Genomic DNA, 130,680 nt, shown 5'->3' with positions numbered 1-130,680 from the left:
GGCAGTATTGCTTTATGCTTGGTTAATGAAAGAAAAGATTCGTTAGCTGACGCATTAAATGTTTTTGCTGAGCTCCAATTTTGGAGCTTACTTGGAAAGACAAAAGAGAAAGATGATTAAAGACAAAAACAAAGTGTGTTCTTTGCGTTTACACTTTGAAGCGTAAGTAAAAAAGAATGAAGTCAAAAAAGAAGCAAGAAAAAGAGAAAGGAAGTCAAATGGAACTTGCCTTAATAGTGCCTAGACTTTTATATTTATAAATAAGACATAAGAGATCATCAGAAAATAATAAAGATAATGTCGAATTGATGTGACATTAAATATGTCAGATTGATTTTACATGTTAAATCAATATAAATAATAAAAATACTTCTATTTGTTTATTGAAGGCTTCTCAGAGAAAAAAACTATTACTATATCTTTTTTATTATCAAATGTCTCAAATAGAAAAGTAATTAGATAAGTGTATGACGACGACCAGACTCTGAAAACTTCCCCATGAAGCATCCTTATTTGCCAAAGGGATTTCAGTATTCTCTTGATTAACGCCCTTTCTGCTTTAATCATGGCTTTCCTTTATGTCTTGAATCTATGCCTTCCGGCTGTCTTGGGGAAGATTGCGGCAGTGGTATTAGTTCCGTGCTGGGTTGGTTGAAGATCCCTTTCGCTAATTGCTATTTAGCGGTAGAAAGATTCAGGGCAAGATATGGGTCTAAAATAAATAAGCATTCAGAGAGAGCACCTTGATAGAGCCCAACAGGAAAACAATGTAACTCGCAGATCGAATTGCCATGCATGTACCATCAAACCATGGCTGGTGACGGTGGATAGCTTTGGTTCCATAAATAATACTGGCGATATGGGTTTAAAATAAATAAGCATTCTCCCTGAGTTTTTTCTCATCTTACTCTTAGCAGTGACAATAATTTGAACAAGAGAGAGAATAAGTGGGAATGATAAAAATGTTTGTGGATTTGGAAAATGCTAGCAATATGAATAGTATGCAACACCTTTTATGTAATCACTTTAATAAACAAAGTGTATTGATATCTCACGAAAATATTTTCTCATCTGTTGTGTTGCTCATTTATTAAATTTTTTGGTTAAAATAGTTGTCAGTGATTGATGGAACTTTTGAAAAAAAGTAGAAAATGTGTAAAATGTGTACGGTTTTGAAACAAGAAAGATTGATGGAACTCTTTGTTTAACGAGGAACAATATGTGTACGATTTTGGAAAGAAGTAGAAAAAGTGTAAAACATAGAATAAGTGGGAACGATTAAAATGTATGTGGATTTAAAACAAAATAGAAAATTTACATTGTTAGAAGAAGGCCATTGAAGTAATCTTATCATGAAATTTAATGATAAAAAATATAAGTGAATATCCAAATTTAAAAAAAAAAACAAAAAAAAGGGATGAATATACACTTATACAGTGCTTACAACTGAGTAACTCAAAGAAATTTGCTAAACAACAAAATAAGTGGATAAGTAAACACAATGACAGATCTTGATATTTGATTTTGAAAGAATTAAATGATATTATATTGAATTTTATATTTTTAAGAATACATTTTATTATATTATTTATATATAAATATATATATGCAAGTAATATATTAACAAAATATATATTTTTTCAAAATTATAAATTTTATTGATTTTATAAATCAATTTATAAAGAAATATAATACATTAAATAAATAACTTCATTTAAAAACTATGACTCTTTCTTACAATTGTGAGTGATTTTCTTTTAAAAAAAGTTTAAGTAAATTAATTGTTAAATAATTTTTTTTATCAAAACAAGAAAAATAAATTATATAATTAACAGAATAAGTTTGAAACTTTAAGATTAGAAGTTAAGATTTTTTTTAACCTTATAAATAAAATGGTTTCAGTCTGACTGTTGTGTTAAAAATTACACGATAGGAAAAAAAAATCTAAAATAGAGTTAAAAGTGAAGAATGATATGGAAAAGTGGTCTGTAATCAATTAAAAAGCATTAAATTATGTTTTTTTTTTTTGTTACATCAAGAACAAAATTTTAATACAAGTAAGAAAGAGATACAGATTTAACTTGAAATTAAATCTTTAATATCTCTTCAAACACCTTTAATTATTAAGTTAAAAATTTGAAAACATAAAATTATGTTTAATATTTTATTGGAGACCTTTAATCTTATTTAAGAAATTAAAAAGTTAATTTGATTTTTATTAAATTTATTTTATTATAATTTAATTAATTTTAAAATTTTATTGATAATGATTTGTTGATAAATAAATAAATAATATGATTTTAATACATCTTAATTTCAATGAATAAAATTAAATTATAAAATCACATAAAATTAAATAAAATTAATGATTTTAATTTGAGGGGCCATTTAATTTTATCATACCATAAGTACAACTACTGCTGTCCGCCTATGAGCAGACAGCTTTGAAAGTTTCGGACCTTTCGGTTTCGGTTGGTTTAAAAAAAAAAAAAAGTTAAAGTTTTGCTATAGGAATCAGGTAGCCGATTTCTATATACATACATATATATATATATATATATATATATTCATCTCTCAAGATTCAGTCAATTATAATAATTATAATTTTTTTAACTTTAGCAAAAAACAATTTCAAACCTGCTTTTTTTTTTTTAAATACATGTATTTATAATCATTAAACTATATACCTGAATACTAATATTTATAAATTTGAAATTACGAATACTGATGCAAAACATTGAACCTCTAGTCATTTCATTAAATTTTTTGCACCACTTACTGTTTTGAAAAGAGAAAACAGAAACAAGAAAATTGAGGCAGGACTTAGATAAAATTAATGTGAAATTTTTTATTAAAAATAATTTTATAAAATTTTTAATAAAAATTTTAAATAGATAAATTTATAGAGTTTAATAAATAATTAATAATATTAAAAATATTATTAAATTTTAAATTTAATTAATATATACTTAACGATAAAAATTTTATTTAAAATACTTAGATAAAAGTCTATTCGCTTGTAGTGAAATTAAAAACTTAATCAATATTAAAATTTGTCAAGAGGGAAAGAGTGATGGAAGAAAAAAAGGAAGCATGTCACGAATAAGGATAACGACTTTTCATCCGCGCATAAAAAAATAAAAATCCGTGTTTGTGTCCTATTCTGTTATGTCCATAAATTATTCGTATGAAATTTAAAGATTATCATATCATGATTATAATAGCACTTATTGATGAAATTTCTGAAAAAAGTATAAAAAGTGTAAAATATGTCCCAATTCTTCGGACTCATTGAAGATAATCCAAAACTGAGCAAAACAAAGGTCATCTCTACTGTTTATGCCAGCCCCACGGACCTCCTCAACCTCTGCATGTGCCTGGGCCCGCTCTTCCACTCGTAACTCCAATTTCCCCATTCCAATTAATTCATTAGATCAAGGAGTGACATCTATTCCTAGCCAGTATCCTTTGTGACAGCACTCTGTCCTATATAAATCTTCCAATCTTTAATTATGTGGCCCCCATGTTTTGTCAGCCGCACTTATACTCATCCCCTCTAAATTCTCTGTAGCCGGCACACGTGTCTACCGAATAATAATTTATAACACCTAGTTGATGGCCCGGCTTCGTTGAAGAATTTTATTTTTATAAATATTTATATTAAATTAATTCTTAGATATAATTTTAAACTATATTATATTAAATAATAATTATTTAAATTTTATTTTTTATTTATTTTAATATATGTATTGATATTAATATAACAATATTTTTTATTTAAAATAGTAAATCACTATAACTAAAATTGCATAATACAATAAAGTTTTTTAAAATTCTCATTTTTTATTTTCGTTTCACCAAAACAGAGCAATAATCTCTTCTTCATTTTCTTCTCAAACCCAAATCCATATACATTTTCAATAAAAAATATATTTTTTCAAACCAAACAGCAAAGATAATTTCTTAAACTAATTACACAATTGTTGCAACAAAAAACATTTAAAAGGAGCAATTCAAATCCTCAATTAAATTGAAAAACTTTCAACTTCTTTTTACTCATACTCTTATCTAGCTTTACTGTCAAAATAGAGCTCTTACCGACGGTAAAAACATCCACCAACATATAAAAATTTTTGGATTTTTACATGAGATAGTTATTGGAACCGTCTTTTAGATATGTATGTAAAATGCGAGAGTTTATCATATGCTTAAAAAGTGGTCGATGAAATGAGTGAAAATGATTTGTTTTTTTGGAATACTTTGAACATTGGGTATGCAAAAATGAGAATACTTAAAGAAACAAAAAAGTTGTTTGATGAAATGCCTGAAAGAAATAATTTATCAGATTGTAATGATTTCAAGTTATGTTCGTTTTGATAAGCCCAAAAAAGCTTTAAAGCTTTACAGAATGAAGGAAATGAGCTTGTTTTCAAAATTGAATAAATTTATTGTGTCTAGCATTTTAACTGCTTCGGCTTTAATGGATGTTTAATTATAAAAATGCAGATTCATGGCAGTATAATTTGAGTTGGGTTGGATTTGACCATTTCATAAAAAAAAATGTTAGTCAAGGTTAATATAGTTATTTCAGTGGAAAGGACAGCTGTCTATCTCTAAGACTTTGAGATACTTTTTGTATATTGTTTATAGATTCATGAGTTATATTGTTTATAGATTCGTGAGTTATTTGATTCCTTCGAGTTTCTCGTTGTCGCAATTCTTCTCCTTTCTCTTCCTATAAAAACCCTACAAGGAGTCCCCCACCTCCTGGCCTAGTTGTTAAGGAGAACCTACAGTGGGTTTCGTTTCGAGCCTCTCTTTCCCCCCACCCCCTGTACTTGAAAAAAAAAAAATGAAAAACCTCTCATGCACGTAGAACCAATACAGAAAGAAAACGAAAAAAATTAAAAGGAGAAGAATTTAAAGAAGAGAAGATGGATATGTTCTCGAAGCGTTTGTCTCAGACTGACATATCCAAAAGATTCGCTATTCCAACAGAGAGCCTGTCCATGTTTCCACCTTTCGAAGACGGAGGCAATGAAATTGAGTTGGTAGCTTGGGATGATGATGATTGGAACATATGGAAATTGGTTTGCTCAATCCGCAAGACCCGTAAGTACCCAAAGCCAGTGTTTTCCAAGGGTTGGCTAGATTTTGTTAGAGCTAAAGGTGTCAGTGTAGATGATGAAGTTACGGTTTACAGGACAGAAAACCGAACCAAACTGTTTGGTAATGTTGTTTGTGAGTTGCGTTATAGCATTAAGGTCGTGAAAGGAGCGAAAGCATCTGGGGCTGGGACTACTTCAGCTGCTGCTGGCGGCTGGCGCTAATTCTGAAACTAACCCTTGAACATGTAGCAGATACGAGTGATGATGATGGCGTTAGTGAAATTGCAATGAAATCCAGCATTTTTAGCACGTTAAGGTTAATATGTTGTAATTTTCATTTGCCCTCATCCTATTCTTCCTCTCTCTCTCACACTGTGGCTTCCGCTGGAATTTCTCTCTCTAAAATTCTATGTGGCACACATTAAATTTTAGCTTAGGATATATCGTCACTTTAATAAATAGAGTGCAAGTAATTCTCATTTAGGAAATTTTGGGTTACTTTGACATTCACTATGCTTCTATACTTAAATGTTTTATATTTGTTCACGACGTTAAAAATAGAAGAGTTGAGTGATTGACAATTTGGATTTTAAAATTAGGTATTTTTTGTCCTATAATTAAATGTTTTATATTTCTTCACACCGTTAATAATAGAAGAGTTGAGTGATTGAAAATTAGGTATTGTTTGTCTTAGCATTATAGTGTAAGATTATATGCATTGTTGTTTCATTCCTCCTTTTAATTTTTTCAAGCCTTGTGTGCTTTTTCTTTTGTTCTCTTTTGACTAAAACAAAGGGTCCGATAATGATTTTCAGAAAATATTTTTCCCATTTTCTTGTGTTTGGAAAGCAGAAAATAATATAGTCGACTGAACACAAATTTTAGTGAAGGGAGGCGGAAATTGTCTTCCAGAAATTGTCTTTCCATTTCTATGGGTGGAAGACAATTTCCATACAAACCACTTGCTTCTATCTTTCTCAGCTAACTTGCAAACATCTTCAACTCCATCCTTTCTTCCATAACATTTTCATCTACCTTCAAATCATTTCTTTTTTCACAACCCACCATGAAACCCATGAATCTCCTACAATAATTCATCCTGTTTTTTATTCTTTAGTCTTTATTTAAATTTTCACAAAATTTTTGTACCCAAAAACCACACCATAACCACCATAACCAAAAAATCTGCATCCACCATCGTTATTCTCCGTCATCTCCTTTTTTACTTTCAATCTACATCATCTTGTATCACCATTAACTATGAAAATATCTTACTTTTACTTTCATTTGTTGTCACCATAACAACACATTGAAGCACAGGGGTTTTGATGAAATTTTGGTGAAAGTCCTCACGTCAAGCCTTACTCATGCTTGTCTTTAAAGATTTTGATTGGGTTTTTACAATTATAAATAGGTATGATGAATTTTTATGAATTTGTTTAGATTTTGGTTTGAATTTTGATAAATATGAATGGGTTTGAGTTTTGAGTGGATGAATTTTTATGGGTATTACAAATATTAATGAATTTTTGTTAATAAAATAATAAAAACTTTTAATGAAAGATTTTTGTTAAAATATGTAATATTCGTGAAAATTGTATGAAAAAATGGTTAAAAACATTAAAAATTATTGATGACTGTTGATAGAAAATGCGTTTTTGCTATTGTTATCCAAATATAAGAAATTTTTTTCTGTAAAACGCTGCGAACAATCGAAAATATTTTCTTTTTTGGAAATAGATTGTTATGAAAAGTATCTTCCGTTTGAAAGTTATTTTCAACTTATCAAACAGAGCCTAAAAGAAAAATATCAACTAAATAAAAATAAAGTTTAGTAGTAATAAAAATAGAACTTGATCCATCTCGAACCAATTACTCAATCCATATATCGTTAATTTTGGTACCGTTATACTAGCCAACCCACTCAATTAATGTATTTGTATGACTTTTTTATAAATAAAAAATCACACCATTTAAAAATAGACAAGTTAATACAATTAATTTATTTGAATGATTTTTTTTATTATATATAATACTGTAACATTTGTATTCTTTCTTGAGACATGTTTGATTGGATTGACTCATCTTAATTTTCTTCATTGCTTTTTCTTTTTACAAATACAAATATGGAATCCCACTTTAATGGTGACAGTGATTTTTTTTATAAGAAAAATTCAGAGGTAAATAGGCTCTTCAATCCTTTAGATTATGACAAGATATGTTATACTTGACAACTTAAGACAAGTGATTATAAGTTGTGCATTTGAGATAATCCCAATAAATGATCTTCGATAGAACTCGAACCCAAAATTTTTTCATCGAGTAAGACGGATCTTAAATGATCAAAAATTATGTTTAGACTTTTTGTTACATTTGATCCAAAATAATAACATATATATCGAGCGAAACACAACAATACCAAAGAAAACGTCAAATGCAAGTTTTGTGAGATAGTTATGATTGGTGATTCTTATTTAGATACGTTTTACTATGATTGAGAATAAAGATAAAAATAAAAAATAAAAAACTTATTTATTATTGGGTGAAATGATAGTTGAAAGTGTTATTACGATCATGAATATCCATTTAAAATTGTCATAGGATGCTAAACTTAGAGCCCTTCATTTCTATCCAAATAGTTATTTTAAATCCACTTTTAAAAAATATCTGCAAGGCTAATTGCTTGAAACTACAAATGAGAATGAAAAAGTTAAATATATTATATAAAAAAAAACTTTCAAATAGAATTTGTTTGATTGCTGATATGTGAACATCATGAGCTACTGATTAATATCCTCGTTTAACTATGCATTTTATTACTGATTATTGAAAGTTACGCAATTTAATTTTGAATTTTCGACATGTACCACCACTACATGCTGCATTTCTTTTGTATAACAAGATTTATAATTTATTAAAAAAATAAAAATTTGAAAGAAATTTTCTTAGCATTATTTGGATATTGCTAGTGATATAAATAGTATGCAACACATTTTCTCTAATCATTTTACTCAACAAGGTGTATTATTATGTCATGAAAATATTTTCTTATCAGTTGTGCTGCTCATGTGTTAAATCTTGTTGTTTAAAATAGTTTATCATTGACTAACAAAACTTTTGAAAAGAAAAAAAGTAAGAACAAATGTGTAAGGTTTTGAAATAAAGATCAAGATCAAGTTTCATGAAAATATAATTCAATCAAATTTGAATTATTCAAGGAAATTATTATTCGATTTGATAACCAAGTGAAACTCTACGTATTTTATGTTAAAAAAATTCATCTATTTTCATAAAGCTTTTGAGATTTTGAAAAATTGAACTTTACAAATGAAAATTTTTTGAACATAATTCCTCAACCACTTTGATCAATATCACCAACCGATCAAAAAATTCAATTTCTTGATAACTTTAAGAAAATAAACAAATTTCTTCAACATCAAATATGTAAAATTTCACTTGATTATCACATCCAACAACAATCTCCTTGTAAACTGTGATAGGGCCTTTAAAGAAAATCCATTATCTGCTGGAATTGGTGTTGTAATAAGGGATCAAGGCGGAAAATTGATAGGAGGAACTGGCAGAGTAATTTGTGTGATATCCAGCATATAAGCTGAAGCTATAGCAGTAAAGGAAGGTGTGTGGTTAGCACAGAAGCAAAAGTACCCAAAAGTGGTATAGGAAATGGATTCTGAGATTCTCTATAATTATATTAGTTTGACAAGCACAGAACGTGAATGGAGAATCAAGCCAGTGGTTCAAGACATATTAGCAGGTATTAGGAGAATGAAGGAAGTACAGGCTGTATGTGTAGACAGAAAAGCTAATAAAATGGCGGATTGGATTGCTGTCCAATTTAGAAAGAAGATATGCCTAAGTCACTGGGTAAATGCACCCCCTGTTGGAAATATTGACTCAAATCTTATAAGAGATTTGTTTGGGATTTGTCAGATATTACTTGATAGACAAGAAGACTTGCAAAAGAAGAATTCCAAGAGAAAGAGGATTCGTAATAGGTAAGTTTGACTTGCAAGAGAAGAATTCTAAAAGGAGAGGGATTCTTAATGGGCAAGTTTGTATGGTTATAAATAGGTGAAGTCTCTACAGGGTTAGGTATGAGAAAAAATGTAAGAGAGTTGTAGGGTTTTGTGGGATAGACACCTCATAGGAGTATTGGGGCTCTACGTCTTATGGGTGTGTATGTTTGTTTGTGAGTGGACTAGAGGAGACTGAGAGAGTCCACATAGGTATGATGTATGGGAACATATGGGTATGTGTTTGGTTGTGTTGAAAATGTGCACAAGGGTTTGGGTTTGTGTTTGTTTGGGTAGAGAATACTTCATAGGACTAGAGGAGATTGAGAGTGTCTTATGAGTATTGATTATTGAGTGAGATTGATGATATGATGTATGTTTGTAATTCTCTACAACTAATGGATCTTTTTTCTCATCCGTGGATGTAGGTTAGTTGGACCGAACCACGTTAAATTGTTGTCTCTTGTGTGTTTGATTTATTGTTTGATTTCGCTTCCGCTGGTGTGATTGGATTGGAGGCTTTTAGCCCAACACCCCCTTCTTCTTTGGTGTTCATACTTGATAAAGATGGATTACCTGCCCCTCCATAGTTGAGCTGTAAAAGTATAAAGATATGCAGGGAGGTTCGGTTACAGATCTCAGTAGCTATCTGTGAGTTGTAATAGATGAGTTCATAAGTGTGTTGGATTAGTTTTAATGAATATGAAGTTTTGAATTGGCCAAAAAAAAAAAAAAACAACAATCTCCTTGAATGATTCAAATTTGATTGAATTATATATTCACAAAACTTGTCCTTTCTTATTTCAAAACCTTCTACATATTTTACAATTTCTGTTACTTTGTTCTTATTTCAGAACCTTCCACGTATTTTACATTTTATACTACGTTAAGGTTAATAAATGTTCTTCATTTAATCTACGTTGTCATTGTAATATTTTGTTGCTGTTGGTTTAAACTTTAACCACTTCAGTTTTTGTGTTCTTTTAAGGTTAATTATAGGATTTATATTTAATACATTATTAGTGTATAAAACCTATATATTATCAATAAATATATAATGATAATTTATTAATGAGATAAATCATATGATAATATTTCGATAATAAGTAAGTTTTAAAAATATTTTAATTTATATATATTTATTTTAAGTGTTAATATTTACTCAGTAATAAAATATTATAATCTAATTTACTATAATATATAAAATTTATACACTAGTAATATATCAAATATAAATTAAGCCTTAATTTTTATTTGCCTTCATCCTATTCTCTCTCTAAAATTCTCCGTGGCTCCCACTAGAAATATTGGGTTACTTTGACATTCACTGTGTTCCTATAATTTATTTTTCTTATTTGTTCATATCGTTTAAAATAGAAGAGTTGAGTGATTGAAAACTGGGATTTGAAATATAAGGCATTATTTGTCTTAGCATTATCGTGTAAGATTATTATTATTATTATTATTATTATTATTATTATTATTTCATTTTTCTTTTTAATTTTTTCAAGCCTTATGTGTTTTTTCTTTTTGTAATATCCAAGCCCCAGTTATTATAACCTAATAAGTGATCCAGCCTATAAATGTCATTGGTAAAAAAAAAAAAAAACTAAAGGAGAAGAAAATAAAAAGAAAACTTATGGACAGTTTTTGCCAATAATTTTCTGTAACAAAAAAAAAAAGGAAAAAACTTTAAGAAATGCTCAAGAAGAAAAAGAAAAAAAGAGATAGGGCAAATAAATAATAGAAATCACCAATTAAGGTAAGATTTTGCTTATAACTTTTGGAATTTTCATGTTTTTATGCAATTTTTTATAAACCTCCACTTATATTTTTATATCTTTTAAATTTCAAAATATTCCAATGACAATCCAGTGAAATTGTGGGTACTTTCTTCAAGATCTTTGTAATTATAAGTGCGACACTTCATTTAGTTGAGTAATTTAGGATAATTTAATGTTTCAATTTTATGATTTTTTGGTTTATAATAATTACAGACATTCAACTTTAAACTGTCAAAACTCCTTACTCCGGTGGCTAATTTAATTGAACTTTAGGTGCTTTTGATAGTACAAAATATGAAATTTCTAGTGGTATAATTTGCTTGTTCAGATGATATATACGCTAAGAGAATCGAAACCTCAAAGTAGGCTTCATGAATCTAAAACCTAGAAAATCTGGGCTGTTGTGATAATTTGTCAAGTTTTAGCCTTCAAAACTTAAGCTTTTGAAAATTATTTTTGTCAAAACAAAATTCTAGGTTGTAGCATTACTTCTCTACTTTAAATTCTTGCTTCCTTTTGTCATTAAGAAGTGTAAGATGTTTGAGCTTTTATGGCTCAAAATGTGACAAATGATCACAGAATATGAAATTTTCATAATTTAAAAATTCTTGTTTTTAATTATTTTAAAAATTATTTTTAGCCAATATTTGATGTATTTAGTTATAAATTGCTTGAATTTTAGTTATATTATTTTTAATGAATTTTTACTTATTTTAATATATTTTTATTGTGTTAATTTTATATTATTAGTATTGTTAAAAGGCTATTAAATTATATTCAAATTCATAAAAAATTATTATTATTAAATGTTAAAAATTAAATATTTGTAAAAATTTATACTGCTACTGATTTTTATGTTTTAATCATTAATTTCATATTTATACTCAATTCTAGGCATTTTGCTATATTAAAAGAAAATTTGTTTTATAAACTAAAAGAAAATATTTTCAAATAATTTCAAATTATTGAAAAAGTTACCACAGAACCCAATTTGCTATGGATAACTTGCGAAAGGTTTACCTTGTTAAATTTATGTTTTTGGGTTAAATTTTGATTTTTGAATATTTCTTAAATTATTAAGATATTAAGAGAATTGAGTGATTAGCTGCTTGAGTTTTAGTTTAATATATCAAGTAAGTAACTTGATATCCCTTCGATTTTTATGTCCCTAAAAATCAGCCTCAGTATATTTATAGTCAAAATATATAATATATATTATTTTGTCTATTTGTTTTGTAAATTGAGTTGAGCATGCAAAATATATATATGATTTCTTTGTTATAAGTTTGGAATATGATTTGATATTATTTTGATTTCCAAATATGATTTCCTAATAATATATTTATATATCCATCGTTTATCGAAATATGAAATTTTGCTTTGGAATGATTACGAAATTTTACTTTCTATGGATTATGTTTTGAGAAAATTTATAAATATTGAATTTGTATATGTTGTGTAATCTAAAAATATATTTTGGCTTTTGTTTCCTAGTATGACTATGTTCTAACCCTGTCAATAGAGATTAATTGTTGGCCATGTCGACATGTATTTTGTGATATCGATATCGGTTTCAAATCGTACCACTTGTTAAGAGTAGTGATTTTTGTTTATCGTGCCATCGGTTATATACTTTTATCCCATTACACTAAAAGAGTTACTGTGATTTTTGTTTTGTCCCATTGCATTAACAAGTTAATTATGATTGTTCATGCAATGATCTTATTGTTTCTGATATATTTCTTTCCCATTGCACTAGAGGAAAATTTTTTATTTTGACTTATGCCACAATGGTTAAATGTGATTGTAGTATATTATAAGAAACTAAATAAATTTATAATTTTGTGATATTTGATTCTTTTTTGTGATCTAAAAATTTGGTTTTGAGAATATATTTGTGAATACAATATTACCCAAAATATTTCTAAATCATTTAGTTAATATTTTAGCCTAAATATTTTGTGACATGCTTAATTCAACTGAGAGGATGTCTGTTACTTGTTGAGTCATCGTACTTATTCCTTTATTTTTCTTTACTTTTTAGATTTTGGTATTTGTGTTTTTGGAGACTTAATCTTGATAACTACTTGGATTATCAAGATTAGTATTTGTTTTTAGTTTGTATTGTTTTCGAAGTGAGTATTTTATTATCGATTCTAAAAGATTTGTTAGTAAAAATTTTAGTATATTCGACTAATTTGCAAAGAGTATAATTTTATAGACCTGAGATTCTATAAACACTATAAGAAAATTTTCATATACTAATAATTGGTTATACTGACAATCAAATTACATTAGTAAAAGATTTATACTAATGATTTTTTAATACCGTCTGAATACATGATACCTTTACCAATACTTTATATAATCGTTGGTATGGATAAACTTTTTTTGACAATATATAATTATCCGTCAGTATAAATATGCTATATACTGACACTTATCTATACTGACGGTCAAATATGTAAGTAAAAAGTATTTATACTAACAAATTTTTGTTACTATCAATATAGACAATGCCTATACTAACATTTTGTATAACCGTCGGTATAGGTAAACTTTTTTTTGATGGTATATAAATATCCATCAGTATAAATATGTAATATACTAATTGTTATAATTACCATTAGTGTAAGGTCAAAAAAATATTTATTCATAATTTTTTTTAAAAATATTAATTCATAATATTTCACTCTAATAAAAATTTTCAAAAATTATAATTTGATGAAAACTATAATTATTAATAAATAAAATTTGTAACCTAATTAATTTTAAATGATAATAAGTTTTAAATAAAATTTGTAAGCATTATATTAATTAATAAATTTATAACTAAATATTAGACTAAAAAATTTTTAAATTAAATATTATATTAATTTAGTTTCAATTAATATTTCAGTTTTAATATGATTTCATAAAATTTTAAAATCATTCTAGATCGAAAGTCAAATTATAAATAATCTACATAGTTGTATTTATATTCATATAAATATTTTTCTATGTTATTTGTAAAAGTTTTTTTTATAAAATAACATTTATTGTTCACAATATTAGTAGTTTGGGATTTGAAAGTTAAAAAAAAAAAAAGGGAATGAATTTTAAAAATGTTCACAAGATATTTTACAAAAAAAAAAAATGCATTTAATTTTTTGTAAGGGAATATTTAAGGCGTTTTCTAGGCAAAAACGTCTTGAATAATAAAAAAAATGTTGAAATTATTGAATGTATTTTTGACAAAAAATATCTTGAATTATCCCATCTAAATAAATAATTTATGGATTATTGAAGACGTTTTTGGTTAAAAATACCTTGAATAATCCACTACTTATTCAAGGCATTTTTAATGATAAATACCTTCAATAACTCCATTCAATATTTTATAAGAAATTATTCAAGGTATTTTCTAGCTAAAAATGCTTTCAATAATCCTCTAATTAAAATTGAAAGGGATTATTCAAGATATTTTTTGCTATAAACGCATTGACTAACCCAATTCAATTTTTTTTAAGAGATTATTCAATGCGTTTTCTCACCAAAAAAAATGAGAAGGGATTATTGAAGGTGTTTTTAGCTAAAAACACCTTCAATAATCTAATCTAAAACATTATAAGAGATTATTTAAGGTATTTTTTTTGTCAAAAATGCCTTTAATAATTCAATTATAAAAATTTAAGAGGATTATTTAAAGCGTTTTTGACGAAAAACGCATTTAATAACTCCATTCAATTTTTTGTAAGGAATTATTCAAGGCATTTTTTTCGTAAAAACACCTTGAATAATTACCTTATAAAAATTAAAAAGGATTATTCAATACGTTTTTGACCAAAAATACCTTGAATAATCCCCATGAAAATGGGATAAGATTATTAAAGGCGTTTTTGATCAAAAATACCTTGAATAATCTCCTCATAAAATTTTAAAGGGAGATTATTCAAGATATTTTTGGCCAAAAATGCCTTGAATAATTCCCTCATAAAAATTTAAAGAGAGACTATTTAAGGTATTTTTTATTTAAAACGCCTTTAATAACTCTATTCAATTTTTTGTAAAGAATTATTAAAGGCATTTTCTAGGTTAAAACACCTTTAATAATCTCTCCATAAAAAAAATAAAGGATTATTAAAGGCATTTTTTACAAAAAAAAATACCTTAAATAATCTCCTATAAAAATTTTTTAAGGATTATTGAAGGCGTTTTTTACCACAAATACTTAAATAACTATATGCCAAGATTTTCTAAAGATTATTCAAGACATTTTTTGACCAAAAATGTCTTGAATAATCCACATTACTTAAAAATTGAATTATTTAAGTTACCATCATATATGCCAAGGAAATTATACTAATTATTCAAGATTTAATATATGTGAATTTTTTTAACCAAACGAGTGAATCTAACCACTAGATGCCCTAAAAATGAAAGAAAACACCGGGTATCGTATTTTTTCGGGGATCACATTTTTTTTCAGAATCTACGATTTCGCGAACCAAACGCCTCCACGTCTTGGGTATAAATATTTTTCTATATTATTTGTAAAATTTTTTTTATAAAATAATATTTTTATATAAAATATTCTCTTTGAAAGAATGATAAATATGTAAGAGCTCTATGCAAAACCAATCCAATTAATGCTAAAAAAAAAAACCTGAAAAAGATTGGTCCTTATGCTCCCACAACTAGGGCATGAAAACCTTTAAAAAATATATAAACTTGTTAAAACAAAAGTAGTGAAAATTTTGTTCCCACCGTCCTTACCTTGCCTTTCAGTCCTTACCTCGCCTAAAACTTATCTCATCTCACTCTCCCTCGCCTTTGATTTTTTTAACTTTGTAGCTAAAATCCTCGTTTAAATTTTCAAGCTTTAAAATTTTGTTTTCCTTGCAAAAATCCCTCATTTCTACACAATTTTTATAATCTACCTAGATTTTATCCTTTTGCAATTGTGAGTTATTTCAAATATTCCCTATTTCCCTAAAATCTAAACCCAAACAACCTTACATTGGTAACCCTATTTCACATCTGTAGCTTTCTTGTTTTTGTTTTGAGCTACTTTCCTTCTATCCTTTGCCTCTTTCTTGCTTATTCAACCGAAATTGATCTTGTGATGGTAACAAGTTTGTCTTTTTTTTTTTCCATTTACAAACCCCTGTCCAAAGCAACATTGCCTTAGTTACATGTAGTTCTATGATAGTATCTTTGATTCTCATTCTATCACCAGGGATAATGTTTTTATGTTTTTGTTGATGGTTTCTTAAAGAGTCAAGTGAGAAAGAAAAATATGCAATTTTGATTGAATGTAGAATCTATTATTTATTGACAAATATATATCAACATTTGTAAGTAAGTTAATTAATTGTTTATAATAAAAATGTGATTTAATGTGGTGGCATTTGTAATCAAATACTATATATATGGTGGCTTTTTCAATTAAATATATATAATAAAGCATTTGGCAGCATAATAGGGTTTATATCATTGTTTAGATTATATATAATTGTTTACATACTATTTAGATCATATATAATTGTTTATTGTTTATATATTGTTTAGATTATATATAATTGCTTATTGTTTGGCTTTTTCAATTAAATATATATAATAAAAATATATAATTGTTTATATGGTGTCGGTATTTGTAATCAAATACTATATATATGGTGCCTTTTTTAATTAAATATATAATACAAGCATTTGGCACATTATAAGATTTGTATAATTGTTTAGATTATATATAATTGTTTATTGTTTATATATTATTTATATTATATATAATTGTTCATTGTTTGGCTTTTTCAATTAAATATATATAATAAAAATATATAATTGTTTGCATGGTGGTGGCATTTGTAATCAAATATTGTATATATGGTGGTTGGATAATTTTTGGTAGTTGGCTTTTTCAATTAAATATATGGTGCTAGCATTTGGCAGCATAATGAGATTCTTTTTTTTTTTTTTTGTGTACAATATTCTAGAGTTTGTGCAATATGCAAAACAACCTTTAGTCACATTACATATTTCATTGGTTGTGCTTCTCCTGAAAATATATAAGTTTAATTATAAAGGTACATCTGACATATTATTTTTAATGAAAATGTGACATTATGCTTACATAGTCAAATTTTATTTAGTGCTTAAATTAAATGTTATTGTTTTAATTTAAATTTTTAAGTTAGTGCTTAAATTAAATGCTATTGTTTTAATTTAAAATTTTAAGTTAATGACATAATATGATCGATCCTTTAAGTTTTAAATGCTATTTGTTTTTAAATTTGCTATTGATTATTATGAAATTGGTTTTTTAAGTCTACATTCACATAGTATTTTGAGTTCAACATTTGCTTTTTTTTAGAATTTTTATTGGTAATGGATGATACATTCAATTGTGAATATTTATTATTATTATTACATTAACTATTTTTCGTCATTTAGATGTATGGTGCTATACTTTCCTTTCATCCCAGTTTTTTACTTTATTATTATTATTATTATTATTATTATTATTATTATTATTATTATTATTATTATTATTATTATTATTGTTATTGTTGTTGTTGTTGTTATTATTATAACTTTTCTTTGAAATCCATTTGCTTTTATGGTTATTTTTTCTATTAGGACATAAAGGTGGACTTATAAAACAAATAACTTTGATATTTAGATAACTTTAATTGATTGTATGTGTAAAATAAATTACTTATTAATAATTAAGTTTATTTATGGAAAGATGATGTTTATTCAAAAGTTAAAGGATCGAAAAGAAAAAAGCATGTTCGTTGCATGGATACAGTATCTACTTCATCTAAACAATATGGTCTTTCATATTTTGAATTGGTTCAACATAAAAAAGAGGTACAAGAATTGAAAGCTGAAATTAAAGACTTGAAATAAACTTTAAGTACTGTCTTATCGGTACTTAAAATATAATTTCCTAATAAGAATACAGATATCTTGAATACTATTACTCACATAGTGAATAGAGAGGTATATATAACATCTATAGTTTATATATATGTAAATTGCTCATGAATCTTGAATCTTATTAAATTTTTTTTTGAATTATTTTTAGGTTCATATGCTAGTAATGCTCTAAAAATCACACATGAAAACTATCATTCTTCAAATTCAAGTCATCAACCTAATCAAAATGAAAATGGTAAACTTGTCATTACGTGATATATATATATATGTTAAAATGCTTTGCTTAATACTTGTTTCTTAGATAGAATGTCAAAATCAATTTTGAATCTAAGTTTTGAATCATGTAATTGTGTTCTTGAAACATTACCCATTGTCTTTGCCATAATCGTTAAATTACACTATGATTTAAAGCCTGCTCTTTTTCCCTTTAGAAGGCTTTCTTGCCTTTTTTTTTTTCTTTAAAAAAGATTCCTTATGATGTAAGCATGTTTTATAGTTGTAAACTTGAATGCTATAGTGAAAATATTTGTTTAATGATAGTTCTGTTGACTAAAATAATCTTAAGTTGATTTCATTAAGTTATTATTCAAAATTAAACTAAAAGAATAAGGACATTACACATGCAAAATAGGTTATTTCTTGTTCATTCATACATTATACTACTGGATAGGATGTTTATAAAATTATTTTTGTTGGTATATAAATGGATGATTACCTTTTCTATATATGAATGAATAAGATGTTTATAAAATTATTACTATTGGTATATGAATTGATGATTACCTTCTTACCTTCTATATATAAGATAATTTCTAAAAATTCTAATTGAATTTTTTTATGCTATGTAGATGCTTCTTTGTAGAAATTTATGATGGGATCATTTATTTTAGGAAATTATTTATTTACTCTGAGCATTATGTTTGTAGGGGGATTTGGTTTTATTTTGGATGTTATACATTTTGTTGAAATAAGGCTGTTATATTTTGTGATGCTTGATTAGTATATTGAATATTGTCAGTGAGTTAGGTTCATTGAGCTTGTTAGTTACATGATGTGACTACACTTGTTAACTTTTTCAAGACTTGTAATATTTTGTATGAATTAAAATATTTTAGTTTTGAAAAGGGTTTGTAATAGGTGCATGTATGTTTTTTCTTATTAAGGTGGTTTTGCAATTGTTTGTTCGTTTATAGATTTTTTAAGATTATCTTGTTCAAAGTTCTATTGAAGTTTTAAGGTGATCAAAAGGTATTTAGATGTCCGGTGGTGCAAACTTATGATTATGTTTTTTAGGGTAAAGTAGTGTAACTCTTTATTTATATTTGTTTTATCGAAGTTTGTTTTATCAAACTTTGTACAATGACCTTAGTTTTTCACTTATACTAAATTTGTGGATTATAAATAATTTACTTGTAGTTTTAATATTATTAAATATATTTTACTTTATTGTGTTTTTTTTTTTTGTTTATATGAAAACATATCATATTATAATTATAAATAAATTAATATTAATAATTAAAAATATAATTTTTTAAAAAATTTACCGACGTCTTAACATTTATGCTAATGCACTTGATCGTTGAATATTTCAGGCGATACTAACAGTCATCAATTGTCAATAAAATATAATAAAAAAATTAAAACATATAAATCTATATTGACAATCTCTAACAGTCGGTATAGGTAAGAAAATTAAAGCATACAATTTTATACTGACAGTCTCTAACTATTGGTATAGGTAAAAAATTTTAAAAATACAAGTCTATACTAACGGATACTAAGCATTGGTACAAATAAAAAAAATTACAAGTTTATACTGACAGGCATTAACTATCGGTATAGGTAAGAAAAATTAAAATATATAAGTCTATACTGACGAGCTTTAAGCATCAATATATGTAAAAAAATTTATAAGTTTATATTAACGGGCGTTAACCATAGGTATAGGCAAAAAAAATTAAAACATATAAGTATATATTAACAAGTGTTAACCATCAATAAAAAGTATAATAGTGAAACATATAATAGTTGCTATACCAACAAATATACATTTACTGATGGTTTTGAATCATAGGTATATATTTGCGAGCTATTCCGACACCTTAAAAACTGTCAGTATAGGTCTATACTGATAAATGATATATTAATAGTAAATATTTATTAGAATACATATTTTGACCTTCAGTATAGGATTTATTGTGCTATATTGACATTTTTTTTTATTTTATAAATGATTTTTTGAGTGTCAGTATATGTTAGATTTCTTATAATAAAAGTATTATTTTAGAAATTATTGAAGATTTTAATTTAATTTGATATTTGTTATCTTGCATGTTTGTGAGATTCGTCCTGTGAGTATGCGGTATTGTTACATTCTAAATTTTCAAGTTTAAGGCATGACACTTTTATTTTCTTTCAAGTAGAACCAATAAAAAAATATATATGTAACGAAATAAACAAATAAACAAGTATACTATCACCAACCATCCAAAAAAATTCAACTTCTTAAAAATTTGGTTGAAAATCCAACAACAATTACCTCTTGAATCATTCAAATTTGATTGAATTAAACATTCACGAAATTTGATCTTTTATACTTCGAAACCTTCCACATATTTTTTCTCATTTTTTCAAAAGCTTCATTAATTACAAATAAATCCTTTTGAACAAGATTTGGAGCAGCTGCACAAAATTTTTTTTTCATGACATTACAATACCTTGTCAATCAAAATGATCACATAAAAAATGTTGCAAACTATCCATATTGCTGGCGTTATTCAAAAGTAATGCTAAAATTTTTAAAAGCATTTAAAAAAAATGCCAAGTTCCACTTCTAAACAAATAAACAAATATACTATCACCAACCATCTAAAAAAATTCAACTTCTTAAAAGCATCACGAAAATAAACAATTTTCTTTGACATTAACTATGCCAAGTTCCACTTAATTATCACATCCAACAACAATCCCCTTGAATAATTCAAATTTGACTGAATTATTTCTTACTTCAAAACCTTCCACATATTTTACACTTTCTCACTTTTTCAACAGCTTCTTTAATTACTAATAAACCCTTTTGAACAAGATTTTGAGCAGCACAACGAATATGAAACATTTTTTCATGACATTACAATACCTTGTCGATCGAAATGATCACATAAAAATTGTTGCATATTGTCCATATTGCTGACGTTATTCAAAGTAATGCTAAATTTTTTTCTCTCAATTTCTTATTATATCATAAATCTTATTATACAAATGAAATGAAGTACATAATGATAGCAAATGTCAATAATTCAAAATTAAGCCGGGCAACTTCCAATCATATCAATGAAGTATGTGTTTGGTATATAAGATTATGATAAGATAAAATGATATTATGAATAAGATTAAATTAAATAATATCATCATATTTTATGTTTGATGTGTGCAAAAATTATGATAAGATAATTTTTTTATAGATCAAAATTATCCTTCTTCAAAGTTTATATATTTAAATGATTGATATAATTTTTAACAATATAATAGGACATGTAATTCAATTCTATAGATTAAAAAATAATCATCTTCATTTTAAGATGATTGAATTATTCTATACCAAGAGGATAATTAATTTTTCTTATAATTTAAATATAAATCAAACATAATATAAAATGATTATTATTTTATCTATCATCTTATACATTAAACATGAATGAAATGCTTAGTGTATGATGTTCATATTTCAGCAGCCAAACAAATTCTATTTGAAAGTTTTTCCTACTAGATTTAACTTTCTCTTTTATTTTCTTTTTTAATTTCAAACTATATTCAAACTTACAAGCATTGTTATAAATGAATTTAAAATAAATATTTAGATAGGGATGAAAAATTTTAAATTTAACATCCTTGATAATTTTAATTGAATATTCATGAGCAATAACACCTTCAGTTATCATTTTACTAGCAACAAATAAGTCTATTTTCTTATTTCAACCCTCATCCTCAATAGCAGGATTTATTTTTGTTCATTTTTCTATACAAAGACACATGATGGACGTACCTGACTAAGACCCACCAATCATAACAGTCCAACAAAACTGGAATTTAGCTCTTTCTTTGATATCATTGTGTTTCGCTTGACATACCAGTTGTTAGTCATGATCAAGTGTAACAAAAACAGTCCAAACATTTGAGAATTTTCTCTTTGAAAATTTGAAGCAAGAGAAGTAGGCAATAGGGAACATTCTACAGTGTTGAAGTCATCATCACAATTTGATACAATTGATCATTCAACCTTCGGCTTTGGCTTCATTCACTTTGCTTTCAAATACAAGAAGACTCCAACAAGAGGCACGGCAGTACGTGTGGTCGAAACCATCACAGTTATATATAAATAGAATAACAAGAGAAATTTTATGTTCATTTGATTAGTGTATGTAAAAGCTAATGATCAAGAAAGAATTTCCCATGTTTTAACAATAGGTACGAACAATTTATCAAGGGAGTTAATGGGTGAAACAAGTACGTCTGCAGTTCAAGTAAGAAACCTGCCAAACCAAAAACGTAGCTTTTTGACATTGATTAGAGGACCAGAAATAAGGCACTCCCTACTGCTGTAAAAACTCTGAAAACTAAGGAACTCCATAATTTTAGGATACAGAATCAAATTACGACACAAACAGGTTCTACATTTGCTCTGACTCTTCATTTTTCTTGAAACAAACGTGTTGGACATATATCCGATAGACATGGATACGAGGTCCAACACTCCAAATATATGAAAAAAACATAGAAAAAAATAAACATACTTATGTTGGACATACAGCCAGATCCGAAGATTCACCATCAAGTCCGAGTATCATAGAATAGGATTACCTGTTGATAACTGTGGAAGCAGAATCCAGCCACAATAGATCTTATGCATAGCTCTTTAATATTCAAATCTTGGGTTACCTTAATTAAATAGAAAAGAAAACAGCATCATGTTTATGACATAACAAGCTCTAATTGCTTTAATCCAACATCAACATTTGCTTTCTAGATATGTTAGCTACTTACAGCAGATTGTAGATATGAAGAAGTGGACTTGACACCTTCCAATAAAATGGCAGCATGAACCAATAGGATAATCGAAATAATGGTTATTATAGAGAAGAGATTGATGTTGTCCAAAGTGTCCTGTTTAAAAATTTCAGGATTAAAGCCCAATTAAACAATGATATAAATATAGATTCAGAGACAGTCAATCGGATAAAATTAAAATCACTCTGAAAAATCAGGGGGAGAAATATCATAGCTTCGTCATAAACAATGCTGATTGATTCAGGGACATTTGAAATGTAAAAACATTGTACATTTATACCTGAGTTATGTGCTTTTAATCTCCTTTCTAACCATGAACTTTTTAGTAAGCACATTACTCATCGGTTAGTCACATTGGAAGCCATTGCGATACAGAAACCAATCCTGTTTCAGAACACCAAGACCATAGTCAAGTTTAAGAAACAATATCAACCAAGTTCAAGAAGGATATTTGTTTTTTAAATAGAACATAATCGAAGATGTAGAAACATGTATTTTCCAGTTCTTTCAAATAAGTTGATTCAGATAATGTTTCTTACCGATTAAAAGATTTCTCTGTGAATGATGCTAATGCCACCCTACCTACAATTGGAATGAGGGAGGACACTATCCAGAAAGCAGGCCACTGTAAACATAAAATTGTGAAAAATGAGTCAAAGGACTACAAGATAAAAAAGCACTTAATTCTAAAATATGATATGATTCGCAAATGTGCCTATAACTTTGTCCAGTCGGTCAACTTAGGTCTTGATGAAAGAACATTAATCAGAGAAATTTCCGGAATGGCTGACTATTTGTCCATCCTGTCACAAGCAAATTATTCTAAATATTATCACCAGTAGAATTAGTCCATAGGAGGAAAAAGACCTATGAAGTACAAAATAATGGGAGCTGAGTTAGCTTAAATTAAATACTTTAACCAAAGACAAATTAAGAGCAGGTTTTGGATTCTTTAGCTACCCCTAGCCTAGATTGCTGTTTAAGTATTTTTATAGATTAACTTTTCTGTTCTTACATTTTTGGCAAATAAGCTTTGCTTGACAAGTCGATCTCCTCGCTTCTGCGAAAGCTTATGCTAGAGGGCAGAACAGAATTGAAAGGTCAAGCATTCAGCAGAAGCATCTTCTTGGACTAATTTCAAGCAGTATTTATATCAATAAGTACATAAACTCGTATCTACAAAAAATAGAACTGAGAATAAGACTGAAGAAGTGTTCCATTGCTTTAGTTGTGTGAGTGAATGAGGCATTAACTTTCCCAAGACCACAGCCAATGGAATGATTGCTGCAAACTGAAAACTGCTTTGTAAAAAATACTTATTGCAGAATGGAAACAAAATATATGATTAAAATTCCAAAGTACCTGTGAAAGAGTACGCTTTGGTCGATGGTAGAGATTAGATGCCCATATTACAAGTATCATCAATGTCCCACAGTCAAAACGGAGGGCTGTGACTGTTGATGGAAATGTATGGACCTTCAGAACCTTCAGGAGAAAGAGAATGCATAATTGTGAAGCTAATAGCGGCTACATACAGAATCTGACTCCAACATTGGAGACAATAGGTAAACAAATCCACCCTTGTAGCTAAACACTTCGGAACCAAATGGCTTTCCAATCCAATATGAATGTTTAAACACACCAAAACGATTTTGAAGAACTGAACTCTCACACACTTTAACAGCCTTCATAGTGTCTTGCCTCTTATAGACAATAACCAAGCATCCTTCTCCAAAGCACGGATTAAAGTAAATCTTCTTTCATGAGCTTTCATATATCGTCTCGACTATGATAGAGGGTCCATCAACATCTAGCATTAGGCCCATCTGGATTTGGACCTTGGTCTAGTTTTGTGGTGGGTTTATTCATTGGATAGAGGCTCCATCACCATTTACCCATCAGGCTCAATCTCCAAATTTGAATATATGATTTGTTTTTGGTACATATTATTCCTAAAGCATGAAAGTTTTCTTTCTTTTCGTTCTTTTTTTCTTTGGTTTAAACTTAAGTGAGAGGCTTTTTCTCTTATACAGATAGTTCCACACCAAGGATGGCTACTTTCAGAAGCAGAAGAAGAAAGCATCGGGGCTGATTCACTGAGCAAAAAGATCATGAAAAGCAATAAGGAACTCGAGAGACGTCTGCTGCAGCCTCTATAGTGCAAAATATGCGTATAATTTACTGGTTTCTTTCTGATTTTAGACCCTGATATAGATTGTAAGTGATAAGGCATAGTCAGATTTGCATTTGTCAAAAGCTGGATGGAGAAATTTTGGGGCTTTGGCTTTGCTTTACAGATTCAACCAATTGTAAGTAGATGTATTTACCTATCATTACGGCCTTCAAAGTTTGTACCGAAAGATTCTAGTAACAACCCAGGTGTAATATTCATAATATCAAATTCATTTAAATATTCGTTTAAATTTAATAATATTTTCCAAATCCAAATTCATTAAATAAATACTATTCATTTAAATATTCAAATCTTGTTAAAATATTCATTTATTTAAATTTTATCAAAATATAAAATAAATAAATATTTAATTTAAAATTCAAATTCAATCTCAATAACAAATAAAGGTTATTTGCTAAAGTTTAAAATCTTCCTCAAATATAAAATTTTATATATTTTATATATATAAACAAATAACTCGATAATATATATGAATTCAAACATCCATTATAATTTCTTAAAATTTAAATAGATTTAGATATTAAATATTTAGAAGATATCATTCATATCTTTTTCAAATTTGTCACAGATAATAAATCTCTAAATTAAATTCATTAATTATCCGTTTATAATTATCTAAATATGACATAAACAGATTTCATAATGACAAATATTTATTTATTTATTTACTATCTATTGTCATCCAAACTCAGTTCCTTTTTTTAAATTTTAGTTTTTGTTCTCTGATATTTGATTCAGAAAAACACTTCAGCCAAGTTTCATCCATGCTGAAACTCTAAATTTCCATAAATTTGGTAAAAACTCAAAAGAAGAAACCATATCTCAAATCCAATATTATTACGATATATTAAGGATTTAGCATTTAGCTGAAAGGACAGAATCAACATAAACCATGGTCGGTATTTATTTACTAGTATTAGACTAGACAACAGGAAGCATAACTCTTTTCTAAGCAGAAGAATTAGCAACAGCTCCAGCTTCGGTTAGCAGAGGAATCAGCTTTCCATCCTTGTGCATAGCTGTTGTAGCTGCAAGATATAAGAACTCGGTAATTAGTAAAGGAGCAGCTGGTATTAAGAATATCGATCCTACATAAATGAAAGATGGTAGCACGAGAGTTTAAAAGGGCATACCGTCACAGCCTCCAATGTGTTTCCCGCCAATGAAAACATTTGGCACAGTCCGCTGACCAGTCCACTGGGCCAGAGCTGCTTGAATTTCAACTCCGTCACCTTGAAAATGCAAAGATCAAAGCCATACGTCATTGATCCCTAACTAATGTGGATATATTCTCCCTATTTCTTCTGAAGAGAAAGATGTTAACGTCCAACAGAACAGAGTTAAAAATCGGATCCTCAAATCGTATAGAGGTAGAAATTTACGAAGGAAGCATCTACAGCTCCAATCCCATAAGAAGCAAACTATTTTAACGTATTATGGTTTTGTTTAATAGATTGAGCTAGGGTATACAATTCTTAGAATCAAGATAATGTACTCACACATTCACAACACAACCAAAAGACATTCAATCACTTTTACAGGCATTCGTTAACAGCCTATATTAAAGGTAACAAACTTGCATCCTATTATCAAATACACCAAATCATATAATTGCATCTTCCAAAATCAGTTTCCAAAACATTGGAACCATAGAAACCCAAATAAAACCAACCATGCCTTACAGAATCATAGCACCTTCCAAAGCCAGACTCAAAAGTCAAAACCCATTTGTTAAACACAATGGGGCCATGGAATTTGATAACTGTTCTACAAATTTCCTTACTACCCTTCAAACTGCTCCTCAAACTCAACATTACTTCCCACATAAGTTTCCAAAAACCCGATTTCTTGTAAAGCTCAAGAAACCAATTACTAATGGCAGCCTTGTTTAATCAACTTGATCCTTAAAATCAATTTGATAAATTTTTAATATGAAAATAAATCTAATCGTTAAGTTTCCCACATAAGTTTCCCTATAATCCATCCCAAACAAAGCCTTGAAAACACTGATTAATTTTGAAGAAGAGATTAATATCAAAATACCAAACAGAATGCAATCAAATCAACACTAAAGAAAATTTAAGCATTTAAATTAAATTTCAAGCCTGGAATTACAAATTTGTACCGGAATGAAAATATTCTTTTTTTTTCCCCTCAAAATGAGAAAAAATTAAAAGAGAATGCGAAAAAAAAAAACTAACTTTCATTGTCGAGCTCAATGGCCTTGAAAGAGGCTCCAAGTTGTTGAAGCAACTGCTTCACCTTAACACAGAACGGACAGTGTGTCTTGCTGCATCAAAGGATTACGTATAAAAATACAAATCTGTATACGAAAGATTAGTAACGTACGTATACGTATACTATACCTGAAAACGACGACGGGATTCGCAGAAACGATCTCCTTAGACTTCGGCAAAGCCATTTCTCTCTTTCCTTTTTTTTCACAGCCCAAAAATTTTGTTTTTTCGTTAGAAGAAATTGCGTCGTGGTATTTGAAGAGGAGGGATTAGGTGGGAAAGGGAATCGCGGGAAGTGATGGAGATGATTTTGGAAATGATCTAGGCCGTTGACTTGATTCCTATTGGTGGGACATTAATCGGGTTCTGGTTTTCAAAGATTCTTGAAACACAAAGATAAGAAGAAAAGATTAGGCTTACCTTCTGAGAAAATGTCAATTAGTATTTTAAAAATCAAAACAGTATTTAGTTCAATGTCTAATATATGTTTCTCTTCGATTAAGTTCGAATCTTCCGATTTTTTAATTAAAAATTTAATAAACAAATATTATTTTTATATTATTCCATTTAGTTGATTTTTTATTTTTTTATAAAAATGAATAAAAAGAAAATTTAAAATTTAAAATGACTAGAAAATTAAAAAAAATTGACAAAAATTAACCAAATGACTAAAATACACATAAAAATAAATAGAGTATTTGAAATATACATTAAAAAAATAAATTTTGTTTTCTCTAAATTTTTTATATAAAAAAATCGTAATCCAAAAATACTATATTTATAGTAAACGGTACTATTCATTACTTAAATTTCACGACTTTATCTATAAATAAATAATGTGCATCTAAATTTATGAATGATTTTGTTCAATTTTTTTACCTTGTTAATTAATTTTTATTAAATTTCAAATTATTAAATATCATCCATAAATTTTTTTATATTTAGATAAAAGTTTATTACTTATCTTTAAATAAAGTAATAAAAATTTCACCATTTTTTAAGTAATAAAAAAGATCTCCTCCCCCATAATTATTTGATGTTAAATTTTAAATATAATTATATGATTCAATTAAATTAAAATTTATATCCACCTCTCTAAATATCTCACCTTTATTAATAAAAAGATTCAAAATCTTTTTTTCTTCACCTCCCAAGTTTTAACATAAAGGCAAACCTACTACAAAACCTTTTAAATTTTGTTGAAAGCAACCTTTAAACTTTGTTGAAATCTTCCTAAGCATTTAGCTTAGCCACATAAAGATGTTTAGGCACCAAAAATTTGCCCAAATTCGAGATGTAATCTTCTTTTTTGTTAAGATAAGTTTTTGTAACGAATGGAATTGGACGGAGTTTGGAATAAATTAGAGTAAAATAAAAACTTTTAGAAAAAATCTTACTGATGATTTGTTCAAGTTTTAGCATTTGTAGCGTCATTGCTTAGGTGGGTTGATGGGCTTAAGTCGGTGGTCAAATATTGAAATCAGATGAAATGTCCAACCAATTGTCTGTTAAATAAACATTAGTCAATGCATTTACTATTTATTTAAAGAAAAAGTAAATAACAAAAACTTCGACTAAATAGAATCCTAAATTTCTAAAGCCAGGTGAATTTATTTTATTGGGTCCATGAAATGGACACCAATATGCTGACGAAAGATGAAAGGCATGGTCGAATTTATTATGGGTTTAATCAAATGGTTGGGCCATCATGGGCCAGCTAGTTCAACTTTCACCACTCCACAATCCAGATGGTAGCCTCGCCGGATTTATATGCAAACCACCGATGGCAAAAGACGAGTAAAGAGTAAATGATTTTCGGCTCAAAAGCAAGGTTCGAATTCTTTTCGCAAATACTAATAAATGGTTTACTCAATTAAGATTTATCTTTTTTAATAAAAAATTTTAAATTCGAGTCATGTCGATAGTTATTTGTTAAGATCATCTCGAATGCACGATCCGCAACTATCTATCTTAAACTGTTAAGAATAACATATCTTACTCTAACATGAAAGACTGAGCAACCTATTTACTTTTAATTTTTTCTTACAAAAAAATTTTTTTTTTCAAATAAAATAAAAAAGGTTAGTTGAAGATAGAGGTGAGAAAAAATTTAAAAATTAAAAATCAATTAAAATTTATAATGTTCAATTCAATTTGAATCTTTTTTTTTATTTGATTTGAATTAAATTTGAATATTAAATATATCTATTAAATTCAGATTGAATTCAGATTAGGATATGAAAAACAAAAAAAAAAACCCAAATTATATATTTTTATTAATTTATATATATATTTTAGATTTTTATAAAATAAAAATAATTATTTTCTATATAAATCTATTTAAAATTTTATTAAAATAATATAAAAAAATAAATCTTAAAAATTGATGAACCAAATCATTAGAATTCGATTAAAATCAAATTTTTTTAAAAAAAGATCAGTTCAAATTTGGATTAGATTTTAAAAATTTATAATATTTATATTATCTTAAAAAATTAAATCGAATCCGATCTGATTCAAACTATTATGACCCGAACAGGATCATAACACAAATTGGGTACAACTTTGGCAAATCGCCTGCAAAAGGCTTACGGGGAAGGAAGAAAGATGTGAACGAGTTCATTTGGAATAACTACTGATCAAATAAAATTCCAAATGGAAGATGGTGAACCACTTTACTTGGATGCAGAGACCTCTTGTCCATGCAAACATGTAGGCAATGCAGAAGAATAAGCCTTAAACAGTACCTTGAGCAAGTAGATCATTTTGGGCATCTCCATCTTAAATTTTGCGTGGCCAAACATATCCCCCTTGTACTTTTTATACACATGCCACCATGTCATCAATTAGCCTACGTTCATACCTAAACATAGAATCAACCAAATATTTTCAAAGATCTAAACAACTGGTTCAAATAGGCCTTCTAGACCATTATAATTTCATAAATATGCTCAAAATTAACCCTGATTAATCATATAATTCATTTCTCCATTGTAGATGTTATAACATCCTCATATGCACATTGGCAATTGCAGTTCTTTGTGTTTGGGAAAAACGGCTGATAGACAGATGAATTCTTGAAGCAAACTGAAAGATGATGTTAAAAGCTGAAAAGAACTGTGCCGGTTTTCTTCCCTTTCTTCTCTCTCTCTCTCTCTCTCTCTCTCTCTCTCTCTCTCTTTTCTTCTGTTAGAGATTGGTTTCTTATATTTGGTATTGTACGTTATAACACAGGAAAAGAGCTGGACATGGCTGCAATGGACCAGACCATGCAATTCTTGCAGTTCAAGTTTTCTATTTTAGAGAGAGCAATTGATCACTCTAATGAAGCTCAGAAGCTTGGTTCTGGATGATATGGTGAAGTATTTAAGGTGTAAACTATGACTTTATAAAATGAAAAAAATCCAACTTATCCCCTTTCGTGTGCAAAACTGTTTTGGAGGCCCTGGAAGAAAGATCCGGAGAAGAAGAAAGAGCTAGATTGGGGGAAAAGGCATAGAATAATCATAGGAACAGCTCAAGGCTTGGAATACCTACATCATTCATCAGGACATCAAGGCAAGTAACATCTTATTAGACCGAAATTCAGACCAAATATTGCTGATTTTGGCCTGTCAAGGTTATGTTATGGAAAGTGTAACAGGAATTCCCTTTAACAATTCTGTCGCCAGCTCATTGTAAGTACTACTCCATTGTTCCATAATCTCATACGCTTCTTTGTGACATTTCAGGCCTTTAACACTTTCATGTTCTAGTTAGAAACTGCGGTATTAAGTACCATTCATGTCTTCTTTTCTAGTGACTGTCTTGATAGTTGAATAATCTCTTGAATTTCCTGCTCAGACAAGATTTCTAAAGAGAATTAAGGTTGTCTTTCAAGTCTGTTCTCTTCTAAGAATTAGCCTTTCATCTAATGATTCCAGAGTTGCACCAACACATTTGATTTAGATTCAGTTTAGGCTACTTAGCAAATGGCTGTCGTCTTCCCTTCCCTTTTTTGTGTTGCACAAAAAAAAAAATGTCTAGTAATGATCTCTTTGGCTTGAAGAACTAAAAAATGCTTGAAAATTCAGTGTTATATTAGCTTTCTTTGTGTTCCATCTCCAATATCACATGTTACTCAAACTTAACGGTGTGTGTCAAGTATGTATCCAACACGGATATATTCATTTTTTTTTCGAGTTTTTCATATATTTGGAGAGTTGGACCAACATAACTAGTGTTTGTATTCTCTTTGATTCTATCATAAATTAGATATCAAAACAGTATTTAGCACAACTAATTAAAATTTTCTGCGTGATTTATTGCCTTCGTAGTGGATAACATGGCTCCGAAATACATTACCAAGGGAAAGAGAAAAGTAGATGTTCATAGCTTTGGGGTTGTGGTGCTTGAAACAATCAGTGGAGTGAACAACACAAAAATAGAATCAGATAATTATTTCGAAACATTGGTGACTGATGTAAAAATCCCACAAATTTGCTTACAAATTTATTCATCTGTTTCCTGGTATATTTCCTTTATCAGGCATGGAAGCACTTCTAATAAAACACAAAATAAAAAATTATAGGTGAAAGCTTGGGTTCTGAAGATGTTGAAGAAGAAATAAAGACAGAAATTCAACTTGGTCTAGCATGACAAAAGTACTGCAAATGCCATCACATAAAGATATGGAATTGCCTGCACCAACAAAACCTCCATTTTTTGATGAAAAATATGTAGATTTATCATCTTCATTTAGCTTTAATATTCCACGAAAATCTCAAATTTATAATTTTTTTCGTACTTGAGATTTTCAGAATTTGAATTTATAAAATTAAGTAACTGCTTAGTAGATGAAAAAAGATGAGAATAAAAAAATTTATTAATCTAACTATTAAAATTTATAATATTTTTTATTTTATAACTTAATAATTAGATTAATAAATTTTTTCATTTTTTAAATTTTTTATAAAAAATTTAAAAATTTAATATTTTATCGAACAAATTGCACAACTATTGGCTCTCATATCTATGATTCACATAGATGTGATCAGAATTATAAATTGTTTATATGTAGTTATTGGATTACTTGCTGACGTTTCTTCCAATATTATTCAAAGAAGAAAATCATGACACAAACAGACGTAATTTTGGAATAGGAAATTGAGACAGAGAATAATATAAGGAAAAAGGTTTAATGATCATCCGTGACTTATGAGCATTGAAAAGTCAAAAATTGAAAGATGGAGTAAAATAAACGGAATGGTCGCTGTTGATTTTGGTAGATGTGGACAGACCATTTTCGATGGCGGGCCGAGGAAGAAGTCAGATTTGGACCGTCAAAAGTCTCTTTTCTACGTGTTTCGACCGCCAATTCAATAAGAAAAAAATACAACAAAAAAACAAAAATTAAAAAATAATTGATTCAATAGATAAAAAATTATCATTCTTGATATAAAGATTTTATATTTAAATTTAATTAATAATTATTTGTTTGAAATCATATTAAATATATTATTTATAATTATTTTTTTAATATTATTAAATATAATATATTTTATTTTGATTTAAAAAATTAAATAATATATTTATCTTAAAATTAAAGAAAATGAAACAAAACAAATATCTATATGTGAATCGAAAATGAATATAGATTATAAATAATTGTGATAATTAATACTACGAGTGTCGGTTCATTATTATATTCGTCCAACTATTTTTTTTAATTTCACAATACATAGAGTTAGGTTTTATTTGAGTTTATTTTTTAAAACAATTTTAAAAAGTGTATTTTTTATATAAATTTGATGTATTTAAAATTTTAATTTTAAAATAATTTTCACAAAAATTATATCAAATTAATAAAATTTTTTTCTCCTTTACGAACTAATTCCTTGTAGTTAATTATACCTTATATTTTGGTTTTTGACTTATTGTATCATCGATAATGAACCAAATTAAATTAATTTCGTTATTTATTGAATTATTTCAGCATTTTAGATTTGATTTCTCTTCAAATAGTTTAAATTTATCATTTGTTATTATATTTTTAAATATAATTTATCATTTATTATTAAAATTATAAAAAAGTATAATAAAAATGAAATCTAAATCGTTTTAATCTTGTTAATTTGGACCTATGAAGACTTGATTTTTTTTTTATCAATTAAATGTTTTTTGATTTGGCAATTGGCATTTTCAATAAAACCCTTTTATTAAAAAAATTTTACTGTCTCATTTTATTTGAGATATTTTAAAATTATTATTTTTTATATTTTAAAATTATTTCTTAGGATTTTTTTTTTCACATTAAAAACTACGAAATTTTAATTTTATAAAAATTTTAATTCTAATATTAAATATATTAAAATAAAAAAATTTTCTTAAATAAAGCCAATTTCATTTAAATAATTTAGACCGGAGACAGTAAATGGATAAAACTATTAGTCTAAATCTGGATGATTAATTATATTATTTTGTAGGCATTGGCTGAACAAATCAAATAGACCCAGCTGCCACATCGAACTGTTTACGTGATTTTCTAGAAGAGAATAATTAATGAACCATTGGAATCGATCAACGACAACAACAAAAAAAGAAAAAATCAAACTGACGTGGTGAAGAAAAGATGTAAAGGGGTTCTCACAGAGTAAAATGAACCGTTTTCTTTTTAATTATTATCTTTATTTTTTTTAGCTATTAATTATTATCTTGATTTTTTAAATTAAAAATATATTTAGAGTCATTTAAAAATTTCAGTTGTTTAGATGGCAAAATTTTTTATTTTTATAATTTTTTTATATACAATAAATTTGTATGCATTTTTAATTCTAACAAAATGATATTATTCTGTGTCGAATAAATCAATTAAATATATAATATATATTTTAAATATAATATGTTCATTGTTTTTATTTATGTCAGGATTTATTTTGTTAATAATTTTATAATGGTTAGTTTAAATTCAAGTTTGTGACGTTTTTTGGGAAGACATATTGCTCTATTGACTAAATTATCTTTATAACACAGGAATTATTAATTTTTTTTCCACAAACAGGTTTTTAGTTAAATGATTAAGAAAAATTTTACACAAATGAATGATCTGAAATATTAATTTGAAGCAAGATGTTACGAGGATTAACAAATATTTTTTATAATTTGTTTGATGATTAATAAGCTTAATTTATTTGATGAGTAATAATCAATTAATTCATGGACCAAATTAATAATCCTAATCTATACATCATAGATTTAAGTTTTTTAAAATATTATAATGTATATATTTACTACTCATATTATTAAAATTAAAATTTTAAAAACAAAATTATCATAAAAATATAGATTTTTTAATAAAAATATAATTTTTTAAAATAAAATATATTAATTTTTTTATAAATAATAATATATATAATAAAAATATAATAAAATAGCTTGTCCCGAACCAATTTTTTGAAAAGTCTGTTGGGGAGAATTGATAATTATAATAAAAATAAGATAAAAACGAAATCTAAATCATTTTAATCTTGTTAATTTGGACCCATGAAGACTTGATTTATTCCATTTGTCGATTAAATGTTTTTTGATTTGGCAATTGGCATTATCAATAAAACCATTTTATTGAAAAAAAAATTCTAACTGTTTTTAAATGTCTCAAAATTATATCTATTTTTAACATCTAAAATTTTTACTTTTTTATATTTTAAAATTATTTTTTATGATTATTTTTTTACTTTTTTATATTAAAAATAATAAATTTTTAATTTTAATGTTAAATACATTAAAATCAGATATATATATTTTTTAATTTCATGAAAGTAATATAATCCAAACAATTTGAAATGAAGAATGTAAAAAGATAAGATTGTTAGTCTAAACCTAGATAATTAATTATAGTATTTTGTAGGCCTTGACAGAACAATAAATCAAATCGACCCAGATGTCAAACCGACCAGTTTACATGATTTTTAAGAATAAAATAATTATAGTATATTGGTTTCAAATTTTATTATTAATTATTTATTGGAGTTATTTTAAATACATAATTTATAATTATTTATATTAAATTATTAGATATTATCTTAATTTAAAAGATTAAATAATTTATCTATTTTAAATTTTTTTTACAAAAAAAAAATAATTAATGAAAAAAATTTCCATTAAAATGCCCATTATTTGGATCACACGTTTCCAACAAAAAATATTTTTTAAAATGAAGTGGTGAAGACAAGTATAATAAATCATATGAACAGGTATTTATTTAAGTTAAAAAAACTTTATAAAATTTTAAAAAATGAAAAGGTTTATTAATTATTATTAATTAAATTTAAATATTAATTTTAATAAGATTCATTCGAATCAAATTGACCTATATTTCAAACGGAACTGTTTACATGATTTTCTAGAAGAAAATAATTAATGAAAAAATTTCCATTGATATGCTCACTATTTAGATCAGCACGTTTCTAACAAAAAAAATATCAAAATGACGTGGTGAAGGAAAAGATGAAAAGGCATTTCCACCGACTATTCAAAGTATATTAAATCACCGTGGAGAACAGGACGGTGGATTTGTCGTGAAAAATGTTTCGTTAAAATTTGGAAATTTATGAAATTCTAAAAACAGGATTTGACTTTGTATACAAACGTAGGGATGACAACTAAATTTATTTTCGACAAATTTTGATTTGAATTTTTAACAATAATTTGTTTTAGAAATTAGTTTTGAATTAAATCAATAGATAATAGTATAATAAAATCGAAATTGGATTAAAGTTAAATTTTAGATAAATTCAATATGATTCAATTGGTGTATATATATATATATTATTTAATTTTATATTTATATATTTTTTATATTTATTTAATTTTATATTTATATTAAAAATAATATTTTATATTTTAAAAATAATATTTTATTAATTTAATATTAAATCGGATTGAATATAATTTTATACAATATCAAATTAATTCAAATTTAAATATAAAAAATTAAAAAATAAATCAAATTCGAAATGAATAAAATCTATCTCGAGCCATTACCATCCTTATATCCCATACATACGATGAATGTGTTTGCTTCTCTTTTTCTGTACCTAAAACATTGTCTTTTTCACTTAGGGGTCTTGTTTTGTGAGGACAATATTTAATTTTTTGAAATTGATTACATATTATATAATGGATAAGAAAATTTATAAAAAAAAAAATTAAGAAAGAAGAAGCTTTTGATAAATAAATTAGTTGGTTTAAAGTTTTTATTGGTTAAGTACGTTTGAATGAACTAAAAGAAAATAAAAAGCTTTATGTAGGTATGATAAACTATATTGATATGTATTTATTTAAATTAAGAATATTTTATAAGGTAAAAAATTTTTTATAGATATTAATTATGAGTAAATATTGATTATTTTTATTTGTTTATAATTTTTTATAATTAACGAATTTTTTTATTTGTAAACGTAAATATATTAAATTGAATTATATTAAATTATTTATAAATATTTAATTAATTAAAACTTTTTACCTAATACCTAAAAACAGAAATGTTGGGATCCTTCTAAATTTGGATAGTCTTCTTCCTCTTTCATTCTTTCCGACTTCCAAGTCCTTCCACCAATAGCAGCAAAGGAAACATAAAATGTAAAATCAACATTACCCTTTGTCTTAATGGACTATCGTTTATTCTGCCTAAAGATAAGAAAACGTGAAGGAAACTTCATTGTCCATCATTGGTCGAATATTTTATTTTAAAATTTAGATCTGCCTTAATATTAGAATGAAAAAAAAAATCATTTAATGGTGCAAATTTTCGTATATCATTTCATTCTATATAAGTTCCAATTAAGTTATATTTTAATTCTTAATCCAACAGTTGTTACGTGCATTTTCAATGAAAAGAACTGGATTTGAATCATCGCTCCAAAGATTGTAGTGTGGACAGGGTTTGGCCATGGCGGACTTTGTTAATCAGAATAATATAAGTCAATTTATCAACACACTAACCCCAACCACAAATGATGATACCGATGGAACAGCAACAGCCTAATTTGTCAATATTCTTTTCATATTCCTGAACAATTAAGTTAAACACCCATAAAAGAAGAACAGAAAAATCAGAAAGAGTGAGAGGTAAAGATGAATTCTATGCAGTTTTCAGCCTTTAAACAATCATGCTGGAGATGGGTTTTGTTGTTAGTTTTTTCTTTGTTTTTCTCTATCTCGTTCTGTGATCCAAGAATCACAAACGCTGGCCTTTTCTGTGGCACTTCCTCGTCACCAACCAACTTTGTTCCAATCTTTGCTACACTGATGCAAGGCTTGTCAGAAGCGATCAACAATAACCATTTTGCTTCTTACCAACTCAACTCTACACCTCCAATGTATGCGTTAGTTCAGTGCCATGAAGACCTCTCACAAAATGATTGCCTTTCTTGTTATGCTGCCGCAAGGACTAGAATCCCACGTTGCCTTTCTTTTGTCTCAGCTCGAATCTTTCTCGATGGCTGCTTCATGCGTTATGATGATTACAACTTTTTTCAAGAGTCTGTTTCATCTAGTGTGGATAATGTTAATTGCAGCTCTAATAACGTAACAGTGTCTGGTGAAGATCATAACAATAGGCTGAGTTTGTTTGGCAGGAACGTTGATTATGCAGTTGGGAATGTGACTAGGATTGCTTTGAGAAATGGAGGATTTGGATTGGTGGAGGTGGATGGAGTGTATGCATTGGCACAGTGTTGGAAGAGTGTTCCGGCTCAAGGGTGCAGTGAGTGCCTGCAGAAGGCGGCAAAGGAGGTGAGAGGCTGCGTGCCAAAGGAGGAAGGGAGAGGGTTGAACACTGGGTGTTATTTGAGGTACTCGACCCAGAAGTTTTATAATGATGGGGCACAGACAGATCATGGTCAAGGTAAGTCTTGTCACTCTGAAGATTCTGAGGTTGTCATAATTTGTTTCTATGCTTGTTCTTAATGTGAACATGGATTGAATTTATGTTGAAATGTAGTGTGCTTAATGTGATTGTTTTGATTTTTTTTCCGTATTTTCAAAAATATTCTGCTAGTTTGATGATCTTGAATTTAAAATCTATAAAGGAAAATTAAGGGTTTGTTTGATTTAGTAAAAAGATTGATAAATTTCAACATGAATTGAGTGATAATCTTCTTCAATCTTGTGCGATTCATATCAAGATTCAAAAGTCTAAATTATTTTCCAACAAGTTTCAGATTTGAAAAAGGTTTCATTGTTCCCTCTTTGGCTGCTCCAGAGTAGATTCTGCAATTCATTTTTTTTAATGAATTTTAAATTTCATTTTCCCTTTGTCTTCTCTGTCCTCTCTCCTGGTTGAATTGAATGTCTTTTCTATTTTCCAGGGTTTTCTGGAACTGCAGTCATTATAACAATTGTCTCAGCAACATTTGCATTCCTGATGCTCTCTCTTTTAGCAGCTTATGCTACATATGCAAGATTATCAAAGAGGAAAAAAGGTACAATCTCTGAGTAATCTTCACAATGTGCACTGAAAATTATATTAATGCTTTTCATTGATCTCAAATAACCATCAATTGCATTTCCTAGAGCTCAAAAATCTCGGCCATATTTCGGAAAGGTTCCAAAATTCACATTTGAAGTTCAAGTATGAAACTCTTGAGAAGGCAACAGATTATTTTAGTCTTTCAAGGAAACTAGGCCAAGGAGGAGCTGGCTCAGTATTCATGGGGATTCTTCCAAATGGAAAGACTGTAGCAGTAAAGAGATTGGTATATAATACCAGGCAATGGGTAGATGAGTTTTTTAATGAGGTAAATTTGATCAGCAGAATTCAACACAAGAATATGGTGCAGCTTCTTGGTTGTAGCATTGAGGGCCCTGAGAGTCTCCTGGTTTACGAGTATGTACCTAACAAGAGCCTCGATCAGTTCATTTTTGGTAATTCTTTGCTCTTTACATGATTCAATATGCCTTTGTCCATTATTGAACGTAATTAGATAGATCTCTCCCTTCTAAGGGTTGAGGGATTTAAAGCACTGTCAAATTAACATAAACAAAGTTTTGCAACTCAAGTGATCCTACTTTGCATCAAGATTTCAAGACATACCTGATACCTGCCAGCCTAAGAGATAGTTTCAATAGCTTAAAATTTTTTATTGGCTTTCATTCTGCTCTCTGCAGCCAATACAAATATGAAAGCATGTTGAAAATGGCGGGGAACAACTAAATTCTTGTGCCTACTTCAAAGGTGTTGATGATTTTACTGTCAATGCAGATGAGGAGAAAGCAAAACTTTTAAAGTGGAAGCAGCGGTTTGACATCATTGTTGGAACAGCTGAGGGTCTAGCACATCTCCATGGAGGAGGGTCTGAAATAAGGATAATCCACAGGGACATTAAAAGCAGCAATGTTCTTTTAGATGAGAATCTCAATCCAAAGATTGCTGATTTTGGACTCGTTCGATGTTTAGCTGCTGATAAGAGTCATCTTAGCACTGGGATTGCCGGAACACTGTAAGTTTACAAAAGATTATCTGATATAATCAAATATATTTCATCAGTATCACATTGGTTCAAAGCATGAGCATTTAGTACATGAAAGACAATATGCATTTAGTGAAGGATCCAATAGATTGCAACACATTAGGATTTCTATTAAAGTTTCCTAAGAATTTCATATGAAATTTTCGTGCAGCGGATACATGGCGCCTGAGTACCTTGTTCGAGGACAACTTACTGAAAAAGCAGATGTTTACAGCTTTGGGGTACTAGTTATTGAGATTGTATGTGGTAAAAAGAGTAACACCTTCACAAAGGACTCTGGTTCCCTTTTACAAACAGTAAGCTCCCAAATCTTTGTTCAAAAAAATTTCAGATTTTGAAACATGAATGAGCATATCACAACTGCTCTTGCTCTTAAAATCACTTGGAAATGAAATGAGAATTCTAAATTTGAGATTTTCAACCTCAGGTTTGGAGACATCACAGATCAAATACATTGGCTGAAGCTGTTGACCTTCGCATAAGAGATGAAATTTCAGAAAGAGAGGCCCCCAATGTGCTTCAAATTGCGCTATTGTGCACACAAGCTTCAGTTCCCTTAAGGCCATCAATGGAACAAGTAGTTCAGATGCTAACTGATAAAGATTGTGAAATTCCTATACCTAACCAGCCTCCTTTCTTAAATGCTAGTGTGCTAGATTCAGCAGGTTCCTCAAGGTCTTGCAGCACAGACAGTTTTATAGCAAATGCTGTGAGAAAAATTCAGGATGCCCGTACTCCATCGGAGTCTTCTAAGACTCGCAGTTCTGATGGGATTCAAGAATCCAACAACATTACAGAAGTGAGCGCAAACCAAGTTTTTCAGTAATTCAAAGGCATATGCTGTTTCTGTAAACTAAAATTAACAAAAAAAATTAGTATAAAAAGTTATAGACAATAGGAATGTTAATTGATTGCAATTATGATACGAAGAATTAGACTGAGGCACAGATATCTCACATGATATCAACCAATGCAGCAGGCTTTCAAAGCCTGTCTTCTTCAGGATACAACAGGTTAGCTATTTTTTGTAATTCACCCTACAATTCTGAACCAACAGTAGAGTTAAAAGGCTCAAAACGAAACACTTTTCTCTGCCCAAGAATTAGAGAGTATGTGTCATGTATACAAATAGTGAATAGAAAAGATTATATGTATTATCGGACATTATTTCCCCTACTTATAAGGTTGAAGAATCTGTAACAGATTCTACAATTAATAACCATGATATTTTGAGAAAAATCATCTTTGTAGCAAAGATTTTGAATCCCTAGGATTCATCTTGCAAAGATTTTGGAAGGTCAGGTGGCATAATTTTAATTCTTTTTGGGGTATAAAACAGCAATGTAACAGTTGATTTCTCATAGTAGCATTGAAATTGCAATCAGCTGAGAGTTCACAAATAAAATAATAAAGTACTAGAGTCTAAAGAAGGTTCAGTTAGAGGTTAAACATAATTTCTAGTTGCAGATTGGATGGCAAAAACAGTAAATCTTCAGCTTTATCCGTTTAATGGCAAAGCTTTTTCCAAATTGGATTCTTGATTTTTGGTTTTTTTTTTTTATTTTTCATGTTGTTTGTAAGAAAATCATAGTAAGAGAAAAACATGGAGAAATCAGTGAAAATATCTATGCTACAACAATGTCTCGGAAAATTTGCAGCTTGCGAGACCATAACTTTGCCTTCTAGCTTTCATTTTTTTATATAATTTTTTGGATTGCCTGTCACATTCACATTTTTTTATACAATTTTTTGGGATTTCTTGTCACACTCAACAAAATACTTTGACAATTCCAAAAGCTAAGAGTAAGTTGGGGTGGTGGGTCCCATATGTTTGACAATTCCAAAAGCTAAGAGTAAGTGCGGGGGCGTTGCTTGGGGACCCATTTGCTTAATGATTTTTTTTTTTCTGTTTTGGTCAATTTTTTTATTATATTTTCAATGCCAAAACATCAGTTTCCATATATAGTTCCAATTCATCTTACTTTTAGTCAATTGATTGTATCGCGTGAAAGATTGGGCTATATTTGATGCTCATCCTTTGGATTTTTAGAGCAAATCAAACAGATGGTGGTTCAAAATTAAATAATTAATGTGACATGGTCATGTACTTGCCACGTGGCATTTTGTTGTCTCCATTTCACATCCAGCAACATATAATGTACATAAAAACATTCATTTCCTACTTATTTACTTATTATCTATGTTTAGGATTAACGAAAATGCTAAACTTAATAAATGTTTGACCATGCTAATGAGTGTGGTTTTCTTGAGGAATGCTAGGGGCAGTCACATCATCTCATGTTTTAAACTTTAAACTTATCATACATTCTCAGGAACTGGAGGGACGCTGGGGCTTTTGTTCTCAGGGGATAAATTTTCGACTCAAACAAGCATTTCTCTCATGGGGCTTATATGATTGTTTCCATTCTTTCAGTCTCCTTAAGCTACTTTCCTCAATGGGAAGGCATTTTTGCGATCCTTATACGTTCAATGAAAGTTCAGCTGATGAAAATCATCACCTGCTGGTATAAGATCTGTTGAGGAAGAACAGAAGCAAGACATGAAAATGATAGTTACAAGAAAATGAATACCGGTTTCAGACACATGAGACCAAAAATTGAAAAAACAAGACAGGTTGCATGTTTCTTAAAACTGGTGACAATATTATTGGAAGAGGGATGGCACCACTCGAGTTTATATAGGTCTATGAAAAAGATCAAAAGATACACACAGACCAACCAAGCCCTTTTTCACAAAAATGATTATTGTCTATAGATGTAAACGATCTTTTTTTTATTAAGCAGTAAAGGGTTCCTAGGCTTTGCCGAGTACATCCCCTCCCTGAGTTGGTCCAAACAAGTTTATCTATGCTGGGCCTAGTGAATTCATGGGAAATTAGCTTCCCATAGCCTCCCAGCGAATTGCATTTAAACGATCTTTACCTCTGGGAAAGTGATGCTTAGTTTTATATAGGCTTACCTCTGCATTTACAGAGAAAAAGAAAATCTTTCATGCAGAAAATACTGTATGGAACTATAAAAGTGCAATCTAGTCTGGTTCACAGCCATCAAGTACACGAAGGAACATTTGCAGATCCTCCAAAGAAACACACTATGATTGAGCATCAAGTTTTAATGATTGTTCAGTATTTTCAGTTGACCAACAGCAATAGGATTCCCTCATCAAATTAGACGTAATGGCTAATGCAAAGGAATGTTATCTGTCAATCATTGAGGTAAGGATACATGTTTGCATATTTTCACCATTAGATATTATTAAACGGCAATCGTTTGTCACATATTGCAGTGCAAACAATACGTATTTTAAGGAATGAAAACATGGAAAGGGAGATACTAACAATATGGAGGGCAAAGAGTTGTTCAAATAGATGGTAAGCAAGGAAAGCAGGGAAAAGAATGCTTTTTGATAAACAACAGTGCTTGAATTGAAGCTAAACGTTTTGACTTCTACCTTAACTAGTAGCGACTGCCATTTGAAGCTAAATTTACCTTGTTATCACTGTGATGAACTAGGGCGCTGCTCCTGAGCAAGGAAATATATACCCAATGATGATGGCAATGACCACCAACTACCAAGAATTCCAATCAGGCGTAACTTCTGGTCCCCAATTTCAACTTTAGCAAGGCAGAGAAGCTTATAATCCTGGACTTCAACTTTGCTGGCATGCAGTGACTGCATGATAAAGTAGTTTACATTAAACACAAGCAGCTAAAGAGGTAAATCCAGTGTATTATACCGGGAACAGATTCTAGATTAGATGCTCATTGAGTGGATATTCCTCTTATCATAGATAAATTATCTTATGTCCATAAAATTCCTTTGTTCACATGCCTATAGGAGTTGGGGGGGAAACGTTATCCTTGTGAAGTCAATAAAGTAAATGAGATGATAACTGGCAAAAAATTTAAGCAGATCAAAAAACAATAAACTGAATGGAAAAATAATTAAACCTCAAACTAGTGTCCTTCAACAAGCATTAAAAGAAATAAAGTGATAAGAATAAGAACATACATTAAATCTGTAGAAATGAGGGTTTTGGCGCATATATCCATGACGTAGCTGCAAAATTGAAACTGCAGTCAAAAGCTTGCAAAGCAAATATTTTATAAATGAGACACTTAACCAGGCTGCAACTTTGAAGGTGAATTCCAACATTTATAACTAGAAATAAGGACTAGAACAATTATATCAGAGTTCTAATGTGATCCCAGGTCAATGAAATTCAAGAAGCCACAATCATCTCTAACAAGGAGGCACCTCCTGCTTTCAAGCTCCTACTTCAAGAAGGGCTACAACCTTGGGTATCAAACAAAGTTATAAAATGCTTGGATGGAGTAGGCTTTCCTTTCAACAAAGGATCCATCCACTCAATTTCAAGTCATGCCTGATTTATTGGCCAGAATGTTAATCCTATTGGTTGTTATTGCCCTTTGGTCAATCACTAATATTATCATCCTTACAGGTGTACCAACTCATTGAAAATTTGAAGGAGATAGGGACTGATATTGATGATGATAAATATTACATATCTTTATCAATATATAGACAAAATTAACTATTAGTTAAGAAGAACTAAAATTTTCACTTTCACATTATGGTCAAAATAAGCATATAAATCATTTATAAATCCAATATCCATCTTCAGCCTGTGAAGCCAGGCAGGCGGACACCAGGATGCAGATTGTGTTTCAATTATCCCCAGCTGTGAGCTTACAATGCAGTACTCTTTAAGCTTAATGAATTAAAGTTCCTGATAGGTTTAGTCTTAATTGTCAAGTGTTAAACGCAAGCAGCCAAGTGAAAGAAAAGTTTCCTGACCCTTTCAACAAAAAGATAAATTGATGAAGGGCTTGGTTTGGTGCTGAGGAGGAAAACAAGGATTCTAGTTGCAACTGCAAAGGGATTATCCCAGTTCACCAAGATAGTAAATAAGAAAAAAACAGGCAGCCACAGTTTCCTCATTAGCAACCAGAGTTTGTGTCGATCATCTACTCCTTCTGAAGCATCAAGTGACTCTAAATTATAATCATCCACAAAAATATCAAGACCTACATCATTGTAATTCAAAACATGCAGGTTGTTAGAACAAAAATAAAAGGATACAAGGAATTAGGTACGCATAACTAAAAGTAATACTTTGCAGGCATGGTACTATAAGTCTATTATACCAGGCAATCCACTCACCATCCATGGCATGTGTAAAACGAGGCCAACAGTAGACGGCTCCAACCACAACTGGTACACCAAAAATGCTTCTCACATTTCTACTTCCTGGAAAAATTAGAATATCAAGAAGGTTCTCAGCAGTGGGAACCAAATGTCATCATGATTCATGAACAAACGACAAACCAAGTATTAGAATGGTAAACAATGCCACAATGAAAAAAAGAAAATAGTGACGAGCCTTCTACCATACTTAAAAATGGAGCTTTAGGAAGATTGCTAATACAAAGAAAACGTGACAAGATTACTAGTTTAAAAAAATAACACGCGCTAGCAATTTTGAAAAGAGAAACTCATGGTACAAGCAATTCAATCATACTAATGAGGGCAAAAGTAGTTACTTCCATGGAAATGGCATCAAATCATGAGTTTCAAATTCCATGAAGTGTTTCATCAACCCGGTTGAACTCAGAAAACAATTCCTTTCAACAAGGGACAATCTTTTATCTACACACCAGTTCAAAAATTACAAATAACATAAAATCCGAGAGAAAATAATCCAGAAAACACTGAAATTTTATATATATAAAAAAAGTATTCATAAAATCAATAATCAAGAGAAGCTGCAAGTTTAGTTAAATGGGTAACAGTCAAATTTTGCCAAAATGAATTAAAAATGCAGAATTTACATAAAAAGGCAACTACAAAAGCAGAGAAAAGTCATTTAAAAAAACAAAACTCGCCTGATAAGCAAAAGTCTTGAACGTATTTTCTCTGTATATTGTGCTTATACTCAAATTTTGAGGCTCTTTTTTGCAGTTTGGGTTCAATACTCTGTACCCATGTTTTCAAAGGTCCGATTATTCCATGAACTGCTGGAAAGGAAAAGAAAACAAAAAGAATATTTTTAAAAATTTTAAAATATAAGAAAAAAAGAAAAAAAAAATTTACTTTAATACTTACATAGTTGCCGGGATTGAGAAAATGATTGTCTAATCGGAAGCAGAAATTTGGCTGTCCATGCCATCTTCTTCACCGCTGCAATTTTCTCTGCTTAATCGCCGCTTACGTCTAAGGAGTAATAACAGTACCGAACGACGTCGTAGGGAAGAATTCCACATGGTCAGGCATATTTTAATCCTCCTGTCCCGAATTGCTGACGTGTTTAGTTGGAATTGGTTGTTGGATTAAAAGCGAAAGCCGTTAAAAGAACATCCTCTCTCTCGAATTAACCGATCTTAATCAGCGATGGTAATAGGTTGGATCCGGACATATTTATAAATTGTAATTCATTTTATTGGATTTAAAATTAATTTAATAATTTTAATTTAAAATAATATTTATAAAACATTATTTTTAATATAAATTATATTTTTATTAAATTAATAATTTAAATTAAAATATTAAATAATAATTTTATTAATATAATAAATAACTATAAAATTAAATAAATAATAAAAAATATTTTTTATATATATACACTTGATCGAGGTTGAATAGATTTATCTAAAATCCAACTCTCATCCTAACTTTTAAAAAATAATTTAATTTGATTCAACACGAAATTTAAATTTTAAAAAAATTGATCATATAGAGTCAAGTTGGAATCCGATGGTTTTGATTAAATTTATTGTCTTTAATCACAATTCATAATTCAGAATTATATGTTCACAATTCAAAATTATATGAAAAACATTAAAATTTTATGTGAAATTCACACTTATAAATGATAGATTCTTATATAATTTTTTATTATGATTGAATAATTATTTCATTGAAAAAAAAATTATAGGTGAGGCATCCTCTTTTTCAGTTGAAAAAATCTCTAGATTAAAAGTCTTGAAATGTTGTTCTTTATAATTTGTTAGGTCTAATAAACAAATATAAATGAATAAAAATAGAGTTGGTTTGTTTGTCAAATACTCTATTTATTTATATTCCGAAATTGAACAAACTTTACTTTGTTCATCATTTATTCTTTTAATTAACAAATTTTAAAATATTATTTATTATTATTTGTTAAACTTAATAAACGAATATAAATCGAATTTGTTTATGAAATCTTTAGTATGCATTCGTTCATTACAGCCTAAAAAGTCCAATGTAATTCCAATTTACAAATTCTCAGTCCCAAAATCTTCTACTAATACTTATGGTAATTTCAATTCAACCAAGTCAAATCCAAGGTAGTTCCATGCAAATCTTCCAAATATTTTATAAATTGTCAAAAAAATGTTTATGATTGATTTTTGTTTTTTTATTTTTTCCAGCTGGTGGTAGAAATGGACCGAGATTAGCTGTTGTAGGCAAAAAGTAGGAGAAAAAACAATATCAAAGAAAAATTACTATGATGAGTTTCTGTTGATTCTAATAAGCAAGAAACTAAAGAGGCTTATAGGAGGCTGCCAAAGAAGTATCACCCTGATATTGCTTGCCAAAAGGTAAGTTCCTCACAAATTCCAAAATTTGCAAGTTTTTTTTATTTCTTATCTTAATGGTTTGGATTTAATGCAGTTTGCTTTATAGTTTGATAGGTTTCTTATCTTTGTTTAGGGTAATGAGTATACTCTAATGCCAAATGAGGCCTATAAATTAAGTGCCCATAAAAGATGATCTGAAGAGAGATTATGATGCTTCCATTGGTCCAATGAATCTAGAATTTAGTACAATGCTGATAAATAGGTTTCTTATCTTTTTCTTCTTCTCTTGTTTCAGATGCTGTCATCAATATAGCCACATGATACCAATCTAGAGTTCTTTGTAAAGAATAAAACATTGCTCAGCCTATTATCTTGGAAGTTTATTCCTTTAAATAGCAGTTCATTAGAAACAATACATCATCATTGATGAAAAGAGAAAAAGATTGAAGTTTTATTCCAACAGTGAAACCTAATATGTGCACTATCAGATCTTACAAATCATATTAGGTCTAGAACATGCAGAAAGATCGGAAAAGAAAAAATTACCATGCAACAACTGCATTAGCTGTTGTGTTTTTCATAGCTAAGACCTCGACTTTCACTAAAATGGGAACCCTCCCAATGTTCAATCCCAAAAACTTAATTTTTACTTCCATGAATCAGTAGAGCTTGCATCTGCTTGTTCCGGCACAAGCTGCAAACTCATCTGCATCTCCTGCTACATGGTTCAAGCAGTGTTTTATCCTATCATTCACAACATCCTGCAATATAGAAAACCAAAAAAGAAGAAAGAGGACACCTCACAGTCAGGTAAAAGTAACATAAGAGGAAAGGAAAACCATTTAGAACAATTATATTCATTAGTAGATCAAGAAAAACCGAAAAACAAGATACAAGATAAGAAAGATCAATTCACTTATTGATATTTGCACAATAACGAAGAAAGTTTCCCAACAACCTGGTACTTGACAATGTCTTGCAGATTCAAAACCTTATTTCTCAAGTTAAAGGTAAAATTAAGGGGTGTCTGGAAACATAGCAGAAGAAAACTATAAATATATATATATATACAAAGTCTACAGTGACCAATGAGGAAAACAAAAGAGTTCATACCACAACCAGCTCAGGCGGCCAAGTGGTGCAGTTATTTGATATGATACATTGTTTGAGCAATAATAAAGAAAGTTTCACAACATTCCTGTACTTGACAATGACTTTTACATGCTACGTTGTTTCAAAACCTTATTACTCATGCTACCTGTAAAATTAAGGACCATTTGGAAACGTAGCAGGAGAAAACAATACAAAAATCATACAACGGCGATGGTAGGTGACCAATGAGGACTTCATACCACAAGCAGCTTGTGCAGTCCAAGTGGCGCAGTTATTATATACAATACACCCGGGTGATACTATGCAGCATCAGCAGTTAACAATGGGATATCCTATGAAAGAACATAGTAACATACAGCAAAAATGGAATTAACCAAAATTCTTTAAACACCACATTTTTTTCTTTGCCAAGTTACCAGATGCAGATATAATGAACTACCTGGTACCAATGTCTTCCAGGGAAGAGAAAGAACGGGCTCACAATCACGCGAACAGCCCCTTGTTGAACACACAAACCAAATGCATCTCTTATCGATGGCTCTGCCAACTCCTAGTTACATTAACTGAAAATGTAAGAATTCAGTGCCCCATATATAAAACTATAGCACCTTAGAACGCATAAAAACATGACATCCACCTTAAAAACACCAATTACAGCTCAATGTTGCTAAAAGCAGTGAACCAAATAAAAAAGACAACTTCAAAGCCAAAAACTTGGTTATCAAAATTGCCTTCTAAGTTCTATCAGAAAACTATCAAAAAGGAAATTCCTTTAGAATTCATAGTTAAAACTGAAGAATGATTTACCGTATGAGCAGGTTCAACAACCGGGTACCCAGTTTTTTTCTCTAAACATGGGTACAAACTCATCTGAAACTCATTAAAAACAATAATAATTAACTCAAAAAGAGATAGACTAATGAATTATTTATCAGTTTAAACAAAAAGCTTACCTAGCATGAGATTGGATTCTCGACGGCGTGAACCATGGTCCACGATGATGACTCCATCTTTTTCACCAACCCCATTTGGGAACCGTTTGAGCCCACCATTCTCAGAGCTCAAACTAGACCTTGCTGAGAAATCTCTGATCCTTGAAGGGTCACTTTGAAATTTTATGGATTTGAGGGGTGCCCATGTAGATTTTCTTGCAGTTTCATTAACTGAAGAGCTGTAATCTGAAGGACTTAATTGAAAAAAAAAGAGTAGAATTCTTGAAGAAATGAAAAAAGTAATCAAATGTTTTTCACCTTTTAAAGGTAAGAGTCTGAGGGATCGATAACGACTTTATTGACATCATCGGAGCAACTCTTAAAGAGTGAAGTGACTGCTTTTAATATGGACAAGAAGGAACTAACGACGTCGTATCAATCATGAATATTAATATAATTTTCTATTGTTATCTCTCCTTTATATTTAATTATTTTGGGCCACAAGGAGACTGGAGCCAAACTTTTGCATGTGAACGCTGAGAGAAATTTTCTCCGAAATTAACATTTTATCAACAAACTCTTAGGATGTATGAATAAAAAGAGTATGCTCGGGTACAATGTATTTGTTATTATCATCAAAAAAATTGATAAAAAAAATACTTTATATTTCATTCTAACTTTAATAATTAATAATATAAATACACTAGTGTCACATTTTGCTTGTTGCTGCGGTTGTTCTTTTTTTGAATTATTTTAATATTGAAATGTAGGTGTTAATTCAAATGTAAATAACCATCCAAAAGAGGTGAATTAGATTATCTATAATTTTTTTTTCAAAAATAAATTTTAATCAAATATAAATTAAAAATTAAAAATATAAAAGATATATGAAATTAAAATATAAATAAACAACAATAAAAATAAAATAATAAAGTAAAGAGATTAAATATTAAAATTTATGAAGATTCAATCATTCTTCAAAGGCACTTACATTCATAAAAATTCTTATAAATTATCTTCTAAGACTAAAGTACAACCTCTCGCTCCTTATCTTTCTATATTAAAATTGTAACCTCTAATTCTTTATCTTTTTAGGCTAAGGTAACAATTTCTAATCACTTAAAATGAGTTTTTACAAAAACTTTTAAAATTATTCAAAAGTATATATCACCTCTTAATTATAATTAAACTCTAATATTTTGTAAACTAAAGATATTTTACAAAGTTGAGTGTTTGCCTAATTAAAGCACAAATGAGAGACTAGAAATATACAAAATGATTTTTGAATACAAAGATTGAGAATTTAAGCTCTTTAATTTTCTTGGTAGATTTAAAGATATAGTTCTAAAAACTTTCTCCTTTATTTTTCTCTTTTTCATTGGTGCTTGAAGATCTCTTTATATAGAGAAAAATGATTTGTTGTTGTTTGGATTGAGTTAGAGAAAAAATGAGACATTAATCTCTTAAAAAATAGTCATTTGAGATTGTCTGAGATTAGGAACAAATCTATTTTCATAGGAAATCAATCAGTCATATTGGTCTTGTATTCGGAGTGGTTTTGGTAAATAGAACAATTGACTGCTTTAAATACTATTACGCATTCTACTTAATAATTTGATCATATTTTAACTTATACAAATCCATATCATAATCCATTTGAATATTTAAAAATTAAACTTAAAGAGATTTCTATAAATATAAAATTTAACATTTGATTCAATATATAAAAATTATAACGAATTTTCAAAACTACTCATTTTGCAGTTATTAGACAATCTGTATAGTTTTAGTAAAAATTCAATAATTTTTCTTAGAAAATGTAGATTTTAATTTTGTTTGGTTTATTAGATAGTAGACTTAAATAACTTTCTAACCATATATAATTCAAATATTAAGACTTTGTAAATAAATACAAAAAATAAAATAAAAATAACTTATTTTGTTATTTCAAATATCTAATTCAAATATTTTTCTTTATTATTTCAAGTAAACCTGTTCGAGGGTTGGATTAATTGTCCAAACTTGAAAGCTCGCCCAAAATTTGAGATGATTTGAACAAAAAATTAAAATCCGTTAAATTGATTTTGGCACAATTTTTAGACATGTTTAAATTTCAAGTTGAACTTTGGACAAAAGATTTAAAAGTTGAGTCCGACATAATCCGATAAGAATTCACATATATATATATATATAATATATATATGTGAATTATATATAAATTAATTCACATATATATAAAAAAATAAAAATAAAATATATATGATTAAACTTAAATTTTATTATTAATTTATATATAATGTGAATTGAATATAATCTTATTAAATTTAATTTAATCATATTTTTTAATTTTTTATTATATAAATTAAGTTTAATAGGTAAGTTTGAAATTTATTTTTTTAAATTAGGTTAGACATAAAAAAATTTTAAAATCCAAAATTTTAGTTCAAATCAACTCTAAATAAATATATAAGCTATTAATATCAATTATTAGCTTAATTCAAACCCGATCAACCCCGGCAATAAATACCTTTAATTTTCAAGCCTATTTTGCTGAACTTAGCAATTGAATTTTAGTCATTTTGGTTAATATGCGGTGGACTACATTCTTCCCATGTTTCTTCGTAATATGAATTCCTTGCAAATTAGGCGCAACATCGGGAGAAAACAATCATCTGGTGGCTTATGTTAACAGTCTTATAGGACGTTGAGTCTTTTTAATTTTTCTTCCATCTACCGAAACTTGATAGCAATTTGTTCTTTTTATTTATCTTTAAAAAATAAAAATGAAAGCAAAAGGCAAAAGGCAAAAGGCAAAAGGCAAAAGGCAAAAGGCAAAAGGCATAAGCATCTTCTTTGTTTTGGTTTTACTGCAAGATTTGTATTCTTTTAATTCATTAATTATTAATTTATAATTACGTTAATTAGAGATAATAGGATTATTATAAGATTTAATTTGGTATTCAAGGTGTAAGATACTAGTTATAGGCATTTAAAAGTGTTTTATGTGACGTGTTTTAATTGGATGCCTACAAAATGTTTTTTGGTTTATTCTAATATACATAAGCATCATTATCCTTGCAAATGCCTATAGAAACATATCCACAAACAATACCACTTACAATAAATTCATTTTCAAAGTCGATTAGACTTCCTTAGGCGAAATGAATATGACTTAGTCGTGTTTTCACTTTGTTGATTGAAAAGGTGGAAAAAGAAAATGATGAACAACTTTTTATATGTGATTTTAGGAACGGATTCAAAATTTATGTTTCATGGGGACAATTAATATAGATGATATTAAATATAAAAAAATAAATTAACTCAAACACATAAAAAATTATTTTGTTTATACACAAAGATAACACATTATAATTATTTTTTATGGCTTTCTTATTGAGAAAACAAACTTTTCAAATATTATTTCTTTTATTGGGATAATAGTCTAAAATCTTTTTTCATAACTTTGGATTCAATGAAAATCATTTAGATCTAATTAAACATGAACTTGTTTTTTAAAATATTGTGTGTTACTATTATTTGATTTCAAATGATTACTTCATAATTGACTTTCTTTTAATAAGATATTTCTTTAAATCTAATTAAATTAGATAATTTAGTTTATGTAATTTCTAATAAATAAGAAGATAATGTTGTAGTTTGTATTAGATATTGTAATGTAATTATGCAAACAAAATCAACATGCATATTTTGGTATGTATTTTGAATTTTAACTAAATAATATCATTTTATATATAAAAAATAATTTTGTAGAAAGTAAATTATTTCATTAATCAACTTAAGAAAGTGCAACATTCTTTGATCTTAATTCATTTATAATATAAATAAATCATAAATTAAGCACCAAATCAAATTATTTTACTAATATAAAAAAGAATTTATATAGTAAACAAATATTCTATCACATTAACAAATGATAATAAATACAAAGAAAAAATCCAAAAAAAAAAGTAATTAGTTACTTATATATATTGATGGAAGAAAAAAAATGTTCACTCAATTTGTTTCTTTGGTTTATTGGCTTTTTTTTTGTCCTCTTGTTATTTCTCTAGTTCTATTATTTATCTACCGTAGAAAGAAAATCACTTTTTATTTTACTTTTATTGTTTTTAAATAAAATGTTGATCCTTGAATAAAAAATTATTTATAAATGTTTATTTAATTTATATTTATACACGTGACTCTATTATTTTTGTAAAATAAGTCATTTACATTGCAATTATAGTTTTGCTCTTTCAAACATTTATAAAAGTGTCTTATATATTTTAATTTTTTCATTTTTAATGGGGTAAATTTTGTAGGAATTACAATTTTTAAGGATTTTTGTAATAATTTCTAGGATATTACGATCTTAGTGGGGGTAGCTACCCCATTGCCCCTATTGTAAATCCGCCATTTTGTGACTCAATTTTTTGATTAATTTTTCTTTTCTATCCTCTTAGCTAATGTGTATTTTTCATATGGCAAATAAGTTTTTTTGTTTTTTTAAATTCATGTTCATGAGTGTTTGAATTCAAGCCAAAAAAAAAAAAAATGGAATAAAGTAAATCTAAACATCACGCATGCATGCATAACCCGAAGTCACATGCAAGTCCTAACCTCTATTTTAAATGAATAGTCAAGTGAATAATTAGATCACTAATTTGGTGAATAACATATGGTGAAGGCTAAAGAGTTAGATTTTGATGAATTTTGAGGCCCAAAATTTCAAACCACACCAGCTTTAAGTAAGCATATAAGCTATTAATACCAAGTATGAGCTCGATCCAAACCTGATCTATCCTAATCCATGAATACCTTTAATTTTTAAGCTTATTTTGCTGAACTTAGTAATTAAATTTTAATAATTTTGGTTGATATTTGGTGGACTACATTCTTCCTATGTTTCTTCGTAGTATGAATTCCTTGCAAATTAGGCACAACATTGAGAGAAAACAATCATCTAATGGCTTATGTTAATAGTCTTATGGGATGGGTTAGCACGCGAATTGGCATGCTAGTCAGTGGGTCACTCCATTGGTCATAACTCCAAAACGACGTTGTTTTAATAGACTTATAAAAAGCCTTTTTATTTTTTTTAAATTTTTTTCAAAGCCTCTCTCTTTAAAAAAATCACCTCCCTTACCAGTCGTTGTGAAACTCAAATTTTGGCTGGTTTCCATTACGTACTTATGGCCAAAATCTTTCACTATGGCTAAAAAATTCAAAAAATTTCAAATCCTGGCCTAATTCCCAATATCCGGTGGTTGAAAAACTCAAATGACTATAAAAAAATTCATCTTTTTCGGATTTTGATCAACTTAAAAAAATCCAAAAAATTCACAAAATAATTCTTATAGCCTCCTAAAAACCTTTATTAACCCAGATTCCAAAAAGAAAAAAAATTCCCAAATTTACTAGATCATGATCTCTAGTTTTATTTTTTTATCAATTTTTTTTTCATTTTTGCTACTGGTTCCTCTATTCAAAAAGGACTGTGATTTTTTTTTTCTGGCTTGTGGTTTTTTTTTGAATTTTTTTTTTGGTTGAATAGGTTTTGGGTGGGTATAGTGTATTCGGCACTAGGTAGAGGCTTAGATGAAGGTGTGCAAGGATAACGATGCTAGTGCTGGGTAGAGGTAGGGGTGGAGCACGATGTGGGTGATTTTTTTTTTTTAAGGTGTGGCAAAATTGCCCTTATCAAAAAATTTACTATGAAAATTTCTTAAATAAAATGCTCTTTATGTCCTTTTTTTGGCCATGTTCTCCTCATTCGTTCCTTGTGTCCTAAATTGCTTGGCTTTTATAAAGCCAATTTAAACTAGTGTTGGCAGTCCAACCCGTTCTCGGTGGGTGTTGACCCGACTCGACCTCATAAGATCTTTCATTTTTTTTAAAATCGAATTTTGAGTCGGGGCGAGTAGGATGTAATTAAGAAAAAAATCAATGTCGGGTCAGGTTCGAGTTTTAGGCAAAATCGAATGATCAGATATTATATAAAAATTATTTTTTAAATTAATTATTTAATTTTTTATTTATATATTTATATATTTATATATTTATATAATTATATATTTATATTTTAAAAAATAATATTTTATTAATTTCGAGTCAGATCGGGTACGATTTATATAATATCTGTTAGGTCAGGTTTGGGTATGAAAAAATAAAAAAAAAAGTTAGGTCAGGTTCAAATTTTTTATTATAAAGTCGGGTCGGGTTGGGGTGAGCAAAAACCCGCCCTAACTCGACCCGTTGTCAACCCTAATTTAGAATTAAATCCTAAATAATTTGAGATTCAAGAAAACTTTTATGGCCCTTTTAATTTGTGCTGCAAAATTAAGTTTATGATAGGTTCTAAGAGAAGAAGGAAAAAAAAAAACCATTATAGCTGCTTGATTTCAGCTGTCAGAGTTGAAATCGAATTTTATTTTTTATTTATTTTGTAAGATTAATCAATAATAATAATAATAATAATAATAACCAAAAGAAAATCTAAAATGACCTAGCATAGAAGTAATCCAAAAAAAATTTCAATTAAAAACTCAATCAAATCAAAAATTAATTTAGATTTAGCTGGACATTACATCTGACTTTTCGAACAAAATAGATATCTATAGTACCATACCCAAAAAGCAAGCATAGAGGTTGAAAGACTTCACCAATCATTTCAAGTTCATATCAAAGAGGTAGAATTCCAGAAAAGTAAGAAAGTTGGTGCTAGTTTCCAAAAATCATGAATGTCTAGAAAGGCTTCACCAATCATGTCATGTTCATATCAAACAGAAATTAATTAAAACTTTGATTAGTATTTTGTTGGTCATTTGATTTTAATTTTTACAAGGTGTTCTATTTTTAGGTGCTTATTGATTACACAAAGCAGCAAAATGGTGGGCATGAAGCTAAAAGTACCATGGAAGTTGTTAGCTGGACCATAATGGTTCAAATACAAGAACTATGAATTTTTTAGGTTCAATGGATGATAAAAGTTGTCGACTTCGGAAAGACTTGTCATGATTTCTTTTTTGTACAATGATTGCCAAGTGTCATAACAATTTTAGGACCATTAGACATTTAATTTTAAAATTGTAAAAAATGAGAGTCACCACCAATATTTTTATGGTATGATTGACCACATAAAAGTTTATCTTTTTAATAAAGTAGTAAAACGAATTTAAAATTTATCAAAAAGATAATTTTGGTATACAAAAACAAAATTAGATTCAGGAGTTGATTATGTGTGGGGAAGGATTAGCATTCCCATGATGCCTATGAAAATTGGTATCTTAATCATACGTTATTTTTGGTGTTAGATAAAAGGGTTTCGATTTGAAATTTAATAATTTTTTTTTTGAAAAAGAAAATAATTTTATTAAAATTCGTTATTTAGGAATATCAAGGAAATCTTTACATTTTAAGAATTATTTTAAAATTCTCCAACATCTAGGTAAAATTTACAAATAACTATTTTCACCTAAGATTTGTTGTAGCATTTCTTAAAATGAAAATAACGTTCTTCATAGATGATAATTATTGGAGACTTTCTAACATCTAGGCAGAGTACAAAGAATTATTTCCCTTGGAATGTTAATTTAGTTTTATTTAAGTTGACAAAGAATAATAAAAAAGACTATCTACTTAATAGAATTTTGGGTGAGCTGAGTAATAATTAAATTGTAAGAATTAAAATTTAAAATGAAAAAAGGATGAAATGGAAACCTTAGATCGGCCACGAATGAATTCCAATATGCATATAGCTGATGTGGCTCTAGTCTATCAGTGACCCAATCTAAAGAGTTTGATATTATTATACTATACCCCTATTTGAAAAAAAGAAAAGTGGTACCCAAAGCTTGAATGTGATGAGTTGAGCACATGTTGGGATAGTCTTTGAGATTTGCTTTGCCCTTTAGCTCACTCATCACGTCCTTGAGGATTACGTCGATGTCACATGGAACATATATAGGGACCTTAGTGAGTTCATCCTACTTTGTAGAACTCTTCCCTTCACCATCACTTTTTTTAGTCGAGGTACTCATTTCTTCTTGACCTTCATCGAAACTTCCCTTATCAGAAGAATCTGACTCTTAGGTGAGAGATGGATCTTGAGGAAAAATAGTGAATAACAATAGCTCGATCCCAATGAAAGAGGAGTGAGTTGAAGATCCTTTAGTAAAAGATGAGATGTAAAAAAAAATAAATTGAGAGGGGAGACTAGAAGTGGTACAAGATGAAGGAAATTGAACCCCAGAAGGGGGAATACTTAAAGAGAAAAGAAAGTCAACCATAGAAGTAAACCAATTTTAGAGATAGGGAAAACAGATAGATTTTAAAGTTCTAAATTTGATATGAGCATATAGCTCTTTAGTGCTCAAAACCCTCTTGCCTATTGCCTGAGCATTCTTTTCATTACGTCGCTACCCTTATTCAAAAATCGAATTAAACCAATAGACCATTTTTGTATAGTTATGACCTTTAATAATAAGGGGGATCAGATCCTTATCCTACTACTCTTACTAACCTTCATTTGGCTCTACCTTATAGCTCTTAGTCCATTTAAAACTCATACTAGAAGACATAGTTAGAAATAAATACTGAAACAAATTTAAAAAAAAAAACTTGAAAGGTAAGACAGCTATAGAGATAAAAGTTTTTAAGTCAAATCAAAAGCAAAAAAAGTGAAAAATGAAAAGCTGAAGCCTTACTAGCTTCTTTATATAAACGTGCTTCAGCCCAGAGGGATGGCATGATCCTTGCCACGTATTAAAGCAAGTATGAGTAAACATCTTTCTGTGTTTCTACTTTAAATTCATCATTCAAACCATCTCTCTTTTCATTTAATACTGTTAGACCAATCTAACCAAACAAACCTTAGATCAAACCAGTTGAACCGAATAATTGTCAGGGGTAAACCAAGAGCTCGATTCACTCTTAAAGTTTAAAACAAAGGCTCAAGTCTAAATTTTTAACATAAAACAAAAGTCTCACCACGACCTTTTGAACTCCAATAATAATCTCAAATCATCCTAGACAATTATCACATTGACAACCTTTAAATCTATTATACACTCATCCTGAAACACACATGTGAGATTAGATAACTATTAGGTAAAATCATCGTTCAAATTTAGTCATCGTTTTAAACTGACCTCTCTCTGCAACATTGACTTTTGATGAAATATATAGTTACTTGCCTTACACCGAGAACATCGATAACAAATTTGGCGATTTGATACTCAAACCAATTGATAAGGGATAAAATGTTAGAAGTATATAATGGTTAAAAAGACATAATGGTCTTTTTTTCTCTCAGTCTTCAACATACAACCAAAGGTATCTTGGTCATTTATGCTGATATGACATGTTAAGTCAATATGACATCTCCAGTGCCACTTCAGTTTGATCTTATCCTAATTATCTTTTTTTATCCCCATCAGCTTACTTATAAATATAAAGACTTAAGTACCATGAAATCAGGTTCATCTATCTTATACCTTTCTCTTTTTTTTACATTTTCACTTTTTTTTAGTTGATCCTTATTGACTTGTATATCGGAGTGCAAATGTAAGAAACACCCTTACCTTTGCCTCTAACCGTCTATCTCTTTTACCTTTATAAGAATACCCTCAGGTCGAAGCTTGGCATTAACACTATAAAAAAAAAAATTACTTTATAATTCATGGTTAAAACTGAAGAAAAATAATTTACTAGAATGAAAGATAAAGTAATAAATAAATAAAAAGAGTTACCATATAAGTAGGCTCAACAATTGAATACCCAACTTTTGCTCTAAACATGGCTACACATTCATCTAAAACTCATAATAATAATAATAATAATTTGCTCAAAAAGAGATAAAATTTTAAATTATTTATCAATTTAAATAAAAAAATTAAGCTTACTCAGTATGAGATTAAATTCACAATAGCATCAACCATGGTCCACGATGATGACTCCATCTTTTTCACCAACTTCATTTGAGAATTGTTTAAGTCCACCATTTTTGAAGCTCAAGCTTGACCTTACTAAAAAAATTTTGATCTGTTTGTACCAAGCTTCAATTTAAGGATGTTCTTAAAAGAACAAAAGAGAAAAATGATTAGAGACAAAGGCAAAGAGTGTTTTTTGCATTTACACTCTGATGTGTAAGTCAAAATAAGTAAGGTTGGAATGAAAATAATATAGGGAATTAAGACTAGATTGAATTTGCTTTAGTGATGCATGGATGTTTGTATTTATGGATAAGAGATAGGGGACCATCAGGATATAATAACAGCATGGCTAAGTTGACATGGCACTGAATATGTCATGTCAGGTTAGTATAAATATTTGAATTTGTCTTGATTATCTACTGAAGGCTCATAATGAGAAAAAAGATCACTATATCTTTTTTACTATTAAATATCCTCAACATTATGTCCCTCTAATCAAGCAATCTGAATATCAGACTGCTTGGCATATCATCAACACATTTCATGTAGGTTAGATGAGTGAAAGAGTACAATGTGAAATTTGATTCTTTGTAACCGACGTCATCGTGGGAGCTAACATTGCGAGATAATTAGTCTTAAGTCATGGCCTGACCTAGTAGGGATATGATCTCACACGTGTCCCTTGGGTTGACTGCATAGCCAACTTAAGGGTTGTATAGTGTCAATTATTCGGGATGATCCAAGATTAGGATTAGAGTTCATCTAGTCAATATGCGGCTTACATTTTTTTAAAAATTTAAATTCGAGTCTTCGCTTTTAACTCTGGTGATAAATCAAATGTCAGTTTGTTAAGTTGGTTCGAGTTAAAAAAATCTACCTAGCCTGTCTTAGAGAGCCATCTGTTCGATTGATTTAACCTAAAGGGCCATTCGATTTGATCGATTTGATTACATTAAATTTGAAAAAAAAATAATTTAAGTGAGAAATCTAAAATGAGAAAACGAAAATACATATTCTTGTCTATACTTTAACATATAGTGTAGCTTGGGTCATTCATTTGATCTGAGGCATAGCTATATAAATGGCCATTAAGGCTTTTATTTTTCACCTATTTACTTTTATTACTCTCAATCTAACCTAAATTTTTTTACCTTAAAAGTTTTTTGGCCTTAGAGTTATTCTTTTATTCGTCCATTCTCTTCACTTTCTTTGATATGTACTTTTCATTATGTCTTTTAGTTTTAGTTCTAAGGAGGTCAAAAGTTTCAAGGTAGAACTTAGGGGGCTCGACTTAGGTAAAATGATAATGACATAATTCCACCAGTCATTAGAGGTCATGATTGTTGAGGATGACCTATTAGTTCATCTGATGTCCAAAAAAAGGTAATAACAAAATGATGATAATGCTTAGGCAAAAAGAGAATAGGTCCTGAACATAAGGAACTATGTGCTCAGATAGATTTCAAGTTAAAAAATCTACCTCTTTTCCCCGTCTTTCAGGTCAATCCATCTTTGAAGGCTAACCTTTTTTCATCTTTGGTTGTTCTTCCTTTTAAGGTCTAGTCTCATTAGTTTTCTTCTACTTCTGCTCTCGTACCAATAGATGCTTTCATTGTCACTACCATTCCTTTTCGATTAACTTTTGTTAGGATTACTTCTTTTCTTGAGGGATCTCTACCTCACCTTTTTTTTTAGGTCGTGTTACTCTCAGCCATAGTTTCATCTTGAAATCTTACTTTTGTTCAAGAGTTAGAGTCTTCTAGCAATGAAGATTTTAACGATAAGGAGGGTTTCTAAGAGAAACAAAAAAAAGTACTTCGATTGGAAAAAGTGATGACGAGGAGAAGAATCTTGTAGGGCAAGATAAGTTAGTTGAAGTTCCTATGTATACTTCTTGTAACCTCGATATGATCTTTAAGGATATGATGAGAGAACTAAAGGATAGGGCTAATCCTGAAGATTGTCCTAACATATGTTCAGCTCATCACGTCCGTATTTTGGCGATGATCTTTTATTTTCTCAAAAAAGGGTATAGCATATTAATGTCGAACTCTTCATATCAAATCACCTATTAACTGAAGCCACATTAGCTTTTTGTATGTTATGATTCATTCATGATTGATCTGAGGTTTTCAATTTATTTTTTATTTGTTTTAATTTTTAATTCTTATAATTTGACTATCACTCAGCTTACTCCTAACTTTATACGGTACGTAATAAGTTTTATCATCTTTTATCAGCACTTAGATATTTTTCCCAATCTTCCTCTATTTAAAAAATTTTTTTCATTAAAAAGCACCATAGCGATAGAATGTGGTATTACATAATAGCTCGATTTAATAAAAATTTATTTACCGATTACTCGAGTTTTATAAAAAATTAAAAGTCGCTTTTCCTTTGCCTTTAAAAGCAAAAATAAATAAGGATGGTGAAACTGAAATTTCAGGGTCAAGGCTTGAGAGATAATAAATAAGCATAACATTTTTGTAGATGTGCCAGTAGCTCTCTCTGTCTTAGATTTATCATATAACGATAAAATAATAAAGTACATTCATAAGGGGAGCTCATCGTAGATGCTCATGAGTTTACCTCTTTTGAAGTAATAAATAAGACAAAGTACTAGGATAGGTGTGAGATAACCTCGTAGGATTTGTTTTAACCTGATTTTTATCTAACTCTTAGCTTAGTTTTGCAAAGATGTCTACCAATAAAGATTTCAACTTCTTCATGTTTCAGTATGACCAAGGCCCCAAAAGGCCAAAAGTAAAATGATTTAGCTTAGGCCCTCTCTCGCAGAGGAAATAAGGTCATTAACCTCACAGTGGGTAGACCACCAAGTAGTTCAGCCTAGCACTTTCCTATCAGCCAAAAGACAAAACCAATAGCTTATCTGGTGCTTTCCTTCGTAGCACCTTTTTCTACCAAGAAATTGAAGGTTGATGTCCCTTCATTTACCTTGAAGAATCTCAAGCCAAAGATGTTAAGGCCTAGCTTGGAAAAAAGATTCTACAAGATCATGGTCCTCTTCTTGGTGAGCACTACTTAACTTTAGTTTAACTTTTTCATTATTCTTTATTTTTATTTTATTTTTACTTAAGTCAGAACTTGTTTTATGTAGTTTAACAAAAGCTCTCATCTTAGCCCTTTGATAATACCAACCAAGCCTTATGCCATGTTAAACTTACTATGGCTTACCTACTAAAGGCCAAGAAAGATGTGGTTGTTCTGAGTGAAAGCATAAAAAATGCTCGAATGCTCTAGACAATGGTGGTCCAGTCTCAATGCATCCCATAAAAAGAAAACTAAATGATGAAAAAGAAATGATGAACTGATAACTGAGGTCGGAGTTAAAGGTTGAGGAAAAAGAGAAAAAAAACTGAAAAAAAATTATTGAATACTTTAAGGCTTTCAGCAAATTTCTTTAACTTTAAGTGAAGTTCTCTAAGGACAATATGTTCAGTGCCTTTGATTTGGCTAAAGACTAGGTGTAATTTAAATTTGCCAACCTCAACCTCAATCTTTTTTATATTACTATCAATAATATCATAGTGATGCCTCTTCTAAATTAGCTTAAGAAAGAGAAAGAGAAAAAAAAAGATAGGATACTAAATGTTGTGCTCAAGACCGTTATGAGGGTCGAGATTGAGGTGGATGAGGTTGGGAAGGCTAAGGCTGAGATTGTTGTTACTACTCCTACTGATAAAGGTGCTATTATTACTGCTTTTACTGATAAGGGTGCCACTGCTGTTGCTGATGCTGCTGACACATGGCTAATTTTTTTTTAACTTTTTATAAATTTTTATTTAGAAATACTAATGTATGAAGTCCATTTTTGTTGTGACCTTAGATAGAATCATTTGTTAATAATTTGTTGTATTGATCATATCATTCAATAAGAAATCAAATATTTTGTTTAAGTTCAATTCAATTTAGTTTTTTTTTTCTTTATTCAAACAAGTTTAAGCTTGGTCAATCATCATAACACGAGTTTCATTGATTTACCTAGTTACCTAGGAATATCTTAAATTAAATTAACTTAAGAATCCATTAAAGTTTCAAGTTGAATTTTGTTAGGTCGATTGGGATGTGAGCCTAAAGTAAACATAAGTGCCATCGGTGAACATAATTTGTTTTTACTTCATTGATTTTTTGGTTACAAGTGTGAGCTCGATTTAGTTTGAACTATTGGTAATAAACTTTTAAGTTATGCGCATTTCATGTTCTTGGGATGGTGTTACCATTCATATCCTATAGCTTGTAAGTCGCATCACGGATGACTTCTTTGCTTATATATGGCCCTTCTTAGGTCGGGACTAATTTGCCATCTCGGTCATTCATTCATGAAGTTTAAACTTTTTTAAGCACCAAGTTACCTTTTTTTATATTCTTACATCAGACTTTTTTGTTATAATAGCTTGATACCCTCTATTGATAAGCTATTATCCATGTTAAGGCTACATCTTTTTATTCTTCAATGAGGTTTATGTCGACCTTTAGAGCCTTTTTATTTCATTCTTTGGACCCTAATTCGACTCTTAAGCTTAGAAAGTGGGGTTTTATCTATTGGTATTTTAGTGGTCATCTTCAAGGCCCATAGCCCATATTACCCTTGATAGTTTATCGACCCAATTCCTATTTACTTCATCTAATCTTTTTTAATTTTTTTTATTTTTTATTTCGACTTGTCCATTGGACTGAGGGTAGGCAATTGATGTGAATCTCATATCAATGTGAAGCTTTGAATACTTTTCCTTAAACTTTAAATTTTTGAATTGTTTGCCATTATCTATTATTATAAATTAAGGTAAATCGAATCTACAAAGTATGTTCTTTCACACAAATTTCTTAACTTGGGCCTCTAACATAGTGGCTAAGGTCTCAGCTTCAAGCCATTTCATGAAGTAGTCTACCGCTACTAAGATAAATTTTTTTAACCTATGGCTGGGGTGAATGGTTTGAGGACATCCATTCCCCACTACATGAAAGGTCATAGGCTAATGATAGGAATGAGCTCGATCAATGGGAGAAGTTACACGTGGATAAACTCTGACATTTATCACATCTTTTGACCAGTTTAGTTGCATCCCTTCTAATGGTGGGCTAATAGTAGCCCTATCTGAGTACTTTGTAAGCTAATGACTAGGGTTCAAGGTAGTTTTCACATATTCTTTCATGAATTTCTCGGAAGACATAGTTTACTTCTTCCTTATCAACACATCTTAGATAAGGCAAATTATAAAATCTTTTGTATAATTTTTCATTGATCATTGTGTATCGAAGAGCTTTCTTCATCAATGCTTTAACTTGAATCCTATCTTCAAGTAGCATTCCCATGGTTAGGTATGTCCTAATTGGGGTCATCTAAGTTTTTATTTCCATAATTTGTCTTACAACCTTTTTCTCGATTTTTTTGTACTAGTTCATCCACCATGACTTTATTTGAATCCTCTAAAGTTATTCTTAAAGCCAACTTGGTTAGGGAATCTACTAGTGAGTTTTCAGACCTCAATATCTTCTTTATCTCGACCTTCTCAAAATCAACCATCAAGGTCAGTGCTTTATCTAACTATTTTTGAATTTTTTTTCTTAAGCTCTAAACTCCTCATTTATCTAACTAACCACTAATTGAGAGTTGCTATACATAATTAGACATTAAACATTTAGCTCAATTACCAATTTTAAGCTAGCTACAATTTATATATTCCACCTTACTGTTGATACCTTGAATCTAAACCTTAAGACGTATTGATATTGCAGTCCTTCTAGGCTTATTAGAATAAGGTAGATTTTTCTATTGTGGTTCATGGCCAATCCGTTGATAAATGCTTCCACCTTTTCTTATCTAGAGTTTCTTTGTCTTTTTCAGATTATCTTTCAGGATAAGTTGAGGTAAGCTCTACAATGAAGTCCACTAACGCTTGAGATTTCAAGATTAACCTAGGTAGTATATGCAGCTCGAATTCACTAAGCTCTATTATCTACTTGATTAATTTTTTTAATAATTTTAGCTTCTAAAAAACTTACCTCAATGGTTGATCAGTTAGTACATGAATTACTTGAGTTTAAAAATAAGATATGAGCTTTTTGACTGAAGTGACAATCGCATAAGCTAACTTTTATATACCACTGTAGTTTATTTCTAACCCTGACAATACTTTACTTATAAAATAAATTGATTTTTGCTTCCTCTCTTCTTTTTATACCAAAACTAAGTTGATGGCCTGGTTTATGGTGGCCATGTATAAATACAAGTTTCATCGAACCTAGACTTGGACATGATAGGTAAAGAAGATAAGAACTTTTTAAGTTTTTCAAAAGCTTTTTGACATTGAAGGGTTCATCTGAAGTCAGAAACATTTTTAAAAATTTTAAAGAATAGCAAACATCGTTCTGTCAACCTAAACATGAACCTGCTAAGGGTGACTATTCTTTTAGTTAGCCTTTGTATCTCTTTTATCGAGGTCAATACTTTCATGTTTATGATTGTGTAAACTTTTTTTGGGTTCACCTCTATCCCCCTCTTATTAATCATGTAATTAAAAAACTTTCTCGACATGACCCTAAAAGCACATTTACTCAGGTTAAGCTTCATATTATTTTTTTTAAGGTGTTAAAGGTCTTTTTAATGTTTTCTAAGTGTTTAACCAAGCTTTTGCTTTTAACTATCATGTCGTCCACATATACTTTCATGTTACAATCGATCTGATGTTTAAAGACTTTAGTAACCAACCTTTGATAAATCATCCTTACATTTTTTAATTCAAAAGGCATTATCTTATAACAGTAAAAACCTTTTTCAATAATAAAAGCTATTTTTTCGTTATCATCTTTTAGCATTTTGATTTGTTTATAACCAGAGTAGGCATTTATAAAGCTAAAAAGGCCATGCCTGACATTATCATTTACTAATCGATCTATGCTAAGAAGGAGAAAACTATCTTTGGGGTATAATTTATTCAGGTTAGTAAAGTCAACACATATCTTTCATTTTTTATTGTATTTTTAACTATGACCACATTGGCTATTCATTTAAAGTAACAAACCTCCCTAATGAAGCATGCTTATAATAATCTATTGACTTTTTTTTTATAGCCCTTTGTCTTTTTGGGGTAAAGGTTTTCTTCTTTTACCAAACTAGTTTTATATAAAGATTTATGTGCAAGCTATGGGCCATTACCTCGGTATTAATTCCAAGTATATCAGATGGTGTCTAAGCGAACAATTTAGCATTATTTCTTAGAAGTTGAATTAACTAATGTTTATGCTGAAGTTTCATTTTGATCTATGTATGTTTTTTAGAAATATTATCCCAGAATGGTATATCTACAAGATCCTCTATCGGTTCAAGTTGATTCTCATTTTAGTCTAATCTTTGGTTAATTATCTCTTTTTGTTTAGTTAGGTCGAGATCATTTCTTACTAAAATAGATCTCGACATGATAATTAGTCTATTATTAGTAACTTACTGAAATATATGATTGAATTGGTATGTATTTTTCATTTCAAACTATATTTTGGCCGATGTATTAATTCGATCCCAATGACATGTAATTGTTTGCACCGACTTGAAAGCTTGATCATTTTTAGAGTTACTTCAAAGGTTCAAAAAATAAAACAAAATATGTCTTTTCATTTGAGTTTAAGAGCTTGGAGCGACTTAAGAGCACGTTTTCATTAAGTTGATCTTACGTCATGTGTTCTTGCTCATGGTTTCCTATTTCTCCTTAATTTTTGTTGTTTACCCTTTTTCAACATTTTTAATCGTAGTCAAACTGCTACTCTACTTCCTAGCCCTCTTTCTCATTACTATGACATAACACTGTTGTACCATGAACTGGTCTCTTTTAATCTCTTTAACCCTTTGGGGTGTTAAAATTTTCACTTTTAGATAGAGAATTGAGCTTATGGGCCATATAACAGATTAACTAGGTTAGCCTAATATCATATTATAAGTAGATGAGATGTCCAAAATCATAAATTCTAGGACCAAAATAATAATCCTTGATTCTATGCCCAAAGAGATCAGTAGCTTAATGATTTCTTTCACTGGTACCTATTTGTTCTTTAATCCCATTAGGGTTGTAGTGATCAATTCAGTTAGTCTTCACTGATTCTCATTTTTTTCATGATACTATAGTACATGAAGTCAATCGAGCTTTCATTATTGAACAAGATTCTCTTAACTACATAATTATACACTATAGCTGTGATAACTTTAACATCATCATATGAGTGTTTGATTCCTTCCAAATATTTTAGATTGAATAAGATTGGTTCAGTTTTTTAGTATTTTTTTTCTTTGCTGAAGTATTTATGGCCACGATCATGACTAGGTTGAACTTTTTTTTTGCCAAGGTTAAGCTGCCTCCAATAATCACATTAATCACTCTAATGATCAGCCTGTTTTATTAGTTTAGCCTTATTATCATCTTGGCTTATGTCTTCAGACTTTTTTTTTTTATGTTTTTCTTTGGCCTACCTTGTCCACTTTAAGTGGGCTCTGTTCGATCTTATCTATAATTCGATCTGGCTTTAGTATTTTTTTTCTTTGCTGAAGTATTTATGGCCTCGATCATGACTAGGTTGAACTTTTTTTTGGCCAAGGTTAAGCTGCCTCCAATAATCACATTAATCACTATAGTGATTAGCCTGTTTTATTAGTTTAGCCTTATTATCATCTTGGCTTATGTCTTCAAACTTTTTTTTTTTTATGTTTTTCTTTGGCCTACCTTTTCCACTTTAAGTGGGTTCTGTTCGATCTTATCTATAATTCGATCTGGCTTAACCTTGTCTTGTTGATTTACAAAGCTTCTTAGTTAACTTTTTTCAATCAAAGTTTAGATCTCATTTTTTAAATCGACACAGTCTTCAGTATTATGACCTATGTCTTAATGAAAAATGCATCTTTTAGTTGGATCTCTCTTTATATTCTGACTCAGTGGCTTTAGCCATTTGAGGTCAAGATTTCTTTTAATTTACATCAAAATTCTCTCTCAGAAGGTATTCAACACTATATAATTTTTTTTTATTAGGGTTTTTAGCCCTTTGTCATCTCCTTCTTGGAAAAATTATAGAAATCTTTACCTTTTTTTATGATTGAGGAAGGGATATGAGTTTCTCTCACTTTGACCATCAAAAAAGAAAGATGAGTCTCTCTCACCTAAGTTATTTCTCATGATAGTTTCAATATTTATGTATTTTTTTAGCTACAAGTAGGACATTGGCCATAGTCTTAAGTGGCTCTAATGATAGGGTCAGTTTCAAATGATGCTCTCTATCATTGAATCCACTTACTAGGATGACTACAGTGGCTATTTGTTCAAAATCTTTTACCTACAAAGCTTCCATGTTAAAACGTGTGACATACCTTTTAAGGGATTCATTGTGACCTTGATGGATCAATATTAGGCTTAAGGTTGTCTTCTTCATATTTTGGTTATTTACAAATCGGGATAGGAAAAAGTGACTGAGTTCTTTAAATATTGTGATCGACCTCAGTTTCAAGCTACTGTACTAAGACCAAGTTATGCCTTTAAGGGTGGTAGCAAGGCCCTTATACATCAAATTTTTATTTACATCTTACATCATCATGTTAGTTCTACATAGTTTCAGATAATCAAAAAGGTTAAAAGTACCATCATAAGTTTTTAAGGTCGGCATTTTGAACCCATTGGGAGGTATAACTCTATCAATCTCCTCGATAAAAAATGAAGTCTCCAAGAATTTAAACTCATCCTCAAATACCACTATCTTTATTTTTAATTTTTTTTCATGGCCTGTATTCGAGCTTTTAGGTCATTGTTTGGTTAGGGTTCATGATTTATTTGTTTGGATTTTTGGGTCGTGACGTGCATCGTGTTATGGTTGAGGTAGTGACAAGTTAGGGTGTTATGCGTTTCTTCTTTCGAGGCTGAAGAAGCCTCAATCTTGTCATAACTCACTATTTTTTCGTAGTGTGTCAATCAAGGATAACTAAATTTAACACATTCAAAGCTTTTGGTGAGGTTATGGTCTGTAACATTTGTTTAAGAACCTGTACTTGCTCGGTCAAAGTTGGGACTTGTTCCATTGTCGAACCGACTTATGGTGGGGTAGGTCGATTTGAGTATTGGTTATTGTATGTTTTCGTTCTAGCCAAGATAGCTGTCTCTTCTTTCTCTAAAGTTCTCTTCCTAGGTGGCAGTATTTCATGTTCAACTAGCGAGTGGGAAAACCTCCTACCTAGTACACCAAATGTTTGTGCTAAGCTCTAATCTAAAAACATTCCTGGAAGGACAGAAGAAAAAAATGGTTAAAGGCGAAGGCAAAAAGTATTCCTTCCATTTACACTCCGACATGCAAGTCAGAATAAGTAAGGTAAAAAAAAGAGTAGTATAAGAAATTAGGATTAGATGAAATTTGCCATGGTGATGCCTAGATGTTTGTATTTATAGATAAAAGATAAAGGATCATCAAAGGGACAATAACGACGTGACTGAACTAATGTGGCATTAAATGTGTCAGGTCAAGTCAGCATAATGTCCAAATTACCCCTGGTTATTTGCTGAGGGCTCATAATGAGGAAAAAGATCACTATACCGTTTTGACCACCAAATGTCCCCAATATGATCCTTGAAGAGTCTCTTTGAAAATTTATGGATTTGAGGGGTGCCCTTGTAGATTTTCCTGCGATTTCATTAACTAAATAGCTGTAATCTGAAAGACTTAATTGAAAAACAAATAGTACAATTCTTGAAGAAATGAAAAAATTAATCAAATGTTTTTTACCTTTTAAGGGTGAAAGTCTTAGGGATCGATAATAACTCTATCAACATCATCAGAGCCAACCTTCGAAAGTTCAGTGAATGCTTTCAATATGGATAAGAAGGAATGAATGATGTCATATCAAACATGAATATTAATTTAATTTTCTATTATTATCTCTCTTTTTTATTTAATTATTTTGGATTGTAAGGAAACTTGAACCCAATTACTGCAAATAAAGTTTTATTTGGACGAACAACATGAGAAATTTTCACTATACTAAAATTATTGTTTTATCACCAACCTTTTAGGATGTATGTTTGAGTAAGAATATAAATGATATATTAATATTCATAAGTTATTCGGATTTAATTTAGATAAAAATTGAATTCGGTTTGGTTATTATCGAATCGAGCTCAAGCTTAAACAGTTAGACTTATCGAGTGAGTCAAATTCAAATATTCTAATATCTGACTCGAATAAGTCATGAACATAATCGAACTTTTAAATTTTAATAAATTTTAATTATTTTAATTAAAAATTATTATTTTACCTATATACGTAATATATCAATTTGATATTGAACACATAATTAAGTTTGAAATTTAATATGAGAATCGAGTTCATTTTTATTTAAATATATCAATTCGATCTTGAACACATAATCAAGTTTGAAATTTAATATGAGAATCGAGTTCATTTTTATTTAAATATATCAATTCGATCTTGAACACATAATCAAGTTTGAAATTTAATATGAGAATCGAGTTCATTTTTATTTAACGAGTCTAATCAAGCAAATTTGAGTAGCTAAATTTTAATTTCAAATCAAGCTCGAATTTGAAAATTAAAATGTTTAATCTTGAGTCGAGTTTCGAATAATGAATTTTGAGTTGAACTCAAGTTCGAACTTTTCACTATATCAACTTGATTCAATTACACCCTTGTATTCGAGTACAATGTATTTATTATTATCATCCAAAATTTGATAAAAGTTGGCTTTATATTTCATTCTCATTTTAATTTTTATATATATACATATATATATTTATATACTAGAGGTGAATTGCACATTATTACCTTTTTAAAATTAAAAATTATATAAAAAAATTTAAAAATAAACTGGTGAAATACTAAAATTATTAAAAAGATAAACATACCATTAGACACTATTTTGTAAATTTCAAAGTGAACAATTAATTTAATGGATGCTACCTTGCCACACCAATTTTTAGTTGATTGTATAAAAGAAAATTCGCATTTGGGTGAAACCTACTATTGTTTTTATATCTAAGATATACATACATAAACGAACCAATAATAAATGATAAATGAAACTTTGAAAATGGTGGAATATAAATTTTTTTTTTAAGGGTTAAGTGCCAAAAACAATTAGTATCTTATTGTTTATTTAATTGTATTTGCAGACATGTTTTTTTTTTTTTAAACCAAAATTCAAATTTCAAGTATTAGAGACAAATTTTGGGGGTAATCCAAGAGAGTTATTTCATATTATATTACTTTTACTCATTGCAAATAATTAAGCAATTGGATATTGAAGGGATTTATTTAATTTGCAATGCTTGTTTGGTAGGGCAAAAGCTATATAAATGAAACATGAAATTATTAAATTTCATTAAGGATTCGCTTTTTTACACAAAGACAATTGAATTTTGTAATTTCACAAATAATATTAAAAGACAATTCCATGTCACATTTTTTTTTAAATACATATTTTTTACTTTTAATATACTATAAAAGATTATATTATCTAGTTAATCTTTATTGTGAAGTTTGAAAATTCCATTAACGATGGATGAAATAATTTTTTATTTGATCGAAGAGTTAATATGAAAAGGTCATCACCAAATAGAGAAAATGGAGTTATTTTTTTATAGTTATTCAAAGTAAACCTAATAATTTATGTATTTGTATTATGATTTATAAGAAAATTATATGTCATAATTTGTATTAATATGAAAATATAAAATATTTTTTTGTTTTAATTTATTTATTTTGTATTAACTTCCATGGAGTTTAAAAAAAATTTTGACTTTAATATATTTAATATTAAAATTAAATTTTTTTTATAAACTTGAAGTCTCATGATTTTTAATGTTGAAAAGTAAAAAAATATAAAAAATAATTTTAAAATCTAAAAAAATAAGAGTTTTAAATGTTCAAAAAAGGAAATAGAATATAATTTGGGGACATCTCAAAAAAGAAAGATGGATAAAAAAAATGAGTTAGAAGAAGTATTTTTTTGTTTTGTTAAACTCATATATGATTTTTCTTAAAATTTTAAATTATATAACTTTTATGCATTTTATTCATATTATTTTTACATTATATAACCATATTATATTTTAAATTATTAAGTCTAATTCAAAGTATGATTATTTAGTAAATGCAAGGACGAAAATGGAGGTTGATAAATCACTATATTGGCATTGACCTCTAATGATTTTAAATGGAGACATCCTTAGCCATTACCCCAGTTTAGTAGTTGCATTTCTTTTGGATTAATAAACCACATTTGACCTCTTTATTATATGGTCTTACAATTATTTTATATTATATGGTTTCAACAAATAAGTCAGGTTAGTTAGCAATTCTTTTTCTCTCACCATCCTATTTTTTATGTTTTTGCTTATCTCAGAAAATTATATCAACATTTCCAATTCTCCATGAATCAAATTTATTATTATTCTTTTAAATTTTGTTCACCAGCATGTATCATCATAGCAAAGCAAAAAAGTTATAATTAATGCCACTTCTTTAATTATTACCTTTTCAAAATTGTTTTTAACCTTTACATTAACCCACTTTAATTTATTTTAATTATTACATTTTCAAAATTATATCTAAGAACAATGAAGGGAGAGAACATAAAAAATCCATCCCCTAGTTTTTTAAATTGTAGAAACTATGAAAGAAAGAAATTAAAGAAATGGGTATTTTTTAAATTTATTGTAAAGAAATGAAAATTAAAAAAAAATTAGAGATTGAAAAAATAATTTAAACGATCATTATTGAATTTCAAATTTATTAAATGAATTTTTAAAAAACAATTATAAAAATCAAATAAGTTAAAAGTTTCACATTTTCTTCAATTGAATTTTTTTATATTAGTTGTTTGATGTTATTAATAGAAAAATTTTATAAAAAAAGTATTGATCTCAAGGATTTATTAAAAAAATAGACTTACATCTAATCTTGTAATAATAATGAATTAGTAAATATTTTTTATAATTATGTAATATTACTTTGTTAAAGGTTATAATTTTAATAAGTTCATACATTATTTTTTTAATACCTAATAAAAATTATAAGAAGGAACAAAATATTTATTTTTACAAAAAAATCTATTTTTTAATTAATAAAACAATCTGTTAAAAAAGGAAAAAACTGAGAAAATGACAGCGGCAGTACGTTGAAAAGAGATCTGATCGCCTACATCTCACGCAAACTTTAGTAAAAAACTTTGGTACTCCATTTCCACCATCTGTCCCTCGCATGTCCTTTCCTTTCGTTTCTTCCTACTTCAGTTCGATTCAACTTTCTCTCTATTTCCCTCTACAAACGAAAATCAGACTCTCGCGTGAAACCTCAAACCTCGCAGTTTTCCTCCAAATTCACGTGAATTCAGCTGAAATATCAACCAAAATCAACTAATTTTGAAGCCGCGCATGGAAACACGAGAAAGTGAGTTGAAATGTCGGAAGTGTTGAAGTGAGACTGTGAGAGAACTAAAAAAAAAAGAAAAGGAAAAAGAATGAGTGCGATGAAGCGAAAAGCGGTGCACCAGAAATCGCAAATTAGATGGAAGAGGAAGGTTTTGACGTTGCTTTTAGCGGCGTTTTGTCTCGCGACTTTAGCGTTGGTGGAGACGCAGTACTCCAAAATCGTCTCGCTGGCGTCGTTACGACACCGTTTCGTTGTCAAGCCGAAGATCGCCTTCCTTTTCATTTCTCGGAATCGGCTTCCTCTCGATATAGTTTGGGATGCTTTTTTCAAGGTACTCAAAGTAAATTCGTAACAATTAATCTTTGTTCCTTTTTTTTTTTAAATCAATTATTCATAAATTCAACAAATCCTACTCAATGTGGATGTTCTTTGGTGTGCTTTACGGTGTTTCCATTTTTAGCATATATGGATAAAGTTTGTTTTCCTTTTCTTTTAGCTACAATTTTCTTTAGTTAGTTGAATAAATATTTCTATAGATTTGAAAGTAGAGAAAATATTATGCCTCTTTTTGAATTATTATCTTAATCGTTATTCATCATAATGATTCTGTAGGAAATCTAAAACCTCAGAAATTAGATTCTGTGAACCTTACTAAGGAATCGAATTATGACAAGCAAGATTTCGGCCAGTAATCTAATTTTCCCTGAACCAAATTCATCATAAGTGTTGTTGTTACTTTTTTAAAAAATTTTTTTTAAGGTTTTATATTTTATTTATTTATTTATTTATTTGCAGGGAGAAGAAAACAGATTTTCAATTTATGTTCACTCTAGGCCTGGCTTTTTATTCAATAAGGGAACAACGAGATCTACTTATTTTTTGAATCGGCAAGTTAATGATAGTATACAGGTTAATTTTTCTACCGTTGGAATCTTGTTTTAAAACTAAATTTTCTTTAGAATTTTGAACATGTTTTGTTTGTCATAGCCGGTGTTTATTTGTGAAATAAATGTAAAAGTGATCTGATGGTGATCGAATGCATTTATGTTATCCCTTGTCTTCATTCCAGTGCTTACGTTAATTTTGCAATCATAAATGACATGTCAAATCTTGAGTTTGCTGGGGCTACACCAACATGGTGGGAAGGGATTATGTAATAATTTTTCCTTGTATATCACTGTATGAGACCTCAACATTTTTGGAAACGCTAGAGGCTGTCACCAAAGCCAAAAACAACCATCATACTGCTGTTGTAAAGTCACTTTGTTGTTACATGAACTTGTGTATGTACATGCACGTGCATGTTCTGTTCCATGAAAGGAAGATGACCTTGATTCCTTGGAGTTGTTTTTCAATTGCCAAAGAATCTGCACCTTTAGGCTTTTAAGTCTTAAGGTTAGTTAATCCTGAAGATTTGAGGGTAGAATATTTTATAATGGATAAAAGTCGGGAGAAAAAGTAGCATTACCTTACATGTTAACATAAGACAGAGTTGTTATAATGACAAGTTTGTTGGTGTGTGTTATGTATTTATCTGAAATTATCATGGAGCCTTTTGTTTGAAATTCCTTTATGCTATTAATCATGATTGGTAGCCTAATGCATTATGAAAAAGTGATGATAGAATGTGTAATATTAAATTTCTGTTTCTGCTGAGATGATAAGATTTGGTTCACGTGTTCTATTTCAGGTAGATTGGGGAGAAGCAAGCATGATTGAGGCTGAGCGTATATTGCTCAGACATGCATTGACGGATCCTTGTAATGAACGCTTTGCTTTTGTCTCAGATAGGTAAGGATAGATTCGTATGTTGATTGTGCAGTTAAGGCCTTTGTTTGTATTATTTTTGGTTTCAAGTTAAGAACAATACTTTTTTGACATTTTGTTATCTAACAATACTTCAGTTACTTGTTTTATTCTCAGCTGTATACCTCTTTATAACTTCAGTTATATGTATGACTATATCATGTCAACACCAACTAGTTTCGTTGACAGGTTAGTGGACCTTGGGATTTATTTTGTTGGGGCATTTCTTTTTTATCACATGCTAACATCTATTAACATCCATTTGGAATACAAATTGGCGGCTAAATTTTGGAGTGTTCAGTTGGGTCTCTTGATGGAACTTAGTTTTATGCTACCCATAGAGAGAAATGGTGATTAACTATTAATTTTTGACTGCATCTTTATTTCTGATGTGTGTTTGCCCTGCATATTTGGAAGGTGTTGTGCATTACATTCTGATGCTTTCTCAACAGGAAACAAAAACTAGAGACCAGATTCTTGATCTAGAAACTAAATGTACTTATGTCATTCCACCTATGTATTTTGCTGACCCCAAATTGTTTTTCTGATAAAGACCTTGCTCTGGGGGAATAGATACTACACCAAAAACGAGATTGAATCGTTAATTCAGAAGTAGCTTTAAGATGCCAATATTCTTGTCCAGCAGTTCTTCAACATAAATTGGAATCAACTGGCTAATAACTATTATAAACTTCCATGATGCCTTCTCAGTTCTCATAGTATTTTGCCGTGCACCAACCTTTAGCTTAAAGCAATTTTAGGATTATCTTTCTCTGAATTTTCCAATGGCTTGTGTGCAGCTTTGCTGATACAAAAGAGGGTCGTTACAACCCAAAAATGAACCCTGTTATTCCTGTTTACAACTGGAGGAAAGGATCACAGGTAACAATTAGATTTTTGTGATTGACATTTTCTTGATGTTTTAAGCTATATAAAAGAAAAACGTAATATGGTATGAATAGTTTGAATATTTCTTGCAAGAGTTTTGCAGTGGGTTGACCATATTCATCTAATGATTTGCTCATCCTGCAGTGGGCTGTACTAACAAGAAAGCATGCGGAGGTTGTTGTAAATGATACTACAGTCTTTCCCATGTTTCAACAACATTGCCAGGCAAGTTATCTTGTATTTACAAATGATGGCCTTTTTATTATTTTAAGAAGATCATGTAATCACAGAATGGCACGATACTCTTTAAGAATTTCTAGCTAACAATGGTGCTTTATTTACATGTTTTGAGAATGAATATTACTAAATGGATGGTTATTTGGACTCCATTGCAAACTTAGCCTGGGGAATTATGGTTCCTTTTCTGAAATATACTTGGGCAAATACTTTTCACAATCTAATCGAGTAAATTATTTTCTGAAATGTTTTCTTGTTTGTTAAGGATCTGCTATTTTCTCATATTTTACCTAATCAATACCATGCAGAGGAGATCATTGCCAGAGTTTTGGCGAGATCGTCCCTTTGTAAGTATGAATGTATCATATTTTGATATATTTTCAATATTTTTTCTAGTGCAATTTGCAAAAAACTTCTTAGTACTTCTAAGTGTTTTAATGGATGTAATAATCTTATGTTTTTATAAGGTGCAGCCAGTTGACCCAGCAAAGGAGCACAATTGTATACCAGATGAACATTATGTGCAGACATTACTTGCTGTAAGAATTTATTACCACACTCTTCTTCTTTCTTTTAGTTTCTGAGTTGATATAAAAGGTCTGCTTGTATTGCGAAAAAAGTTTGGAATTGCTATTTGCTGCTGATTTACTAGGGCAATAAAATATTTTGGGTCAGAAAGTGCCAGTGTGAACTATTTAGTGGTTCTCATATGTTACAAACATCCTCTACAAGTGTGTTAAAATTTTCCATTCTCATTTCCGTACTTTTTTGAGCGGTGAGCATTTCAAGTTTGCACATGAAACTTCTTGAAAGGCATTGAATTAAAGTGCTAATCATAGTGCTCTTGTTATTGTTTCTTTTTGTCCAATGATCATATCACTTTGTAGTATCATTCTCTTTCAAAATGTTCAGCAAGAAGGCTTTGAAGGAGAAATCACACAGAGATCATTAACCTATTCTGCATGGGATCTTTCTGCCTCCAAAGATCGTGAACGCCGTGGATGGCATCCAGTGACTTATAAGTTTTCTGATGCCACTCCCTTGCTTATTAAATCTATAAAGGTATCTTTGCCCTTCCTTCGAGCTACTACATGGTAATGATCTCCAGTTCTCTACATTTCTTATTATTTAAAGCTAGAAAAGTCTAGAATAATATGTAGTTGACATTTAATCGTCCCAGTTGGAATTCAACTTGTGCATTGCAGAATGGAGACTAATTTGAAGAAAAACTAATTAAATTAACGAAAAATTTTGTATTTCCTAAACCAATGGGAACAGAGTGTAAAGGAATATAATGTATTACGCAGGAAATTGACAATATCCATTACGAGACTGAAAACAGAAGGGAATGGTGTAGTAGCAAGGGGAAGCCATCCCCATGCTTCCTTTTCGCAAGAAAATTCACCAGGCCTGCTGCTCTCCACCTTCTTAATTTGGTAAGTTTCAATTTCGCACAACTCTTTTCAATATAGATGGATGCTAAAAAAACCACGCTTTTCTAAGACGTTTTCGCATGGCTATAGAAATAGCTTCTACTTATACGGTTCATGTTTCTGTTGGACAGTCAATTCTGGGAGCTCGACGCGGAGCAAAAAGCGAATCTTAACCATGCACGGGTAATTTTCTATGGTAAGTCTAATGTTAGGTAGGATTTGTTATGCTTAACCTGTTATATTTTTGCAGTAAAAAAATAATGGAGAGAGGTGTAAATTAGAGGGGGAAATGAAATCTAAAGTGTGTTGTTGTATAATAAAAATATCATTTTTTAAAAAAAGATTACATATAATAAAAAGAAAATATCATTGTTTTATGGTTGCTTTATTGTTTAATATTAGGACTGCCCGTGGTTATTCTTTAAATCTGAGAATTACCATTAGTCATTAGAGGTTGGACATGGCGATGGGGGCAATGAAATGTTTCTCTGCCATGCCTAAAGTGCGATCAAATCTGAGAACTGGTTCTCCAGTGATCCAAGCAAAAGCAGAACATAACATTTTTCTAAACTTTTCAGCTGTCAGAGAAATGGTTATACTCAATCTGCCTAAGAAATAGTTTTGTTCAAAACAAAAGATGGGCCTCGCACTCAAAATTTGTTACTTGTTATAGTAATTTTTTATAGAAAGAGGTCAAGGTTTAAGAGAAATTAAGAAAGAAGAATATCATTAATGTGGATGAAATTTCAATGCAAAATAAGTTTTTTATTAAATAATTTTAAGGTAGATTGTATTAAAGATAAAAAAAATTGTGTTAAGTCATAATTTTGAATTTTTTTGTCACTTATTTTTATAAAAAATAACACTTTTATTTATTTTTAATTCTCATTAATTTTATTAGTAACAATTTCATCTGTGTATTATTATACTGTTGATCTCAATCCTGAATAAAATGAAAAGGATTACGATAGGTTCACGATCAATGTAAAGCATAATCAAATCATCAAGTTAAATGCAGGTTCCACTGAGAAAAATTATTAGTTTCACATGAAAGAAGGGTTGCAGTCAATTCTGGACCTTTTGACTGAACCGTTAAGGCTTTTGGATTGGAACATTCAATTGGGTTTTGGCCACGAAATCTTCTTGGATTGGAAATGGGACGTGAAATAAGCTCTATTAGTTCTTAACCAGTTCATGGAATGCATCTTTTGTTTGTTTGTTTTGTTTTGGGCTAGCATATCAAATTCCAATGCAATTTAACTCAATGTGCACTTTTTTCTAATTGTTTATTGCAATTTAGATTCTATAAAATTACAAAAGAAGTTCAAGCCTCTATCGAAATCCTAAACATGGTCAATTTAAAGAATTAATTTTTTTTATATTTAATTTTTTCAAAAATTAAATTTTAATTATTTAAATTAAAAATCTAATACTCTTTTAATGGACCACTTTATATTTAATGTTTTCAAAAATTAAATTGTAATCATTTCAATTAAAAATCTAATACTCTTTTAATGGACCACACATTACACAAGTAATTTAAGTATTTGATATATTCTTAAATATCAATATCCAAGTCAATAAATTCTTAGTTTAATGACAAAAAAGATGTTTTAGAATTCTAAAGTCGTGTAAATTTTAATGTATGTAAATTTAATTATTTAATTATATTTTAATTTATTAATAATATGTTATATAAAAATATAATATTAACTATAATTATAATTATAGTTGTAAATTTTTTTATACTTGTAATTTCATAAAAAAAATAACAATATAAAAGAAAATTTTATTTGCCAATGATCTTTACGGGTCTAGAGCCTCCATTTTCAGCCTATATAGGCCCACAACTGAGAAAGGGGAAAAACACTAAACAACCCCTTATTTACGTCTTAACTAAGAAACCCGAACCAAAGCCAATTTTTTCCAAATCAAACCCCCATTTGTCTCTGATCCCAAAAACCCACCAGCTGCATATTCTTCTAAAAAAAAAACCCAAAATTCTTTTCCCATCATCTTAAAAAAATCTGAGAATTTCCATCGATGAATACATCTCAGTTCATGGACAAGCAAATAATGGACTTAACATCATCATCATCTTCTTCACCTCCCCAAAACACCAACAAAGATTTCATCGATCTGATGAATCACCCACAAGACGAAGACAATCACAATCAAAGCTCTGGGTTTGGCTCCGCTAATAACGGGATTAATAACAAGGAAGAGATCTTTCCCAGCTATGATTTCCAACCGATCCGACCCGTTTCAACCAGCCTTGACGCCGCTGGAGTTAATAATAATAATCTCCGGTCGTGGAGTTCGATTGATTCTAAATCTAAGGTAAACCTTCACCCTCCCACTTTTTTTCGCTTTTTGGTTGATTAAAATTTGTGTTTTTTCAAAAAATTGGATTTTGGGGGTTTATTTTATGTGTTCTAGTTTATTTGTTTTGGTTTAGGTTTATTCAATGAATTGTGATTTAATTAGTAATTTTGTGGGTCTTAACTTATTTTTTTTATAGTTAACTTATTACTTCTGTGCATTTTTTTTTTGTGTTAAATTTTCTTGGCGTTTCTTCAATGCATATTATAGTTTGATTAGTAAATTTTCTTTGGTATCAGCTTGATTTCTTAGTAGTTAAGTTATGAGATTCAGTTGGGTTTCTTCTAATGCATTACCGTTTACTTGACTTTTCCTTGCTATTGGACAGAATTATGGTTCTCTTGACTCCATTGAACCTGCAAAAGTCATTCTAGAAAAGGACCGAAATGCCTTTGACTCGTCGATAGTGGTTGAGATTGATCGAACCATAAAGAATTATACTGATAATTTGATGCACATGTTAGAAAGTGTTAGTGCCCGACTGACACAGCTGGAGAGTAGAACCCGTCACCTTGAGACTTCTGTGGATGATTTGAAGGTGTCTGTCGGAAGCAATCATGGAAGTGCTGATGGAAAAATGAGACAGCTGGAAAATATTTTAAAAGAGGTATTTTCTTGAACAATCTTCTTCCTTGGTATTTGGTTTTGTTGTGGCTGCCTCTGGTATATAAAGGTAGAAATACGTGTACATTGTGTATCTCGAGACCTTAAGTCCAGTCGCTGTTGTTGATAATATTAAGTCACTCAGATCATTATTCATTATGAAGACCGGTTTAGTCTTTTTGATCAGTGTGTTTAGTTGTTTCACTTCAAAAAAAAAATTTTTTGATGCAATCATTGTCAAATACTTGAAATGATTCTTTACACAGGGAAAGTTTGATAAGTCTAGTTATTGGAACTAAGCAGAACTGGTGCTATTAACTTATAGCAGTCTCTGGCCAAAAAACAAAAACTTATAGCGGTCAAAGTAGTAAGGCACAGTGGAAGCCATGATATTCAGGGACATGAAGTTGTCACACCATCCAAGCACTTGATTTTGCCTTACTTTGCTTTTGGTCTGACTAAATTGAAACCTCATCAAAATATGTGACTTAGTCTGGCTGTGTCTTTATCCCTTAGTGCTGTGAAGCATCATATCTAGTTCCCAAATTAAAGGTAGATTTCCAACTCACCTTCACTAAATCCTAGGAGTATGTTACTCAACTGCAAAGGTCTTCTATTGACTTACTATTACTTATTAGAGTACAAAGGACTTGGCTGATTTATAATGGCACTTAAAAAACTTACATTAGCACCCTGTAAAACCGAGCTGGGTAAACCATGAAGGTTGTGTTTATGCTTCATAATAACTTACTTGCGAGAAATGTTTGTTGAGATAGTATTGTTAAAGGACAGAATTGTATCATCTATCGGGATTTGTTGTAGGTTTATAATGCTAGCATGTGATCTTTGCATGTCACTGGCTTGTGTGTTGATTTGATTTTCTTTTATCAACCACATTCAGGTGCAAACAGGGGTGCATGTTTTAATAGAAAAGCAGGAGATAATGGAAGCTCAGTTACAGCTTGCAAAGCTGCAGGTGACCAAGGGAGACAAGCCATCGGAAACCCAGAACTCCACCCAGATGGATTCTGTGCAGCAAGCTGCAGCTGCTCCTTTTCAATCTCACCAACAGCTTCCTCCTGCTCCCTCTTTTCCACAATCACTTCCTTCTGTTCCCCCTCCTCTTCCTCCTACTGTTCCTCCTCCAGCTCTACCCCAACAGAACCTGCCACCTCCAGTCCAGTCTTCAAGTCAGTTCCTACAGAACCAAGTTCCTTCTGTCCCTCAGCAAGATGCTTACTATCCACCACCTGGCCAAACTCAAGAGACTTCAAGTCAGCAATTCCCAATGCCTCCTACTCAGCAACCACTGCTTCCTCCTGCAGCAGCACCTTATCAACCATATCAACCAGTCCCTCAACCACAGTTTTCTCAACCACCGCAGCCCCATCAACTCCAACCTTCTTTAGGCCACCATCCTGAAGAGGCACCTTATGTTCCTTCTCAGGCCTATCCACCAAACCTGCGCCAGCCACCCTCTCAACCACCCAGTGGTCCTCCTTCTTCCCAACAGTATTATGGGGCTCCACCCCAAATGCATGAGCCACCATCCACCAGGCCTGGGCCAGGGTTTTCTACTGGATATATCCCGCAATCTGGGCCAAGTGAACCATATGCTTATGGTGGATCACTTTCACAATATAGTAGTGGCTCCCCTATGAAAATGCAGCAGCTCTCATCTTCTCCTATGGGGCAAAGTGCTGGAAGTGGTTATCCTCAGCTTCCAACTGCTAGGATGTTACAACATGCATTGCCCACTGCCTCTGGGGTTGGTGGTGGATCAGGTCCTTCTGGACCTGGAAACAGGGTTCCCGTTGATGATGTGGTTGACAAAGTGACCAGCATGGGATTTCCTAGAGATCATGTCAGGGCAACTGTTAGAAAGTTGACAGAGAATGGCCAGTCTGTGGACCTCAATATGGTGTTGGATAAGCTAATGAATGATAGCGAAGTACAGCCACCGAGAGGCTGGTTTGGCCGGTAACCTGGTTTCACTGATCCATGTTGATGTATAGAATTCACTTGATTGTCGTTTGAACTCGTCTGGAACCTAGGGGCTATTTCACCCCACTTGCTTTTCCCCCCCTTCACTCTTTCTTGCCCTTGTTTCTAAATTTCAAATTTCTTGGCTTAACCTTGAGTTGTTTAAAATTCTGGTTTGACTGTCCAGTTTTTTCATATTCGTGTATACTTACAATAATCTGAATTAAATTGTCAAGCTGCCATTTTGTTGATTTTTTTTTTTTAAATCTTTTTGTAATGTGAATGCGTTTACCATTTTACGATGGACCTTGCATCCAAGTCTTGCTGGTGGAAGACGATGACAAGCACTCAAGATCTGGTGTGGAGGAAAAGTGAAGATGGAGAAAATAAAACGGAAAAGGACAGTGAAGGAATATGCCTTCGGAATTGAAACAGTTCCATTGTATTATATTGACTATTAAGTAACAATTCTTGGATAGTAGAGATGGAAATCTAAAGATTGGGAATTTGGGTGAAGAAATAGTAAATAAAAAAAGTTGATTTATTTAATTATTTTTAAAAAATAATATTTAATAAATTGAAATTCGGATCATAATATTTAAAATCTCTTTATTTTTAAAAAATAATATTTAATAAATTAAAATTCGAATTGATGCCGCTTTTAATAATAATAATAAAAAAAGCATGAAGCTTTTTTAGCATCAAGTTATTTTTTCATAGACTGGCTTTTGGATCATAAGAATATTTTATTATTAAAAATTTATTTATTTATATTATTAAAATTATTAAAATATTAATATAAAAATTAAATTAATTTAAATGATCGAATTAAATTAAATTTTAAATAAATTTATAAAATTACCATTTAAGTTTGATTCAATTTAACCCATAAACACTTTTAAAAAATATAACTCATAATTGACATAATAATGAATAGGTAAGATTAAATTGCTAATTACTAATATTAAAAAACTCAAATTTTAAATTTTATCAACTCTTCGAGCCAAATAGCACTCCTCTGACGTCATTAATGTGAATAATTACAATTTTTAATTATTTGTGTTACAAATAAATAAAAGTATTTAATAGTACTCACATTTTACTAATAGAATTAGAGAATAACAAAAATTAATTTATGTTTATTATACTAAATCTTATTAAATTTTTGGCAAAGACCAGAAAAACTTATGGTAAGTGTCACGATTGTAAGTTACAACCTAACCTAATCATTGGATTCAAAAGATGAAAATTCTATGGACCTATTAAAAAATTTAAAAACGAATGGGAGACAACCACAAAAAAAAGAAAACTATGCCGCACAAAATGAAAAATTCCCTTTCTTGATTTCATCCTCAAATAAATATTCATTTACTCTTTTTTCAGACTTCTTCGTCTCTCCTCTTCCTCCTCCTCTCTCAAAAATCTCGTTTTTTTTATTTTTTATTTTCTCACAGCTTCTTCAAACCCTTCAAAATACTCTCATAAACCCCCTCTATTTCTCTTTCACAATATCTCTTCCACCGCACAACCTCCAAATTAAAACTACCCCTCGATTATCAATTTATTACGATCCGGCCCTACCCCGCCTTCCCTTCTCTCCGTCTTATTCTTTTTCTCTCTTCCAGAAATACCCCTCCATAGCGTCTTAAATTACCTCTCTCTCATTTCCACGCATAGCCGGATTCAATCCGGAATCAAAATGATAGCCCTGAAGACATCGCTCCTTCTATTCTTCTAGAATATTCCGTAAGCTTTTTTTGTTTCCTCACTAATATATCGTTTTTTGTTATTTTTTTTCTGCGAAACCTAGATAATTTATTTTTTTTTCTAATTATTCGAATTGGATTTACACGGCATTTCTTTGTTTTAAACTGTGAAAATCCGTAGGTTTAGGTGCTCAATTTAATATATTTTTAGAAATTTTAGGATTAGGTTTTGCTTCCTTAGTTATTTTTCTTCATTCTCGACTAAAATTGGGCGCCAGATTTTCTTTAGGTGTGCAGTTTTAAGCAGTTTGGAGATTTTTATCGAACTTTTCAGCAAAGAAATGAGTTATCATGAAATTTTTGGGTCATTGAAAGTCGATTTTAAATTTTAATGTACAATTGCTGAATTGAATTATGGAGCAATGATTTTTTGAGTTGGAGCTGACTGTTATGTCCTAGGATTTAGTTTTTATTGGTGTGTGAATGATTGTAAGTTATTTTTACAATTGCGTGCTCTAGGTTGATTGCGGTTTATTATTTGGTTAAGTTGTTGTTTATTAACTTGTGGATATGCTTGATTTGGTATATGCTAATACGATAACATTGCAGCTTGTTGAGCGAAAATTAAGTTCCATAGATGTATTATAACTATTTTCTGTAACATTAGCTCTGATATGAGCTTAAGGAGCATGACAACCACATCGGTTTTTTAGATATTGTTTTTTGTTAAATGCATTTGGTTTAGTGTTTAGTCAGCATGTTCTTTGGTGTTTATGTTAGTATTGGTTTAAGGCATTTAAATAACTTGGTTTTATTGATCACAAGGTCTTCTTTGGAGTTTATGCTAGTCATATTTTGTAGAAAATACAACATGAAGATTGTTCTCTTAACTTAGTGATGAGATGCTTTTGATGGAGACCAAAGAGTATTATTAGATGTCAGATGTTCCAACTTTCCAAAGTCAAACTATAGTGACACAGCTGTGTTTGTGTTCTGTAACATCTGTTGATATATTTGAATCTGAAAACTGACTTCTAATATTGGATATGGGCCTGTGGCAACAACCCATCATAAAACTATGAAAATACAGTTTGTTTGCATTAAACTTAATCTTTCTTAATTGACTCTTGGTGTGACAAATGGAGTTATTGCAATGTTAGGAACCTCATTGAAAGGCATTGGAAATGATATCAACTTGTATGGAGGCTAGCTCACTGGCCTTGCTGCCCAAATTGGTTTATGGTTTTGGGACTGTGGGCTATATAAACTTTCATTTGGGCATGTGGTTGCTATAATAAGTGGATTAGAAATTGATCAAAAACAGATTAGTTGGCTTTAGGAACAAACACAATATCAAGCAAGACAATGGATTGATAAGTTGATGGATTAATAGCTGTACCATATTGTTATATCTGCTTGTTAAACCAGCATTTGGTGCAATGCATGTTTGTTTATATACAGGGGCTTATTTGCATTACCACTTAATCTCTTGCTTGAGTCCTTTGTAGTTCTAGTTATAATGGTTGTATTGTACTTTATGTTCTGTTGCCTGTGATGCTATGGATTACTACATTTTTATTTCTTTTGAATGTTAATATGTGTCTTTTACCCTCAAGCACTCTGATGTAAATGTGCTTATGATCTGCAAATTTAATTTTCTTTTTGCATAAATTGCTTTCTTCCATACTGTTTTATGTTGGTATTACCTACCTTAATTCTTTCCCCTATTCTTAGGTTTTCCTTTCAAAGTGCTCGTCAAGTTATTTGACTGCTGCATTTGGTTAGGGTTTGGAACTTTGCATGCTGTATAATAACTCAGATTTATTAGTTATTTCAAGGGGATCCAATGGAGCTGAAAGCTTCATCACCTAATCTTGGTGGTCTTTCTCCTCCTGATTGCGTTAGTGATCCTGAGGAGAAGGAAGTCAGTGATGAGGACGATGATGATCGCAACCATAAGCATCGTAGGCGGGAGACATGCTCTCAATCATTAGAGAGAGATTCTATGGATCCAGTTTTTACAAGGCCTTGCAGAAAGCGCAATAAACCGTTTGAAAATGGGCATCCTTTCCGAGAAAATGAATCTCAAGCAGATGAAACCTGGAAAAATTATAACAGTTTGCCTCTAGAAAAAGACTTGACATCTAAGTTTGATAGAAGACGCCTTGGATTAGCGTCATTTCCCCGGGGACATTTGGATCTGAACCAGAGAATTAGGTCCAACCAAACATTTAGTGGAGATTCTGGTCCTGGTAGGGGAAGAGGAAGGGACAACTCTTCATGGAATCAACGTGATTCTAGGTTCAACTCAGTTGGTGTTGCTTCTCAAATGGTTCAGCCAGGATCTATTGTTCCAAGTCTCTTTGCAGGAAGGGGATTGCCAAATGTTTCAAATGCACAAAGTCCATCATGGAGTGCCTTTGGGCTTATGGCGGGAATACCAAATGGTGGCCTAGAATCACTCCATCCTATTGGTTTACAAGGGGCGCTTAGGCCACCGATGAATTCATTGAATTTGGGCATTCCTCACCAACGTTGTAGAGACTTTGAGGAGCGTGGATTTTGTCTAAGAGGAGACATGTGCCCTATGGAGCATGGTGTCAATCGTATTGTTGTTGAAGATGTTCAGGTATGCATTTTGCTAACATCTATCTTGATTCTGCATGTGGTGGCTTATACAGTTTTCCATGAGCCTCTACAAAATTGATAAAAAAAATCATGTCATGCGGCAATGTGATTTCAGTAAGGACCAGCCAAGGAGGTTTCCATATTTATCCTTTTTTTAAACCTGGTTACCAACAAAGAGTATTGGATGAATAATTTGCAAAATGTTTTTGAGTGTTAATATTTCCTTTTTAACACCTTTTAAATGCTTGTTGGTAAAGTACCTGTATTAATGCTGCACTATCAACAGTGCGGGGTTTCATTTATTTTAGCTTTGAACTCTTTTGACTGAGCCTTCCTGTATGTTTTATTTTAAATATTCTAATTCTGCACAATGTTCTCTTGTTACTTTCTAATATTTTTGAATGACACCTAGTAACTGTTGTATTTGCTGTCATCCTATTTTCCCCTCAAAGTTTTCCTTCTACTTTTTCTGATCTCCTGTTTACTTTTCAACCCCTTAACCAATAAAAGTAACAGGCATACCAGATAGATTACATGCTTCTACTCTTTCTGCTAGATTAGCTTCCATCACTCTTGGTCTTTAAGTATCTTCTTGAAGGGAAGCCCCTGTTAGTACGGTGGGTTTACTTGCACAAATCAAGAAATTTCATGCTTATAGATCAATTTTCTGCTTTAAGCATTGATTGAATGTACTGCATTAATAGAGATCTCTGCAATTAGACTTTTCTAATATCATAGCTATTTGCTGCACTATCTATATTGACTGGAGTGGCTTATTTTCCACTTTATAGCATCATCTAACTGATCATCTCATTCAAAATGTATACACTGTTCTGAAATCCAAATTGCCTTGGTGGGAAAGTACCTTCCTTGGCTTTGAGTCTTTATTATCACCTTGAAACAGATAGCATTACCCATCTCTTCAACTCACCAGTAACTTGTTTTCTGATTTGCAGAGTTTGTCACAGTTTAACCTTCCTGTTACTGTTCCAAGTGCACTACTGGCAACACCTGCTGCACCTGGATCATTACCTTCAGGTGTTCCTCCTTCAACCAATTTGCTGAACAACAAGGGTATACATAGCAAAAGTAGCAAGCCTGGAATGACTGATGATGCCTTAGGTTTGAATGGTGCATATACTGGTTCTACTAGTGCAAGTGGTGCTGATTTATATGATCCTGATCAACCCTTGTGGAATAACAATGGTCCTGAAGCATCAGCTGCAATCTCAGGACTGCATTCACCCAAGATTGATGAAACGAAAACCTTGCTAAACGATGATCTATCTGATCGTCATCATGGCAGGTTGTGTGATAGTGCTGATAATGAATTGCCAATTAGAAGCACGGGGTTACAGAGCACAAGTTTGTCTGTTTGGGGTAGAATTGGTAGCTCAAGAAGTAAAATAGACACAAAAGAGAAAATTGATCTCACACCCTCAGACTATCTTGAGAATGAAGCCAAGGAAGAACAAGAAGCATTTCCCAGCTCTCAAGGCACTTCTTGTCAGGTAAAGCGGACCGGCATTAAGGATGATGGCTCCAAAGTTATGGATTCATCATTCAAGTCAGAAACTGATGGTATGTGTAATAGCAGAAAACCGAATCAAAAGGCACTTCGTACACTGTTTGTCAATGGGATTCCCCAGAAAAGCAACAAAAGAGAGGCTCTTCTTTCTCATTTTCATAAGTTTGGAGAGATTATTGACATTTATATTCCATTAAATAGTGAACGGGCCTTCGTCCAGTTTTCAAGGAGGGAAGAGGCTGAAGCTGCTCTGAAGGCACCTGATGCTGTAATGGGTAACCGCTTTATTAAGCTCTGGTGGGCTAATCGGGATAGCATTCCTGATGATGGCATAAACAGTGGCAATGGTGTATCTGTAACTCAACGAGGTCTAACTGCTTCTCTTGTTCCAGCTCAGCCTGCCTCTAACAAAGGAAAGGATAGTCTTCAATCTAAGAGCAATGTTGTCCATGGTGCTGATGTGCCTTCTCTGAATTCCCCTAAGCCTGTTAGCATGAATGGTCCCAAGATTCCACCTCCATTGCAAAAAAAGCTAGAGACACTGGAGCAGATGAAAGAGGAACTACGCAAGAAGCAGGAAATGCTGGAACAGAAGCGGAATGACTTCCGGCGCCAGTTGGACAAACTTGAGAAACAAGTACTCGGGACTTTCTTTAATTTAATATACTATATTCCTAGATATCTGCTTCTTGAGTAATTTGCATGTTTTGATAGTATATTTGAATAAACTAGAATGCTGTAGTTAAGTGATTTGAAAAACTTCACTGGTAGCCATTGGGTGTTGTCAAACATGTGTGCCTTTTGTTTTCTAATAGTTTGACTACATACAAATGCTGACATGAGTTGAGAGATTGATGAATCGGAACATAATTTTAAATGTGGGATATTGTTCCTTAATGTAGGCAGGTTTAACATTTGTTTGTTTCAACCTTTTGCAGTCTAGTGGTCCCAAGGGTGATCTACTGACTGAGCAAGCTTCTAAGAGGCAAAAGGTGGGAACCATAGCTGATCCTGCAAAAGCGTCAACACCAAGTTCCTCTGAACCCGGTGCTTCTGGAGCAACACTGTGCACTATAGGGATGACAGATAAGAGCAAATCAATGGAGAATGCTGTGTCTCACAGTCCAAAGTCAAATACCCCCATACCGTTGCAGGAATCTATGAGCTCAAAGCAGCAGTCTCATCCTTCAGCGCCTGTAGGGCATCCATTCCCGACAAATAAATACAATTTGGACAACCGACCTACTGCTTTTAGAGTTACCCCACCATTGCCTTCTGGTTTTGCAGATGTGAGTCAATCTCTCCTTATCCTCTGAGAAAATTGTATTTGCTTCATCATTTATGAGGATAAGTTTTACCTTGATTCTCCAATTGCATTTTGAAAATGAAAAGATAAAAAGAAGCACATTTCATAAACAATGGGCCTTCTTAGTATGTCTAGATATTTGTTATGATGAATTATTCCAAAGGTGAAAGGCGGAAGGCATAGCCTAAGGCATGTGATCATGAATGGTGAGCTTTATGTTCTTGCCCATAAAATGAGTATAATCAAATGTTTTTAATATTTTTGTGCTGTTTACATGATTATTAATAACTGAATTATGCTTTGTTTCTTTTTATTTTTTCAAGGAAAAAAAAACCTCTGAATATTTTAATCGCTTGGGCATATTGTAGGAGTATGACTTCTTTATTGGGGGGCTGGTGTTCTTAGCCCCCTCAACTTACCTAAAATTCTAGGCACAAGTCATTCCCCTCGATCTAAATGAAAAACGTCTTCACTTAATGGCATAAACTCAGTTGGCTTTTATGTTTTTCTTTGTTGTCAATGAGAGGTAACTGAAATCCGTCTGCAATTAGGTTGATATTTTGAAGGAGCACTTCCTACAATACGGTGATCTATTTTCTGTGGAGCTAGAAGATGTGCAAAACGATGATGATATGGGATCAGGGGCATTGAAGAATTGCTCAGTCATTATAACTTACATCACGCGTCGCTCAGCAGAGAGGGCATATGTAAATGGTAAATGCTGGAAAAGCTATAATTTGCAGTTTACATGGCTGACATCTAGCAATTCTAACAGTGACCCTAGTAGCAAAGAAACTTCATCTTCCACACCAAAGGGGCCTTTAGAAGCTGATGTCCAGGCGACAGAAGAAAAATTAGCATGTAGCGTCTCTCAGGAAATTGGTTCTTCAAGCAATGGGGAATCTTCAGAAAGAGAGAGTTTTGTCGACCGTGTGGAATTGCCTGAAGTTTCAGAGCATAGTCCATCCCCAACGTCTAGTGTGAAAGAATCACCTAAAGGCGGCACATGTTGAGGATGGGGGCTGTTCTTGGATTTGTACAGTGAGGTAAAATGTTTCAATCTAATTTTCAGGAGTCCTGCATTTTCAGTTACTGAAATTTCATTTTCCGGTATATCTTATTTCATGCATTGGATATGTAAAAAAAAATGGATTTTTTTTTTGTTTTTATCTTTTAATTGCCACCAAAAGGATGACAGCTACTTGAGTGGCAAATTGTATCGTCCTTTGAAATTAGTTTTGTAGGACTAAAAGAGGATTAAAGTAAAGTTTACGTTGAGATTACTTAAAATTTTTTAAGAAAAAATCTTTCGGAACTGATTCCAATTTCGGTTTTACCTTATCTAGCAGAGTTTTTATTCTTGAAAATTCACATGTTATTCTGCACTGCAACTGATTATTACTCTTTCTTACCACAAGGAAGCTCTTTTGTTTTTCTCATGGTATGAATTGAGCATTCCATGGGGAATTAGGCTTCAAGTTGTTAATTATTCTTATTACTGTTATTATTATTATTTACAAATTCAAAAAAAAAATTATTATTTACTACATAGAATAGAAGAGAAAGGTGCTGAACTAAAAAATGTACATTAATGGAAAAGGATCGGAAACGCTGAAAATATTTCCATGATTAGAAAATATGAGTTGGATTTAACCAGGTCTGTTGCGTTTGCAGGAAAGCTCCGACCAGATGAAAAAGACCAATCTTCATCGGCCGGATGGGCCATCTAGGCTCATAATACAGCCCATTTAGACCGAATGGCCCAACCTTTTAAGTCAGTTCTCGTGATGGAAGGCAAATCTTTTAGGCCCGTATAGGCTCAATGGCCCAATAAAGGCCCAACTTTTTAGCCCTGAAGGCAAATCTTTTCGGCCTTTCATGGGCTTCATGGCCCAAATAGGGCCCAACTTGTTGGCCGGGAAGGTTAATCAGCCTTTATGGGCTCAATGGCCCACTACAGGCCCAACTCTCTGGTCTCTTAATGTTAACTATGATTCATTAGGCCCAATGTTTGGGACCTGATGGACCACTAAAGGCCCAACCTTTTCGGGATATACGTGTTCTGGATTGCTCGTCAAAGGCCCAAAGGCCCAATACTTTCGGCTCAGGTCTTATAAATATGACCCATTTTAATTTATTCATGGACCATTTTCTGAAACCTATTTAGGCCTTCAGAATGGGTCTGTTCAGGCCTGCTATCTTGTACCGTTTAGGCCGAGTAGGGAGAGATTATTGAGGCCCAATTCTAATATTATTATAGTATTAAATTATCTTTCCCACGGACGACCTCTCTCAATCTAGGATTGGATGACAACTGGCCATCAGAATGATGCTCAAAATCAGTTGACCAAGACCAGCTTCATATTTTTGAATGAGCCCGTATTTGGTACAGAGAAATCCAACATTGGTTGGACTTAGAGCTCGGCTCGATATTTTTTTAGAATTAAACATTTCTTGGGTTGGTGGCTTACCCGTCAATCTAGCTTGGCCCATTTTAGGCCCAAATTCCACCCATTTAAATGAGAATCTTTGGGCATATGGGCAAAACTGGGATATTAAATATTACTCATAATATATATACACATATATATGGAGAAAAAGTGAGCGATAGAAACTCATATCATACAACAAGATCAAATAAGCTTCTGCATATTTCAAATTGATTTTTATGGGTATTTTTCTCCTCACTCCAATGGCAGTACCTCAAATCACCAGCAGCATGTTTGCGAGTCTAAGCTGCTTCTCCAGTGGCAAATAATCTTTCAAAGAAACACAAGTATGATGCATCACACGCAACAGAATCGGAGCCATATCATTTTCGCTGTCGTCAATAGGTTGTGAGCTGGGTGTATCATCACCCGATGATAATTTTATAGCCCAACTGTAAATTCGTTCTGTCGAGGTCAAAAGATAAGAGGTAAAGGTTTCTGCAATGACTTCCCAATTGGGGTCTGAGAGAAGAGAAGTAAGGGTAACGGGCAGATCATTCAGAACAGACGATCGATCAAGAATAAGAAGAGGCATATATTTACAGCAGCTACCAGATAGAAGACCAAGAAACTGCAGTGCCTGCAAGAGGATAAAGGAGAACTTTAATTAGCACAAATTATATGATTAAAAAATAAAAAGCATTAGGGTTAAACAAATTGAAGCATTGGCTAAAATGGCAAGCCACCAAAATCAAACAAATACTCGTATTCCAAATTCACAGTAGTGGAAATATGATTTAGCGAGCACATATGAGCATGGCGGAGAGGGAGAGCAGACCAGGTTAACTTTATCTGAAGATAAGTGCCTACCGTGGTAGGATAACTCGAAACACAACTGATTTCCACCGCATTAACCAGCCATTGTCTTTTAACATTTCCTTCTGAATGTTGCAAAGTTGCTACAACTTCAAGAAGCACACCCCAGGTGCCTGAATACAAAATGTTATAAATTCATCAGAATAACAATCTTCAAGCTGTAGATAAAAGAAAAAAAAAATGAAAAGCACCAAAGCAAACCCCCTTTTCAACATTGTGACAACAAACAAATATTTACAACTTCTTTTTGGAGGCTTGTTCACACTTCATATCTGCATAAATTTCATATTTATATAAAAGAACACTAACCAAGTGATTCTGAATTCAATAAATAAGATTTTATTTTTCCCAGCTCGATCAGTGGAATGGAACCGATCCTAACTAGCTTGGCTTTAGCTTGAATCTTTCTTAGCACTTCTACAAACTGGATATCTCTTTGTACTGAATGCAAATGTGAAACCTGTGATGAGCAAATGGTTAAGAGATCAAAAAGAGTGTAAATTGGAGAATGGAATGGCAATTAATTTGCAAGGAATTAACTCCAAGAAAACCTTTGCTTCAATAAAATAATACAGACGGACAAAAGAAATGTGCATACCTGCAGAAAATCTAATAACCAGCCCTGCCGACCCTTTGCCAAGCATCTAACTGCCTCAGACCACTCAACCGAATTCAACTGATTCACTTCCATAAAAGCAGGAGATTGAGGTGTGGGTAACAAAGAAAAAAGCATTTCCATGCACCTTTCAATATTTTTAATGTATTCTACAGTGTCAAGAGATGCTTCATCCAGACACTGATAGAGACCCTTCCAGCAAGAAATTCGTAATGAACTTTTCTGCTCCGAATCATGTACTTGGTCTGATGTAACTGAAGACAAGTAATTACTCACATCATCCAATAATTTCTCCAGCCTTGAACCTGAGAATAATTTTATCAGGTCAGCCAGATGACTGAGCAGACAAGATTGGAGATTTAGCTCAAGTGTCCTGAATCTAGAAAGGTCAGATAGCTCATCAAGGAATGTTAGGAGAGTATCAAATTGCTTTGCATGGACCAAGGCAAACTGCAAGCATTCCTCCCTTAGGCTTCCTTCCTTACAGGCTATATCTGATGCCAGCAACCCAGTGACTTGAGCTTCATATCTCATACAGCGTCTAACAATCGCACCCCAATCCAAGGTTGGTAACCTGGGAGCTAGTGATAGGCACCTTAAAATAGTGGCTACTGTGCATATATGCATGCTGGTACCTGTCTGAACTTATTGGAGCAAGAATTTATAAACAAAAATTAACAAACTAGAAGTGAAGTAGATTAGGGAAAATAAATAAAAAGCTCACTCCATTAATTAAGGTATGGCGCGGGCTTTCCTAGCTACTTGGAATAAAGGCATAAGAATATCTAATCAACAAAGGCATCCATGGACATCTTAGCCCAGAAAAATAAAATTCCAGTTACCATCAATCAAAACATATATTATGAGGAAACTTACCACAGTGTGATTAAAAGATTTAAGCCACAGACCAAGCTTCATGACAGCACTGTCCTCAGGAACACCTTGTGAAACAGATTTTGAGCCTACAGATTCAGTTTGTGTACCATTAGCACTATTTAATATTTCTCTGGACCAGAGTTGATATCGAAGAAATGAAACTGCCCACGCTGCATTTTGTTCCAGTTGTTGGTTATCAGAATTTTGTGCAATAAGAAAAATCTCTTGCATCAATGATGTTGAGTGCTCTTCACAAACAGGATTCGCAAGTATGGGACCCGAAATATAAGAATGTTCCTGCTGACAAAGTATGTGAGTACAAAATAACCAACATAAGGTAGCTCACATGAACGTCACATAAACAGAATAACACAACTACCTTTTGATCATAACCAGTATGAACAGAGGAGTTTAAAGGATGAAAATCAACTAAATTTCCAGCACCTGCCCCCAAAGCATTAACAACTCCAAACATCCCACCTAAATGGATAATAGGAGGGTAAGGACTAGAGTAACATTTTCTAAACAATTCAAGCAAGCGTTTTACACGTTCCACTTCAACAAAGTGCACGCCTTCACTTAATATGCATGCTAATAGGCTTCCAGCTCCAGCGGTTGATGCCATTAACAAACTCTTGTGAAAGGTGCCAGATTTATTAACAGACAATAACTCAGAAATGAGCTCCATGTAGCCATTGACTAGATGGTCCAGTTCATTATGATCTACCATTTCCACTCTTTGGCAAAAAGCCACCACAAAGGGTAGTGCAAGACAGGATCCTACTGATAAAAGCATCTCAGATTTTTCACTGCTTGAACCAAAATTTTGTACCAAGGAATTCATATGAGGAATCCACGATATGATCAACTCTTTCACCTTGAGCACAGCATCATATGCGCCAGCTCTATATATTGCACTAATAGAGCTCCCCAAACCAATGACAAGACCAGATATGCCCCATATATCATCCTCCAAGTCATCACAATTACCATCTAACAACTCAGAAGTTATACTAGTAACTATATCATCTCTGCTGGCTGGAAAATGTGCAGAGAGACTTTCTAGAGCATTGGCTGAAAAGTCGGCAACTGGACATAACATTTGAGATAATGTTCTAACTATTCTACCTAACAATCTCTCTTCCTGCATCTTGGGGTTTTCTTCATTGGCATTAGAGTCATCTGTAGCTTCAACTCTTGAAAGAAGATCTTGGCAGGAAAATCCCAAGCCAATTCCACATGCTCCTTTTACAAGGCAGCTTTTGCTACAGCACAAAACCTGAAACCAAGCAATTCCAGTAAAATAAACAGCTAATAATTCCATAAATATTTTTCAAGACACGTCAAGTTATCCCTTTAACTAATGATTACAACTACAAAAATTGTTCCGAAGTTCCTCCACCTAATACATACACTATGAAATTCACAATTCCGTCATTGAACATTTTATTCCTTTTCACTCTTCTAAAACAAGGAATGTCCTAATAGCGTGATCTACAAAAAAAACTCAGCAAAGAGAGGAAAAAAAAGGATATGAATGGTAAGGATGGAATGGTTCTACAGAAATAGAAATCCCTGTAACCAAAATCTCTCTCTCTCTCTCTCTCTCTCTCTCTCTCTATATATATATATATATATATATATATATATATATAGAGAGAGAGAGAGAGAGAGAGATCAAGCTCTGAGAGGAACTTGATAAAGATCAAGCTCTGAGAATGAATCAAACATCTCTCTTAGCATGTGGAAATGATAAGCATTATGTAAGAAAACAAAATTGAATGAAAGTGTCACATCCATAGTTCACACTCAACTTTTAATAACTAAAGCAGATGAGATAACACTGTTCTTAAACCATATTAGTAACTAATAATGAATAGTTCCAAAATGATCTGGTCTCTACCCTTCTTTAGTGACAGTACTTCGAACCTATAATTAGCAATTAGCACGCAGCCAAGTTGCAAATTTCCACAGACAAGAAAACCCTTGGGGAATGAGATTAAAACACCAGTTATACCATGCTCACTTCCAATATTCAGATTCTTTTGATAAAAAAACTTGCTTTTTAACTTCTTACCGCTTCCTCACGTTCTATAATAAGTTGACTGTACCATATGATAACAAGACGAATTTAAATTCTTTTATCATGAATCATATTTTCAATGCCCAATGTAGGGAAGAAGGCGGACAATGTCAAAGCCAGTATCAAAGAGACTACCTCAAGAAGTCCACTAATGTTCTGAAATTTCTGCTTATGATCTGTCACATGTAAGGAACTTGAGACCAATCCAAGAGACATGGCAGCTGACCATTGGCAATGTTCATGTTCATACTGAAACAACCAACCCAACAGAAACTTTGAAGCAGTTGATTTAATGGTATGGGCAGATGGTGGCAAGACCTAACAATAGCAAGAAAAAACGGAACATCAGGAGGAATCAATTGTAATTTGTAGGAGAGTAACTTAATCCTTGTCATCTATCTCCACAGTCAAGGAAAATTTTAGCATGGCATCTCATAAGTCTATAGGTGAAGTTAGCATCACTTTGAAATCTCACCGCACAAAGTGCACCAATTGCCAATGCAATATTTTCAGCAGACCTTGGGATAGATTCTTCTGCAACTCGCATCATGCTCTTCATCATAAAATTAGGGACAAACAAGTATCACTTTTGTTAAATACATTCTTTTGAAAGAGGCATAAGAAAATGACTGAAATACAACACAAAACAGCAAGGGCAGAAAGGCAGTTGCAAACCTTCAGAATATCACTAGCAGCTTTAGAAGTTTTATCTGAAACAATAACCAAGACTTTGGCATCAATGGACAAGATATTAGCCCTCATCCAACGTCGCACAAAGGCTTTCCATGATTGCAGTGAAAGAAGTGCAACAAAAATGTTTCTTGACAGTTGAAGAGATGCAGCTATTTGCACCATCATATCTTCATATCCAGAATGGGAATCTTGCAACCCCTAAAACCTTGAGAATGTCAGACTTAACAAGCATGGTAAATTCTAATGTAAAGAAGCTGACAATTCAGATTATCCTACTCTTGCTGTGCCTTGGCTTCTCAAATTGTTAGAAGTAAAGGAACCAGATAATAAGGCTGCACCAGGTAGCTCTCCATCATTACTTACTTTTCCTGCAAATGAATTGGTTATAAAAATGGCTACACCAGTGAATAAGTGCACCTTACAACTAAGAACCCTAACTATCAATACACAAAGACCAACATGCATTGCTCTGCTAAATGATTAAATTTATTGAATGAAATAAATCACTTCCAGCAACATGGGTTTTGGTTTTAGAGAAGAATATGTTGCCAAATTTCAATGCAAGAGTTGAAATATTTTTAACTGTTTTGCAGATGGAGTAACTTTAACTAATTAAGTTCTAATGGACTCACTTGTCATCAGATATATCATAAGAGTGAGGGGGCAAATAATAAGATTTTGGTTCGCAAACCAATCTTTTTCCAAGAACCAAAACTTCTCTAAGAAGGTAGAACAACCAATCTCGCCATACCTGAAGAGAAGATAACCTGTGGAAAGACATCCAACAGCTTCTCAATCTTACTTGCTGGAACCTTTTTCTCCTTTACAAATCTTTGCCGGTTGCTGGAGAAAGTCGATAGAAAATTATGAGCACAGGAATCAGGACAACTTTCTTGAGCAAGTGAAGCACAGAGATGAGCATGTTCAACCATAGCTATTTCATTACCTATGCTCATGTCCTATAATTTTGATTTGAAGTCCTTCCAAAGCCTTAAGTACATCTGGATTTGTCTCAGAAAGAAGCAGATCCATGACCATATGCTTAAAATTTGAAATATTATTCACACTACTTGGTATCTGGAAAAACACTGATTAATTTAGAGGAGATTCTTGTGTGAGTATCTCAAAAATATAATACACTAGAGAAAAACAGCACAAAAACAACAGAGACAGACAGACAGACAGACAGAAAAGCGTAAGACAAAAAAGGTTCCAGTCACTAAAACCTCATATTTGGTTAAGGCCTCGAATGCAGAGGCCTTTGCCTTTGCCCATTGTAAATTATGACCTATCTGTAAGGAGCACCCAACACCCCATACAATCTTCAATACTTCCCTTGAGGCTTCTGGATATGCATCAGCATCCATTGCACCCCATCTTAAAAGAAGGCAGACACTGCCAATAAGCAAATATTAGTGGAGTAGATTTTGAAATATTTTAAATCCAAAGAGGGAATTACAATTTATCTAATTAGTATGTAAATCTTACATAGTATTGTACAAAGAGAATACTGTGAAGCACACAAAATATGCATCAGAATTGACTGTCATATATGCTAGGACCCAAGATAACTTCAGCATTTCAAGGAAGGAGTGACATATTTCCAGAAGAAATCTAGAATTGTTGGCATCATTATGTAAATTTTCATCACGACAAACCAGGAGTTATCTAAGTACCATTTTCCCTTCTTTCTTTTTTTTTTTTATTCTTACACAAGTTTGGCATAAATCGACCTGCTCTTATGACTTGGAACAGCATTTTGCAATCTTTAGCCCCAGACTTATGCTACTGCATCATTCAATTATATTCAATGCTATTCCTCAGCTTGAAAATAATGTGCAGACTGCATTAGGCTATGCTGTGCTGGTTATTTTAAGGTCAAATTATGAAATTAGTCCCTGTAATATGGCAAAAACGAAAATTTAGTCCTTGTACAATAATTTGAACAAATTAAGTCACTCTACTTTTCTGGATTTGAAATTTCAGTCCAAAATGTAACAAAATTAACATTCCATCACTAAGTTGCTAATGTGGATTTTTTTACCACATATTTTTAGGCATAAAAGTTTCACATCAAAAGCCCATGCAGCCAAAAAAAATCCACATCAGCAACTTAATGGGGGGATATTAACTCTGTTAGAATTTGGACTGAAATTTCAAATACGAAAAATAGAGTGACTTGATTTGTTCAAATTTTTGTACAGGGATTAAATCCTGATTCCGGCCAGACCACAGGACTAATTTCATAATTTGACCTTATTTAAAACTCAAGCCTTGCCTAACCCCTCCTACCAATGATCAGGAAATTGGTCTGTCAGTTAATACCAAGACATCTTTACCTATAGGCAAGAACTGGGTCCTCGTGATAGCCTTCCACATACTTTGCAATAACATCCCATGCAGTATAAAAATCTGAATGGATAAAATAAATAGAATATACATTCAGAATACCTCACATAATAAGATTACAAGGAAAAAAAGGAAAACACAAGATATGCAGTTGATTCAAGAAATTAATTTGAACATAACATTGTTAATGAGCCAAACAATTAATTAAGTAAAACAAGAAACTAGAAATTATAATTTGTTAGCATCAATTATAGCATCATAGAATTAAGGACATTTACAAATAATTACTCAGCAACAATCATAGCATTATAGCGATAGCATTGAATTCTTGCAAGTAATTAGTTGGCATCAATCGTAGCACTGTAGCATCATAGCATTGAATTATTGCAAATAATTACTCAGGCTAGAATCTTCTCTATAGCGTTCAATAACTCTAGCAAATTGACACATGAATGCTAAAACCGTTCTTTTAAGCCAGGCCAGCAGAAGGAGAGATGTTACGACTATGTGTAGTCAAATACATATATACTAGATATAGATCTTACAGTGAATTTTTCAACTGAAAATAAAGAACTTAAAATATTTAATCCTCTAATAAACACTGGAAAACGAAAAAAATGCATCTTCAAGTTTGAAAATCAAGATTACCAATCACATCAGCTTCACAAAGGTAGGAAAGACTTTGAAAACCAAGAGCTTGAATTGTGGGATCTGGACTCTCAATGCAAGCCTGATAATTTGAGGAAAATATTAGGGCTCTAAGAACAAGGTGCAAAAGAATGATAAAACAGAAACAGCTCTAGAGAAATTCATACCGAAACAGACAAGATAAGGTCCACGCCTCTATCAGGGTTCTTTCTGCAAACATCCCGAATGGAAATGGCCATACTTATACAGATATTTCTCTCAGACATAAATTCAATGAACCCTTTTGGAAGTAATACTCCCTATACGCCGAGGGCAAACAAATAAGAATTAAAAGACAGCATATACATCAGCCAGAGGAACTAGGGGCAAGGGCCGGAACAACAGTCAATCACCCTAATGCAGGTGTCCAATAATCAACAGGCAAAGCAATGAACATGAACATGTAAACTCTATTTTTGGCTGATGAACATGCTAAAAGCATTTCCAATTGAACTTGTATGAAAACAAATACGCAAAATTTTCTAAATGTCACAACTATCAGGCCCATGCATTCAGCAGGCCCTAGAGCAAGAGTCGATTCTCTTAAAATCAAAAGTTGAAACAAGATGTTAAATTTTGGACATACAGGTAAGCATGCTATAAAGGTCAAATACTAGATTATACTGGCAGGGCCCATCCAACTAGAAACCAAGTTATTTAAAAAGCAAGAGCAATAGTGCTCTGCCATAGGCCTGGTTAGACAAATGCTTGGAAAATTGCAACCTCAGTCTACAAGACTAGACCATTCAGGGTTAAATTCAATTTTATCAGCAGTTGCAAATGTCCAAAACACAAATGAGCAGTGTCCTCCAGATAGAGTTAATTTGCAAATTGAGAAGTTGAAAACATCTCAGCAGTAAATTACCACAATCTTTTTTCTTGTTTTTACCCAAAAAAAAAAAAAAAAACTAATAGCCACACTGATGTACATGAACAGATATAAATGTACGTACATATATTAGAAAAAATAAAATGTACATAGAAACACTAAAAGGCTAAATAGCATGAGGCAATAAGGGAAGAAATGCTACAGTGCTTACTTGCAAACTTCCAAAGGCACGGTCATTGATCTCCCAGGTTTGACAAAGCAAGCGAGTAGCTGTGGCATACAACACTCTGAATAGGAAATAAGTATAAGCTGAGACAGGCTAAAGAAGATTCTTCATGGCAAATGAACAGTTTAATAACTCATCAGAAAACAGCATTGAATCACAAAAATAGAGCTTAATTCATCAAGATGCAAGCAAATGAGTACCAAAAATTCTCAATTAAAATCGGGTTCTTATTGTTTCTCAGAATAAAACTTCTCATAAAATATAAACAGCCACCCTCCTAAGAACACCTAAAAACAGTCATAAAAGTTGGAAAGAGGATATAATTTCTGTGCTGCAATTACTAATATATCATGTAATGGTGTTATAAGCATGGCATACTATAATGACCTTCAGGTCATGGTACAAAAGCTTTGGCCGCAAGATAATGAAGAATGATTATCTAAAGAGCACTTACGGCTTTGCATCCTTGCGCAGCATTGGCAAGAAAGTTTGAACGACAAGTGGAATCATCCCAGACTGTGATGCAAGTGATGGAAGCATTCCCAAAAGCTTTGGCTGCAAAATTTTATTATGAAAAAAGAAAGGAAACAGATGAAAGAAATCATAGGAGGGGGCTCTAATGCCTTGCATTAATGGCACAAGATGAGTTCACACAGTGTTTGGGGAAGTCAGTAGGAATTCTCACCACCATATTCTGGTAGACAACATCTTTTCTGGTGAATATGTTATTATAAAATAGAATGGCTAGCAACAAAGGAACACCCAGTTTTGGATCCATAATTCCAATAGAAGCCAAAGCATCTATAGCAGCACTCCCATGCGATGGATGCATCACCAAAACAGAAGCAATTGCTCCAAGTAGCAAGGGCATTTCTACAAAGACAGATAATACAAACATGAAATAAAGATTTTATCCTTTAAAGCAAATACACTGGATACTTTCATCATCACAAACTAAGGACAATGAAAATTTATAAGCATCTTACCAGTCAGAAAAATTTCGTGAGATCTTGGCACAGGTAGACCTGATTTTCTTCTCTCAACAATCCATAAAGCAAGCTCTTTTAGGTGATAAGCCCAAGATCTTGGTCCACCATGCAGTTCTTCAACATCAGTTTCACGAACAGAAGTGAAACATATAAAAAAAGAACTGGTCAATGAAAATTGATCCTGAAAAACAAAAAATACATAGCATGATTCTTCGATCACCTTTTGCTTCCAATAGTAACAGTATTGTTTTCTTACATCATTAAGATGAGTATCCTATAAAAACTGAAAAAACAAATAAATAAGTATTTTCAGTAAATGGTAAGTTTATTTTGGCTATGATCTTCAACACCAGCAACAAAAAACTAATATTTAATTGAAAACATAGACCGCAAACAAACACTTTAATTCTTCCATTCAACATTATCACCAAAAGAAATATAGAATTTTTAAACTTGAGATCACAAGAACACACCTGAAACCATAAATGTTGCAAAAGCCTGTAAGCTATCAGTTCAGGTCTGCTAATAGATGGATAGCCCCTCTTCTTGGCTAGCTCAATCTTTGGAGTCGTCAATAACTTTACTAAAAGCCTTTCTAAAAGGACAAGCAAATCATTTGCTGCTCCCTTAACTGATTTAGAGGGAGATGAAATGAGGCTGATGATGGGAAATATAACTAAAAGCTCTTCACTAAGTAAATATTCAGCTCCATCAACGACATATTCTACAAAAGTGAGTGCAAGAGTATATTATAAGTGCTATAGAGTCCAGGAATTCAACCCAAAAATAAATAAATAAATGACAAAAGGTCATCCAGCATTCCTCTCACTGTCCACATGCACAAGCATAAGTTAAAGAGAGCGTATATGTCGATTTGCAAAGCATAGCACAAACCAGGATATAGTTAATGGTCAATATATATATATATATATATATATATATATATTTAAGCAGCAAAATATTATAAACCAGAGGTCTAAATTAAACTGAGATACCAAGATAGCTAATAAATTTGAGCAGTTGTCACATATAAATGTATCAATATTTTACACAATTCTTTGGCATGGATTCATAATCAAGTAAAAATTAAGTTAGAAATTTAGAAATACAGAAATAAAAGTTTAGACTACATCAGAAATTCAGTATACAGCAAACAATTTCTGAAGATATAACTAACAGCCCATCAAGAGATAGAATCAACATAGCAATGTTGAAATTGCTTACCAGTTTCACCTTTCCACTTCAAGAGAAAGTGGAGAAATTTCAATATTGAGAGCTGTTCATGTTCAAGCTCAGATTCAATGAGTAAAACAGATAAGGATAGTATTACTGATGATAGTTCCGGTATGTATTGCAGTGCAAGATCTTTCTGGGCAGCCAACATGTGCTTTAATAACTCAACTATAGGCTCAGTCCCACCGGACTGCTTGTAAGGAGATGTATGGAGTGAAAGCACATTCTCTATTAACTCCACCCCATATAATTGAGCTTCAGTAATCAACTGCTAACATGGACCAAAAACAAATAATATGGAATGATAAAAGGCAACAAAAGCAAACCAGTGGCATCATTTAAAAAATGTCAAGTTCCATTTAAAAACATAAGAGTCAGCATGACAAGTGAAGTTTCTAAAACTTACCAATCCTTTTCCAACCAATTGCCTCAAAACCACCACAAACGAGTCAACCACACATTCAGCTACATAACTAAAATTCCTGGTCTCCTGAAAAGTTTCAAATATGTAGAACCTAATAAAAACGCACCTTCAAAGAGACCATAAATTCCAAACTTAAAAGAGAAATAAATTTAGAAATCATAACAAGTTGAATTTACTTAAGCAAAACCCACATTCAACATGACATGAACTTTTTAATCTGAAAATTAATCAACAAAACTCAGCTAGGAAACAAATTAACAGGCCATTTATATATTTATTTTTCATATTTGCTTTCTGCTTATTAAAAATTTCGTAAAAAGTAAAGGCAAAATCATGTAATAAGCATATAGTTAAATGAAACATGTAATCATTCCATGTATAAGTAAAAATTAGGTATCTGCTGCTAACAAAAGTTAAATTTAAATTTGATAGATTACACAAGCAGGGTTAAGAGGATAACAAGAAACAAGCAAGTAAATAGAAAGTTGTAATAAGTAAACTCACCTCTAAGCTTTTGAGAGGGAAAAATTTCAGGCAATTTATAAGTAATCTGAAAATTGGCATTGCCTCGTTACAAATTGAACAGCAAAACGATGCCATTGATGAAATTAACTGTCTAACAAACAAGAATAATGAAGAATCCGAGAAAGGTATTCTTATAATCAAAAAGTTCAAAAAAGGTCTCAAGAATTCGCAGACTTTGACCATTCCCAATCCCTTATTTTTTGCCATAAATAACAAAATTTGATTCACAAGTTCCGATTCAACCTCTCTCCGACTCGAAAGAATCTGAAATTTCCATAAATAAATAATTAAAAAAACAACAATATGGATTAGGATGGGTATGATGATGATAACTCAATTTAACTTAATGTAAACCTTGATGAATGGGTGATCTTCATGGGACTCGGGTTTCCACGACCCGTTACTACGTTCGAACCCGATGCGAACGAGGAAGCCTAATGATTTCACGAAGATTGAGGCGAATTTTGGGTCGGATCCTTCCAATGCTGATTGGAGATCCACCAAGGCCCGAGACAGGTCCAGTTTGAAGTCCAAAACGAGGCGGCAGAGCTCGCGAACTGACTGGTCGACAACGGCGGGGGACGAGGACTGGAGGCATTGGGAGATGGCTTGGGTTCCCGGAATGCAATCCGGTCCGAGGTGAACTGGAGCGGTTCGAAGCTTCGAGAAGATGGAGATTACGGCGAATTTTTGGAAGGACGGTTGGGCAACCCGGGTTTTCTCTAGTAATGAAGTGTATGAGTCCATTTTTTTCGACAGAAGACCCGTCTCGAGTTGGATAATGAGTCATGAGTTGCGTTGGCGGAGCTTGGAGGTGGAAAAAGAATAAGAGTAAGAAATCATCAGTTAAAACGACAACGTTTTGCATTGTTTGAGCTAAGATTTGTTTTAAATTTATTATTAAAATAATAAAACTATTTTATTTTATTTAAATATTTTTAGATATGTTTTTTAATCCATTTTTAGGTAATAAATAATCATATACTATCTATCAAACCCACTTGAAAAACTCCAATTCTACTTATTGAAAGTAGAAAAATAAGATTGATGGAAAATTAATAAAAAGGAATCGAATCTATTCAAATAATTCTTATATGAAGTTAAGATTTAATCAAAATAATTTATCCATTTTTTTAGTAACGTTCGGTGAATAACTAATGCCAAATCCAATTTATCTCATCACTTCGTAAATTTCTCTTTTCTCGTATCTTCTTGAGTTTTGGATTGTGGTTTTTTTTTAAAAAAAAAAAAAAATCTTCTTTGTCTTAAAATATGAACAATAAAAAAAAAAACAAAAATAAAATCTTGAGTTTTGAGTTTTTACCGTTTTAAAGTTTACATGCCATAACATAATTCGGTTGAGTCAAGTTGTTTAAGCAAAAAATTTAAACTCAAGTTTAACTTTAAATTTGTTATTCAAAACTTAATTTGAGCTCAATCAAATTTTAATTTTTAAATTTAAGTTTGATTTAATATAAAAATTAAGTTATTTAAATTCGTTTGATTAAATTTATGTATCTAATTAAAAAATTTGATTCTAATGTTTAACTTCAAATTCAATTATTTGTATTCAAATTTAAACTCAAATTAATAAATATACATAAAGAGAAAATAATATTTTTAAATTAAAATAATTAAAATATATTAAAATATAAAATTTTGATTAAGTTTATGAGTTACCCGAGTTAGACATTATGATACTTGAGCTTAATTTGCTTAATAAATCAAGGTGTTTGAGTTCAACTTAACTCAATAATAATAAAATCAAATTTAAATTTTATCTTAACTAAATCTAAATAACTTACGAACTTAAATATCATTTACACTCTTAAGGGGCATTTAGTTCAAAAAAATCTATAAATTTTTTCTCGAAATTTTATTGTTGAGTATTTTATTCCAATATTTGATTCAATGTAATTTGATTTTGAGGAAAAGTGACATATTTTCAATATTACTCAAAGTCTCGAAATAAAAAACTCACATCTCCTTGTGATATCTAGCATTTTAAGAGGAAATTTTGTATTATTTTCAAAATTGACTTGAATAAAAAAATTATGAAATAGCAGTTATTATTTTAAAAAGTATGTCTTAAAGTGACTACAAATCGATTATAGATTTCTATTGTTAATTTTTTTTTATATTGTAATTAATGATGTTTGGTATAAAAAATGCCTTAAATAATCATATTCAAAATTTTTTATTATTTAAGATGATTTCTGGCTAAAAACGCTTTAAATAATCATTTTAAAAAATTGAATTACAAAAAATACCTTAAATAATCTATAAAAAAAATTGAACATGATTATTTAAGGTGTTTTCTAGTCAAAAAAACCTTAAACAATCTTATAAAAAAATTTATCAGCATTATTTAAGATATTTTTTAGTCATAAATGTTTTAAATAATAAAAAAAAAAAGTAATCCCTAAAAATAAACACTAAAAAGTAAGATCAAACCTATGACCTTATGATTAATAACTATATGCTCTAACCAACTAAGCTATTATAATTTTTTTATGTTTTATCTATTAAATTTTATAAATAATAAAAAAATTATTTAAGACATTTTTATAAAAAAAAATGTCTTAAATAATACGGTCAAAAAAATTGAAGGATATTATTTAAGGTGTTTTTGATCAAAAACGCTTGGGCATTATTTAAGAAGTTTTTGACAAAAACGTCTTAAATAATCCATTTAAAAAAATTAAAACGTTAAAAGGAGGAATCAAACCTACAATCTTATGGTTAATAACCATTTACTCTAACAAACTGAGTTACTCTAATTTTTTTTTATATTTTATCTATTAAATCTTATAAGTAATGAAATAGATTATTTAAAGCATTTTTAGTAAAAAAAAAGCCTTAAATAATACAAAAAAAAAAGTGAAGGGTATTATTTAAGATATTTTTGTAAAAATGCCCTAAGTAATATCCTTCAAAAAACTAAAAATGCCTTAAATACTACTATTTAAAAAATATTAGATATTATTTAAGGTATTTTTTATCAAAAACATCTTAAATAATATCATTTAAAAAATTAAATAGTATTATTTAAGACGTTTTTAATCAAAAACTCCTTAAATAATCGCCTTTAAAAAAATATTAGAGATTATTTAAGGCATTTTTTGACTAAAAATTCCTTAAACAATCCCTTCATATTTTTAAAATGATATTTATTTAAAATCTTAAATAATCTCTTTTAAAAAAATAAAAATGATTATTTAAGATAGTTTCCAATCAGAAACACATTAAATAATCTCTATTTTTTTATTGATGATATTTTATAAATAAAAACAGCAATCACATAAAATATTTATCTTATTTTGCTGTTAAAGATATTATTTGTCATTTGGGTATTTATTATTAATAAAAACTAAAAAAAGGTTACCATCATATATGTTAAGGATATTATGATAATGTAAACATCATTTTTTAATATTTTTTTTCTTTTCTTTTTTTTGGCAGCTTTTTTTTGTTGATCGCCTGTAGCTACCAACAGCTTTGACAGCCACCAACAATCATTTTGACAACCGGTGGCCACTCTAACCCTAGGTCACCAAAATCTCATATGTTCTAGCAATAAAAAAAGGACCTGTTAAAAAAAATCATTCTACAAAAAAAAAACATAGTCCCCTGAAATAGGGAACCCAGTGCCAAAAACACCTGTAAAAAATCAATCAAAATCAGTTGTAACAAAAAACAAGTCGGAATACAAAAATAAAGAGAGAGAAAATTTTGACTAAAAGTTCAAAAGCAGATCTACGTCATTTGGGGTAACCTTTTGGTAAAATGGAGGCCAGATTTGGGTTCAAGGAGTTGAGAAGAGCATTTTGATGTTTTTTAAAATTTTTTGATATCGACGACGATGGTCGGAGCTTACTGCTAGTAAGAACCAAGGCGGCAATCATGACAGACGGCCATCGACCTCTAAACTGTCTGAAAGGAAGAGTGAGAGTTTTTTTTTTTGGGAAAGGGGGAAGAAATGCTGATTTTTTTTTTTTTTACTTTTATATAGAATGCTAGCCTAAAATGATGCCATTTCATTTAAATGACCAAAACGATGTCATTTTAAGCCTAAGATCTGTGTGTCAATTTGTCAACCCGACTCGGAGTTCATGCAATTGACCCGATAACCTGACTTACCCTTTAAACTTTGATCAATCTAGCTAAATCAACCCAGACTGGTTTCGAATTGTCGTACCACCCAGATCAAACCGAGCTGTCGAACCGATCAAACCCCCAGTTGACCAATCCGATTCAAGTAAAAAAAATTTTTTTTATGTTTTTTATATATTATTTTTATAATATTTATGCATATTAAAATATTTAAATTTGTTAGAATAAGTTTTCATGTAGTTAAAATTTTTATAATTTTGTTAATTTTAAGATAAACTTTAATAATAATAATAATAATAATAATAATAACAAAAAACTTTCTAATAATAATATAAATTAAATAAAAATGTAAGAAAAGAAAATTTTTATCTGACGATGAGATTTGTAGGTACTCCGAGTAGTGATATCTACGAAATCTCTCTGTGAAAAAAATTTTTTTAAATACTACCAGTGTATTAGAGTATTTATAAAAAAGTCTTCAATACAATAAAAAAATTTTTAAAAAAATTATAAAATAAAAAAATTAACTAATAAATAAAGAATAAGTGATAAAAAAATGAATGAAAAAAGAAAATTTTATCCGATGATGGGATTTTAAAAGTATTCCAAGTAGAGATGCTTTAAGAAATCCCTAGGTGAGAAGATTTTTTAAATATTGTCAGTGTATTAAAATATTTATAAAAAATCTTCAATACAATAAAAATTCCTCTTTTCTTCAAAGTTTAAATTAATAATATTTATAAATAGTAAAAATAAAATGTGTGCATCAATATGTTAGCATTTGCATTGCATGCATAACATAGTTTTCACGAAAAATAAATTCGAGCCTCAAATGATGAGATTCTAAGGTATTTCGAGAAGTGATGCCTAAAAAATCTGTAGGTGAGAAATAGTTTTTCTAATGTTACTAACATACTTAAATATTTTAAAAATTATTTCAATAAAAGGGTTTCAATTTATTTTTCTCAAATAAAATTTGAACAATAAATAATAAAAAGATTAAATAAAAAACCAAATTTCCAATAAATGAAAATTCAAGAAAATTATTTTTCAAACATAAAAAATAAGATTGTTTTTATTAAAATCAATAGATAACACATAGTTAAGTGGTACCATATTTAAACGGGTGCTATGAGAGTGCTAATCCTTCCTTATACGTAACCGACTCTCAAACTCAGACTGTTTCGTAAACCATAAAATTGTATTTTTAATAAATTTTAATTAATTTTAAAATTTTATTAAAAGGATAAATTTTAACAAATGGCCAATCGCACTTAACCAAAAAAGATTGGTGGCGATTCTTTTTTTCATTTTTTTGTTTTTTTTCAAATTCGTCGAATGGACACAAAACCGTTATGACAGCTTGGCGACTCCGCTGAAAATGCCATTTGTTTTCGAGAGTCAGGCCAAAATTAACTATGTGTTATCGTCAAATTTTGATTTCAACAGTCCTAATTGGTTTCTTAGATTTTTTATTTTTCACTTTCAATAAAAAAATAAAAAAATAAATCGAAAACAAAAAGAAAAAAATGCACACACGTTTCTTTTACTATGCCTCTTATGCTTTATTTCTTTGTATATATTACTTTCAATAAATTAGGATATATTTACACACACAATGATACGATGTATCTCATACATAAGCTTTATACCCGGGCTCCGTCCTTTATAAGAAAAAGTAGAGTACCTATGCCTTCGTGAGGTGATAACTTCAGTAATGGCAAGCGAAATACTTCCACTCAAATTAAATCTTTTTTGTTAGTAGCTTGTAATGGGTGAGGATCGAGGTGTCTCACTAGTCCAACGTAAATGACAGTGAGGAACAATTTGAGAACCTTTAGACACGTGTTAATCTAAACAAACATATAATAAGCCATAAGAAGCCAACCTTAAGTAGAGCTTCGCCCACCATTGTTTTTAGAAAATACATAAGTCCGAAACGTGTAAGAATATAAAACAAAACAAAACAAAAACAAACCTTTTTTTCTCAAACCATATCATCGTACTAACTCAATTTTATTTTTTTTCCTTTTCTTTTTACATTAATCATATGTTTTGTATCAAGATATTTGCTCTAGAACATCTTTCTCCCAAGAAGTTTTAATGGATCCCATAAAATTATAAATTTGCTCATCCTCAGTCAATATCTCATGTAAGTCGTATAATGAAGTACATATTTAGTCAAATGAAGCCCATCAAAAGAGTGAAGATTGTCTGTCTACAGGTTATGTATCTGAGTTACCTAAAAAAGTACATTTGGATATCACACAGAATGATTTAGAATACTTAACCATCATCTAGGGTCAGTTAAGTGAAGAAAAAAAAGAAAGCTTTTGTAAAAAATATGACAGATTACATCCCTCATTCCAGTAGTGATCGATAAACAGCTGGTTAGGGCAACTATATAGTTTTGGGATCCATCCTATAAATGCATCACTTTTAATCAGGAAAATTTAGTATCAACTATTGAGGAGCATTCAGTTTTGCTTGGAATAGAACTATAGTATCTAGATAAAGTGTTTATCTGAAAGTCAAAATCAGGTTATCATAAAAAGTTGGCCAAGCTTATAAGGGTTAAAATAAAAACCATTGATTCTTTCGTAAAGCTTAAAGATAGACATCTTGGCATCCATTGAGACTTTCTTCGAAACTTCATTCAAGGGCATTTAAATAATCATCAAGGCATGACTGTGTTTGCTCTAGTATTGTATGGCATGACGATCTTTTCAAAGATTTTGGGTTATATTAAGATAACTATAATAAACTTTTTTGAGCAAATTAAAATTCAAGCAATTAATCTTACACCAGCAGTTCTGGCTAAAACCATCAGGTCATTAAATTTCTATTGACGAAATAAAAAAAGACGATTCATAGGGTGTGCACCGCTATTATATGTGTGGGTTAAAAGTTATTTCAAGTATGAAAAGAGTGCATTCTCAAAGCTATATCTACGAAACATAGCACCAATTGAAGAGTTTTGTAAAAATCGATGGCCAACATTGAAGACTAAGGAAGAGTGGGTCCTTTTCTTGCGAAAGCTTACCGAGGATAAAATTGAATGGATGGTACCTTGGATGCCTCGTGTGCCTTTGTTGTATCATGAAGAAAACAAACCATAGATATCGCTGTTAGGGCTATGAGGTGTTATGAGTTACACTTCATTGATGGTGTTTAGGTAATTTGGTGCAAAGCAATTTGTTCTTGCTATTCATGACCTGGTTCAGATAGAATTCATATACGGGGAACTAAATCCACCAAGAACCTCAAAACAGTTGATTAAAGTATGAAAAAAAACACAAAGAATGAGATTAAGGCCTCTCATCTATAAAGTTACCTTTGATTATCAAATTTAGAAAGCAAAACGGCTTAGATACATAATACTGCCTCTTGATGACAGCCTACATCAATCGACTAATTTTTTAAAAAAAGTACAATTATCAGAAGTTGAGCTTATCAAGAAAGAATTAAAAGCTAAAAAAAAGAAATAAAAAGAGAAAACTTGAGATTTTACGAGAAAGTGAGATAGTTGAAATATGAAGTAGAGATATAATGGAGCAAATTGGAAAAAGTCATTAAAGAATGGGATATGGCCAATAATGATTTGAAAGATCTGTACCAAGAAAATAAAAGATTACGAGTTTAATTTAAAATAAAAAAAGTCACCAAGTCTTACCTCAGTCGACAACATAAAATGGATGAGCTTCGAGAGAAAATGAACCAATAAAAGGGTAAAGCTCAAGAAAAGCAAGAAGAGGCCATCAAAATTTCTCAAGAATGTCAGAATACTTTATAGCTTCAGCAAGATTGGTGGAATGCCAAAAAGAAAAAGAAAGGTTGAAAGCTATGCTTGCAAATGAAAGAAAAAAGCATTTTTAAGTACTAAATGAAAAAGAATCACTTCACCGGGTGATCCAAAGGTTGGAGCTACAACTACAAGACCATAAGAATCATATTTTAGCAATAATAGATGAGTGGTAAAGAAGAAAAAAAGATTGAATCTTTACATGTGATTCAGAAAGAGATGCTTACATGAGATGGAAAGTAAAAAGCTTAGGAAGGTAATAGTATATAGAGCATATGGCCAATCAAGTTTACAAGGTAATGAAGAAGGCATAAGAGATGGTTGAAAAGGTAAAAGAGTTAAGAAAAGAAGTCAATCCCATAGGGGAATATGAACAGTGTCTAGTAAACTTTTTAGATGAAGCCAATAATCATTACGAGCAAGTCAAACGTTTCTATGGATATAATTCTAAGATGATAAATCTCATGTAATAAAATTGTATGGAATTAATGAAAATTTCTAGTGTTGAAATTTATCCTAAAGCAAATATCTTTCACTTACATTCATGCAATATTTTTCTCAAAAAATAAAATTTTCAACGCATGGCATTTTGATTTTTTTTAAAATTTTTTTGTGATAATTAAGGTTTAAGAATAGCTCACCCATTAAAAATTTTGACTCAACCTATTCGTCATTCATACAACACGAAAGCTTAAACAAGAATCATGGAACAAGAATAGGTCAATCAATTTGAAAATATTAAAAAAGCTCAAGAAGAATTAAAAGAGGATTTTAATAGGATAATGGACATGCTCAAGAATCTGGATAAAGAAAAAGTAGTGGAAGAAAATCCTATCCTCTAAAAGTAATCATCAGATATGACAGATCTTTTATACCTTTAAGGGTTTGAGTCACGGCCAACCCAACTTTCTTAAAAAATTAAAATTAAAATTTCTACTCTTAGAAGATATTCCAATTTTTATCCGAGAATGACATCAGCATCTGCTCGAAGATAATTCTAAAATTTTTCTAATCTTATTATGATGAAAAAACCATCTAAGCCAATCTTGGTTCCTAACTTGGATGATTCCAAAGAGAGAGAAAAGCTAAAGATAAAGATACCTTAAAAAGTGAAAGATACCAGTGCCCAAGAGAAGATGAAGTTATTAGAAGAAAGGTTAAAAATCATAAAGGGAATAAATTTTTATGGCTCCACAGATGCAATCGAGCTCTGCTTAGTCTCAGATATGGTCATTCCACATAAATTTAAGATCTTTGAATTTAAAAAACATGATGGTATAAAATACCCAATGACTTATATCACCATATATTATCATAAGATAACAGTACATGCTCATGATGAGAAGTTGTTAATATATATATTTCAATACAGCTTTACAGGATCTGTAGTAAAATAATTTGTTTAACTAGACATGACTCGTATTCATTCTTGGCAAGAGCTATAAGGGTATTTTTTACACAATATCAGCATGTCAAAGATCTAGCTCCAGATCATCTATCTTTATAGAGTATGAAAAAAAAGTAACTAAGAGCTTTAAATAATATACACAAAGATGAAGAGATACGGTCACACAAGTATAACTTTTCCTTACTAAAAAAAAAATAACTATCTTATTTATGAACACCCTTAAAACATCATACTATGAGAGACTGATAAGCAATGTAATAAAAAATTTTATAGATATAGTGATATCATGTGAGATTATTGAAAACACCATAAAGAATGGCAAACTCGATATAGAGAGACAAGCAGAGCAAAGAAAGATAGAGTTTTCAAAAAGAAAAAAAATAAAGCTCAAGCAGTGAACTATGTGAGGTAATAGTTCAGAGGTTTATGCCTTACCTTACACCAGTCTATCAAACCCATTACCCTCTCATAAATAATATTACATCCACTCCTCATCCATATCAGCCATACCGACTATTACCATAATCAATTTATCCATCTCAGTTTTAGCTATCTTTTCAGACACTCACCTATTCCTACAACCATCCTACTGCACCTATCAGACCAGAATGGAGGCCTAATCCAAATAATGGTCTGAGAGCCTCAAGAAATACCTAAGAAAAACCTATTTTTGATCATATTCCTATGACATACACAGATTTATATTTTTGACTTGTTAAGAAACATTTACTCGCTTCTGTTATTGTTGACCCTTTAAAACCTCTATTTTTCAAATGGTATAATCCCAATGCTCATTGTAATTATCATTACAGAAACTCAGGTCACTCTACTGAGAATTATACTGCTCTAAAACATAAAGTGCAATGGTTGATTAATGAAAAGATGTTAAACTTTGAAACCAACCAACAAGAGACTCTAAATGTTAATGAAAACCTATACCAAACCATGCCAAACTATCAATAAATGCTTTGATTGATGGACAAGCAAGTTACGTAAAGAGAAAGATAGATGAAGTTAAGATTTCAATGGCTAAAGTGTTTGAAGCCTTGGTTAAGGTTGATTTGTTAAAGTTAATAGAACCTTAGACTTACTCTAAAGTGATTAACTCAATCGAGAGCTATAATTATCACAAAGGTGCTTTGAGGCATTCTATTGAGAGTTGTCACCAATTTTGTCAAAAGATGCAGAAGTTGATGGATATAGATCAGATAAAATTTTATAAAAAAAGAGAAAAATTGATGAAAGTTGAAGTATCTACCATTGATTTGAAGAATAAGTTTACGCATAGACCAGTAATAATTTATTATGATGATAAGTCGATATTAAGGTTAGAAAAACCCATCTTTCAACCAATAGTGACAATTAAAGTTCATGGCCCTTTTTTATATTAGAATGATAAAGTAGTACCATAAAAGTATAATTGTGATGTTGTAGTTAACCTAGATACTGTGAACATAATGAGCATAGGAGGTATGACTCAAAGTGGAAGATGTTATACTCTAAAAGCTTTAGAGAAAGCTAGAAAAAAGAAAACAAAGATGAAAAAAAAAAGAGAAAAGTCAAAATAATTTTGTCGTAATCTCAAATAAAGAATGTCAGAAGTCGATCTCTAAAAATGAAGCTTGTGAATTTTTAAAGCTAATAAAACATAACGAGTATAGCGTGATAGAATAATTGAACAAGATGCCAGCTAAAATTTTGTTATTATCATTATTACTAAGCTTAGAGTCACATTGTAATGCTCTACTGAAGGTGCTAAATCAAACATATGTATCCCACAAGGTCTCTATTAAATACATGGAATAACTTATTAGTAATCTGATAATTTTAAACTATATCTCTTTCAGTGATGAAGAGATTCTTTTTGAAGGTTAAAAAAGTATCAAGGCTCTTCACATTACTGTAAAGTGTAAGAGTCATATAATGGTAAAGATTTTGATGATAATGGCTCATCCATCAATGTTATGCCTATGACTACTTTGGTAAAACTCTATGTTGATGGATCTTATATGAAGTCTAGTCATATGATAGTTTAAACCTTTTATGAGACCCGAAAAGAGGTGCTGAGAGATATAAAATATCATTATAGATTGGCCTATGCACTTTCAATGTGAAATTTCAAGTTATGGATATCTCTTCCTCATACAGTTACTTATTGGGAGGCCATGGATTCATATGACGAGTGTTGTTTCATCCTCATTACATCAAAAAGTTAAATTCATTATTGATAAAAAATTGACATGTGTGGTAAGAGAATATGATTTACTGATCATCCAATCGATAAATACTCCTTATGTAGAAACAGCAGATGAAGCCCTGAAGTGCTCATATAGATTTTTTAAGATTGTTAATGCAACATATGTGACTGAATGATCTAAATTATATTTATCATACTTATCTATGACTACTAAAATGATCATTAAGCAACTTATCGAGATAAGATGGTAACCTGAAGCTGAACTTAGAAAAAATCTGTAAAAAATCATGAAGCTGCCAGTAATATATGAAAAAAAAGATAGATTTGATTTGGGTTATAAATTGATAAGAAGAGACATAATGAAAATGGTGAATGAAAAAAAAGAAAAGAGAATGGCTAATCTTAAAGGATATGAGCTAAAGTCAGAGCCCATGGTCATCCTCTACCTTTATGATTCTTTTCGTTTAAGATGATGTATCTATCCGGATTCACTTAAAACACTGAATGTAAAATTTGTGAAAGAGTTTTCAGAGCTAGCCATTCAAATAGTGAATGACGAAAAAAAAATAGTCAAAATGAAGAACTATTCATGCACCCTTGTCCTCTAGATTTTGAGCTAGATAATTAAAAAGTTATAGAGTTGCCTGTTGTATTTAAAACTTTTGAAAAGTAATGTATTATGAAACTTTAAATCCCTAATTACTTTTACGGGCATTAGGAGATCTTTATAACTTGTTTATATTTATTGTTTTAATAAAAGACTTAGAAGATGTATCAGTATTTTTTCTATTTGTTTTCACTTTCACTCGTTCAAATCATTTCCCTTTTCATTCTATCTTAATCATTTTCTTGCTATTTCATTTTTATGTGCCAATGTTCTCTTCATTCTACCTTTTTACAAGGTCCAAAATAATGAACACAAAGATAATCATGGTAATAATCTCATATTTAATTTTAAAAACTTAATTCATATTGATGAACTTGATAATGAGAAAGATATGGATAATTACACATTGTCTTTTAATTTGTTAAAATTAATAAAATATAAAGATAAGCTAATTGAACCTCATTAAAAAATTATCGAATTAGTAAAATTGAGAGATGATGAAAAAAAAAAAGGTTAAAGTTGGTACATCATTTTTATCGACTAAAAGGTAAAAGCTAAAAGAGTTGTTTCGTGAATATGTAGATGTGTTCGCTTGATCTTACCAGGATATGTCCAGACTCAGCACTAATATTGTAGAGTACAAGTTACCTTTGAAACCAAAATGCAAGCTAGTATAGCAAAAGCTAAGATGCATGAAGTCGAGATGCTGTTGAAAATTAAAGAAAAAATGAAGAAGTAATTTGATGCTAAATTTTTGAATATGGTAAAATATCCTGAATGGGTAGCCAACATAATACCAGTTTCCAAAAAGGATGAAAAAGTGAGAATGTGTGTTTATTATTGAGACTTGAATAAGGTGAGTCACAATGATAACTTTCTTCTGTCCTATATCGATACTCTAGTAGATAATACTACTAGGCACTTCACATTTTCCTTTATGGATGGCTTTTCAGGCTATAATCAGATCAAGATAGCTTAAGATGATATGGAGAAAACCATATTTGTGACCATATGAGAGACATTCTATTATAAAGTCATGTCTTTTGGGTTAAAAAATATTGGTGCCACTTATCAAAAAGTAATGATGACTCTCTTTCATAACATGATGCATAAAGAGATAGAAGTATATGTGGATGATATGATTATAAAATCTCATAAAGAAAAAAATCATGTAGTTAATCTCAAAAAACTATTTGATAGGTTGAAAAAATTTTAGTTGAAGTTGAATCCTACAAATATACATTTGTGTTAAATCAAAAAAATTATTAGGCTTTGTGATCAGTAAAAAAAAAATCAAAGTGGACCCGGATAAGATATAAGCCATTCAAAACTTGTCTTCTTCTCATACCCTAAAAGAAGTGCAAGATTTCTTGGAAAGATTGAACTATATTGCTCATTTCGTCTATTAACTCACCATAAGTGCGATCTTATTTTCAAGCTTTTTAGAAAACATGATCCAAGAGAATGAAATAACGAATGCCAAGAAGCTTTTAATAAGATTAAAGAATACTTGTCAAATCCATCTGTGTTGGTACTGCTAATCCTGAAAAAACCTTTGATTTTGTACTTAATAATGCATGAAAATTTAATAAGATGTGTGTTGGGGCAAAGAGATGAAACTAACAAGAAAGAACGAGTAATTTACTACTTGAGCAAGAAATTCATTGATTACGAGTCCAAGTATTCACCATTAGAGAATATGTGTTATGTATTAGCTTGGATAGCTCAAAGGCTCTGACAATATATACTTATCACACTACTTGGCTCATAGCAAAGTTGGATCTTATTAAGAATATCTTCGAGAAACCATCCTTAACAGTGAGAATAACGCGGTGGTAAGTTATACTTTCATAATATTATATTATTTATGTGGCTCAAAAGGCTATTAAAAAAGTGTAATAGTCGAGTTTCTTGTCGATCGTGCAATTAATTATGAGCCAATGAAACTGAATTTTTTGATTAAGATGTGATGGCTATTAAAGAAAATAAACCTGTTGAGAAGTATTGAAGGATGTATTTTGATGGAGCTGTTAATGCTTTGGGTCATGGTATTGGGATAATTTTAATATCTCTCGGGGAACATTATTATCCCATCACGGCTAAGTTGAATTTCAGTTGCACAAATAATGTGACTAAATATGAGACCTGTGTTATGGGTCTACAAAAAGTAATTGAAAAGAATATCAAAGTGTTGGATATGTTTGGAGATTTAGCTCTAGTCATCTATCAGTTATGATGAGAATGAGAAATGAGAGATTTCAAGTTGTAACGGTACTATAAATACATCTTTGAGTTGGTCAAGCAATTTGAAGAAGTTCAATTTGAGCATCTGCCTAGAGAGGAAAATCAAATTACATATGCATTAGCTACTTTACCTACAATGATCAAAATAGATACAAATACTGATATCCAACCTATAAAGCTGGATGTAAAAGATGTACCAACACATTGCTCGAGTGTCGAAAAAAAAATTGATGGGAAACCATGGTATCATGACATTATGTAATATATTAAAAGTCAGCAATAGCCGAAGCATACAATAGAAAATGATAAAATGACTATCAGAAGGCTAGTTATGAATTTTTTCATTGATGGAGATGTCCTTTATAAAAAGAGTCGAGATTAAGTGCTCTTAGGGTGTGTGATTGTAGCTGAAGCGAAGAGGATTATTGAAGAAGTGCATGATGAAGTTTGTAGGGCACATGTAAATGGTTATATAATGGCTAGACAAATTATAAAGGCTGGTTATTATTGGTTGACAATGAAAAGTGACTGTATTGATTATGCCAAAAGATGTCATAAGTGTCAAATTTATGCTGACAAGATTCACGTTCCTCCAACAGCATTACACGTTTTGGCACCTCTATAGCCATTCTTTATGTGGGGCATGGATGTCATCGATTCCATTACTCTAAAAGCTTCGAATGGGCATAGATTTATCTTTTTGATGATTGATTACTTCATAAAATGGGTAAAAACTACATCATATACTAGCGTAACCCGATTCGTGGTATGCAAGTTCATAAAAAAAGAGAAAATATGCAGATATGAGCTTTCAAAAATGATTATTTTTGATAATGCCAAAAATTTGAATAGCAAAATGATGAATGAAGTGTGCACTTAATTCAAGATCCATCATCGTAATTCGACACCATAACGTCCAAAGATGAATAAGGCAGTGGAGGCTGCAAACAAGAATATCAAAAGAATCTTAAAAAAATGACTGATTCTTACAAAAATTGACATGAAAAGTTACCTTTTGCTTTGCATGATTATAGAACATAAATCCGAACATCTACTAGGGCCACCCCATTCTCTTTAGTATATGGAATGAAAGTTGTGCTATCGATCGAAGTGAAAATTTCCTCGCTGAAAGTCCTGATAGAGATAGAGTTAGAGAAAACAAAATGGATTCGAAATCGCTACGAGTAGGAATGGCATCGGGTCGGGTTCGGGGCGGGTTTTGCTCGCCCCGAACCCGACCCGACTTAATGCTTAAAAAACCTGAACCCGACCCGACACTATATAAACCGTACCCGCTCCAACCCGACCCGAAATTAATAAAATATTATTTTTTAAATATAAATATTTAAAAATATCATTATATAAATATATATATAATTAAAAAATTAATTTAAAAAATTATTTTTATATATATATCGGGTCGGGTTTGCCTAAAACCCGACCCCGACTTTGTTCTCATGCTACCCGACCCGACCCCCGATTTTCAAAAAAAAAAACCGACCCTAAAAAATCGGGTCAGACCGAAACCCGTCGGGTACGAATTTTTTTGCCTTTCCTAACTACGAGCAATTAAACCTCATTGAAGAGAAAAGACTTACAGCACTTGGTCATGGTCAATTATATCAAAAAAAGATGATAAGAGCACATTATAAGAAAATCCATCCCCATCATTTTAGGGAATGAGATTTAGTGCTGAAAAGGATCTTTTCAAATCAACATGATAATCGAGAAAAATGGACACCAAATTGGAAGGGCCTGTACATGGTGAAAAATACCTTTTCTAGTAGGGCATTAATTTTGACAGAGATGGATAGAGGTGATTTACCTACTCTGATAAATTCAAATGTTATAAAAAAATATTTTACTTAAAAAAGAGAAAAGTAAAAATAAAAAGTGAAAAAAAGAATGACATATCTAAGTTGAAAACCTAAAAAAGGTGGCTTGGATGCAAAGGAAAAGCATCATCAAGAGAAAATCCCATAACATAGGGGTAAATGTAGTTTAACTCTAAAGAATAAAAAAAGTCATCTAATTTAGTTTTAGAAAAAAAATCTGAGAATATTTTGTTCAGGATTATCTTATGATCATTATTTAGGCATTTTTGTTTCGATTCAAACACTTTGCCATGCACTTATTATCAGTCTAATGAAATATGCTATATTTCTTTTGGAAATAATACCTATCCATTCCTTTATTCTCATTTGATATTTTTGTTCACTGTACAAATAAGAGAAATGTATGATTGCATTTTGTTTGTCTTGAACTTAAAATGATGAAAAAAAAAATAAATATGAAAGATCTCAGCATTACTTTTTAAAAATTTACAAAAACAAATGAAAAATGATGAGAAAAGCATGACAAGATATTGATGTTGCAGATTTTTTAAGAAGAAAAATATTGTTAAAGAAGAATACGATGGACAGATGTTAAGAACAGATTGGTCATATGGCAATTGTTGAGAATTCTGATAAAAGAAGCAAAAAATGAGAGATTTTGAAAACTTTTTTTACTACAATGAATAATTTTGATTGCATTACATGCATTGTATTTAGAGCACCAAGTATATGCATCCATGAACAGTTATAATAATGACAAAGACTTTTTATTTCCTAATAAAAAATAAGATTTTGATATTCGGATGAAGATAATAATCAAACAAATGATTTCAAGAAAGAGAAATTTACTTGTTCAGAGATGAGAACTCAATTTTGAGAACAGATTGCTTAGAGGAGCTTTTCTCAAGATGAATTTTTAAAGTTATTAAACCTCTACTTAGAGGAGCTTTTTTCAAGATGAATTTTTAAAATTATTGAGCCTCTACTTAAAAGAGCTTTTTTCAAAATAAATTTTAAAGTTATTGAGTCTATGCTTAGAGGAGCTTTTTTAAAATGAATTTTAAAAGTTAGAGGAGCTTTTTCCAATATGAATTTTAAAGTTGTTGAGTTTCTGCTTGAATGAACGTTTTTCAAGATGAATTTTAAAGTTGTTGAGCCTCTACTTATAGGAGCTTTTTCTAAGATAAATTTTAAAGTTGTTAAGCCTCTACTTAGATGAGCTTTTTTCAAGATGAATTTTTAAAATTGTTAAGTTTCTAATTAGAGGAGCTTTTTAAATTAAAAAAAAGAGTTTTATGCTCAATGTTTATTCTTTCAAAATAAAATTGATGTCTGTTTGTCTTTACCTTATTCATGATTCTCAAAAATAGGCAAAGATTGGCACTTGTAGATACCATTTATATATATATATATATATATTTTTTTTGACAATTTTTTTTGTCGATCGCTTGCAACTGCCAATAACTCTGACAGCCACCGACAATCATTCTGATAGTCGATGGCCGCCATAACCCTAGGTCACCAAAATTTTAAATTTTTTAAAATTTTGATCTTCTTTTTTACTCTATAAATAGAGCAATGTTCCAGCAACAAAAATGAGACCTATAAAAAAAACCATTCTATAAAAAAAATAAAAAAAAAACACAGTCCCTTGGAACAGGGAACCCAACACTAAAAACACTTGTAAAAAATCAATCAAAATCAGCTGTGACAAAAAATAAGTCAAAATACAAAAAAAAAAAGAGAGGGGGTTTTAGCCGAAAGTTTAAGAGTAGATCTAGGCCGTTTGGGTCTTTTTTTGGTAAAACAGAGGCTAGATTTGGGTTTAGGGAGTCGAGGAGAGCATTTTTATGTTTTTTAGAATTTTTCGACATCGATGATAGCGGTCAGAGCTTGTCATCAACAAGGATCACAGTCCCCATCACGACGGGCGATCATTAGCCCCTGAACTATCTGAAGAGGAAGAGAAAGAGTTTGTTTTTTTGGAAAAAAAGAGGAAATGCTAAAATTTTTTTTTTACTTTTATATAGAGAGCTAGCCCAAAACGACGTCATTTCATTTAAACGATCAAAACGATGGTGTTTTAAGCTCAAGATCCATGCATCAACCCGTCAACCTAACTCGAGGTCCACGCAACCAACTCGACGACCTGACTTTCCCTTTGACCTCAGACCGGTCCAGTTGAATCGACCCAGACCAGCTTTGAACAGTCGAACCACCCAGACTGAACTGAGCCGTCGAACCGATCGGACCCCGCGTTGACCAGACCACTGATCGATCCGATTTAGGTAAAAAAAATTTTTTTAATGTTTTTTATATATTATTTTTATAATATTTATGCATATTAAAATATTTAAATTTGTTAGAATAAGTTTTCATGTACTTAAAATTTTTATAATTTTGTTAATTTTAAGATAAACTTTAATAATAATAATAATAATAATAATAATAACAATAAAAATAAACTTTCTAATAATAATATAAATTAAATAAAAATATAAGAAAAAAAATTTTCTATCTGACAATGAGATTCGTAGGTACTCTGAGTAGTGATATCTAGTATTAGAGTATTTATAAAAAAGTTTTTTATACAATAAAATTTTTTTTAAAATCATAAAATAATAAAAAAATTAACTAATAAATTAAGAATAAGTGATAAAAAATGAATAAAAAAAAGAAATTTTATTAGATGACGGGATTCTAAAAGTATTATGAGTAGAGATGCTTTAAGCAATCCCTAGGTGATAACATTTTTTAAATATTGCCAATGTATTGAAATATTTATAGAAAATCTTCAATATAATAAAAATTCATCTTTTATTCAAAGTTTTAAATTAATAATATTTCTAAAGAGCAAAAATAAAATATGTGCATCAATATGTTAGCATTTGCATTGCATGCATAACATAGTTTTCATGAAAGATAAATTCGAGCCCCGATGATGAGATTTTAAGATATTTCGAGAAGCGATGCCTAAAAAATCTCTAGGTGAGAAAGAGTTCTTTTAATGTTACCAATGTATTGAAACATTTTAAGAATTATTTCAATTAAAGTGTTTCAATTTATTTTTCTCGAATAAAATTTGAACAATAGATAATAAAAAACAATTTCTAATAAATGAAAAATCAAGAAAATTATTTTTTAAACATAGAAAATAAGATTGTTTTTATCAAAATTAATGGATAACACATAGTTATGTGGTATCATTTTTAAACGGGTACTGTGAGGATGCTAATCTTACCCCACGCCTAACTGACTCTCAAACTCAAACTGTTTTGCAAACCATAAAATTATCTTTTTAATAAATTTTAATTAATTTTAAAATCTTATTAAAATGATAAATTTTAATAGGTGGCCAATCGCACATAACCAAAAAAGATTGGTGGTGACTCTGTTTTTTTTTTTTTTTTTTTTCTAAATTCATCGGACAGACAAAAAATCATTACGACAGATAATTATTCATGAATTAATATATGTGGATTCCCCCAACTAAACGAGTGAATTTGAATATGAGATACCCTAAAAATAAAAGAAAACTTCGGGTATCATACTTTTTTAAAGATCACACTTTTCTTCGAAATTCAAAATTTCACGAATCAAATATCCCTTAGGTATTATGGGCACTTACAGGTTCTTCCTAGTGTTGGCAACGGGTCGGGTCGGGGCAGGTTTTTGCTCACCCTAATCTGACCCGATTTTATAAACATAAAACCCTCACCCGACTCAATTTTTTTTATTTTTTAATACCCGAACCCAACATTCTATAAACAATACCTGACCCTACTCGAAATTAATAGAATATTATTTTTTAAATATAAATATATAAATATCTATAAATAAATAATTAAAAAATATTTTTTATATAATATCGGGTCGGGTCGGGTTTGCTTAAAAAACATGAATCTGACCCGACTTCGATTTTTTCTTAATAATACCCGATCCGACCTGACTCGAAATCTAATTTTGAAAAAAAAAACTAACCCTATAGGGTCGGGTCAAGTTGGAACCCGTTGGTTCCAACTTGGGCTGCCAACCCTATTCTTTCCTTGTGCTAGACTTTTGCTATTTTTGGGTTTTACGGGCCACAAATATAGCTGTTTTAATGGACCATCATTTTCAAAACCCTGCTAACGCTATAATTAGTGGAATCCAATCCAATTTAGCAGCAGGAGTAGCTTTATTTAAAGTTAAACCAAACTATTTTATTTATATTTTTTATGAAAACATTGAAAATTGTTTATGTTTTCGAACCAAAATACTCAATTCTGATTTCGAATCTACCTCGCATGATCTTTCAATCAACTGGTCAGCGGTTTATGAATTTACAAATACTACTAATACTTCTATCAAATCGATATATTCTAATATTATTGAAAATTTTGAACCAAATACCTTTGATTCAGAAATTAAACCTAGATTAGTTAATCTCGCAGACTTATCAATCCCAAAAGGATGGTGTCTTGAAGATCTTGCAAATACTTCTAAAAAATAGAAAGTACCAAGTTTAAAATTTTTCTCATCAGGAAAAATCTTTACTTTAAAAATTCAAATGAATCAACCAGTTTTAATCCAAACCTGATTTTACCTCCCATAAATGTTTTTAAACATCAACCCGATGATGATATAGAGAGTATAACTAGTAATCAATCTTTTTGTACTCCTTATCGAAATTTTTTTTCAGGTTTTCATAGTACAAACAGTACAGAAACCCTCAGATGAGCAAATAATATGCGTCAATCAGGTAATACTGATAATACTTAAATTTTTATTTTTGTAAGAGATAATACATCTCAACAAGATACAGTTGATAATCAAACCCATTATCATTCTGTTAATTTTGTGATTAATTCACATACTTTTTCTTCTAGAAAAACTAAAAATGAAGATATTAAAATGTTTCATTCTATAAATAATTTTCGTATTTCTAGCTCTAGCCAACAAGAAATAATATCATTTGCCAACAAGGTAAGATATTATACTTATATAGAAGGTTATTTTTATTTTCAAAACTATAAACCCTATAGTTTAAATATTTGATTGACACAAGAGCAACAATCTCTAACTATCGCCCTAATGCTTTGCCGTCAACAAAATGGTAACCCATGAAACATCTAATAATAATAGTAGGTATCGATGGTAAAGAAATCATTGTTAACCTAAAGGCAAAAAATATACCTGTTGCCTTAAATGATAAAAAATTCATTATACTTAAGATATTATGCTTTCCTAATATGCATGGAGACATTCTGTTAGGAAATAATTTTATACATAAATATTTACCATTTTCTGTTTATCCAGATTATCTTATTTTCACTATTAATAAAAAAATCAATAGATGTTCTTCTATTATCCAAACATAATCATGTTTGTGATAACGATTTTCATCCAGAAATAACACATATTTCTAAAAGTAAAGCTATTAATGAAAAACATTGGCTTTATAGAATTTTGCAGGAAAACTTCAATGAAGACCCATTGAAGCTTTGGAAACACAATCTTAGATACTGTGAACTTACTCTTCATTCTCCAAAAGAGATTATTAGAGTAAAGCCCATGATCTATACCAAACAAGATATAGACGAATTTGAAGTTCAAATTTCAAAATTGCTTGACAAAGGTCTGATAGAACCAACTATCAGCCCACATTCTAGTTCAGCATTCATGGTAAGAAACCATTATGAGATTAAATGAGGTAAACCTCGTATGGTTATTAATTACAAGAAATTAAACCAAAATCTTGTTTTTGATGGCTATTTTATCCCTCGTAAAGACGTTTTAATCAACACTTTTCTAAATTTGATTGTAAATTCGATTTTTGGCAAATCATGCTAAACGAAACCTCTAAACCCCTTACTGCTTTTAGTGCACCAGCAGATCATTACCAATGGACTGTTATGCTTTTTGGTCTATGCAACGCCCCTCAAATCTTTCAGCATTGGATGGATAGTATTTTTAGCAAACATAAAAAAATTTGCTGTGTCTATATTGATGATATTTTGATATTTTCCAATACTCTAGATGAGCACAAAAAACATATGAATATTATTGCTCAAGAATTTATTTTACATGGTATTATTTTGAGTCCCAAAAAGGTTGAATTTAAAAAATTGAAATTAAATTCTTGATATTAATCTTTTTACAAACGGACTAACCCTGCAGGATCACATTATTTCCAAGATCAAAGATTTTTCAAAAAAACTGGATAATATCAAATAGTTACAACAGCTGTTAGGTATACTTAATTATGATAGGTAATTTTTCAAAAACCTTTCCAAAAAGGAAAGCTATATTTTACGTAAATTGCATAAAGATAATGATTTTGTCTGGACACCTAATGATTTTGAAATTATCAAACAGATCAAATCAAATTTAATCACTATACCTAAGGTCTATTTACCTAAACAATGTGATTTACTTATTTTAGAGACAGATGCCAGTGATGAACATTGGGGATGTGTCTTAAAAGCTAAAAATCTACATAAAAAAGATGAATTGATTTGTGACTACAATTTTGGTAAGTTCAAACCGAACGAAATAAATTATATTATCTTTGAAAAAGAATTATTAGCCATAAAAAATAATGTAGAATGATTTCACATCTATTTAGCCCTAGAGATCTTTGTTATCCGAACAGATAACCAAGCAATCAAAAACTTTTTCCAAAATAAAAGCTTTCTAATAATCTCAAGCGAATTAGGTGGTACAATTTTTTTTGTTCTTATCATTTTCAGGTAGAGTTTATCAACGAAGACAAAAACCTCATTGCAAACTTTCTGAGTCGATCACATGGATCGAGAAAAATAACTTATCCATGATACAGGTGGATGAAAAATCGTCAAGAAGAAACCAGGTAAAAAATCCTCTTCTTCTTCAAGACCCCTGATCTCTACAAATCTTAACCTAAGATTTAACTTTTATAATAATCCTAACCAAGGATTATATCTCTACCAACAATCTCTTTATCGATCCCATGTCATGAGGATTCAATCAGAATACTCATAGTTTGCTCAAGATCCAAACGACTGGACACCTATGAGTTATTCTTAAATAGTTTATTCAACAAAACAACTGCTTGAAAGAATTAAATTCTCTAACCCAGAGATTAAAGATTTTTATAACCTTGAACTTGAACCACAAGTCTACAGTTTATTGAACAAAGTTTGGAAATCCCATCTTTCAGAAAATAAATCCAGCTTTCGAAAAAGGATGATCAACTTAGCTGAATTCTTAGTCAAATAAGCTAAAAAATTTTAGAATTTTAAAAAAATAGATTTTCAAAGCCTTCTATCAACAAATCTGCTAAAACAGTAAGATATTGATTTCTTTGCTTTGGAAGAAAATCAGTACAGTATTCAAGAGATAAATAATTTCTTGAATTTATGTGAATATTTTGAGAAAGAAAATTATGTTTCCTCTAAGCTAAACAAGCTTAAGAGAATTCTTCTTTTCAAAAAAACTGCAGTATTCTTAACCAAAGAATTATTCCAGCAAATTAATTCTTCTATTTTACAGTCAACAGAAACACTATTGATAGAAAAGTTTTCAAATTATTATACTTCTACTTATATGTATAATACATCTTTTGGTGAATATATACCTAAACTTAAGTTTCGAACTTGATCATGAAAGTTTTGATGGAAAAAGCATTGAATTTGGTTTAGTTGGACAAATAACTGTACAAAATTATTCTTTTCACCTCCTAAAAGATTTTCAGCTTTTATAAAGCATAACTTTATTGAATGTATAAAATGGTCAAAATATTTTTTTTACGTTCATTTTACTATATACAATTTCTTGGGTACCTTTCAAAGAGAAAGATTTTATCAACCCTATCAAATATGGGAATTGATACCGTATCAGGTGGACATTTTCTACAACCCCTAAATATACTTGATCCACCTACAGACCATATCGAATTCTAAGATGATTTAAACAAAATCATCTCTAAATATACCAACCCAAACTCTTACCACTTCCAAACAGGAACTGACCTCATGGATAAAGCAAAATTATTTCTCTATTTAACCACCAAACCAGACTATCCAAAAATAACTTGCTGGACAGATGACAGACGTATTTTTGTTAAAAGATTTCTGAAACCACATGAGGATCTTGATATCGAAAATGCCTCATAAGCAATTAAGCTTTTGGATAAATTATTTAAAATGGAAGATCTTGATCATCCGACTGATGTACTATATCGGTATCAAGAAAGATGGTAGATGTGAAACAAATCACATTCTAGATCTTTTCAATCTTTTCAGTCCCTTAACGCATTGGATGGAGAATTTTATAACTTAAACAATGCTAAGGAAGGATAAAACTGTGCGTATTCTAAACTAGGATAAAACAGAACAAACAATCGACACAAAAAGATAAAACTTTATTCGGCGCCAACGACTAGCAAAAAAATAGTGTAGCAGTCAACTATAACAGAAGATAAGACATTACTATAGCAGTCACTGTAACAGAAAAAGATAGAGACCCACTACGAAAGATACTGTATCAAGTCACTATAACGATACTATAGATAAAATTCTACTATACACTATAATGGATAATTGTACAAAATTACTGTTTATAGGTTAGAATTTTTCTATTTAAAACTTCATTGTAACTAAGCTCGAAGAGGCGAACTGAAGGCCAACTTTCCTTTCTCTCTCATACTTCCTGTCTCTCTCTCTTCAATCTTTTTTCTTTTTTTGTCCTCAATTTGTATTAAGATATATATATATATATATATATATATATAAAACTTTTGCAATCCTTTATACATAGATCTTTTTCGTATTCTTTTTGTTCTAACAAGACATGTACGAATAACTGTAAAGACAAGATCTTGAAAACCAACAGTAGTGAGTACTCCATTTTATTGCAATACACCCTGCAAGAAAGTACTCTCCTTTTAAACCCTTTATTCTTACCTTCATCTTAAATTCAAGTCCTACCACCCTCTTGAGCCTTACTCTTTGTCTTCTGTCCCACATGCCCGGCCATGTCCTGCATGCGCCTCCTAGTGTGGTCCAGGTCTAGCTGCTCTGTGCCAGTAACCCTCCACAGGTGGTTAAAGGCATAGGAGAGTGAAGACAGGCCTGTCAACCCGAAAGCCTCGGAGGACAAGAAACCAGCCACAGCCATCATAACGGTAATGGCAGTAGGGACAAGAATTGGGCTGAAGATGATGAAGGGTGGTGTGGCCACACACAGCCCAATGACGGTGCCGGTTAGTGTCAGCCCTGCTAATGCAAGCAGAGTGCCACCAATAGGGAGGAGGGTAAGG

General features: G+C 30.7%; 8 protein-coding genes, 1 long non-coding RNA gene and 1 pseudogene across 36 annotated transcripts in view; 4 read left to right on the top strand and 6 right to left on the bottom strand.

Annotated features, from left to right (window-relative positions):
* Positions 1-22,701: 22,701 nt before the first annotated feature.
* Positions 22,702-25,298, bottom strand: LOC111300940 (uncharacterized). 6 transcript variants are annotated; one of them, XR_016329864.1, is made up of 7 exons: positions 24,447-25,298; positions 24,274-24,365; positions 23,927-24,087; positions 23,451-23,714; positions 23,192-23,295; positions 22,888-23,007; positions 22,702-22,782 (listed from the first exon to the last, which is right to left on the bottom strand). It is a non-coding gene; the product is annotated as an uncharacterized LOC111300940 (long non-coding RNA). The 6 variants fall into 6 exon arrangements; XR_016329860.1 differs by having other exon boundaries at positions 23,927-23,986; positions 24,447-25,292; XR_016329863.1 differs by having other exon boundaries at positions 23,451-23,536; positions 23,627-23,714; positions 23,927-23,986; positions 24,274-25,288.
* Positions 25,299-25,925: 627 nt separating this feature from the next.
* On the bottom strand, positions 25,926-27,674 carry LOC111300520 (glutaredoxin-like). The gene is made up of 4 exons (XM_022896149.2): positions 27,472-27,674; positions 27,307-27,395; positions 26,239-26,337; positions 25,926-26,133 (listed from the first exon to the last, which is right to left on the bottom strand). The coding sequence occupies exons 1-4, from the start codon at positions 27,525-27,527 to the stop codon at positions 26,054-26,056; spliced, it is 324 nt and encodes a 107-aa protein (XP_022751884.1). The 5' UTR covers positions 27,528-27,674; the 3' UTR covers positions 25,926-26,053.
* A 9,651-nt stretch (positions 27,675-37,325) lies between these two features.
* On the top strand, positions 37,326-41,013 carry LOC111299570 (cysteine-rich receptor-like protein kinase 42). 4 transcript variants are annotated; one of them, XR_016329858.1, is made up of 6 exons: positions 37,326-38,227; positions 38,691-38,804; positions 38,896-39,208; positions 39,584-39,821; positions 40,003-40,147; positions 40,279-41,013. XR_016329858.1 is itself a non-coding variant. In XM_089747543.1 (6 exons), the coding sequence occupies exons 1-6, from the start codon at positions 37,456-37,458 to the stop codon at positions 40,675-40,677; spliced, it is 2,019 nt and encodes a 672-aa protein (XP_089603669.1). In that variant the 5' UTR covers positions 37,332-37,455; the 3' UTR covers positions 40,678-41,013. The 4 variants fall into 4 exon arrangements, 3 of the variants coding, with proteins under 3 accessions (XP_089603671.1, XP_089603669.1, XP_089603670.1); XM_089747543.1 differs by having other exon boundaries at positions 37,332-38,227; positions 38,896-39,246; XM_089747544.1 differs by having other exon boundaries at positions 37,335-38,227; positions 38,766-38,804; positions 38,896-39,246; positions 40,279-40,810.
* Positions 41,014-41,957: 944 nt separating this feature from the next.
* Positions 41,958-46,182, bottom strand: LOC111299571 (uncharacterized). Of its 3 annotated transcripts, XM_089747549.1 has the most exons (6): positions 45,999-46,182; positions 45,775-45,907; positions 45,057-45,139; positions 44,691-44,920; positions 43,884-43,931; positions 43,100-43,544 (listed from the first exon to the last, which is right to left on the bottom strand). In XM_089747549.1, exons 1-6 carry the CDS (start codon positions 46,060-46,062, stop codon positions 43,368-43,370), a joined length of 735 nt encoding a protein of 244 aa, XP_089603675.1. In that variant the 5' UTR covers positions 46,063-46,182; the 3' UTR covers positions 43,100-43,367. The 3 variants fall into 3 exon arrangements, with proteins under 3 accessions (XP_089603673.1, XP_089603674.1, XP_089603675.1); XM_089747547.1 differs by lacking the exons at positions 45,775-45,907; positions 45,999-46,182 and adding an exon at positions 41,958-42,385 and having other exon boundaries at positions 43,361-43,544; positions 45,057-45,185; XM_089747548.1 differs by lacking the exons at positions 45,775-45,907; positions 45,999-46,182 and adding an exon at positions 42,814-42,832 and having other exon boundaries at positions 43,361-43,544; positions 45,057-45,185.
* A 1,640-nt stretch (positions 46,183-47,822) lies between these two features.
* On the bottom strand, positions 47,823-49,974 carry LOC111299572 (sirohydrochlorin ferrochelatase, chloroplastic-like; annotated as a pseudogene). The gene is made up of 6 exons (XR_016329857.1): positions 49,819-49,974; positions 49,522-49,739; positions 49,376-49,438; positions 49,008-49,118; positions 48,808-48,900; positions 47,823-48,216 (listed from the first exon to the last, which is right to left on the bottom strand). The product of XR_016329857.1 is annotated as a sirohydrochlorin ferrochelatase, chloroplastic-like (transcript).
* Positions 49,975-73,642: 23,668 nt separating this feature from the next.
* Positions 73,643-78,600, top strand: LOC111300938 (glycosyltransferase BC10-like). Of its 7 annotated transcripts, none has more exons than XM_089747536.1 (11): positions 73,644-74,190; positions 74,655-74,768; positions 75,550-75,650; positions 75,783-75,854; positions 76,466-76,547; positions 76,698-76,778; positions 77,099-77,137; positions 77,264-77,329; positions 77,703-77,852; positions 78,098-78,226; positions 78,355-78,600. In XM_089747536.1, the coding sequence occupies exons 1-11, from the start codon at positions 73,948-73,950 to the stop codon at positions 78,394-78,396; spliced, it is 1,119 nt and encodes a 372-aa protein (XP_089603662.1). In that variant the 5' UTR covers positions 73,644-73,947; the 3' UTR covers positions 78,397-78,600. The 7 variants fall into 7 exon arrangements, with proteins under 7 accessions (XP_089603667.1, XP_089603664.1, XP_089603662.1 ...); XM_022896502.2 differs by having other exon boundaries at positions 77,258-77,329; XM_089747541.1 differs by lacking the exon at positions 74,655-74,768 and having other exon boundaries at positions 73,643-74,190; positions 77,258-77,329.
* Positions 78,601-80,036: 1,436 nt separating this feature from the next.
* On the top strand, positions 80,037-83,442 carry LOC149513717 (uncharacterized). The gene is made up of 3 exons (XM_089747535.1): positions 80,037-80,563; positions 80,934-81,212; positions 82,110-83,442. Exons 1-3 carry the CDS (start codon positions 80,267-80,269, stop codon positions 83,190-83,192), a joined length of 1,659 nt encoding a protein of 552 aa, XP_089603661.1. The 5' UTR covers positions 80,037-80,266; the 3' UTR covers positions 83,193-83,442.
* A 1,140-nt stretch (positions 83,443-84,582) lies between these two features.
* LOC111300937 (zinc finger CCCH domain-containing protein 41-like) lies at positions 84,583-92,638 on the top strand. Of its 8 annotated transcripts, none has more exons than XM_089747534.1 (6): positions 84,583-84,937; positions 86,736-87,526; positions 88,482-89,690; positions 89,992-90,342; positions 90,911-91,405; positions 92,034-92,638. In XM_089747534.1, exons 2-5 carry the CDS (start codon positions 86,744-86,746, stop codon positions 91,370-91,372), a joined length of 2,805 nt encoding a protein of 934 aa, XP_089603660.1. In that variant the 5' UTR covers positions 84,583-84,937; positions 86,736-86,743; the 3' UTR covers positions 91,373-91,405; positions 92,034-92,638. The 8 variants fall into 8 exon arrangements, with proteins under 8 accessions (XP_089603660.1, XP_089603659.1, XP_089603658.1 ...); XM_089747533.1 differs by having other exon boundaries at positions 86,726-87,526; XM_089747532.1 differs by having other exon boundaries at positions 86,683-87,526.
* Positions 92,639-92,897: 259 nt separating this feature from the next.
* RST1 (ARM repeat superfamily protein) lies at positions 92,898-106,000 on the bottom strand. 4 transcript variants are annotated; one of them, XM_022894813.2, is made up of 25 exons: positions 105,549-105,997; positions 105,174-105,458; positions 104,652-104,735; positions 104,237-104,516; positions 103,486-103,736; positions 103,010-103,193; positions 102,709-102,896; positions 102,478-102,578; positions 102,009-102,084; positions 101,097-101,228; positions 100,930-101,011; positions 100,272-100,344; positions 99,159-99,327; positions 98,879-99,009; positions 98,684-98,775; positions 98,209-98,300; positions 97,915-98,130; positions 97,715-97,792; positions 97,375-97,557; positions 95,536-96,435; positions 95,157-95,453; positions 94,263-94,919; positions 93,974-94,124; positions 93,659-93,777; positions 92,898-93,428 (listed from the first exon to the last, which is right to left on the bottom strand). In XM_022894813.2, the coding sequence occupies exons 1-25, from the start codon at positions 105,939-105,941 to the stop codon at positions 93,063-93,065; spliced, it is 5,580 nt and encodes a 1,859-aa protein (XP_022750548.2). In that variant the 5' UTR covers positions 105,942-105,997; the 3' UTR covers positions 92,898-93,062. The 4 variants fall into 4 exon arrangements, with proteins under 4 accessions (XP_022750548.2, XP_022750549.2, XP_022750551.2 ...); XM_022894814.2 differs by having other exon boundaries at positions 104,237-104,513; XM_022894818.2 differs by having other exon boundaries at positions 93,146-93,428; positions 93,627-93,777; positions 105,549-106,000.
* Positions 106,001-129,774: 23,774 nt separating this feature from the next.
* The window catches only part of LOC111300514 (oleosin 18.2 kDa-like), a 3,722-nt gene continuing 2,816 nt past the window's right edge, over positions 129,775-130,680 (bottom strand). Inside the window, exon 2 of the mRNA XM_089747525.1 lies at positions 129,775-130,680. This exon is cut by the window's right edge and continues 796 nt beyond it. Coding sequence (XP_089603651.1) covers positions 130,338-130,680 — 343 coding nt within the window. The 3' untranslated portion in view covers positions 129,775-130,337.

The sequence above is a fragment of the Durio zibethinus genome, chromosome 18, assembly GCF_047325235.1.
Source record: "Durio zibethinus cultivar Kanyao isolate XHJ-2024 chromosome 18, ASM4732523v1, whole genome shotgun sequence".
NCBI classification, from domain to species: Eukaryota; Viridiplantae; Streptophyta; class Magnoliopsida; order Malvales; family Malvaceae; genus Durio; species Durio zibethinus.
This window is presented reverse-complemented; position numbering and strand designations above follow the sequence as displayed.

Coding starts and splice junctions, on each gene's coding strand:
- LOC111299571 (XM_089747549.1), bottom strand. CDS start 46,062: ATGGCATGGACAGCCAAATTTCTGCTTCCGATTAGACAATCATTTTCT. Junction 45,140..45,774: donor GACTTTTGCTTATCAGGCGA/GTTTTGTTTTTT, acceptor TTTTCCAGGAAG/TAGAAATGTGAGAAGCATTT. Junction 43,545..43,883: donor CTCATTTCTACAGATTTAAT/GTATGTTCTTAT, acceptor TTTATCATGCAG/TCACTGCATGCCAGCAAAGT.
- LOC111300520 (XM_022896149.2), bottom strand. CDS start 27,527: ATGGCTTTGCCGAAGTCTAAGGAGATCGTTTCTGCGAATCCCGTCGTC. Junction 27,396..27,471: donor AATCCCGTCGTCGTTTTCAG/GTATAGTATACG, acceptor CCTTTGATGCAG/CAAGACACACTGTCCGTTCT. Junction 26,338..27,306: donor CATTGAGCTCGACAATGAAA/GTTAGTTTTTTT, acceptor TGCATTTTCAAG/GTGACGGAGTTGAAATTCAA.
- RST1 (XM_022894813.2), bottom strand. CDS start 105,941: ATGGACTCATACACTTCATTACTAGAGAAAACCCGGGTTGCCCAACCG. Junction 104,517..104,651: donor AATTGGTTGGAAAAGGATTG/GTAAGTTTTAGA, acceptor GGTCCATGTTAG/CAGTTGATTACTGAAGCTCA. Junction 99,328..100,271: donor GACCCAGTTCTTGCCTATAG/GTAAAGATGTCT, acceptor GCTTATTGGCAG/TGTCTGCCTTCTTTTAAGAT.
- LOC149513717 (XM_089747535.1), top strand. CDS start 80,267: ATGAATACATCTCAGTTCATGGACAAGCAAATAATGGACTTAACATCA. Junction 80,564..80,933: donor CGATTGATTCTAAATCTAAG/GTAAACCTTCAC, acceptor GCTATTGGACAG/AATTATGGTTCTCTTGACTC. Junction 81,213..82,109: donor TGGAAAATATTTTAAAAGAG/GTATTTTCTTGA, acceptor AACCACATTCAG/GTGCAAACAGGGGTGCATGT.
- LOC111300937 (XM_089747534.1), top strand. CDS start 86,744: ATGGAGCTGAAAGCTTCATCACCTAATCTTGGTGGTCTTTCTCCTCCT. Junction 87,527..88,481: donor TTGTTGTTGAAGATGTTCAG/GTATGCATTTTG, acceptor TCTGATTTGCAG/AGTTTGTCACAGTTTAACCT. Junction 89,691..89,991: donor TGGACAAACTTGAGAAACAA/GTACTCGGGACT, acceptor AACCTTTTGCAG/TCTAGTGGTCCCAAGGGTGA.
- LOC111299570 (XM_089747543.1), top strand. CDS start 37,456: ATGAATTCTATGCAGTTTTCAGCCTTTAAACAATCATGCTGGAGATGG. Junction 39,247..39,583: donor CCTCGATCAGTTCATTTTTG/GTAATTCTTTGC, acceptor CTGTCAATGCAG/ATGAGGAGAAAGCAAAACTT. Junction 39,822..40,002: donor ACTGGGATTGCCGGAACACT/GTAAGTTTACAA, acceptor ATTTTCGTGCAG/CGGATACATGGCGCCTGAGT.
- LOC111300938 (XM_022896502.2), top strand. CDS start 73,948: ATGAGTGCGATGAAGCGAAAAGCGGTGCACCAGAAATCGCAAATTAGA. Junction 74,769..75,549: donor AAGTTAATGATAGTATACAG/GTTAATTTTTCT, acceptor GTTCTATTTCAG/GTAGATTGGGGAGAAGCAAG. Junction 78,227..78,354: donor CTCTCCACCTTCTTAATTTG/GTAAGTTTCAAT, acceptor TCTGTTGGACAG/TCAATTCTGGGAGCTCGACG.